The sequence below is a fragment of the Globicephala melas genome, chromosome 12, assembly GCF_963455315.2.
Source record: "Globicephala melas chromosome 12, mGloMel1.2, whole genome shotgun sequence".
Classification (NCBI taxonomy): domain Eukaryota; kingdom Metazoa; phylum Chordata; class Mammalia; order Artiodactyla; family Delphinidae; genus Globicephala; species Globicephala melas.
In genome coordinates, this window is record NC_083325.1 from 46,940,842 (window position 1) to 47,085,020 (window position 144,179).

The window sequence follows — 144,179 nt, forward strand, 5'->3', positions numbered from 1 at the left end:
TTTTCAGTTTTTCTTCTGTGGTTACTGCTTTCTGAATCCTGCTTAAAATCTTTCCCAACTAGGGCTTCCCTGGTGGCGCAGTGGTTGAGAGTCTGCCTGCTATGCAGGGGACACAGGTTCGAGCCCTGGTCTGGGAGGATCCCACATGCCGCGGAGCAACTAGGCCCGTGAGCCACAACTACTGAGCCTGCGCGTCTGGAGCCTGTGCTCCACAACAAGAGAGGCCGCGATAGTGAGAGGCCCACGCACCGCGATGAAGAGTGGCCCCCGCTTGCCACAACTAGAGAAAGCCCTCGCACAGAAACGAAGACCCAACACAGCAAAATAAATTAATTAATTAATAAAAAAATTAAAACTCCTACCCCCAACATCTTAAAAAAAAAAAAATCTTTCCCAACTAAAGGGAAATTTGACTAGATGAAAAAAACCTAAGACCTCACTATATATTTCTGAGGTAGATTCACTTTACATGAAATCACTCAAAGGTTGAAAATAAACGGATGAAAAGTTTACCTCATGCAAAGATTAGTCATAAGAAAGTCAAGGTGACTATATTTACATCAAGTGAATAATCTTCAAGATATGGAGTATTACCAGAAATAAAGAGGGATATTTTATAATATTAAAAGGAACAATAAATATGTCAGGAAAGCATAAAAAGAATAAATGTTTTCATGTACCTAGTAACAGAGCCTCAAAATACATGAAACAAAAACAGTAAAAAAGAGAAATAAATAAATCCATAAGTACAGATGAGTATTTTCACATCTTCATCTTTATCACATAATCGATAGGATAACTAGACAAAAGCTCAAGTATAGAAGATACGAACACTTGGTAGTGTGTTAGATCACCCTGGCCTAATTGACATCTATATACTACAATATCCTGAAAAGCAGAATATAGATTCTTTTCAAAACCACATGGAGCACTGACCAAGATATATCACATTCTGACCATAAAACAAGTCTCAATAAGTTCCACAATGTTGGAGTAATACACAGTGTGTCCCCTAACCATGAAATAAATGTAAGATATCTAGAAAAGCCCCACATATTTAAAAAATAAACAATACCTTTCAAAAAGGAAATCAAGAATGAGATTAGAGAATATTTCAAACTGGATAATAAGTACCTAATATATCAAAATTTGTGAGAGCATGTATAGCAGCACTTATAGAAATGTTTATATTTTCTCTAGTACCTTCAAAGTAGTTGTTTCTAAATATTTTCCCCAGAGTTTATAACTTTTATGTAGGGGGAGATAAATTCAATATGAGCTAGTCTGCTATTATTACAAGTAGAATTATTACTTTTTAATAAACTGAGTATTTGTGGTTAAAAATGGAACTTTCCATACTTTTACATTTTTGAAGAAGTTGATAATTAGTTATATTTCTTATCTCCTAACTTTACATGTATAATGTATGATAGTGAGTAGTACAATAAACACCACCAGCATAACCAGTGAACCCAACTACTGTATTCTTCTCTATCAGTGAGGCTAGAATGTCCTAGAGGACTCATACTCGCTATTGCTATTGATTCAGCAAATTGTTCTATTCCAAAGGGCAGTGAATCTTCAGAGCTACACTGTCATCAGGTTTTATTTTCATGAAGCTTTCTTTTTACTATCAGATGATTTAGCCACAATAGATATGTGACTGAGTCTTTGGAATGTAAATACATTGCAAGTTTCCTTTAAAAGATCCCAATTGTCCTTTAAAAGATCCCAATTGTCCAGCTGTTTATCCCTTTTCATTAAACATCTTCTTGGTTTCCTTTATTTAATAAGATATACTACTGAATTTTTTATTTATATCATGACTCTGAAAACTGATTAACAAGATGGATCAAATTTTCCAGAGGCTCTGGAGGAAAAACTGCTGTGTTAATAACTTGTGGTAAAGTTGTGGCTTCATATGCTGGACATGGTTGTTTCTGACACTTCCCTGCATTGGTTTCTTTTACTTTATTATTTAGCTCTGGAAACTTACATTCTTGTTGCCTCATTTTATGAATTGTTGATATCTGGCCATGTGGACTAGAAAACTATCTTCTATCACAAGAGTTTATTAGCTGCTTCCCTATATATCCTTCTGCCCCCGTACATCAAATTATTCTCTACCACATTGTAATGTAGAGCCACACCAGTACTTACTTGGATACTGTCTTATTTTGCCAGGGCTCCATAACAAAATACCACAGACTTGGTGGCTTAAACAACAGAAATTTATTTTCGCACAGTTCCAAAAGCCAGAAATCCAAGATCAAGGTGTTGGCAGGTTTGGTTTCTTCTGAGGCCTCACTCCTTGGCTCAGAGATGGTCACTTTCTTGCTGTGTCTTTACATGACATTTGTCTTGCACATGAATCTCTAGTGTCTTTTGGTGTCCAAATTTCCTCTTCTTATAAAGACATCAGTCAGACTGTATTAGGGCCCACCCTAAGGGTCTCATTTTACCTTGATCTCCTTTAAACTTGATAACTTGATCTCCAAATACAGTCTCATTCTGAGATACTGGGTCTTAAGTCTTCAACATATGAATTCGGGGGTGGGACACAATTCAGCCCATAACAGATACCATCTAACCCAACCAAAATATCAAGTCCCTCTTTTTTAGCCTTATTTCTCAGAGTAACCTTGTGTCAAGTCAAGAATGAGGAAACTTGTGTGGGGAGGGGGCACAGCCAGAAAGCAGAAAATAGCAGCAGACCTTAATTATGATTGCACGTAAGAATCACATTTATCTTGTATTTACTTTTTTGTTTAGTAGAAGAAGAGGATAGATGTCCAGGTCTCCATTGTTCAGAAGGCTAAGAGCTACTGTGTTCTTTTTGATCCTATGTCTTTATCATCTTTTTTTTGTGGCCCAGAATTTGAGTCCCATTCTTACATTTGTGGAATTCCTCACCATGTGAATCTTAGAAAAAGGCAGAGCCTGGCTTTAATAACAGATGTTGAAGATGCCAGATGCTCATTTATTTATTTTCTTTGCCTCAAAGGCACGAGCACTTGACCTAGAATGTATTACCTCTAAACTTGGAACTGAGAGACAGTAACACAATGGGAGAAGGCATCATGGGGAGCACATTTTGATGCAGGTGATGGTAGCATCAGTGGCAGCAACAAGGAGTTTCCTGGGTCAGCAGTGGCAGCTTCCAGTGTCAAGAATCAACATACGGCAGGTTTGCAAGATGAGTCCAGGGTTTCACAGCAGTAAGTACGCACACTGAATTGGTTTAGTGGCATAATTTTGTCATTGTTCTTCAATGCTGCATACCTCCCCAGTCCCACCTATTCTCCAAGCCAGGCTCAGTCACCTTTCTGGCAGTTCTTTCAATACATATCCTTGTCTTCTTAAGTCAGCCAGAGTAAGTTTCTATAGCTTAAAAATACTTCTCCATAGGAGAGAGAGAGAGAGAGAGAGAGAGAGAGAGAGAGAGAGAGAGAGAGAGAGAGAGTGTGTGTGTGTGTGTGTGTGTGTGTGTGTGTGTGTGTGTGGTGTGTGTGTAGGTAGGTAGAGAGAAGAAAGAGGGCATTCTAAGTTTCCTGAATTGAGTCTTTAAAACATTTCAGTATACAATGAATTATCTCCAAGCCCAAGCTTTTCCATTTCCTTTTGTAGCTCAAACCTGACCCAGCTTGTGTCCAACAGGACCCTTAAAATCAGCTATTCAGGGCTTCCCTGGTGGTGCAGTGGTTGAGAGTCCGCCTGCCAATGCAGGGGACACGGGTTCGTGCCCCGGTCCGGGAAGATCCCACATGCCGCGGAGCGGCTGGGCCCATGAGCCATGGCCGCTGAGCCTGCGCATCCGGAGCCTGGGCTCCACAACGGGAGAGGTCACAATAGTGAAAGGCCCGTGTACCGCCAAAAAAAAAAAAAAAAAATCATCTATTCATACTAGGGTACATGTACTTCTCAAAATATACAAAAATGTTCCCAAGGGATATGTGAGAATAGATAGCTTGAAGATAATTCATTATCTACACCCTGTGTGTATATACACACACACATACATTTTTATGTGTGTATTTGTATATTACACACATATATAAAATACCCAATATATAACTATATCATACAGAAAAATTTCACAAAAGTGAGGTATTTTAACCACAAATGGTTACCACTGGTACCTCTTTCCACTCGCTCTCTCCTCCATTACAATTCTTTTTGTGTCAAGTGACTTTGGAGTGGCCCCAGGTGTTTTTGTGATTCAGTTATGAGATAGAATAAATGATAGACATACACTTGGTTTAGGTTTAACAGGATGTATTTATGTGGTTTGCAGTCACTACCTTATGTCACAAAGTTATTATTAGTCATCATGTTTTAGTTTCCATAGACCGTTTCTAGGAATACCATACACTGGGTTAACTCATCTGGCATTGTGACAGAGAGGCACAAAGCCAGAGGTCATTCTATGATATCAAGGCATCCTACAGTGTCTGGCAACAAAAGCATGTGGTTATTGGAGCAGAAAAAAGGTCTAAAATTTATGAACCCAGGAGCTTACCTTCTCTGGAGAACTTTTCCAATCATTAGATATGTGAAACTCTAAGGGGAATATCCACCCAGTATTCTTCATCCATGCCCTGTCAAAACAGAAATTCTCTTCTGTCAAGAATACACTTGTAATGCAACATAGGCAATTATAATGCACCACAGTTTTATTTTTTTCTTTTTGATAGCAAAATAGAATATGTCAGAACTCCTGAGTCTGTAGGTCACAAACCTGTAACAGCACTAAAAATAGTAAATAGTTCTGTATGAGGTAATATATGAAAGCAACTTGAAACTTCTTCCCCAAAATTGCTAATTAATCTAAAAATTTTAGATTGTTAATGAGTTGTGAGGTTTAAAGAAATTCTTCAATACTATCAAAATTTTTTTGATTAACCATTCTAGAGAGAAACCTGAGTTACTTTTCAATTCTAAAAAGTAATACTACACAATTGTTATTATATGAAAAGGAGATCAAAGAGTTACGAGGCAAAATTGTAGGGAGAAAGTAAAATGTGTCACGCAGTTCAGAAATAAAAATATTCTGATGATTTTGAGGGATTTTATAATATCTGGTATTTCTCAGCTTTCATTCTAAAATTGTATTGAAGAATAATTGAAGAATAAAGTACTCATATAAATGTAGTCATAGAAAGTGTTATCAGTTTTGAAATAGTATTCATCTATAAAATAATAACCAAAATCAAGATAATCAATATTTTCATTTTGCCCCAAATTTTCTTCATGGTCCTTTGTAATCCATTGTTTCCTCTACTCCCATTGTTAGGCAACCAGTAATGTACTCTCTAACACTAAAGATTAGTTTGAATTTTCTAGAATTTTATGTAAATGTAATCATAGAATATATACTTTTTTTGGCCTACCTTCTTCTCACCTATCATAATGCTTTTGAGTATGAATGTTGTTGCATGAATCAATTATTGTTTTTTTATTGTTGCTGAGTAGTATTCCGTTTTATGAGTACAGCATGTGTTTTCTGTTTATTGATTCTATTGCTGATGAACATTTGGGTTGTCTCAGTTTTTGGCCATTACACATAAATCTTCTATGAACTTTGTATCAATACATAATAAGTCTTTGGGTGGACATATGTTTTTACTTCTATTTAAATACTTAGGAGTAGAATGGCTGGAGCATATGGGGGATATATGTTTGACTTTTAAGAAACTCAAATTTTTCCAGTTCCATTTTACATTACTACCAGCAGTGTATGAATATTAGTCACTCTGCATCTCCAACAACACTTGATATGACCAATCTTCTTAACATTTTAGCCAGTTTAATCACTGTGTAGTAGTATCTCATCATGGTTTCATTTGAATTTAAGAATATGACTAATGAAATTGAGCATAATTTCCTTTCCTTTTTGGCTATTTATATATCTTCTCATGTGAAGTGCCTGGTAGGATCTTTTGCTCATTTTTTAACATTGAGTTATTCTTATTCTAATTATTAAGTTATTGTATTTCTTTACATATTCTGGATGCAAGTTCATTTGATAAATGAATCACAATTATTTTCTCCCAGTCTGTGGGACTCTTGCTATGTGCTATAATGGGAGTGTTCCTCCTCTAGGAACTAGGACCTCTAACTCTAGAGAGCCCACAGTTTCTCCTAATTTGAGAAAGAGGTGCTACTGGAACAGGAGTAGATATACACAGGAATCTGAGCTACTTGCTTATATAGCTTGTTTTTTACCTTTGTCTTGCTCATGTTTGGTCCCAAACGTGCCACTTTCATCTTATAATGGATTTTTCCTGAACGTGACTAGCCTTATGGATTCGTGGTTCTCACAGAACCCAACTTATGATGGAGAGCTGTGGCTGCATGATCTCCTGACATTTCATCTCTACCAGTAGGATAATTTTCCTCTGCAGATGGCACAGAGTCTATGTTGTGATTCTCCCATTGGGGTTTGCCATAAACTCACCGTGGCCTCATTTTCCACCATTAATACTATAAATTTTTTTTTGATATCTTACTATAGTTTAATGTTCATTTCTCTTATTAGGTACAAGGTTGAGAATATCTGCATATGGATACTATAAATAGTACAATATCTTCTGTATCTTCTGGCCCAAGCACTCAGGCTATTGTATCACAGCTTGGTCCTTCTGCAGAGTGCTTTCCTTTTCTGAGTTCCAATCAAAGATGACAGCTTGGACAATATTCCTCCATGAAGAATATGCTGCCTGCATAACAGAAGAGGCTTATCAGACATTACATGTCCTTTTTTGTTTGTGCTGGCCATGCCACCTGGCTTATGGGATTTTAGTTCCCCATCCAGGGATTGAACCTGGGCCCCAGCAGTGAAAGCTCTGAGTCCTAACCACTGGACCTCCAGGGAATTCCAACATGTCCTTCTTTGTGGTGGGATATAAATGATGCAATAATTCATTCTTCACTTTGGATAGAATATCCCAGGGTGCTCATAACCATTGCTCCCTAAAAATGTCACTGACATGACAGGCCAATGAAACTTCATAAGCTTTATCTCCCACCCTCTGAAGGGTATTTGTCTTACCAACACCTCCAAAATGGTAACCAGCTCATGCTTATTCCATTTGATTAATCAATATAGTGAATCACTGTGTTGTTCTGTGGGACGTCCAGAGAGTCCAAGCTTCTTTAGCATAATATACTATGAAGGAGAATGAGACAATGGTAGCCCTGCGGGGGGGAAATGTGAATGTATATTGTTGTCCATTCCATGTGAATACAAACTATTTATGATTCTCTTTTCTAACAGGGAAGGAAATATTATTCCTTAAGTTAGAGACAGCATACCACACACCTGAGACTGTGTTACTATGCTCAATCAAAGATAGCATACCTGGCACGGGGGCTACAGTTGGGGCCACTACTTCATTGAGTTTGTGACCCCAGTTGAGTCTACTGTGTTGTCCAGGCTCCACCTAGTTTCTAACAAAAGGTAGATTGGTAAATTAAACAGCACTAGGATGAGTGTCACCACACGTGCATACTTTAGAGCTATGTGAGTGGCATTAGTTTCTGCCATCCCCAAGGATAACAATGTCCTTATTTTATATTATTGGCTTAGGAGAGAAAGACAGGAGGAAAGATCCTTTCACTTGGACTTTGCTACTATGTTAACTTTTACTCTACAGACCAAGGACCTTATGTGGGCCTGTGCTAACTACTAATTAGGTCTATTCCCACTATATATTCAGAGAATGGAGAAATAACATTGGCTAGTGTTAACACACTTACCAAATTAATACTTAAGTGGAACACAGGGTGCCGGATTGTGAACTGCAGTTCAGAAACAGACCACAAGAGGAACTGAAATAGAGAAGTTTATTACTGGAGGAAGGTCCTGGAAGAAGTACATGGCATGCTTTGAGGGGCCACATAGGGAGGTCAAGACAGAGTGCAGACAGAGAGAAAGATAGGACTTGGGGCACATGTCTGTATCAGAGTCTGTGGGTGGAGTGCTTTGGGGTTCCTGGGCTAAGGCCAGACTGGTAAATTCAAACCAAAAGAAAAAGGTTTTGATAAGCCCCACGGGGATATTATCTAAGGGGAACATAAAGGGAATGCACTTGTGAGGCAGGGGAGATGGTTGATCTCCTTTCTGGCTTCCTTTCTATTTTGTTCCTAGGGTTCCAGGTCCTATTAATCATCTCTATAATGCTTTGTGGGTCAGGACTCCCTAATGCCATTCATTACAATAATTGTGCCCACTTGGCTCCTGCAGGTTAAGCACTGCATTCATGCCCCTGTTGTTTCAGGGTACTATTCGTGAACTGATTACAGCTAAGACTATCTCTGAAGGAACCTATAGCCAAAGGCTGTCCATGGATCTTCACTTCCAGAAGCTGGACCAACAAACCCTTCAGAACTGAGAGGGTTCTGGGTGAAGAGTCCCTGTGTCCACTGTACAGAAAACATTCTAGTAAAATCATCTTTATCCTTTCTCTGGGACCATGCCCCTCTGTCTGAATGTTTTCCCTTATAATCATTGTATGGACGTAGGTACTTTAATTTTTTTTACTAATTTTTATTGGAGTATAGTTGCTTTACAACGCTGTGTTCATTTCTGATATACAGAAAAGTGAATCAGCTACACGTATACATATATCCCCTCTTTTTTGGATTTCCTTCCCATTTAGATCACCAAAGAGCATTGAGTAGAGTTCCCTGTTCTATACAGTAGGTTCTCATTAGTTATCTATTTTATACATAGTAGTGTATATATGTCAATCCCAATCTCCCAATTCATCTGACCAACCCTTCACCCCTTGGTATCCATACGTTTATTCTCTACATCTGTGTCTCTATTTCTGCTTTGCAAATAAGTTAATCTGTACCATTTTTCTAGATTCCACATATAAGCAATATTATATGATAATTGTTTTTCTCTTTCTGACTTACTTCACTCTGTATGACAGACTGTAGGTCCATCCACGTCTCTGCAAATGGCACAATTTCATTCCTTTTTATGGCTGAGTAATATTCCATTGTATATATGCACCACATCTTTATCCATTCATCTGTCATTGGACATTTAGATTGTTTCCATATCCTGGCTATTGTAAATAGTGCTGCAATGAACATTGGGGTGCATGTATCTTTTGGATTATGGTTTTCTCCAGGTATATGCCCAGTAGTGGGATTGCTGGGTCATATGGTAATTCTATTTGTAGTTTTTTAAGGAAGCTCCATACTGTTCTCCATAGTGGCTGAACCAATTCACATTCCCACCAAGAGTGTAGGAGGTTTCCATTTTCTCCACACTATCTCCAGCATTTATTGTTTTCAGACTTTTTGACGATGGCTGAGTAGGTACTTTAATAACAGAAGTTTTGTAAAATAGGAAAACTAACACGTCAGAAGAATGGTGTGTTGCTCTGTCAGTCTGTATCTCTTGGAGCACTGAGCAGCCATGTAAACAGGCTCCCCTCTGGAGGGGGCCTATGGAGAGACCCTGAAAATACACATAGAAGGAAAATCACCTGGTTGAGCTCAGCCTTTCTGCTCTCTCTGACGAAGTACCAAATAAAAAGTGAAGTCATGTTGACCCTTCCAAACCAACCCAGCTGCCAGCTGAATGCCATCATGTGACCCTGCTCAGTGACACGTGGAGCAGAAGAATCAGCCATCTGAGAACTGCTCAAACTCCAGATCCACAAATTCATAAGATGAAATAACACGACTGTTGTTACAAAGCCATTGTATTTTAAGGGTAGTTTTTTATATAGCAATAGATACTTAGCTTGTGTACCATTTGTGTGTCAGCCACAGAACTCACTGAGATTCTTTGCATTATAAATAGCTGCTAAGTATTTGATTATTATTTATTTCAGCTAGAAATTATTAAGGATAGACTATGTGCCAGGTACAATATTTTGCATATATTGTCTCATTCAACCCTGACAACATGAGTTACAAACAGTGCCAATCAATTATCAATTGTCTCTCAGCAATAAATACACTTTCTATACTCTGCTCTGTAATGCTTGGAATCAGACACATTTTCAGACTCATCTTCCAAGGAAATTCTGGTTAGGTTTTGCCATTAGAAGGTACCAGAGGAAGACTGAAAGGTGGGAGAAGGAAGGGATGTCTTTGCTTTGCTGCTCCTATCAGCATCGGCTTAGCATCAGCACTTGTTCCCAGTCTCCAGCATTTGAATTGCAGCACTCCCACAATCAGCCTTAGCATCCTCTCTCAGAAGTCCTAGAGGGAGCAGTCATCCTGTGCCATCTCCTCAGTGTTCTGAGCACCAGCCCTGTCTGGATCCTCCTTCAAGTTTCTGAGGAATGTTTTCCAAATTTGCTTCAGGCCACTCAATAACAAAATAAACGATGCCTTACAGATCAAGTTGAAGCACCTTTTCCTTCTCTTCCCAATAGGATCTCCTGCTCTTCAGAGAAAGTTTTTCTATATGGTGAGTAGTTATCCTTTATTTGATAGCTGCCCTTTACATTTATTTTTTAATATTTTATCAAAAATTATCTACTTATATAAGATTTCATGAAAAATACATAGCATAGTATTTCGTGTTTTTACTTTACTTAAATAGCCCCTGTATCCATAATTTTCCTCAACATCATTTTTTAAACTATCATTGTTTATCTATACATATTTAACTCATTTCTTTTATCTGTCATATGGAATTCTGTTATATGACTACAATGCTATTTATCCATTATTTTATTGTTACTTTTAGGTGGTTTTTACTCTCCAAATTCCTTCAGTAACTTGACTGAAGAAAAATAATTCACTTTTTTAAGACCAAAGTGGGCTTTAATTGGAAAATGTATTTTGTTCTTTTCTTTTGCTATGCAATCACTTTCTAGAAATGTTAAGAAACTGTCATAACCAAAAACTTACAAAATATTAAGCTTCCACTAAAGAAAAACATATGTTCCCCCAAAGAAGATCCATCTAAATAATGCCCTGAGATCTTTGTGGCATCTTAAAGTTATTAGCTTGGTTATAGCAGGGAAAGTGTTAAAATAAAAAAAGGAAAACTTCATCCCTGAAACAGACATGATCAACTGATTGCTTACAGTGTCTTTCCTAGGTTTAACAACATTTTACTTACCCACTAAAAGACAACTATTTAACAAAATCTTACCTCTACTAACTGCAAGGTACCTTCTGATACCCAATACTGCTCCTCTTTCCGGAGGGACTAATTACAAAATGGTTGTGTTTATGGAAGCTCACAAATAGCTTTCAACTTTGGTTCATTCCTATAAATTGGAGGTGGTAAATTTAAAAATCTAGTCAGAGCAAGTACACTTCCTTTCAGGTGGCTACTGATCTCAGTTTTCCTAGGACAATCCTGATTTCCCTGGACTTGGATTTTATAACAGTGACAAGACAAAAATAACCTAAACTGAAATAAAGGATGAAAATCTTGATTTACCACATATTTAGTCCCAGTATGGCAACATGCTGGCATATGTGCCTTTTGTTCTCTCTGCCATGGTGAAGGCCTACTTAACAGTTGACTACAGCACTGTTCTCATAGATCTCAAATAAGGCTTTGCCTTATATTGTCTCATTCAATCCTGACAACATGAGTTACAAACAGTGCCAATCTAAATAAAGAACTATAAGTTTTTTATTTTAGCAAATTGATCATAAAATTAATCATTCAAACTAGGACATTTTGAGATTGAAAGAGTACCATTAATAACTGCACCAAGAAAATGCAAATGAAACATACATCTCAAATACATGGATATAGCTTAAAAATATTGAACAAACCTCTCTGTGATAGAACACGTTTACATTGTGTGCTAATTTAATTCAGCTACTCCTCACAACGCTATAATACATTATTAACATTATTTCCATTTTACAGATAAGCACACTGAAGATTAGAGTTGTTAGATCATTTGCTTAAAATCACACAGCTAGGAAATAGTGGGTTTGTGATGTAAATTCAATATTTCTCATTCTGGAGCCTACGTTTTAACTGCCACATTCTACTGTTTCTCAAGCTCTGAACCATATCTCATGACTGGTTAAATTGCTAGTCACCTCCAGAATTATTTCAGTGATTTTTACATGGCAACCACTCAGAAGCCTTTTTCCCTCCAGTTTAAAATGATGCCACCCTCCATGCAGCTTTGTAAGAATTACCGCAATTTCTTGAGTGAGGCAAATACAACAGCAACAAATGGAAAAAAGAGAGAATGTCAGCCTCTCCTCCAAAATGGCTCAATTTAAAAGTGTATATATTCACTCATTTACAATCCTCATTATTCATGGATTCCATATTTGCAAATTTGCCTATTTGCTAAAATTTACTTACAGTTCTAAAATCTATAGTTGGGGCATTTTTTGTGGTTATTTGTGGACATGCACAGATTGGTGAAAAATTTGTTGCCTGATGTAAAATTTCCCAGCTGAGGTCCAGTAAGGCAATGGCCTGCCTTCTTGTCTCAGCTCTCATGCTGTAAACAAGTGCAGAATGGTATGTGGTAAGGCAAGGCTCTGAGTCAAAGATAGTACCATGGGGATTAGAGGTGTATTTAACCAATGTGATAGCAAAACACTATATATAAGGCATTAAAACAATGGCTTACATTTTACTCTGGTCTTTGTTTACCGTGTTTACTGCTCTATATCTTTTCAGCCTTTGATTTCTATCTTTTTCCTGTCATGAAGGTAGGTGGAATTCATAGCCATTTTGCAAGTTGCCCAGAACAACAAGAATTTATCAAAATGAAAACTTGGCAAATAGTCCGAGAGCTTCCCTCAAACCATGAAACATCCAAACCTGCGGGGGTTAAAAACTAAACTCTTGATCTAAACACATGTAGGTCTTTCTGTGCTCTTCAAGCAATACATTGCTAGGTAGCCCTAGGCATGGATGTTACCAGGCCTGAAAACACTCACACGCACACATGGAGCTATCAGCCATCCTAAATACTTTCCAGTTTGTAGGTCAATCCCTTCTGTCTCTCTAGATCATTAAGCAAGTCTAACACTTGGAACTCACTCCAAATTACAAAATCCACCTACCATAAGAGCAGAGCAGGTGCCAGGATCCAAAATAAGTATAAATTCCCAAATATCACCCAAAAGAATTTCTCAACAGTTTCTATTTTCATCCAAAAAGCTGGTATATACCACTGCTGCCATTGGAGAGGACAATTAAGAGTTTGCTAAATGAGGAAAAAATACCTCTACACATGCATAATTTAAAACCCTGGAATTAAGAGCATCTTTATCCAATTTTTTGGAAAGAAGGATTGCTCGAGCTAGACGATATTATTCACAGAGGTAGCAGGAGATGCTTCTGCTGTCTTCTTCCACAGCATGGCTTGCTTCCTGCCTAACAGCAGTATATTAGTTTGACCATTTACTTTGTATATTGTTGGGAGCCAAGAAGTTTTCGCCATTAGAAGATGGCCGACACCCTGCTTCTCTTCCTGATTTATGAGATAGAAGTTCGCGCCTAAAATGAAAGCCCGCGCACGCAGCACCAATGATGATTAGCCAAGTACTTCCCTCATTCTGAATCCCGCCCCCCTTTCTCTGCAGTGTATAAATACAGCTACCGCAGCAATAAAAGTTTGAGGCTTGATCAGGATTTTGTCTTGCCTCCATTATTTCGCGTCTCCTGCCCTTCCCCTTTTTTTCAACCCCCACAGGTTCCTCCTCAGACTCACAAGGATTTGTCCTGCTGGTCGGGACTCCCGGGGACGCCCGGGGCCGTACACAGTATATATTACTGAGTTATTTTCTGAACCACGATTCAGATATAAATCAAAACACTTGCACACTGGGTTTGAACTCAGACAGGAAGCCTTATATGTGTTTCTCCTTTTTCCTATCCATCACATTTAGCTGAATAATTTAAAGGTATGTTCCTCCCTGGGAAGTGCAGCAAAATATGGAGACTGGTTTTCCTTTAAAGGCACTTTGAATAAAATAGTTAATAGGTCTGAGAGTGGACAAGAGGTGTGTGATGTAGGAATTTTTTTTCCTTTTCCCATAGATTATAAGGAGTGACAATTATGGAAAAATCCAAATATTTTCACAACTATAGTCTCACCTATAGTAGCTACAATACTCTTATTTTTTGTAGTTTAAGTATTATAGATCAAAAAGATTGTGGCATTCTTCAAAAATCATAATAATATCGTTCCTTTTGCTCGTGATCATTACACAAGGAATGTAACTTAGTTATGAGACATTGGGCGAAGTCTTCTGGGTGGTCTGAGAAATTTTATTTACTCTTAAAAGGGATCCAAAGAAAAGATGGCCTCTCTTCCAGCTTTTCATGTAACTGTGTGAGGATGAAAGCCGTGGAATTGTGCACACATTTTATGACTAGGAGGGGACACTCTTAAGACAGAAAGCAACTATGAGAGGATGGCAAAGTAGAAAAATCAGGAGAATCTGAACCCTTGAGTGTGCTGCTAGACTCTCTTTTTGAATGTATTATATGGATTAATAAATTTTCATTTTGTCTCAATATATTTTTAGTAAGAGCTTCTAATAATTTTAGGATAGAACACCCTAAATAATATGTAGGTTAAGTAACATAGACCCATATCACATGTAATTTAGTGAACTCAAGATTCAAAGCCAGATTTTTCTGACTGTAAACCTTTATCTACTTTCATAATATAATTACTTCTGATCCCACCTTGGTGAGAAATAGCTGATTATTGAGAAAAGGCAAAACACACTGATATTAATTTTCTTACCAACATGAAAGAATACTGTTTAATTTTTTTAAAAAGTTAGATGTATCTATTTATGTGGTTACTATATAGGATATATTTATTTTGCTCAATATTCATTATAGGTAATGATGTCACTAAAATCATAATAATTAATTATAAGAGGTCTTAAAGATTTTCATTTAGCATTCACTTTCAATTTCAAACTCTAGGTCCTCAGTGCTTTTTTATAACTGTTTCTAGTTCTCAATTACAAGTTGTCTTAAGTTCTCTCTGCCTTAAGTACAAAGTTATCAGCGTCAATATCACCATTATCATTTTCCTATATCCTCTCATACTATCCTTTCCTAGATGAGTCCAGTAAAAAATGAAAATTCTCTTGGGAAAATTCCTTTGGCATTTAACTTCCTTTCATATATGATTCAATTCATATCCAACAATATCTTCTCCTTCAAATTCTATCTCCAGTCTCCTTTCTTCTTCAAGACATTGTTGGAATGATATCCCACCCCTAAGCAGCTCTCCATGCTTGGTTGCTACATAGTGCTCTGTCACAAATCACCTTCTCTACACACACTTTCCTGACCCTTCCAGTCTAGCAGGCACCATTCCTTATCATTCTGAGTGTAACTCTACACGTCTGAGGATTTGGTGTGCCCCATAGTCTAAGACAGGCAAATACTATTTAACATGCTTCTCATTATCTCTTTCCCTTTGTTAATGTTTATTATATACTTGATGGTGTGTGCATATGTGTGTGTGTATATATATGTTTTTATATGTATGTGTGTGTATATATATATTCCAGAAATCAAACAAAATCCATTATAAATACTGTACAGTACTTATACAGTATATGGTATGCCAGTAACTATTGTTCTAAGAGCTTTAATTAAATATATTAGTATTTAATCCTCAAAATAACCTGTATAGGATTAGGTAATTTTACTAACCCCATTTTTATAAAGAAATTTCCAAATTACCGAAAATCACACAACAAGGAATTGGTGGAGTTGGAAGGCAGGCAATCTGACTTCAGAATCCATGAAGCTACTATACTGTGCTTCCTTCCTGTGAACATTCATCAGCCACCCATATGGCTCACACTGCACTCATCCCAGATAGTTCATATTGCTTCCCTCACTTAGAATCTACATCTTTTAGAAAGGAATATACATCTAATAATTACTGGGCATTGTAGAAGGCATGACTAGTTGCCATCAAAATGTATATTCCCTCTTCCTGAATGTGTGTCTATTCCTGGGAGGGAGTTATCTAGCAGGGATTGTATTTCTGGGGTGCTCCCTACATCCAGGTGAAGCCATGTTACTAGTTCTCATCAGTGGGCTGTGAGCAAAATTGATTTGTATCACTTTGGGGGCAAAAATTTTTAAGGAATTAATAGTCTTCTTTGTCCCGTGTTTTCTCTTCTACCAGCTAGATGTGGAAGAGTATAAGGCTCATTACATGGTCAAGCTAAATGATAAATGGATGATGGTTTTTTAATGGGTCCTTCATAGAGGGAAGTCATGAGCCACTGGGAATATTCACATCTGATTATTAAGTAAGTACCAAATAGTCATCTACGAAGTTTGAGTCTTCATTCAATTTTAAAGTCTGTTACAACAGCTGGCTTTTCTGTAACTAATGCAGGCATGTAATAGAGGCCAGAAATGACACATGCATTTTCTCAGATGATTCATACCGCATTCTTTGAGGCAAGTACTTTTATCTCTGTAAAAACTATGGTTCATTGAGACTGATCAACTTGTTGAAGGTTATACAATTCCAGAGTGTCTGACTCTGACAGTTATACAATGTTACTACAATATGGTGTCTATCGTACGCGTCTTGTTTTTGAGCTTAAGCCCTACAGATCACAGTATTTTCTTTGCTGAAATATATTCACACTACTTTGAACAAGAGAACCTCTTAACAGACATCTATCCCCTCACTTCTTCCTGGCTAACAGAAGCATGATTGTATTGGTGCAGCCCCAGGTGATAGATTACACTTGACCTAAGCAAGTTAGGACAAAAGATTCCTCAGTTCCCACACTCTCCTGCTGTGCAAGTAGCAAAGATCATCTGGAGAGGTTCTGAGAAAGATTTCTTCCCTTGTGAAGGGAACAGAAGCAGATGATCCCCCTTTTTCTGTTTAAATATGGATAGGATGATGGGGGCTTCCCCACTCATTTTGCAACCATGAAAGAATAGCCAAAACCATTGCAGAGAGGAGTAAATCAACTTTATGTAATAACTCACCTCTCAAAAACATCTTGTATGACAAAAACTTCTGTATATGTGGAAGCATTAGTGTGTTAGCTTTTCTGTTATTTAGAGCTGAAAATGATTCTAATCAAGGAAACTATCATTCCGAAATTATTTTTTTCAGTATAATCTTTATCAAAATATACCAACATCCCATAAGGATATATTATAGTTTTTATGACACTCTAAATGACTCTCAATACTGAAAAATTTTTAACTTACCCTATTTATATTTACCATAAAGCCATTATTTTTCTTTAGCATTATCTTCGTGGCAGGAGTCTGGTTTCTTAAATATAAGGAGTTTAACTTGTTAAATATGCATTTATTTTATTTGTGGCTTTTTGTGTAATGAGAGATTAGGGAAAAGTAGAAGAATAGAGAATTTTGCAAGGTAGGAAACACTAAATACTTTAATATTTGATATTTGAAATAGTGAATCAGACAAGTTACAGAATTCAAAAGGAGCAATGGAGAAACGTTTCCTATTTATTAGCTTTTTTCTAAGTTTGGCTGCTTTATTTGTAGATGGTACTAATGACAGTACACAGCTCATTGATTGAGTTTCCAATCCCATGCGCAATGTCATGAATATTGACAGCCCTCAATAAATGAGGACTGCTGTTTTCATTATTATTATAATCATCTAATAATAATAATGGTTCTGAAATGTCAAAATATCTTTGGTAAAGACACTGCTGTGAATCACTGAAGTGACTTAGGAGGATAACTATGTTCTTTAATTTACTTTTTGTGAAAGATATACAGTAACTTTAAAATTAGCCATGGGATGCATTCATTTACTTGGCTGTCTTTCAACTTCAAAACTACCTTAAATTTCAAACTACACCTTAACTTCAATAAATGAGACAAAAACAATGTGCAACTTATGGCACTGAGACAGTCATGTGAATGTTAAGCAACTTTCCTTCTACTCTCTCCCCAAAGTTATTTTGAAGTATGTAGCAACAATGCTGTTAGAAATTCCAGTGTAAGTTGGCAACTTTCAAAAGAAATTAGCGTCTATAGAGAATATTTATCCTTTGTAAAAACTACTTTTAATTCCATGCTTTATCCTGCTAGGTTAAGGGTTATACTAACCTCTACAGAGTACGAGAAAATTTAGATGCCCTAGTCTTTTTTTCAAATTACTCTTCCCTGCTTTTAAAATATAGAATAAAATTGATCCTTTAAATGGATAAGACATTAGGTTAGAACTTGATAATATACTTTGAACTATTGGAAATAGACTCTGTCAAGTCATTTGATTTTGCCTCTATTGTAGTTTATTTTAATTTCAAGTATTTTAAATGCCCTGTCTACCAAATCAGGTAATTTTTGAACTTCAACATTTTTGTGGGACAACATTCCACTGTTTAGATATTAGGTTACTAAATGTAATATAGGAATAAGTTTATATCTAACACTGATTCAAAATTGTCTGTATAATGTAGTGTGCTGGGCATTAAGAAATCCAGCTTGAATACCAGATGCTGTCACTAAACTCACTGTGTGACATGTGGGAACCCCTCTTTCTTCTCGTCATCTTAATTTCCTCAAATATAAAGGCAAAAGAATTGGACTAGAACTCTATGGCTTCAGCATCTTTCACCTATGAAATTATTTGTTGCAATGCTCATTATGGTCAGGGCTCTCATGTAATAATATAGGTCATATGAAAAAGTTTTACAATCCTTAAGAAAAAATAAAATGTCCCCATAAAAATATTAACAAAGGCTATGAATATGCAATTACCAAACAAGAAGCACGTGAAAAATACTCAGCCTCATTAGTAATCAGAGAAAGCAAATAAATAACAATAAAATAGGTTCTTACCCATCAGACTGTAAACAATTTAAATTTTGATAATATTAAGTTTTAGTGATACTAAAGGGACAGACATCTCTCACACATTGCTGATATTAGCTTAGCTACTTTGGAGGAGAATTTCGAAATAGCTTTCTAAAATTAAACTGCACATAGTACACCCCCTAGAAATTCCATTTAACTGTATTTTTACCAGAAAAAAACACTTTCCAACTCATAAGGAAACTTATTCAAGAGCACTCCTGAAGCATTATATGTAATCAAGATACATTTGTGGGAGAAAAACTGATGTTCATGAATAGAAGAATCATGTAATAAACGGTGCTACACCTGTACTATGGAATACTATGTAGAAAAGAATGAAGTAAATTCACTGTGCTAATTTGTACAAATATGCAAGATCTGTTGTTCATTTAACATACAGAACAATATAAGTAGCATGATAGTATGTGTACTTGTGTGTGTGTGTGTATGTGTGTGTGTGTGTGTGTGTATAAATAAATTTCAAAGGATCTAGAATATTCAGGACCAAATTAATGTTTCCCTCTAGGGAAACAGGGAGAGGACTGATGTTCATGGTAAAAGAGCCTTCTCTCTAGTGTGTATACTTTTTGTAAGTATAATATAATCATATATTAATCATGAAATTAAACATTACTGGAAAAGGAGGATTTAATTCTTTTACATTACCATGAATTTCATCAAAAATTTTGTCAATATCAATTTTTTCAAAAATAAATTGACCACAGATTTATGGCTATACTTCTGGACTCAATTTATTCTACTGATCTATACATCTCTCTTTACACCAGTACAACACTGTCTTGATTACCACATCTTCGTAATTCTGGTATACCTGCTATACAGCCTTTCAACTTTGTTTTATTATTATGTTACACATACATATTTTTCTAAAGTATTATGGTTAAATAGCTTTCCCCTTAATGTAAAGAAACAGCAAAGTCAACAAGGATAAACTAGTACTTTGTAGAACTACTTTCTCAGAAGACATAGGGAATATGCTGGTCTGTGGGACTTTTAGTGGGTGTCATGTTTATGTCTCCCTGATTTCATGAACTGGTTAAACAGAAATTTCAAAAGACTGTCCAGCAATGTCAACCAATCTTGGTATCTCTTGTTAATTATTTGAATTTTTTCTCTCTCTCCCTCCCTCCCTCCCTCCCTCTTATTCTCCCTCTTCTCAGTAGCTGGTCTCTTGTGAGTTTTTCCTAAATTACTTATATAAAAATACTTCAATATGCCATTTAGTTAATATTCATTCATAAAATAATGACAATCATAAGTCATTATGATAAAACATAAAACACTTTACAATTTACAAAGCATTTAAAAATTTAAATGCTTTATATAAAAATACTTTATTTATATAAATTTATATAAAATTTATATAAAAATACTTCAATATGCCATTTAGTTAATATTCATTCATAAAATAATGACAATCATAAGTCATTATGATAAAACATAAAACACTTTAAAATTTACAAAGCATTTAAAAATTTTATCCTATTTATCCTTATCATAGGCAGGTATCTGTTATTATAGTTATTTTATACATGACAAAACAGAATGATTGCATAAACAATTTGAATGACTTCAAACAAGAAGTATGTGACAGAAAGAACTCAAAAATAAGTTCTTGATTCCAATTCTAATTATTTTTTTATTGTGGACTTACTAATGGTGTAACATACATGAAAGTAGTTGGCAAACTGTAAACACCATAGAGATTTTTAGGTGGTTTTTATTGTTATTAACTTGATTATTGTTACACGGAAGAAAGTTAATCTGTTAATACCAAACACATTCTTCTGTAGAAAACTGCATATGTAGAAAATTCTCCCTGAAGCAGGCTTTAGGAGATACCTACAATGAGACTGCTTTATTAGACAGGTAAAAGTGAGATAAAGGGAACAGGAGATAAAACCTTTAATTCATGGGTTATATATGAATTCGTATATAACAACCACATTAGAAACAATGGCCAGCTGGGCAAATTATGACCTCAAGCTATTTGGATGGAGCCAATGTTTCAAACTATCACCCTACAGGATGCAAAATATATTTAACCTACAGACTCCTGAGAGAACAGGGCACTTTATGCAATGGTACAAAAAACTACCAGCAAAACTAACATGTTTCCCTAAAGGCTTAAAAATACTTTTCGGGCTTCCTTGGTGGCGCAGTGGTTGAGAGTCCGCCTGCCGATGCATGGGACGCGGGTTCGTGCCCCGGTCCGGGAGGATCCCACATGCCGCGGAGCGGCTGGGCCCATGAGCCATGGCCGCTGAGCCTGCGCGTCCGGAGCCTGTGCTCCACAACGAGAGAGGCCACAACAGTGAGAGGCCCGCGTACCGCCAAAAAACAACAACAAAAAAAACCTTTTCATTTCTACCATATAAAGGCTATACAAAATCAGTCCCAATACTGCCTATCTCTCCAAACACCTCTTTAAATATTCTCTGGCCAAGGATCCCCACGACCCAAAGAAAGTCAGTCTATCATTTATTTAGTTACCTGTTGTGCTTTTATCAATTTATTGCCTCTCAGCTTCTAATCCATTTTTCATTGCCTGCTCTGTGATAACAGAGATGGGCCCTGTAAATATTTCTCCTTGGGTTCGGTAAATATTTCTCTATACACTTTTGATACGAACTATTTTTTCACGTGTAAGAAGGAAAGAATAAACCTATTTTGTAGGATTATTATGATAAAATGATATCATCTATGGAAAGTGATCATTATTGTACTGAACACATTTTAAGTTCCCCACAATTGTTAGTTCACATTCATCCATCTCATCCAACTCTTAGCTACGTAGATCCAGGTAAAGTTCATCTTCCACGTGAAAGTTTAAATTAAAATTGAATGCTCGGGCTTCCCTGGTGGCGCAGTGGTTAAGAATCCGCCTGCCAGTGCAGGGGACACGGGTTCGAGCCCTGGTCTGGGAAGATCCCACATGCCGAGGAGCAACTAAGCCCCGGTGCCACAGCTACTGAAGCCCACGCACCTAGAGCCCTTGCTCTGCAACAAGAGAAGCCACCGCAATGAGAAGCACGTGCACTGCAACGAAGAGTAGCCCCTGCTTGCTTGCAACTAGAGGAAGCCCTCATGCAGCAACGAAGACCCAACGCAGCCAAAAATAGATTAAATAAATAAATAAATAAATTTAAATAAATAAAATAAAAAATAAAATAAAAAACAAAAATTAAAAAAAAAACAAATAAAAAAAAAAAGAAAAAGAAAAAAAAAATTGAATGCTCATGAAGGCCAGAATAAGATTCTATTGTTCAGGATTAAAGCACATTGACTACCACACCAATATGCTCAATAATATGTACTGAATTAATTGATCAATGACATCTTCCATACTATTCAGGATGTCAGTGATTTATTCTTTTCTGTTATGGTTTAATATTAAGTGTATTAGTCATTTTTCTTTCCCTTGAGGTCAGGTAATAAGAATTCTTTTGTATCCTTATAATACCAGGCATAATGTGAGGGAAAAGCAATTACTCAAAAATTGCATATTGATTAAGTGTTAAATGATATTTCACAAATTCTAACATGTTTATTAGAAAAAATGTTGGATTTATTACAAAACTAAGCCTCTCTCTTTTCTGGACATGAGGTGTTACTTTTTGCTCTGTAAAGGTTGAACTGCAGTACAATTTTCTTTTCTAAGTTATCTTACTGTACCTCCTCCTGAACTTCTGACTTTAACTGTCACTCACTGTCAGAAGAGCTGTCTCTAGGCATGAACCAATCTTGAAGCTAAGGAGAAATGTGAGCTGAGTTGCACAGAGTAATGTGTCTCATTACTTCCAAAAGTAGTAAAAAAACAACAAAAAAAAGCTTTTAATGGGCTCACCCTTCATGAGAAGGAGGATTCCCCCAAAAGAACAGTGTGTCTGAATGGCCAAGCCCATCCACCACTTCAATTTTCAGATGGCTGACCATATGAATGTACATAGTCACAAAGAAGAAAATGAGTTCTCTTCACGTTTGGAATAGAGCAGTGAAGAGCAAAGCATAGCTCCATAGCAAAACATAAATCTGAATTTCCCATAAGAGGGAAAAAATAACAGAAAAAGTTTTCAAGGATGACATTAAGAGAAAGAAAAATGAGCAAAGAATTTGGGAAAATGCCATTTTTAGAGTATACAGAGTACAATTACACATAGCCTCAATGACAGGGATTTTTAAGAATTGCCATTGAAAGCCTGAAATTGATAAACTATGTGTTAAATAGGCCTTTTTTTTTTTTTTTTTTTTTTTTTAGCCAAGCAAGGCAACACAGGTAGAAATAAGTTTAGTCTTGAAGTGTAGATTAACGATAGCAAAGGAAATAAGGCACTGTGGCTAGAAGTCCTAGCTGAAATACACATGCCATAGTCCTTCTTTGTTCTCTTTCTTTTGGACATTACACAATTGATTCCCATTCCTTATTGAGATGCTGGTGCTAATCAACGCCATTGTCATTCCACTTGAATTCTGTCTATAAAACCAGCCATAGTTGCCTACTGTATTATAAAAACAAATCATGAGGCCACTTAACTTTTGGTTTGAAAATTTCATAATTCCTCTTATTGTGTTGAAAATCCCACAAAAACTTGGCTACATCTAGCCTGGTTGAGCTAAACTAAACCATGGTGTTCAGCTTCTCAGAATAAGAGAAATTAGGAGTTTCCCATCTTATTCCATTTTGAGTAAAATGAAGATACTGTGAACAGTTAGCCAGAAGCAGGGAGATTGATTACAGCCTTTTGTTGGTGAGAATGAAATTAGATTAGTCTCCATCTGAGAACTTGGACCCCCAACTCGGTAAGAGGTTGAAGGAAAGTCATAGAAGGCAAGCTGATTAGTATGTTTGTAATCTTGAGAAGCTGTCTTACACTTTACTTCACACCTCTTTTTATTGAGGAGTTGCCCCTTGCTGTGGATTTCCCTGTGTAAAGTGGAGATACTTTTGCTAATTTGCAATGTATCAAAAGAGAGCATTCAATTATCTAATGACAGATGAACTAGTGCAGAAAATTAAGACTCCATCACACTTTTTCTGCACATGGATGATCAATACTTTAATTCTCTCCTAATACTTGTTAGGGTAATCTGAAGCATGGAATGCCCTCATAGGACAACGTGGAGGGATGAAATGAGACTCTCATGGAGGAAAAAATAAGGATTTCCTAACTTCTGGAAAGCGCCAGTACCTGGATTAATATGCTGTTCTAAACATCAAACTAAGTTAGTATTGAGTTCTTTAAAAAGTTTGCATTCAACTCCCAACAATCTATCTGCCTTCCTAATGCCTAGCCAGGTCTTCTTGAAGACACTGACTTTAAGTTCAACTGAGGACTTGATTTCCCTTGGCCTGCCATTCCTGTGACCCACTGCCATGGACATGCTGTACCCCCATAGGATAATGTGTTGAATTTATAGGCTACAAGTGCAGACTGTGACAAAGTTAGGAGTGAAAATAAGAAGTGGGGTGAAGAATACAGAAGTGTGGCAAAGGAAAATGTGAATACAGAAAAGGAAAAGAAAGAAGAAAATTAAGAAGTTTGTTATAAAACTTACGGCTACCAAAGGGCAAACTGGGGGGGGAGGGATAAATTAGGAGTTTGTGATTAATATACACTTTACTATATATAAAATAGATAACCAACAAAGACCTACTATATAGCACAGGGAACTATATCCAGTATTTTGTAGCAAAAGGGAAAAGAATCTGAAAAAGAATATATATAGTCACCTGAAACGAATGCATTGTAAATCAACTATACTTCAGTTAAAATAAAGAAGGTTGGTATACAACAGCAAGAAAAAAATACTGTAATTTGGATGAGAATAATTTAGATTGAAACGCAGACTTTCTGCTCCTTACTTTTTAGGCAATTTTAGAAAATCATTTAATCTCAATTTCCTCATGTATTATATAGAGATAATAATATCTGTCTGACCTACTTTCTAGGATTCTGTAAGAATCGAATGTGACAAAGTGGTAAAAGTGGCCTATGTCTTTTATAAAGCACCATAAACATACATAGTCTAACTTTTAATCTTTATCCCATTCAAACGATCCTGAGGCTGGATTCCAATTCCACAATCTATGTGGGTCCAAAATCATGCTAATGAATACATACATAAATATACAAATGAATATGTGAATGTAAAAATAAGGAGGAGGCAATTTTATCAAGATATCCTGGGAGTATGCAGGACTACAGAGGGAGCTTGAGAAGAAGAGATAGCCCTAGAAGCTAAGCCATCATGAAGCCCTCCCTGGAAGGGACTCAATAAGTGAGTTTGAAGAATTCTGATTCACTTGGAGATATAAGCTGAAAGACAGTGGTAGAACTTTTGAGTTTATTATTGTTTTTAAAGTATAGCTGATTTACAATGTTGTCTTAGGCTCTGTTGTACAGCAAAGTGATTCAGTTATATATATATGCACACACACGCATGGCAGATTTTTTTTTTTTTTACTAAATAATGTCTTTCATAAATTTTTATTTTCTACTGGAGTATAGTTAATTAACAATGTTGTGTTAGTTTCTATTGTACAGCAAAGTGATTCAGTTATATATATATATATATATATATACACACACACACGTGTAAGATTTTTATTTTTTTTTACTAAGTAATGTCTTGTAAAATTTTATTTTCTATTGGAGTATAGTTGATTAACAATGTTGTGTTAGTTTCAGGTGTAAAGCAAAGTGATTCAGTTATACATACACCAGTATTTATTCTTTTCAAATTTTTTTCCCACTTAGGTTGTTACAGAATACTGAGCAGACTTCCCTGTGCTAAACAGTAGGTCCTAGTTGGTTATCTGTTTTAAATATAGCAGTGTATACATGTCAATCCCAAACTCCCAGTCTATCCCTCCCACCCACCCTTTTCACCTGGTAACCATAAGTTCATTCTCTAAGTCTGTGTGTTCCTGTTTTGTAAATAAGTTCATTTGTATCTATTTTTTAGATTCTGCAAATGAGTGATATATTTGTCTTTCTCTGTCTGACTTACTCACTTAGTATGATAATCTCCAGGTCTGTTCATGTTGCTGCAAATGGCATTCTTTTTAATGGCTGTATATATGTATATACTGTATATATGTACCACATCTTTTTTATCTATTCATCTGTTGATGGATAGTTATGTTGCTTTGGTGTCTTGGCTATTGTAAACAGCCCTGCAATGAACACTGGGCTGCATGTAGCCATTCAAACCATGGTTTTCTCCAGGTACATGCCTGGGAGTGGGACTGCTGGATCATATGGTAGCTCTATTTTCACTTTTTTAAGGAACCTCCATACAGTTCTCCATAGTGGCTGTACAAATTAACACTCCCACCAAGAGTGCAGGAGGGTTTCCTTTTCTCCACATCCTCTCCAGCATTTGTTATTTATAGACTTTTGTTGATGGCCATTCTGACCGGTGTGAGGTGATATCTCATTGTAGTTTTCATTTGCACTTCTCTAATAATTAGAGAAGTTGAGCACCTTTTCATGTGCCTCTTGGCCATCTGTATGCCTTCTTTAGAGAAATGTCTATTTAGGTCTTCTGCCCATTTTTGGATTGGGTTGTTTTATTGATATTGAGCTGCATGAGCTGATTGTCTATTTTGGAGATTAATCATTTTTCAGTTGCTTTGTTTGCAAATATTTTCTCCCATTCTGACAGTTGTCTTTTTGTCTTGTTTATGGTTCCTTTCTGGGGGAAAGCTTTTAAGTTTCATTAGGTCTCATTGGTTTATTTTTGTTTTTATTTCCATTTCTCTAGGAGGTGGATCAAAAAGGATCTTGCTGTGATTTATGTCATAGAGTGTTCTGCCTATGTTTTCCTCTAAGACTTTGATAGTGTCTGGCCTTACATTTAGGTCTTCGATCCATTTTGTGTTTATTTTTGTGTATGGTGTTAGGGAGTGTTCTAATTTCATTCTTTTACATGTAGCTGTCCAGTTTTCCTAGCACCACTTATTGAAGAGGCTGTCTTTTCTCCATTGTATATTCTTGCCTCCTTTATCAAAGATAAGGTGATGATATGTGTGTGGGTTTATCTCTGGGCTTTCTGTCCTGTTCCACTGATCTATATTTCTGTTTTTGTGCCCGTTCCATACTCTCTTGATTACTGTAGCTTTGTAGTATAGTCTGAAGTCAGGGAGCCTGATTCCTCCAGCCCCGTTTTTCAAGATTGCTTTGGCTATTCGGGGTCTTTTGTGTTTCCACACAAATTGTGCAATTTTTTGTTCTAGTTCTGTGAAAAATGCCAGTGGTAGTTTGATAGGGATTGCATTGAATCTGTAGACTGCTTTGGGTAGTATAGTCATTACCACAATGTTGACTCTTCCAATCTAAGAACATGGTAATTCTCTCCATCTGTTTATATCATCTTTAATTTCTTTCATCAGTGTCTTATAGTTTTCTGCATACAGGTGTTTGCCTCCTTAGGTAGGTTTACTCCTAGGTATATTATACTTTTTGTTGCAGTGGTAAATGGGAGTGTTTCCATAATTTCACTGTCATATTTTTCATCATTAGTGTATAGGAATGCAAGAGACTTCTGTGCATTAATTTTATATCCTGCTACTTTACGAAATTAATTGATTAGCTCTAGTAGTTTTCTGGTAGCATCCTTAGGATTCTCTATGTATAGTATCATGTCATCTGCAAACACAGTGACAGCTTTATTTCTTATTTTCCAATTTGGATTCCTTTTATTTCTTTTTCTTCTCTGATTGCTGTGGCTAAAACTTCCACAACTATGTTGAATAATAGTAGTGAGAGTGCACAACCTTGTGTTGTTCCTGATCTTAGTGGAAATGGTTTCAGTTTTTCAACATTGAGAACAATGGTGGCTGTGGGTTTGTCATATACAGCCTTTATTACGTTGATGTAAGTTCCCTCTATGCCTACTTTCTGGGTTTTTTTTTTAAATCATAAATAGGTGTTGAATTTTGTCAAAAGCTTTTTCTGCATCTATTGAGATGATCATTTGGTTTTTCTCCCGTGAACTCAGAAAATAAGCTTTTTTGGCCTCTGGTTAGAGGAATATAACAAATCACTGTATTCTACAAATAAGCCTGGTCTGAAGTACAGTTGGCCCTTTGTATCCACAGGTTCTATGGATAGATTTTGGTTGAATCCGTGGATGCAGAACCCACAGATATGGAGGCTAACTGTACTAAGCCATTTTATATAAGAGACATGAACATCTACATATTTTGGTACCCCCAGTGTCCCCAGACCAATCCCCCTGTGGAGACCCTAGGATGGCTGTAATGTGATAGTTGTTTACATGTTTGATTGAAAAAAGATGAGGTCTCACAGCACATTTTGCCCAACTGTCTGCTGCCACCTTGAACTTCACAGTCAGTATCCCCTCTCTCTTCAGGTTAAGGGTGGCCATTGAGAAAATGTAGATGCCTCCATTTGGTGTAGGAAACAGAGAGGAGACAAGGAGCTTAAAGTAGGGTGGCATCACAGACAGAAAGAACAACCTGCCAAGAACAAATTCTGGCTCCTTTACAGTCTCTCTCCTCCCTATTTCAAATCTTCTTGTTCAGAGGGGAAGAAGCTGAGAGAGAACCTGATGGGCTATATCCCAGGATTATAGGAGAGAGAGAAGAATGTCTATGCATCCCCCCTCCTCATAATCTTCTATTTCAAGTTCTGCCTTGTGCTTAATATCATAAAATTATGAGGCTTTTCAGAGCATACTTATCTTTATGCTCTCTAAATTGGACTTAAGAGTAAAATACAGTAATTAGGATTTCACTAATTTTGATTTGAAATAACCCTAGCATAGAGAAAGACATGTCTCTAAGTATATGAAGTTCTGAATTTTTTAGACTCTAATATTTTTTTCTCATCAGTTTGACAGTGGGTGAACTTTAGACTCCAATTCTTTAGGAAACAGAATCACTTTAAATTAAAGAGCCTTTTCAAAATCATTAAAATGATTTTCAAAATCACTAAAGACATTAAAAGTCCTTTTACATTTTCTTTATCCAGCAATTAGTTCTCCAGCCTTAACATGATTTTATATTTTGAATCTATTATTATGTAAAGGAGGTCTATTTCAAATTGCTATTTTCTCCTTAACTTATCTCACTTTACTTATTAGTATACAATATATATGTTCTATGTGCTTGAAAATTATAAATGTGCATTTGTAAACAAATATTTTAATTCCCAGCTTTTTACTAGGTCATTTTGAATTTCCAGGTAATAAACAGCAAATCCTCTAGCATACAATTTACTGCATTTTTTAGCAATGCCTTTACCATTTTAGGGCGCTGAAAAATCCTCTGGGCAATTTTTTTTTTCCATTGTAGTATTGGGGACAATAGCTAATCAATGAACTTCTCGCTGGTTCCTAAACACTAAGAATGTGACAACTCCATGCTTTTGCACAGCCTGTTTCATGGGCCTGAAATGCTGTGCCCCAACTCCTGTCTCTTCCTGTGAAGCTCATTTTCTTCCCTCTAATGTCAGCTCAATATCACCTTTCCTCTGAATCCTTTTCCAACTCTCTGAGAATAAGTTAGCTGCCAGCACTAACTGGTCACACACATCTCCTCTTTATTACAGTACTCCCTATGGTATGGTACCTTATAATTATTTTCTTTATGTCTGTCTCCCATGTAAACTATGAGCTCATTAAGGAAAGACACAGAATTTCATTCATCTTTTCTTTTTCAATTGAGGTATAGTTGATGTACAATATTATATAAGTTTCAGGTGTACAACATAGTTATTCACAATTTTTAAAGGCTATATTTCATTTATAGTTATTATAAAATATTGGCTATATTTCCTGTGTTGTACTATATTATCCTCATAGCTTATTTTATACAGAGTAGTATAAACCTCCATCTTGCACCTCCCTCATCCCTCTCTCCACTGATAACCACTAGATTGTTCTCTATATCTGTGAGTCTGTTTCTGTTTTGTTATATTCACTAGTTCGTTTTATTTTTTAGATTCCACATAGAAGTGATAACATATTGTATTTGTCTTTCTCTGTCTGACTTACTTCACTTAGCCTAACATCCTCCAAATGCATCCATGTTGCTGCAAAGGGAAAAATTTCATTCTTTTTTATGGCAGAGTAATGTTCCATTGTACATGTATATACCACAGCGTCTTTATCCATTAATATGCTGATGGACCCTTACATTGCTTCCATATGTTTGCAATTATAAATAATGCTGCTATGAATATTGGGGTGCCTGTATCTTCTTGCATTAGTGTTTAACCCATGAGAAACATCAGAACTAACTTTCAGAGACTATGATTTCGAGACTGTACTTTTATGAAACTCTCAATTCTCTATATAACTAATGACTTTAAAGTACAGGTCACTAGGGAAAATGGAGTATTTCTATTTTGCACAAAGAAAATTGGACTCTGGAAAAAAGCTGCAAAGTAATGAGAGGTTTTCATTGGTGCTGCAGTGGGTAGTTTTCAGATCCTTCCAGTGTCACCTCAACTACGGATAGCATTTTACAAAAGGATTTTAATAGCTGAAAATAAAAGCAGGTAGAAATTGATGGTCAAAAGAGAAGTATCTTGGGAAAAATTACTGCAAATGATTATTCTCAAAATTTTTATGCTTAGGAGGAAAAACTTTTAAAGAGATATACAAGAGATGCAGGAAATAAAGTACTTGTGCTTTAAAGACAAATATGTTAGGAAGCAAAGAGAATATGTGAAATCCTTGAGAGGTTAACCACAGATGCTGAAACCCCATTTGTGAGCAATCTGAGAAAAAAGTAAACCACAGGTTTCTAATAATTGACGGAAATCAACAGAGATTCTAGCCCTTGAATCATCAAAATTTCATAAAATGATCTAATACTTTCCTTTGGAGAATTACTTTTGGTCAAGAATGACTCAAAACTGTTTGGCCAGGCTGAACACCCTTGTATTCTAGGCAGATTGCAGACTTTTCTATTACACTAACTTGCGTGCACTCTCTCTATTTCACACACATACACACATACATGCCACTTTGGTTTCCTGTCTCTTGCTGTTGATTTGTTTTCTTTGACTATTGCCTCATTTTTAAATCAAAGTTAATGTGGCACTGAAGTTCCAAAAACCATTATAGAGATAAAAACACAGACATGGATATGCTGTCAGATTTCGAGAGAGAGGAATCTTTCATGCTGTTAAATGAAATGATGCTTATCTCTCTCCTTTTACCTCCTACAACTCACTGCTGAAAAGTTTTGACTAATTCTAGGGAATCATATAACTGAATACTTACCATTCATCTATTCAGTTGATAACTTAATCAGTACTTAGGAAATCTTGACTTACTGATCATTCTGTTATTCTGGCTACATACTCACAATCCAATTATCAAGCTACATCTCATATTTGAATTAAGAAACTCACTAGTTCGTTTCTTCATCACAAATTTATGGCTTTTAATTTGGGACTCCCAATATTCCTGAGATTTGCATAATTTAGCATTCAAAACTATTTGGAAAGCATAAGTCACTGACATAAAAAAACTGAAAAAAAAAGATTAAAATTTGTCCCCCAAAAGAAACATAAGCACAAATTAAAGGCAATTAAAGCACCTACAGTGGAAATAAAGAATGATTCCCGTGGCAAATTTAAGATTATTGGTTAAGACAGGTTTGTATAATAAACAATGAATTTGGAACTTATAGTGAAATATCAGTGGAGCTTTTTAGAAATAATCCATCATTCATAATATAGGATAAGTTCGTATTAAGTATAAAAAATAAAGGAATGGCTATGCAAAAGCAAAACAGTATTTTCTTTAGATATTTCTCCACAGTGAAAGCCAACCCACACGTGTTGAAAAACATGTGCTCTCTAAAAACACTTGACATAAAAATCCTTTTTAAAGAATGAATTTTAAACATAAAACAACAGGAAATAAAGTGTTTAAAGTAATATAACAATAAGATGAAAGGAAATCCCATATTCAAGAGGCTAATTTCTTCACTCAAGAACTTAATGTGCTTTAATTTGAAAAATGCTTCAGTGAAAATATACCTCCCTGATTAGACACCTTAAATGGAAGAAGAGGAAAAATAGGAACAATGACTGAATAGCAATTGTGAACCAGTAATGGGGCCAAGACCCCTGCCTGTATCTCCAGACACATCTTCCACTGTTTATCCTTCTCATATTATACTCAGGACATATTACGCTGACAGTGGTTCACTGAACACACTGTGCTACTTCATATCTTTATGACTTTTACATACTAGTTTATCAGTCTACCTTTCCTATGTATGATTGGTTAGCATCTCTTTAACACAGATCATTCATCACATTTTACATCAGTCTTTCCCAGGACTCTTGGGCATTTAATCACTCCTTCTGCTGAGGTATTTTTCACATTATACTATGCGTTGTTTCTTTGCCTATCTCTTCCTCTAGACTATGATCTCCTTGGTAGCAGATTCCAAGCCTTTTCAACTGCCTATCACTAGACATATTCAGTGATATCTATCAAAATATTGGCACACAAGAGCATGTCTGGGTTGGTTTTCATTTACGTGTGTCATCTCAGAATACTCAGGACCTAGCCTCAAGAGGCTAGGAGAGCCTCAAATAGCAGGTTATGAGCAGTGGTCAGTGATGATAACAATAAGAAGGCCGGGCTTCCCTGGTGGCGCAGTGGTTGAGAATCTGCCTGCCAATGCAGGGGACACGGGTCGAGCCCTGGTCTGGGAAGATCCCACATGCCGCCGAGCAACTGTGCCCGTGAGCCACAACTACTGAGCCTGCGCGTCTGGAGCTTGTGCTCCACGACAAGAGAGGCCGCGACAGTGAGAGGCCCGCGCACTGCGATGAAGAGTGGGCCCCCGCTTGACACAACTAGAGAAAGCCCACGCACAGAAACGAAGACCCAACACAGTCTAAATAAATAAATAAATAAATATTTAAAAAAAAAAAAACAAAAAAAAACAATAAGAAGGCCTAGTGGAAAACAGAGTTCAACGTCACAAAACTACTTTGCTGACCTAATTTATTTTGGCTCAAAATAGGAAAAAAATAAAACAAAAAACCCTATGAAACCATTTGAATTAAATCTATGAAAAGAGATCTTGATACTTAAGTAGGTGGATCTTTTTAAAATGCTCTACCAACATAGTGTGTAAGTCAAAATACATCTTAGAGAACCTTTAATGTGTTGGCCTCCCTAAAGCTATTTCAAAGGGTCAGTGTTTTTTTGGTTGTTGTTTGTTTTGTTTTGTTTGTTTGTTTTAAAAGTAACTTCAGATAGCAGGTAAAGGGGGACCTTGAAACGAGATTAAGTTAAGCAAGTGAAAAAAGATCGGCCTAGATGAGTTCTGTCTGAGGTTCCATTTAATTCTCAACTCCACATGATTCTAGAAATATTTTTTGGGTTAATAAAAGGCATTAGCTATGTGAAAGATGGATGCTATTGTCACAGATTTTATGAAAATAATGCCAGTTCTCCTAGACAAAATATGCTTTGAAGCTCGGAACTACGTAATATCAATAATGCCGATCCAATCTTTATCACACTGTGTATATATAATAGCAGTGGGTATTAAAATTAAAACAAGGTGTGTTTAGGACAGGCCTCGTTTATGCCTGTTTGGTTTAATTTGTATTAACAACGCCCTCTTTTGCTTTAAAAATTGTTCTTCTTTGGAAGATAAAGTATATGGTCATGCCAATTAAAAATAATATGTGGATCACCTTGCCAATTAAGGCAAAGAAGCAAATACTGAACAAAAATGCAAAGTCAAATGCAACACCACAGAGAATTTATTATGTTTCTTCTAAACATATGCCTACTACCAAAATAGGAGAAAGAAACTGGAGTAAGTTTGTTCCTTTCTCAGGGATGAAGTGAAATTCCATCTGCCCCATCTATCTATATGCTTGATTTGTGACAGGCAGTGCATATTAGTCATTAAGTCATGGGCATCAACAGAGAGATCTGGATTTAAATACAAACTTTGGCACTTTATGGCTGTGTGACTCTGGGTAAGTTACTTAACCTGCCTAAGCCTCACTTTCTCATCTGCAAGTTGGGAATGATAGGATCTTCCTTATAAAGTTGCCTAGTGTTAGAATTCCATAAATGAGAGATGATACCATTACAATAATCATTATCACCATTATCATTATTCTCATAATTATGATTATCATTTCATCTTCTCCAAGCCCCCTAGACAATGTTTCCTCAATTATCCCCTCTTCTTTCTAAACCAACTATTTCCCCTTCATACTTGCTCTATCATTACTTCCAATCTAAATACAAAACAGAATAAACAGAGTAAAACTATAAAACCCAACCCAATGGACCTTAGTTATCCTCTACCCCCGAGCAAAACAACTTTAGATGTTGTTGTCTCCTCTTTTTCCTCAATTTTGCACCCAATGCAGTTTGGTTTCTACCCATTCCCCTACTTTGAAACAGTTCTCCAAAGAGTAACCAAGGACTTAAAAATAGTGAAAGTGAATTGCTTCTCAATTTAATCTTACTTGACAACCTTCAATATTTGACATGACTGACCATAACCTTTTGTTCAAAACTCCCTTGGATTCCATGACATCAGCAGATTATCTCCCTGCATTCCTGGTCATTAACTCTTGATCTAAATTGTGAGATATACACATTCACTTGGATGTTTCATAAATACCTGAACTCCACTGGATTTAAAACCAAGCTCACCTTCACAGGCCTGTTTTTTCTCTATTACCTCCTATCTAATTAATAAAGTTTGAGAAGCCCCAAAATCAACCTAAATTCCTCTCTTCACATCACTATCTACAGCCAAATAAGTCCCACCAAAGTTTCCTCTTAAATATTCCTCAAGTCTATCTCTTCCTCTTCATTTTTACTGTGATTTCCACATGTCAAAATCTCTTTATTTCACACCCGGACTATTATATACAGTTTCCTAATCTGAAACTCCACCTCCAGCTCTGCTCCATTTTATACATTCTCCTTCTTACTGACACAGATATATAAAATGAAAACTTAAACATGCATATTAGAAACTTAAAATCCTCCAAAATTTTTCACAACACATATAAGCTGTATTTCAAATTCCCTGGCATGACCTACAAGAGCTGCCACTGCTCATAGAGCACTTTTGTGTAAATCAGACAAGGTTGACCTTCCTCAAATTAAGCACAAAAATAAGGATGTTTCTATTGCACAGCCTGGTCAATCATATACTATGACTCTTAGAAATCAATGGGAACCACTGCTATGCGAATCACTTACTCAGCTAGGCCAGAAACTGTCTGGGGAACTTTCTATGAATGTACATATGTGTTCCCACAACACTGGCCTGTTCCCCCACACCCTGGATGCCAAGATGCGTATGCCTCAGTGAACCTACCACTCCATGCATGCCCACCTCTATACCCTATCCTGTAGACAATGTGGCCAAATCAGGGGTGACACCAGACCTCCAAGAGTGACAGTGGGTGAAAGAAACCTTAGTGGATGTCCATAGTGAGATTAAGAAATGTCACAGCAGCATGCACCTATGTGTCCCAGTGTGCACTCCTTGCATAATTTTCTGAGCTTCTGTATGCCTAGCCTCCACTGTTTCCAGTTAGTATATGTCCATTGTGTGAATGTGTCCCCTTAAATTTTACACCTTCATACAATCAACCACTGCAGCCATACAGAGTGATTCTAAGGTTTCCATGCCAGGGCTCTATCTTTCCATCCATTGTTCATATCACCTGCTGCCTTGACATGTATGCTCTAGTATCAGTGAGCTGCTTATAAATTCAGCTCTAATGCCACAATTTAACAGTCCCACATCTTCACTCATGCCTCTCCCTCTCTTTGAAATTCCCTCACTCCTCCCCTTTGTGTGCTTAAATTCTTCTTTATTTTGAAGATTAAGCCCAGGAATCATCTGTTTTAGAAATTGCTTTCTGAAATTCACACACATACACACACACTTGCATGTACTTGACAGAGCAGACCAATCTTGCAGTTTCCTACATTCCACGGCACCTTGTTCCTATTTCCACATGATATGTATTAATGCAAAATTATCTCTTCCTGTATGCCTCCAAAAACTAGTTTTTATGCTATTTGGATAGTTCAAGTATCTTAGTTCTTTTTATACTCTAGACTTAGCACCATTTTTGCCAACAAAGTAGGTGTTGAATAAAAATTTGATGATACCAACTAAAGAGGCGGTAGGGAATGGTACTTCAAGTCCAGTTATTTTGTAAAGCAAGCTCAATTGATGAGTGCTGAAAAACTATTAATTCCAGCATTAGCAAGGCCCCATTGAGGACTGGATACATGCTTTTCTCTTTCTTGTAAACATTTTAAAAACAGAAATCAAGCATGCATATAGAAAAAGTGCACAAATCTTAATTTGTGCATCTTGATGCATTACCGAAGGTGAACATACCCACATTCTCAGCTCCTAGGGAAGGATATAGAATATTACCAGCACCACAGTAGTCTACGTCATGCTTACTACCTGTCTTTTCTGCTAAAGGTAAATATTCTTTTGCTATCATAAGGTTAGTTTACATGATTTTGAATTTTATGTACTGGAATAATATTGCATGTGTAATTTTATGTATGGCTTCCTTCACTCAATATTTTATTTGTGAGATTTAGTCAGGTTGTGTTAAATCATTCTCCTTGCCCTAGAGAATCCCACTATATGATTATGCCACAGTGTATTTATCCATTCTATTCTTGATGGAAATTTTGTTTTTTACCAATATTTGATGACGGTAAGTAGGACTGCTATGCCTATTCTTGTACATGTCATTTGGTGAACATATGCACCTCCTTTTGGTGGGTATATTCCCAGGATTGCTGGATTAGAGTATGTATATGTTGAGCTTTAGGAGATGTTGCCAACCATTTCCCAAAGCTGTAGTACCAACTTACACTCCTACAAGCAATATATGTGAGATACAGTCTCTTCATGTACTCACTAGCACTTTATATTGTGAGCTAATTTTTTAAAATTTATTTATTTTATTTATTTATCTTTGGCTGCATTGGGTCTTCATTGCTGCACGTGGGCTTTCTCTAGTTGTGGCAAGTGGGGGCTAATCTTTGTTGTGGTGCGCAGGCTTCTCATCGTGGTGGCTTCTCTTGTTGCAGAGCACCAGCTCCAGGCACACGGGCTTCAGCAGTTGTAGCACATGGGCTCAGTAGTTGTGGCTCGTGGGCCCTAGAGTACAGGCTCAGTAGTTGTGGCGCACAGGCTTAGTTGCTCCACGGCATGTGGGATCTTCCCGGACCAGGGCTTGAACCTGTGTCCCCTGCATTGGCAGGCGGATTCTTAACCTTCCCAAGCACCACAAGGGAAGCCCCTGTCAGCTAATTTTTTGAAACAGACTCTTTTAGAGCAGTTTATGTTCACAGCAAAATTGATAAGAAAGTACAGAGTTCCTTTATACCCCTTGCTCCCACATGTGAACATTACCACCTAAAGTCCATAGTTTATGTTAGAGTTCATTCTTGGTGTTGTACATTCTAAAGTCTAAAGTTAACAGACTATTTTTTAGAGCACTTTTAGGTTCATGGCAAAATTGAACAGGGGGTACAGAGATTTCCCATTTTACCCCCACCTCATACAAATAATCTCTCTCATTATCAAAATCCCACACTAGACACAGCAAAGGACACAATTTAAAGAGTGAAAACACAAACTATGGAATGGGAAAAAATATTTGAAACCATATATCTGATAAGGGGTTAATATCCAAAGTGGATAAGGAAATCCTATAACTCAATAGCAAAAAAACTCAAATAACCCAATTAAAAATGGGCAAAGAACTTGAATAGACATTTCTCCAAAGAAGACATACAAATACACAATAGGTTTATGAAAAGATGCTCAACAGCACTAATAATCAGAGAAATGCAAGTCAATTCTGCAATGAGATACCATTGTTAGGATGTGTATTATTAAAAATCAACAAAAGATAATGATTATTGGCCAGAACATGGACAAACTGGAACGCTTAAACTATGTTGATGTTGGTGGGAATATAAAATGGGGCAGCCACTATGGAAAACAGTATGGAGGTTTCTCAAAAAATTAAAAATAGAACTATCTTGGAATCCAGCAATCCTACTTCTTCATATTTATCCATAAGAATTAAAATCAGGATCTTAAAGATATGTTCATTGCAGCAGTGCAGCATTATTCATGGCAGCCAAGATGCAGAAACAACCTAAAGGTCTATCAACAGATGAGTAGATTTTTTTTTAATGTGCTACATTCATACAATGGAATATTGTTTAGCCTTAAAAAAGACGAAAACTCTGTCACTTGCAACAACCTGGGCAAACTCTGAGGACATCATGCTCAGTGAAACAAGCCAGTCACAGAAAGAAAAATACTGCATGATTCTACTTGTATGAAACATCTAACATAGTCAAAGTCATAGAAGCAGAGAATAAAATGTTGTTTGCCAGGGGTTGGAGGAATGAAGAGATGCTGTTGAATGGATAGAGAGTTTCAGTTTTGCAAGATGAATAATTTCCAGAAATCTGAACAACATCATGCCTATAGTTAACAACACTATTGCACACAAACGTTTTTTAAGAGGGTAGATCTCATGTTAAATGTTCTTACCACAGTCATAGTATTACTAGCAAGAATATCATTCCAAACCAGAGTAGTACATTTTTGTTGTCAGTCACTTTTATTCCTTTTGGTATGCGTGTTTCTCACTGTTGTTTAATTTGAATTTTTCTGATGACAATGTTGAGTATCATTTTATGTATTTATTGGTCATTTGGGTATCCTCTTTTGTAACATCTCCCTTTAAATCTTTTGTTCAAATTGTTCAATAGATGATTTTTTTTCCTGAATAGATTTTTAGAAATTATTTGTATAATCTGGATATGAGTCCTTTATGGAGTGATGCTTTGGAAATGTTTTCTCTAACTTCCACATATTTATCCTACACCCCAAAACATTTGGATTATCTGGGGGATGTTTCTATTATCTGTTCTTGTTTGTTTTCTACATCACCTGGTGCTGCTTTCTGTCACGGCTAATAATTCTTTATTGAATGCTGTACACTAAGATAAAAAATCATAGTGACCCTGGATGGTGTTATCTGCCTCTGGGGAAGGTTTAATATTCCTTTATTTTTAGGTGAGAAATTCTTTTATCATATTTAGAATCAAAATATCCCTTAAAAATATTTACATTTTACAGTAAAAAGGATAGCAAAACACAAGATCATGTACAAGCTTAAGTATTCAAGTTTCTGAAGAGCCAAAAAGGAAAAGGAAAATAGTGGACTACCACAAAGCTGCAGCACGGAAATAAATGCGTTTAATATGTGCAGATTAAAGCAATAAATGTACTTCTTGGGTTTCTGATTCTTGGTCTAAAACTGCTTGACTAAATGATTAATATAATCCAATTACGAAGGTGCTTGGCATTCTGTTGCTCCTCTACAGTTTCTTTAAAAATAGTGCAATTGAGAAGCAAGAAGAACTACAATCCTGCAGCCTGTGGAAAAATAACTACATTCACAGAAAGATAGACAAGATGAAAAGGCAGAGGGCTATGTACCAGATGAAGGAACAAGATAAAAACCCAGAAAAACAACTAAATGAGATGAAGATAGGCAATCTTCCAGAAAAAGAATTCAGAATAATGATAGTGAAGATGATCCAGGACTTCAGAAAAAGAATGGAGGCAAAGATCAAGAAGATGCAAGAAATGTTTAACAAAGATCTAGAAGAATTAAAGACGAAACAAACAGAGATAAACAATAACTGAAATGAAAACTACACTAGAAGGAATCAATGGCAGAATAACTGAGGCAGAAGAATGGATAGGTGACCTGGAAGACAGAATGGTGGAATTCACTGCTGCAGAAAAGACTTAAGAAAAAAGAATGAAAAGAAATAAAGACAGCCTAAGAGATCTCTGGGACAACATTAAATGCAACAACATTTGCATTATACGGGTCCCAGAAGGAGAAGAGAGAGTGAAAGGACCAGAGAAAATACTTGAAGAGATTATAGTCAAAAACTTCCCTAACATGGGAAAGGAAACAGCCACCCAAGTCTAGGAAGCACAGAGAGTCCCATACAGGATAAACCCAAGGAGAAACACGCCAAGACACACAGTAATCAAACTGGCAAAAATTAAAGACAAAGAAAAACTATTGAAAGCAGCAAGAGAAAAATGACAAATAACATACATGGGAACTCCCATAAGGTTAAGAGCTGATTTCTCACCAGAAACTCTACAAGCCAGAAGAGAGTGGCATGATATACTTAAAGTGATGAAAGGGAAGAATCTACAACCAAGATTACTCTACCCAGCAAGGATCTCATTCAGATTAAATGGAGAAATCAAAAGCTTTACAGACAAGCAAAAGCTAAGAGAATTCAGCATCACCAAACCAGCTCTACAACAAATGCTAAAGGAACTTCTCTAAGTGGGAAACACAAGAGAAGAAAAGGACCTACAAAAACAAACCCAAAACAATTAAGAAAATGGTCATAGGAACATACGTATCGATAATTACCTTAAACTTGAATGGATTAAATGCTCCAACCAAAAGACACAGGCTTGCTGAATGGATACAAAAACAGAACCCATATATATGCTGTCTACAAGAGACCCAGTTCAGACCTAGGGACACATACAGACTGAAAGTGAGGGGATGGAAAAAGATATTCCATGCAAATGGAAATGAAAAGAAAGCTGGAGTAGCAATACTCATATAAGATAAAATAGACTTTAAAATAAAGAATGTTAGAAGAGACAAGGAAGGACACTATGTAATGATCAAGGGACCAATACAAGAAGAAGATATAACAATTATAACTATATATGCATCCAACATAGGAGCACCTCAATACATAAGGCAACTGCTAACAGCTCTAAAAGAGGAAATCGACAGTAACACAATAATAGTGGGGGAATTTAACACCTCACTTACACCAATGGACAGATCATCCAAACAGAATATTAATAAGGGAACACAAGCTTTAAATGACACAATATACCAGATAGATTTAATTGATATTAATAGGACATTCCATCCAAAAACAGCAGATTACACTTTCTTCTCAAGTGTGCATGGAACAATCTCCAGGATAAATCACATCTTGGGTCACAAATCAAGCCTCAGTAAATTTAAGAAAATTGAAATCATATCAAGCATCTTTTCTGACCACAATGCTATGAGATTAGAAATGAATTACAGGGGAAAAAATGTAAAAAACACAAACATATGGAGGTAAACAATACGTACTAAATAATAAAGAGATCACTGAAGAAATCAAAGAGGAAGTCAAAAAATACCTCGAGACAAATGACAATGAAAACACGTCAATCCAAAATTATGGGATACAGCAAAACCAGTTCTAAGAGGGAAGTTTATAGCTATACAAGCTTACATCAAAACAAGAAAAATCTCAAATAAGCAATCTAACCTTACCCCTAAAGGAACTAGAGAAAGAAAAACAAACAAAACCCAAAGTTAGCAGAAGGAAAGAAATCATAAAGATCAGAGCAGAAACAAATGAAATAGAAACACTTAGGTTGCTTCCATGTCCTGGTTATTGGAAATAGAGCTGCAATGAACATTGTGGTACATGACTCTTTTTGAATTATGGTTTTCTCAGGGTATATGTCCAGTAGTGGGATTGCTGGGTCGTACAGAAGTTCTATTTTTAGTTTTTTAAGGAAGCTCCATACTGTTCTCCATAGTGGCTGTATCAATTTACATTCCCACCAACAGTGCAAGAGGGTTCCCTTTTCTCCACACCCTCTCCAGCATTTATCGTTTGTAGATTTTTTGATGATGGCCATTCTGACCTGTGTGAGATGATATCTCACTGTAGTTTTGATTTGCATTTCTCTAATGATTAATGATGTTGAGCATTCTTTCATGTGTTTGTTGGCACTCTGTATATCTTCTTTGGAGAAATGTCTATTTAGGTCTTCTGCCCATTTTTGCATTGGGTTGTGTGTTTTTTTGATATTAAGCTGCATGAGCTGCTTGTAAATTTTGGAGACTAATCCTCTGTCAGTTGCTTCATTTGCAAATATTTTCTCCCATTCTGATGGTTATCTTTGCATCTTGTTTAAGGTTTCCTTTGCTGTGAAAAAGCTTTTAAGTTTCATTAGGTGGCATTTGTTTATTTTTGTTTTTATTTCCATTTCTCTAGGAGGTGGGTCAGAAAGGATCTTGCTGCGATTTATGTCATGGAGTGTTCTGCCTATGTTTTCCACTAAGAGTTTAATAGTGTCTGGCCTTACAAAAACAATAGCAAAGATCAACAAAACTAAAAGCTGGTTCTTTGAGAAGGTAAACAAAATTGATAAACCATTAGCCAGATGCATCAAGAAAAAGAGGGAGACGACTAAAATCAGTAAAATTAGAAATGAAAAAGGGGAAGTTACAACAGACACCACAGAAATACCAAGCACCGTAAGAGACTATGACAAGCAACTCTATGCCAATAAAATGGACAACCTGGAAGAAATGGACAAATTCTTACCAAGGTATAACATTCCAAGACTGAACCAGGAAGAAATAGAAAATATGAACAGACCAATCACAAGTAATGAAATTGAAACTGTGATTAAAAATTTTCCAACAAACAAAAGTCCAGGACCAGAGGGCTTCACAGGCGAATTCTATCAAGCATTTAGAGACGAGCTAACAACCATCCTTCTCAAACTCTTCCAAAAAATTGCAGAGGAAGGAACACTCCCAAACTCATTCTATGAGGCCACCATCACCCTGATACCAAAAACAGACAAAGATATTACAAAAAAAGAAAATTACAGACCAATATCACTGATGAATACAGACGCAAAAATCCTCAGCCAAATACTAGCAAACAGAATCTAACAACACATTAAAAGGATCACACACCATGAGCAAGTGGGGTTTATCCCAGGGATGAAAGGATTCTTCAATATAAGCAAATCAATCAATGTTATACACCATATTAACAAATTGAAGAAGAAAAACCATATGATCATCTCAATAGATGCAGAAAAATCTTGTGACAAAATTCAACACCCTTTTATGATAAAAACTCTCCAGAAAGTGGGCATAGAGGGAAACTCCTTCAACATAATAAAGGCCATATATGACAAACCCACAGCAAACATCATTCTCAATAGTGAAAAACTGAAAGCATTTCCTCTAGGATCAGGAACAAGACAAGGATGTCCATTCTCACCATTATTATTCAACATAGTTTTGGAAGTCCTAGCCACGGTTATCAGAAGAAAAAGAAATAAAAGGAATACAAATTGGAAAAGAAGAAGTAAAACTGTCACTGTTTGCGGATGACATGATACTATACATAGAGAATCCTAAAGATGCCACTAGAAAACTACTAGATCTAATCAATGAATTTGGTAAAGTTCCAGGATACAAAATTAATGCACAGAAATCTCTTGCATTCCTATACACTAATGATGAAAAATCTGAAAGAGAGGGCTTCCCTGGTGGTGCAGTTGTTGAGGGTCCGCCTGCCGATGCAGGGGACACGGGTTCACGCCCTGGTCCGGGAAGATTTCACATGCCGCGGAGTGGCTGGGCCCATGAGCTATGGCCGCGGAGCCTGCGTGTCCGGAGCCTGTGCTCTGCAATGGGAGAGGCCACAACAGTGAGAAGCCCGCATACCGCAAAAAAAAAAAAAAAAAAAAAATCTGAAAGAGAAACTATGGAAACACTCCCATTTACCATTGCAACAAAAAGAATAAAATACCTAGGAATAAACCTACCTAGGGAGACAAAAGACCTGTATGCAGAAAACTGTAAGACACTGATGAAAGAAATTAAAGATGATACCAACTGGGCTTCCCTGGTGGCGCAGTGGTTGAGAGTCTGCCTGCCAATGCAGGGGACACGGGTTTGTGCCCTGGTCCGGGAAGATCCCACATGCCACGGAACGGCTGTGCCTGTGAGCCATGGCTGCTGAGCCTGCGCATCCGGAGCCTGTTGCTCTGCAACAGGAGAGGCCACAACAGTGAGAGGCCCGCATACCACAAAAAAAAAAAAAAAAAAAAAAAGATGATACCAACTGATGGAGAGATATGCCATGCTCTTGGATTGCAAGAATCAATATTGTGAAAATGACTATACTACCCAGAGCAATCTACAGATTCAATGCAATCCCTATCAAATTACCAATGGCAGTTTTTAGAGAACTAGAATAAAAATTCTTAAAATTTGTATGGAGACACATGGAGACACCCCGAATAGCCAAAACAGTCTTGAGGAAAAAAAACGAGTGGAGGAATCTGTCTCCCTGACGTCATACTATACTACAAAGCTACAGTCATCAAGACAATATGGTAGTGGCACAAAAACAGAAGTATAGATCAATGGAACAGGATAGAAAACCCAGAGGTAAACCCATGCACCTATGGTCAACTAATCTATAACAAAGGAGGCAAGGATATACAATGGAGAAGAGACAATCTCTTCAATAAGTGGTGCTGGGAAAACTGGACAGCTACATGTAAAAGAATGAAATTAGAACACTCCCTAACACCATACACAAAAATAAACTCAAAAGGGATTCAAGACCTAAATGTAAGACTGGACACTATAAAACTCTTAGAGGAAAACATAGGAAGAACACTCTTTGACATAAATCACAGCAAGATCTTTTTTGATCCACCTTCTAGAGTAATGGAAATAAAAACAAAAGTAAACAAATGGGACCTAATGAAACTTAAAAGCTTTTGCACAGCAAAGGAAACCATAAACAAGATGAAAAGACAGACCTCAGAATGGGCAAAAATATTTGCAAATGGATCATCAGACAAGGGATTAATCTCCAAAATATATAAACAGCTCATGCAGCTCAATATTTAAAAAAAAAATCCAAAAATGGGCAGAAGACCTAAAGAGACATTTCTCCAAAGAAGACATACAAATGGCCAAGAGACACATGAAAAGCTGCTCAATATCACTAATTATTAGAGAAATGCAAATCAAAACTACAATGAGGTATCACCTCACACCAATTAGAATGGGCATCATCAGAAAATCTACAAACAACAAATGCTGGAGAGGGTGTGGGGAAAAGGGAACCCTCTTGCACTTTTGGTGGGAATGTTAATTGATAGAGCCACTATGGAGAACAGTATGGAGGTTCCTTATAGAACTAAAGATAGAATTACCATATGATCCAGCAATCCCACTACTGGGCATATACCCAGAGAAAACCATAATTCAAAAAGACACATACACCCCAATGTTCATTGCAGCTCTATTTACAATAGCCAGGTCATGGAAGCAACCTAAATGCCCATCGATAGACGAATGGATAAAGAAGTTGTGGTACATATATACAATGGAATATTACTCAGCCATAAAAAGGAACGAAATTGGGTCATTTGTAGAGACGTGGATGCATCTACAGCCTGTCATACAGAGTGAAGTAAGTCAGAAAGAGTAAAACAAATATCATATATTAATGCATATATGTTGAACCTAGAAAAATGGTACAGATGAACCAGTTTGTGGAGCAGAAATTGAGACACAGAAGTAGAGAACAAACGTATGGACACCAAGGGGGGAAAGCGGCGGGGGTGGTGGTGGTGGTGGTATGATGAACTGGGGGATTGGGATTGACGTGTATGAAATGGATGACTAATAAGAAAAAAAAACAAAAAACAACAGTGCAATTTAAAACAGACTTACAGAGTACACGCTACCCTCAAATTAGTCATTATATAAATGACATTCACTAGAGGCAGTAAATGTATTCCATAGTTAACCATATTTACAAATTAAGGAATAAAACTATAATTTCTAAGCCTTTATTGCATATTAATAAAACAAATCTTTGAATATACAGCAATGCAAAACTTTTAAAAATATTAACATCAGATAGAATATAAGCAGATCACTTTGACTCTGTGAATGTTAGTCTGTTTCTGCTTTGCCTTTTTCTCCTAGAGGATAACCCTTCTGAGATTTTAATTGAATGCCCGGCTGTGTATCAGGTCTCTCTCCCTTGGCAGGTCCTCTACGCCAAATTTTGTCTCCCCAACCCCGTGAGACTGCTAACTTCCTGCTTCCATGTTTAGCCTCTTAGAAGTCACTCCCTGCTTGGTTTCTTGCTGTCTCATCCCAAGCAGGTGTAACCTGGGAGTATGCCATTGCCTTAAGAAGATATTGAATGTGGAACTTCAAGTTCACTTCTCCGTTGTTCCCTTTTCTCCAGCGTCTTGTCTTCTTAAATCCTGGCCATCTGGTAGCCCTGAACTCAATTTTCATCTCCCCCACTTAATGAAACAGCTGCAATTTCTAGCCCCCTACATTTTGTTCTGTCTCTATGGCCCATGCTGCAAATCAACAAATACTCAAAGGGAAAATGAGTGAAAATGTAGAACTCTCCTCAGTATGTACAAGTTTCCTTCATGTGCAAGTCATCTCCATGATCTTTAAGAAGGTGAGTTATGCCTAATATTTGTACACATTAAAGACATAAGAATTAAAAACATACAGAGGGCTTGCTATGTTTAAAAAGTAAAGAATAATCAAACATAAGTGAAATACTTCCACATTGTATGCCCTTTCCTCAACTTGCCTAATTTCTCCCTATTCTTTAAGACTCAAATGCCCCTCCTTCCATGATTTCTTTTCAGATCCACCAGTCAGTGTAGCTCCCACCAGTCTGTCTGTACATCTTTTATTCTATTTGTAGAAATAAGTGCACCTTTTCTGGGCTTTGCACTTTAGAGGGTCTATTTCTAGTCCCTTCCGGTCTGTGTCCCTCCCCAAGGGGCACATGCCCCTCATCTTAATCACACTCTGGGTACCCTGGACTACAGAATTACCTGCCCAAACAGCCCCAGGACCATTCCAGGACATGAATGCCTTTGACCTGGATCCATGCCAATGAAGGGGTAGAAATGGAAAACAGAGTGTGCATCAGTGGGCCCAAAATTTGGCCAGTGGGTGAATGCTTGTAGGTAAGGACAAATACAGATTAAATGCAGGAACACTTGGTTAAATTTGAATTTCAGATAAACAACAAAATAGTGTGCAGGACATAGTTGTACTAAAAATAGATTTTGTTTTTGCATATTTGAAATTCATCTTTAACTGGGCATAGTATATTTTTATTTGCTAAACCTGGCAACTCTACTAGGAATGAGTGTCAACAAAGATGGTTTTGTAGGATAAGGTGTCTATCATGGGCATCTGAGGCCCCTCATATTAGAGGGTAGAGACAGGAGCTGAAAGAGCAGTAGACTAGGTTATGAGATAGTGGCCAAGGCTGGAGTCAGGGGTCCAGTACAGGCTCTCCTTGGGTGTCCACATTCTGGTGTAAAGCTCTAAGTCAGAGAATTCTAGCTTTGGATCTGGTCCTCCAGGTCGTTATGGAAATACACGTGTCCAGATAAGAGGCTAGAATGTATTCTCATTAGCTTGATTTATACGTTTTAAGCATGTAGAGTCTTGACAGATGGTTTGTGGGCCTGCATTTGCACTTTTGCGTAGACATTGGAAATGTGGGAGGCAGGGCTGCTTTCTCTGCTACAGGACTTAATCCGTACTTACGTTTGTGTTAGTTAATCTGCATATTCTGTTCAGTTTCCACTATTAAATCATACAAAAACACTAAGAAGCTTCAGGGTGGAAACTGACATTCTTCTTTCTGCTTACTGAGATACCTCTTGGAAATTGAGATGCATTTTATAGATGAGGAAATTGAGGTCAGGAAAGTAAAGTAGCTGAGCACACCTATCAGGTGTTAACAGCCCGGATTCAAAACGGAGAGTATAAAGCAGATCCTAGAGAATTGTTATACGTCATATTTATGCCTCACTTAGCTCATCTGCAAAATCAGAACAATAAATAGGGCCTCCTTATCCATTATCAAAAAGATTAAATGAGTTAATATATGTTAATAATGAGAAAGTTACTCAGAATATAACTAGCAGAAGACAAATTTTAGTTATTTTTTAGTTTGTGGTCTTGGGGAATAATGAAAACTTCCTACTAGGATATCCTAACTGACCCTACAGCAGCTAGCATCAAAAATGTTGCTAATTCAAATCTGTTCTTTTTCTTTTCCATGTCTCTTTCTGGGAAAACCCTGGAATTCCTTATCTGTGACTCTTAAAATGACTGCTCTGTGTTTACCAAGACCTCAAAAACATTTTTTGGTTTCCACTTTAAGAGAAAGAACTGCCTGAAAGCAAGTGAGAGGCACAAAATCTTCCAACAAGAGAAGGCAAGGAAATTTGAAAAGTTTGCATCTCAGTAATATAGCTGAGGAATGCAAGAAGGGAGTTTGAAAATAGAAAATATGCCTCTTTACAGAAAAACTACTTGCTACCCCAGGCTGTGTTCTTGCTTATAAGAGCTATACATGGGCTTATGTACTAATGACTCCTAATGGGCTTCTTTGTACTTTGACTACAGCATCTTTCTAAATAGATAAAGCATTTATTTAAAGAGAAAAATGGAAATTACTCTTTAATAGTTCCCCCAAAATGGAAATTACTCTTTAATAGTTCCCCAAAAATGCTGATAAAAATCACTGGATGACTGAACTCTGCCAGGGTCTGAGACTCCTCACTTGACTGTTGTCTAGAGAAACTCAAGTCTTGTTCTTATCTAGTTTTCTGTCAGTCAGGAGGGATTGTTGACCCTGATAACTGTCTGCCAAATTCCACAAGGCTATAACTTTTTTGTGGATTTCAGTTATTCTGAGAACATCATCCATGGGAAGTTTTCCTTTTCTAAAGGCTGCTGCCCTTCACACACCTGGTACCATGTTATATGTCAAGCAATGAAAACGGGGGATAAAAGAATGTAAACAACTGTCTCTGCCTTCAAGGACCTGATGGTCTAATTGAAGACGCAAAATATTTATACCTAGGGCTTCCCTGGTGGCGCAGTGGTTGAGAGTCCACCTGCCGATGCAGGGGACACGGGTTCGTGCCCCGGTCCGGGAAGATCCCACATGCCGCGGAGCAGCTGGGCCTGTGAGCCGTGGCCACTGAGCCTGTGCGTCTGGAGCCTGTGCTCCGCAATGGGAGAGACCACAACAGTGAGAGGCCCGCGTACCACAAAAAAAAAAAAAAAAATTTATACCTGAAAACAATTTCAACTAATAGTATGAGATTCAGTGACCGAAATAGCATAGAAAGTAATGATGATGACAGTAATACAAAGTCTAACATTTGTGCATTTATGACACAGCAACTATTCTAAGCATTTTGAATATATTATTGCAAAGAAGGGTGTATTAGTTTCCTAGGACTGCTGTAACAAATTAGCAAACTAGGTGGCTTAAAATGACAGATATTTATTCCCCCACATTTCTAGAGAGTAGATGTCCAAAATCAAGGAGTCAGCAGGGCCATGATGCTTCTGAAGGCCTGAGGGGAGGATCCTTTCCTGCCTCTTGCTACCTTCTGATGGCTCCCACATTCCTTGGCGTTTCTTGAGGCAAAGCTGCATCATTCCAAACTCTGCTTTTGTCATCACATGGACTTCTTTCCTGTGTCTATTTGTGTCCTCTCCTCTTCTTACAAGGACACCTTCATTGTACTTAAGGCCCACGCTAATCCAGTATGACTTCATCTTAATTACACCTGCAAAGATCCTATTTGCAAATAGGGTCATATTCTGAGGTTCTGGGTAGACATGAATTTCACAGGGACACTACTCAGTCCACCCAGACTGAGGCTAATTGGGACAAAAACCATCCCAATATTTTCATAGAGATATAGGCCCTGGAAGATGAGTGATTTTAGGCAAAGAAGAGCTAAGATATCCATTCATCAAGGATTTATTGAGCAAATGTTCTGTGCCAGGCACTGTGCTGGGATTCCATGGAGAGTCAACACTGTTTGTATTAGTATTTATTAGACTTGGCTTCATAGAAATGAAAAAGGGCAAATTTACAGAAGCTTAAATAAGATTGACGTTTTGTTTCAGTTTTATCTCTCCTAAGTAAGGTCCAAGGGTCGGCTATCCAGGACAGGTTTTGTGGCACCACAGCTCCATCAGGGACCCACACACCTGTCTCTCGGTACTGCCATCCTCAGAGCTGGCTTCCCTATTTCATATTCTAAGTCACCTCACAGTCCAGTATGGCTGATGGAGCTCCAGTAATCTTCTCTATATTTCAGACGAGCAGCAGAAAGGAGAGGGAGATAGTAAATTTTCCTAGCTGAGTCAATTTTATTGGAAGGTTTTCTCATAGCACTTCCCTTTTATAACTTAGACACTCGGTCACACAACTGCAAAGGAAGCTGGGCCTACTGCATTTCTGAAAAAAACATCAGGGTTCTGTTAAAAGAAAGGGGATAATGAATGTGGGAACTCTGTTTCTCAGTCCCCAATTCAAGGAGCTCCAAGTCCACTGGGGGAAGAGACTAAGTCAATAGATGTATTAATTTCCTTTTGCTACTGTAACAAATTGCCACAAACTTAAAACAACACAAATTTATTATGTTATAGTTCTAGAACTGAAGTTTAAAATGGGGCACAGCCTTACCAACATCTTTATTTTAGCCCAGTGAGATCCTTCTGGAGGCTCTAGAGGAGAAACCATTTCATTGCCTTTTCAGCTTCTGGAAGCTGTCTGCATTCCTTTGCTCGTGGCCCCCTTCTTCCATCTTTGCAGCCAGCAAGGTTGCATCTCTCTCTGACTTTGAACTCAGCTGGGAAAGGTTCTCCTCTTTTAAGGACTCATGTGATTAGCCTGGATAATCCAGGCTAATCTAACCATCTCAAGGTTCATGACATAATCACATTTGCAAAAGTGCCTTTTGCCATGTCAGGTAACATACACACAGGTTTCAGGAATTAGGACATGGACATCTTTGAAGAGGGCCATTATTCAGCCTACCACAATAGACAAAATGTCATAAAATAATTGTAACAATAAAGTTAGGAGAGGTTGATATAACAAAACCAAAAAATGAGTCCAGTCTCATCAATGATCATGATTTGTTAGGGGGGAAATGTTCCATGTGTAAAACAGAGGCTACGTATAAGGATTAAGAAGAAATTTATACTAGAGGGAAAAAGAAGTGAAAATCAAGTAGTTCTTAAATATCAGGCCTGTCATAAAACATTAACTTGTACACAATGGAAAAGTATGCATGATTCTTGATTGAAGGAGTGATTTGATAAAACTGGTAATTTAGAAAGATAAATTCAGTAGTGAGCAGGAAAGAGAGCAGTTAACAGATTAAGGAGCTACTAAACAAATTTATGCTTAGCTGAGAGGTTTTTAATTAGGTTAGAGATGGAGAAAAAAGGAGGAAATTTTGAAAGACATAACAGGTAAGAAAAGGGAAGGCAAGTAAAAATTGACTGAGGTTTTAAATGTGAATGAGTGACAAGTGAGAATGGCAAAGAGAAAAAGTTCACAAGGTAGGGAAAACAACATGGTATATATAGTAAATATTTTCTTTAAGTAAAATTAATCCTTGTCTACTAAGCTTTATTAAAAAAAAAACAAGACCTCCATTTTTTTGCATCTAAATAATGGCAAATAGTTAAAATGTCTTGCATTTTTGGTGAGTTAGTTGGGCTTAGTTGGCTCATACATTGGGCTCCCCTCCACTTTTTCCTAAAGGTGAGCATTTCCATTGACAAAAAATATATATATCAAGGTCCTGTTAGCAGACCCAGTCCATGAACATACCGAAACCCCAATTAGGTACACAGAGATCCAAGTAAAGCAGAAATAATGACAAATCTGGCCTATAAAACAATCCTTGGATGGAATAATGACTAAGCTACCATTGTTAAGATAGTTTATCTTAATTGGCTATAGTATATTCTTAAAGATTCAACTTCAGGGAGCATTCATATCAGGAACAAACCACAAATTCTTTATCTGATAAACCCTTGAGAAAAATTATGTGCATTAAATTGCACTTTGTGAAATCTATAAATTACCTGTTATGCTTTCAGAAAGAATGTTGGTACAATCAAATTTCAGTCATTTGCAAGTCATTCAGTCATGAGTATTTCCAGGATCATCTTTAAAACATGCTCTGCTGGGATCTGTCAGGCTTTTACAGTCCATGCAGCCTTCCAGAGACAACAGAAACATTTAAAGTAACTGCACAATGAAACTGCCAGAAGGACCAGAAAGGAACTGAGGTGTTTGTCCTCGTGAAGGAGGGAATGTAGCACCTAGAACAGTGAAAATGGAGTCACCAAATCACCCAGACTTTGAAAACAGTTGAGCAGGAATCCGACTGGAACTAAGATCCATTTACACAGATGGAAGCCGTAGCCAAAGGAATTTGAGCTACAATGTGAAGTTGTTTCCGTCCTTACGCTAATTTATTGATATTATGAGAAAATTAAATATTTTTATACATGTACACATAAGTAGACAATAGTTTGAATTATGTCTTAAAAACATGGTACCTGGGATCTTCTGAATGTACAAGCCAAGCTCTTAACCACCCACCAAATAAACCGAGCTTCTTTCATATTTTAAAGAAGCTCTAGGGTCAGACATTTCTGCTTCAAATAGTTTATCTATTAGAAGTATAAACTTGGGCAAATTATTAAACTTCTCTAAGCCTCAGTGTCCTTATTTTTATAATGAATATAATAAGAATATGTTCCTCATGGGTGTTTTGTGAGGGTTTAAAGAGATAATCCATGTAAAACACTTAGTAGAGGCTTGAAACGTAGTACTCAACAAATGGTAAAAATTCTGACATAAAAACTTCTGACAAAGCTTTCCAAAGAAAGAGTAGCAGCTTCCCCCCTCCCCCAATACAGAGAGAGACACAGAGACAGAGATATAAAGAGAAATATCAAAAAAGGAAAAAATCATTTCTATTTTCATACTGATGTATGATTTTATTCAGCTCAAATCCACCCGTCCCCAGCCAGCAGCTCTCAGCAGTTTACCAGTTTACCACCAAGCTGACAGCTGGGAGACTGCAGAGTTGGGGCTCCGCGTAAAATATTTTTGCTGTCAGTATAAATGAATATTTACCAGCCAATGGCTGTTGCAGCCCTTTGGCAGGGGGCATACAGGGGTAAATATTGGTTTTACCTTTGAAAACTAGAGGCTGTAATTATAAACCAGGAGTCCACATACCTTCAGTGAGTAGATTAATTAATTATAAAGCCTCATTAAAAGTCAAGCTACCCATTAGCATAAATAGCGATCCTATGAACTCTTGATTTATTAGAGCTGAGAAATTCTACCAGGATTTTTTTTAAGTTACAGTAAAGTGACTAATTACCAGCTGAGGACATTATCCCTTTGACTCTTCCGTGTTAGAAAATGTGCCACTGGTCAAGAAGAGGAGAGTGAGCATTTTATTCTTGGTGTCACGCTTTGGATTCATTATCCTCTCAGTGTTGGGAACCACATAATCCTGTCACAATAAATCACTTTCACTTTTAATGACTCATTAGAAAAACAGGTACTTATGATCAATGAGCTAAAGTGAGGCCAAAGTACTTCAAACAAGTGTTTGAAACACTTTTGTTTCAAAGACCCCAAAGCCAGGCTATAAAGAGATCCAAGAATCCAGTGAGCTGACAAGTAATAGGATTCACTACTAGAGGAATGGATTGAGAGCTGGCAGGAAATTCAAAGCATTGTACAATCCAGTTCCCTGCCTTCAAGTAGGAAACTATCAAAAACTTGCCCAAGTTGGGGAAAACTCTAGTGTTATAGGGCTTCTCATTATGTCTGTTCCAGGTGAGTAAACTGCGATGGATTATGGAGACAGGTATCTTCAAGAACCAGGATGAGAATGGAAAGGTAAGAGCGGGAAATAGACTGAAGGGCTCCCATATTTTCCCATGGAAAGAATCTTGGAGGTAAACCACTGAGATACTTTTCCTGATTCAGAGGAAGTAGAATTATTGAAAACAAACAAATGAAAAAACAAACAAAAAAAACCAAACCTATGATCTTTTTTTGTCCCACCAACATCCAACCATATCTTTAAAAAATTTCTGTCCTAATACCCTTTTTGGTTAGTTAACCACACCTCCCTGTAATCTAGAGATCATCTTGTTTACACCAGTTGTTCTAGAATAAATATTAATAGTGCCCTTTTTACTCTCAAATGTGTACTTATTTGAATAATAAATTATAGGATAATGCTACTTTTAGGAGACATTACCGTTATAGTCTTGATGAAAGGGAACCTTCCAGTCCCAGTGCCCTCCTGATGCCTCCTTCTAAGACTATATTAAAACAGAGGTAGGCATGAAATACAAGCATAGTTGACCAGACACTGCAAGAACTTTGAACCTTGAGCGAGTGACACAAATTGATCACATGATACAATTAATCAGATTTGTCACAGTCAGTGTGGAGGGCATAAGATCATATTGGTGCTGAGCTATGGGCTTGACAGTAATTTTGACAGCCTACCCTCTAGAGTTCACTGTGCTACTGCCTGCTGTTCACATCTGGTCAGTCAGTTGTCACTACTGGGAGACTCCAAGTTATTCTCAAATAGCCCCCTGCTTATTTGGCTCAAAATGGTTTCTGTTGCTTCCAGAATAGAATCTATAGTTGCAGTCTGCTAGAGGAAACCAAGAAAGAAGTAACCTAAAAACTGGTAGCCAAGCAAGCAGAGAATATATACAATGTTCTATTCTCAGAGCACTGACATTCAATTGGAGGGCAACAGTTAATTATAGGCAATTTATATATTATATTAAAGGAGAAAAGAGCTCTGAAAGAAAGGAAGGAATGAAGGAAGGAGGAAGAAAGCAAAGGAGGAAGAGAAAAAAAGAAAGATTGAAAGGCAGAGTGGGGGTAGGATAAAATTATACTTGGGTGGTTTGTGTGGTCCTCATTGGGTCATACTTCATCTTTGTAAATATGAATGTGAAATGGCAGTTCCCTCAAAATTATGAAATGTTAACAATGGTTTAAATACCATCATATATACTTCAGTCTGAGAAATTTTTTTCAGTAGCACCGTTAATTTATGGGCATTTAAAAATATTTTACAGTCTCTTAATACCAGTTGCCTTAGTAACTTAAAAAATGGCATTGATTTAATCAATGCATGAATATTCATGAAGGCATGAGATACCTGTTATGGACTGAATGTTTGTGTCCACCCCACCCAAATTCATATATTTCAATTCTAAACCCCCCAGTGTGATAGTATTAGGAGGTGGGGTCTTTGGAAATTACTTAAGTAATGATAGTGGAGCCCTCATGGATGAGATTAATGCCCTTATAAAAGGGACTCTGGAGAGCTCTCTGGCCCTCTATCCACCAAGTAAGGATATAACTGAGAAAGTGGCCATCTGCACCCCAGAAGAAGGCTTTCACCAGAATTCCACTGTGGTAGCACCTTTATCTTGGACTTCCAGACTCCAGAATTGTGAGAAATAAGTGTCTAACGTTTAGAAGCCATCCAGTCTGTGGTATTCTGTTATATCAGCCCAAATTGACTACAGCAATACTTAAACTGGAGCAACCCCTCATATTTTCATTCTTCATTACAAATCACTTATTTCAATTAGATACTGATGATGACTGGGCAGAGGATCATGAAAAAGAGTTATGTAGGGGAACCTCTCTGAAGAAAATTACTTCTACTTTGATTTTAACATTCAGAATAGTTTATTTTTACAGATTTATAGAATTATAATTGACATGTAATAACCTAGACGTATTTAAGACGTACAATTGTTTAAGTTTTTGACATGCGTGTATACGTGTGCTACCATTAACAAAATCAAGATAATTAACTTGTCTGTAATTCCCCAAAGTTTTCAAGTATCACTTTGACATCCATCTATCCCTCTATTCCTCTTTTTCCCATCCTTAGGAAATCACTGAGCTGCTTCCTGTCACTATAGTTTGCATTTTCTAGAATTTTCTTTAAATGGAATCATGCAGTATGTACTCTCATTTTTAAAACAGCCTTATTGAAGTAAAATGGACATACAGTAAACTAATCATATCTAAAGTGCTATCTACATTATTTTGCCTAGTTTCTCTCACTCAGTATAATTATTTTGAGAGCCACCCATATCGATGCATAGATCAATAGCTTGTTCTTCTTTATTGTTGATTATTATTTCGCTATATGGATATATAAAATTTTGTTTATCTTTTCTCTTATTTATCGACGTTTCAGTTATTTCCAGTTTGTGGCTACTGAAGATACCGTGAATATTTGTGTGCAATTATTTGTATGGATAGATGCTTTCATAAATACCTAGGGGTGGGTTAGCTGTGTTATATTTTAGGTGTATTATTGAGTTTTGAAGAAATTGCCAAAATATATTCCAAAGTAGTTGCATTAGTCTATATTCCAACCAGCAGTGTATAGGAGATCCAGGTCCTCCATATCTTTGCCAACACTTGGTAGGTTCAGTCTATTTAATTTTTTCCCCAGATTTATTGTGTATAACAACATTGTATAAGTTTAAGGTATATAGCTTGTTGATTTGATACACTTACATATTCCAAAATGATTACCATCAGGGCATTAGCTAACACCTCCATCTTGTCACGTAATTACCACTTTTTCCCCTGTGGTGCAAACATTTAAGATCTTACTGTCTTAGCAACTTTCGAGTATGTATTAGAGTATAATTAACTATAATCACCATGATGTACATTAGATCCTCAGAATTTATTTATCTAATAGCTAGAAGTTTGTACCCTTTGACCAACTTCTGCCCATCTTCACCACCTTCCCATCATTCTACTGTTTTTGTGAGTTCACCTTTTTTAGATTCCACGTATAAGTGGTATCACACAGTATCTGTCATGCTTTGTCTGACTTGTTTCACTTAGCATAATGCCCTCAAGGTTCGTCCATGTTGTCACAAATGACAGGATTTCCTTATTCTAGACTCCTTAATTTCAGCCTTTCTAGTGGATTTGTCGTTGTCATTCTAAATTTCCATTTCCCTAATGCCTAAAAATATTGAGCATTTTTTCATGTGCCTATTTGTCTTTCATACATCTTCTTTGGTGAAGGGTTTGTTAAAATCTGTTTTGTTTTAATCAGTTTATTTTCTTCCTATCATTGAGTTTTAAGGGTGTTTTCTGTATTCTAGGCACAAGTTCTTTTACTGATATGTTTTGCAAACTTTTTTTCCCATCCTGTGATTTGCATTTTTTTATTAATGAGAATTTCTTGAAGAGCAAAATTAATTTTGATGAACTCCAATTTATCATCTTTTTTCTTTATAACTTATGCTTTTGTGTTTTCTTCAAGAAATCTTTGCCTAATATAGTATATCACTAATATTTTCACCTATATTTTCTTCTAGAAGTTTTACGGTCAAGCCTCTAACATTTTGTTCTATGAGCCATTTAAAATTATTTGAATATGGTATGAAGTAAAGGTTAGGGTGAATTTTTTTTCTTATGGCTATGTAACAGTTTCAGCAACACTTGAAGAAACTATACCTTCCTCATTGACTGTCTTGGCAGTGTTACTGAAAATAAATTGACCGTATATACATGAAGGTTTCTTTCTATGCCCTCTTTCCTAGACTACTGATCTATACTTTATCTTTAAACCAATACCACACTGCCTTGATCTTTGTGACTTTATATTAAGTTTTGAAATCAGGTAAGTTCGGTGACTATTCTATTTTAAAACTGTTTTGGTTATTCTAGGTCCTTCGTATTTCCATATAATTTTAAAGTCAGCTTGTCAATTACTACAATATCTGCTAAGGTCCTGCATGGGATTGTCTTCTGTCTACAGATCACTTTGTGAAGAATTCACATTTTAACAACATTGAGTCTCCCAATCCATGAACATAGTTACCTCTGCATTCCTTTAGGTCTTTGTTAATTTCTCTCAGCAATGTTTACTAGTTTTCAGTGTACTCATCTTGAACATCATTTGTCCAATTTATTCCTATATATTTAATAATTTTAATGCTATTGTTAGTGGTGGTTTTTTGCTTTAATTTCAATTTCCAATTATTTATTGTTTTAGTAAAGAAATAAATTGATGTTTGTGGTTGATAGCCTCTAAAATGGCTGCAAATGATGCCAAGTCCAGGTACTTGTGGCATTTTGTGTTAGCTGGTTATAGAGACTCACTTCCAATAAACAGAAGGGGGAAAAATTTATTTATTTATTTATTTATTGGCTGCGTTGGGTCTTCATTGCTGCGTATGGGCTTTCTCTAGTTGCTGCAAGGAGGGACTACTTTTCGTTGCGGTGCACGGGCTCTAGAGTGCAGGGTCAGCAGTTGTGGCACACAGGCTTAGTTGCTCTGCAGCATGTGGGATCTTCCTGGGACAGGGCTCAAACCCATGTCCCCTGCACTGGCAGGCAGATTCTTAGCCACTGCGCCACCAGGGAAATCCCAAAAGGTGAAAAAATTGATGGATATCACTTACAAGATTACATTTCAAAAATACTGTGCCTTCCCTCTTACTCATCCTCTCTCACTCTCTTGAAGCTCTCACTCTGAGGGAAACTAGTTACTGTCTTATGAGCTGCACTATGGAGAAATTACCAAGATTAAAAAAAAAAAATGTAGGCCTCCAGACAACACTCAGCAAGGAACTAGAGCCCGCAGTACACCAGCTCACAAGTATCTGAATGAAGTCAACAACAATGTGAAAAATTTTGGAAGCAGATGCTCTTCTAGTAAAGCCTTCAGAAGGGACCACAATTTAGGCCAACAGCTCAATTGCCTCCTTTTGAGAGCTCTTGAGGAAGAGGCACCCAGCTAAGCCTGACCCAGATTCCTGACCCACTGAACAGTCGGGTAATAAATGTTTATTGTTAGTGTCATTAAATTTTGAAGTAATTTATTATACAGTAACAGGTAAGTAATAAGATGTTTATACACTGGTCTTTTAACATGCAACTTTGCTAAGTTCACTTATTAGTTTTAGCTATTTTGTAGATTTCTTATGCTTTTCTGCCTATGTGATCATGTCATTTACAAATATAGACAGTATTCCTTCCCATCAACAGTGTACAAGGATTCTGATTTTTCTACATCTTCTATAAGACTTGCTATGTGACTTTTTGATTCTAGCCAACTTAATGGGTGTGAAGTGATATCTTATTGAGGTTTCAATTTGCATTTCCCTGATGACTAACGAAGCCAAGTGTATTTTCGTGTGGTCATTTGTGTATCTTGTTTGGAACAAAGTCTATTCACATTCTTTGCCATTTAAAATTTTTTTTTTATTGTGGTAAAAGTCACATAATATAAAGCATACTATTTTAACCATATTTAACTGTGCAGTTCAGTGGCACTAAGTACATTCACATTGCTGTTCAACTCTCATTGGATTTTTAATTATTGCAAGTGCTCTTTATATATTCTAAATACAAGTCCCTTGTCAAATATATGATTTCCAAATATTTTTCCCATTCTGTGGATTGTCTTTTCACTTTCTTGATGGTGGATTTTGAATCACAAAAGTTTTTAATTTGATAAAGCATAATTTATCTATTTTTTTGTTTTGTTACTCATGCTTTTGGTGTCATATCTAACAATCTTTTGGAAAATTCAAGGTCACTAAGATTTACCCTTATATTTTCTTCTAAGAATTTTATACTTTTTCTCTTATATTTAGGTTTTTGATTCATTTTGACTTAATTTTTGTATATAGCATACAATAACGATCCAACTTTATACTTTTATGTGTGTCTGATTATAATTTAATTTTTCTCTGATCAGAGATTATACTTTGCATGACTTGAATCCTCCTCTCATTAAGACTGTTTTAGTTTAGAATATGGTCTTAGAGAAAGTTTCATATACGCTTGGAATTTGTATTCTGCTTCATGTATTTTATTTACGCTTTTTTTTTTCCAGTCTTTTTTCTCTTTGTCTTTCAGTTTTGGAAATTTCTATTGAGTTATCCTCAAGCTCAGATATTTTCTCAGCCATGTCAGTCTACTAAAGAGCCCCTCAAAAGAATTTTTAATTTCTGTTAAATAGTGTCTTTGATCTCTAACATTTCTTTTTCTTTTTTATTCTTTCTTAGTATTTCCAGCTCTCTGCTTACATGGCCCATCTACTTTATCCATTAGAGCCCTTAGCATATTAATAATAGGTGTTTTAGCATAGCAAAGGAAACAAAGAAAACAAAAAGATAATCTATGGACTGGGAGAAAATATTTGCAAATGATTTGATGGACAAGGGCTTAATTTCCAAAATATACAAACAGTTAATACAACTCAAAAACAAAAAAAACAAACAACCCAATCAACAAAATGGGCCAAAGACCTAAATAGACATTTCTCCAGAGAAGACATACAGATGGCCAATAGGCACATGAAATATGCTCTTCATCGCTAATTATTAGAGAGATGCAAATCAAAACTACAATGAGGTATCACCTCACACCAGTCAGAATGGTCATCATTTAAAAAATCTACAAATAACAAATGCTGGAGAGGGTGTGAAGAAAAGGGGACTCTCTTACACTGTTAGTGGGAATGTAAATTGGTGCAGCCACTATGGAAAACAGTATGGAATTTCCTCAAAAAACTAAATATAGAGTTGCCATATGATCCAGCAAATTCCACGCCTGGGCATATATTATAATCTGAAAAGATACACGCACCCCAGTGTTCATAGCAGCAGAATTTACAGTAGCCAAGATATGGAAGCAACCTAAATGTCCATTGACAGATGAATGGATAAAGAAGATGTGGTATATATACACAATGGCACACTACTCAGCCATAGGATAGAATGAAATAATGCCATTTGCAGCAACATGGATGAACCTAGAGATTACCATACTAAGTAAGTCAGAAAGAGAAAGACAAATAACATACGCTATCACTTATATGTGAATCTAAAATATAACACAACTGAATTTATTTATGAAACAAGCAGACTCACAGACATAGAAAACAAACTTATGGTTACCAAAATGGAAAGAGGGTGGGGGAGCGACAATTTAGAAGTTTGAGATTAGCAGAAACAAACTATTATATAAAAAAAGAGATAAACAACAAGGTCCTACTGTATAGCACAGGAAACTGTATTCAGTACCTTGTAATAAACCATAATGGAAAAGAATATGAAAAAAAATATGTACAACTGAATCAGTTTGCTGTACACTAGAAACTAACACAACATTGTAAATCAACTCTACTTCAATAAAATAAATAAATAAAAGGAGTAAAGTCTGTGACCCCCAAAGAGACATAAAAACTACATGCAATGTGCTATCTTGGATGGGATTCTGAACTCGAGACATTAGGTAAAAACTAAGGAAATTTGAATAAAATATGGACTCTAGTTAAAATAAAATAATAGCTGCTTTAAGTTTTCAGTCTGATAATTCCAACATCCTTGCCATATTTGAGTTTGGTTCTGATGCTTGCTGTCTCTTCAAAGTGTGTTTTTACTGTTTAGTATGCCTTGTGATTTTTTTCTTGGTAGCTGAACATGAGGTATTGGATAAAAGGAACCCAGCACTGGTTCCCACACGTGTTTCTGCTCAGGGGTTTCTGCTCTGGCAAGTTGTGATTCTCTGTATTTATCTGTCTGCTTCCCCAATCCGGGATGCAGCAGTTTGCACTATGACCTCACATCTCTGACGGAGCTAAGAAGAAAGGTTGATTTTTTTCAGTTTGTTCAGCTTTTTACTAGTTGTTGGGACAGTGACAGCTTCCAAACATTTTACATGTCAGATTGGAAACCAAAAGTATGCTTCATGTATTTAAAGTTCTGTTTGAGGTGAAAAACATTGAATATTGTTATATACATTTGATTACTAGAATTCTTTATTATTAAAAAATAATTACATTATCTCTGATAATATTTCTTGCTCTAGTATTAATTAGTATATACTAATATTTTAATATTAGTATAGTCATTGCAATTTCTTTTGATTGGTATTAGCATAATATATCTTTTCCTGGGTATTTTAAAATTTTTACTCTATACTTTTCTACATATTTAAAGTAGGTGTCATGTTAAAAGCACATAGTTAGGTCCCACTTTTTAATCCAGTTTTTACTATCTCTACATTTAGTGGGGTGTTTAGAAAATTTACATTTGAGGTGATTATTGATATGACTGGGTTGTAATCTACCATCTTGGTTATTTATGTTCCCTTTTTCAGCTATTTCTTTGTTCCCATTTTTCCTGTTTTTCTGAATTTCTTTGGATTGAGTATCTTCTATGATTCTATCATATCTCCTTTACTGCCTTATTAACTCTGTGTTTATTAACTTTTTACTGGTTACTTTTTGGCTTACATTATCCATCTTTAATTAATTAAGTCTATTTTAAGTAGTATTATATACCTTCATAAGCCTGAGAGTATACTTCCATTTTCCTTATGCTAGTCTTTGTGCCACTGTACTCATAATTTAACTTATACATATATTATAAACCCCACTGTTTATATTTGTTACTGTTATTTTTATTTTAAACAATTATAAGGAGATTTTTAAAATATGATAAAGTTTTTGTATATTTATCCACATATTTATCATTTCTGTTACTCTATTTCTTTGAATTGATACATATTTTCATCTGGTATAATTTTCCCTGTGTGTTATGTACTTCTTATGATGCTTATAGTTATTGTCTGCTGGTAATACATTCTTACAGTGTTGTATATTTGCAAAAAATCGTTATGATCCGGGAATTGTGCTCCAGGTATTTACTCAACTGACATGTATATTTATGCCTGTTTAAGAACATGCACATGAATGGTTATAGCAGCTTTATCTATAATCATCAATACCTGGAAACAACCAAGATGTCCAGCAATAGGTGAATGGATAAAAAAAAAACTGTAATAAATTCATAAAATGGAATACTATTCAGTAATGAAAATGAATGAGCTATCAGCCACAAAAGACATGAATAAATCTTAAGTGCATTACTAGTTGAAAGCAGCCAGTAAAAGGCTACATATTTTAAGATACCAATTAAATAACATTTGGGAAAAGACAAAACTGAGAGATTGTAAACAGATCAGTGGTTGTTAGGAGTTCATAACAGAGGATGGAATAGGTGAAGCAAAGGGAATTTTTGGGGTTTTTTTTAGGACAGCAAAACTATTCTCTATGATATTATAATGTTGGATTCATGACACTATATATTTGTTGAAACCCATAGAAATTTACAGTAGAAAAGGGGCTTGATAAAGGCAAATTAAAAAAAAAATCATTTAAGAAGTCAGGGAATCCCAAGGTGGAATGCAAAATATGGCAAATGAGCGTAATTGTATTACAAATGTATGAAACAATGTCGCTGAAGCAGGCGGGGGGAAAAAGGTGCTGGCCTAAGTAACTTTAAAAATGATGGAGTCTGTAAGACTAAAGGCAAAAAGAACTGTAATAAGCACTGCACTACAGTAGATAGAGTTGCTTCCCATGGGTATATGGATTAACAATTATGAAACCCCTATACACATACACTGAAATGGAATAATTAAGTAAATAGATGATTGATGGTGGGAGCCAGGTTTCTTGCTATTAGAGTGGGAGGTTACAAATAAGCAAGGGAAGGAGGCTACAGTAATCCATGTGGTAGTACCTTGGAGTTCAAGACATTAGTATGAAGTGAGGTTTACCTTACTATAGATACAGTTAATTACATATAGAAATATTTATAGAGATGTGTATATACATATTTTAGTATACACATATATAGATCCTCTCAGCTGACACAGAAAAGAAATATAAGTAACGTCGTCCCAGTAGCAACGGGCACAGCTAGTTCTCAGACCTTGATTTCTAATATCATTATATCATAAGAGAAATCAGGACTTTTGTTGAAATGGGTAATTCTAGGACTGGAGCAGGAAATATACTCTATGAGCCTAGAGCATCTTGTGATATCAGAAAATAAGGAAATGCTCAAAAAACAAACAGAACCTGCAATGACAAGGCTATATCAAAGTGACACCGGAGTCAGTTAATAGGCTTCCAATATTCCCAATTGTTCCAAAGCTGGAACAATTTAATAAGCAAAAAAAGTACTGAATTATAATTCACAGTATAAAATTAATATCCATGATTCTATGTTGATATAAATGATTGAATATATCATTGAATACTTATATTGAATATAAGTATTCTTTTATACATGAGTTTGTATTAGTACACAATAATTCCAAATAATTCTTCCATACAGAAAAATCCCAAATAATTTATGTAAATACTCTGCCCTGAAAGAAGTAACATGTAACACCCCATTTTTTAAATATGGGTTGAGCATAGTGAATTCCTTCCAAGGAATACAGTAAGGAAAGGGGGAAAACGTAACCTTACAGTTAAAAAAAAAACTGAAAACACTAGCTCAGCCAGGTGATCAAGGTAAACATCAGCAGTGATGAATTATGTTAATAGTATATACTCTTGATATGCTGTGATGAATATGGCACTTTCTGCCTGTGATCTTCCTCCCAAGAACACAGAACATGTGTCATAGTCTGATTGGGCTGTTATAAAAAATACCATAGACTGGGTGGTTTATAAAAAACAGATATTTATTTCTTATAGTTCTGGAGGCTTGGAAGTCCAAGATCATAGCACTAGCGAATTCAGTGTCTGATGAGAGCCCAATTCCTGGTTCATAAATGCCCATCACAGTGTGCTCACATGGTAGAATGGGTGAGGGATCCCTCTTGGGTCTCTTTCAGAAGTGCACTAATCCTATTCATGAAGACTTAACCTTCATGACCTAATCACCTCACAAAGGTCCCACCCTCCAAAACCATCACAATGGGGGTAAGATTTCAACATATGAATTTGGGGGAGGGAGGCAATTCTTCAGTCTATTGTATTCAGTCTAATCATGAAAAAATATCAAACAAACCTTACTTGAGAGAAATTCTATACCCGACCAGTACTCCTCAACACTGTCAGGGCCATCAAAAACAAGGAAGGTCTGAGAAATTGTCACAGCCAGAACAGAAAGGGGGTATTAGGTAAAAACTAAGGCAATATAGATAAAATATGGATTTTTCATAATATATCAGTATCAGCTTATTAGTTCTGACAAGTGCACCACAATAATGTAAAATATTAATAATAAGGGAAACTGGGTGTGCGGTATGGGAATTCTTTATACTATAGTTGTAACATTTATTTAAATCTACTATCATTATATAACATAAATATTCTTTTTTAAAAAGAAGACCTTATTTCACCTTTCTTTTTGAAAAATATTTAGTTGGGCATAGAATTCTAGGTTGACAATTTTTTTCTTTCAGTACTTTAGAGATTTCATGCTAAAGTCTTTTCTGGCTTGTGTTACTTCTGAGAGGTTGACTGCCATTCGTGTCTTTGTTTTATGTATGCATTGTTCATTTTTATCAGGTTGTTCATCACTGTTTTTAAGCAATTTGATTATGATGTGCCTTGGTATCGTCATATATGAGACCCTCTCTTAATGAAACGGCAGGTATTCATAGCTGAATGTTAACACACAGAAGATTTCTTAAAACCACCAATTTAAGCCTAAAAAATAGAGATGAAACAAATGAATATGAAGGCAAAAAGAACCAAATGTATTTTCATGTTCACTAGGGACAACCCTTACAATATTACCATTATTGGATTATAAGAGAAGTTAAATTACATTTTATCTCCTTATTTTACAAATAAGGAAACTTATGACCAAGGATGACTAAGCAATTTGTTTTAAATCTCACAACACTTGAGATAGAAGAATGGAAACTGAGCTTATTTTCCTATTGGTTACTTGTTAGTACTCCAGGCCAGTAGGCCAGAATCTGCCTCTGCAGCCTGGTTGCTGAATGTGAATGCAGGAGCACATGTGAGTAGCATGCTACAACCTGGATTTGCCTTGTCTTCCTTCTGTGTGATGAGTTTCACACCCAAAAGGATATAGGAAGTCAAGGACTTTGACGGTTCAAGCCTACTTGATGAAGATATATTGGCTCTCAGCCTTCTGCTGTTTCCTCTCTGGACTCACCCTGATGTGGTATGAACCTCAGTTGGATTAATACCACAAGGTTTCAGCGTGACTTTCACTTAACAACCAGGGTCTTGGTTCTTATTTTCAAACTTGACTCTTGTTTCAGACACAAATGACCTTCATCACTTATACCTCAAGTTCATTTATGATAAGGAAGGCTGATGTGTAGTTACAGCCATGAAATCTGACCTGTGGGAAAGACTGCTGGGAAGTTTCCCACAAAAGTTTACAACTTGCTGTGGGAAACAGCTGAAAATTACTGCTACTGAGGTATCATGAGATAAGCTGCAATATTCCTTTTTGCTCATAGTCAAATTTTCATAAAACTACCTCTTACGGGCTTCCCTGGTGGCGCAGTGGTAGAGAGTCCGCCTGGTGATGCAGGGGATGCGGGTTCGTGCCCCGGTCCGGGAAGATCCCACATGCCGTGGAGCGGCTGGGCCCGTGAGCCATGGCCGCTGAGCCTGCGCGTCTGGAGCCTGTGCTCCACAACGGGAGAGGCCACAACAGTGAGAGGCCCGCGTACCGCAAAAAAAAAAAAAAAAAAACTACCTCTTAGAATAGCTATTTCTTGTAGAAAATGGGCCTTTGAGGAGTTACCTGATATGCAGCCAAAGGAATTTATTTAATAAAATAAATGTATCTCTGTACTCTTCTCTCTATATTGCCTTTGAAAAACATCTTTCATGTACCAGCCACACAATAACAGCTAGTGAAATGGATAAAAATAAGCAGACCAAGGAATGAGGAACTCAAAAATAAACCAAAAGTACGCAGGTGTTCTTGAATAGTAAACTGGCGCATACTAACAAAGACAAAACTATTCTTCATGGAAGAATACCCAAAGCAGAAACATCTGTGCCTTTCTCAGATTCAAAGAGATTCTAGTCTAGCAGTGTGATACAGATCAATTGATGTAGTTTGCATGGATAACAAAACATCTGCAGCTCTTACTAGACCTAATGCTAAGAACTATATTTAGAGGTTAAATGTCACAGAGCCTCTGGCTGCAGACACAATTAAGCCATAGGTCTTTACAGAGGAAGAAAGTAGAAATGAGGTCTAAATTAAAAAATCATCTAGGTAACAGTTTATTCACAATCACACAAACATACATTTATAAATACTTCCTATGCTGTGTTAGGAAATTGTTGTAATTAATCTTAAAGTAATCCTCTTTGAGCTATGAATACTTATGCTCCATAAAGCAGAATATTGTTTATTTAGGACAAAAGAATGGTTAAAATGGAGAGGGAAAATAAAAGTAAAGTTGAGGTCTCTTTTCAGCTAAGCAATTCAAGAGCTAGATATTAATGTCTGCCCCCTGGAAGCTGCCCATTACTAAATTCCTAAGTACCAGACTCTGAACGATCGAAATACCAGACTCTGAACGATCGAAATACCTATTTATTTATACTCTACAAACAAACAAAAAAAGCTTCAAAAACCCAACCAAATTACTCTGCCCTGGAAAACCTGCAAAAACAAGATGAATGAATGTATCATCATGGGACTTGTGTCATAGAACTCTAAAAACTGGTGAGTAATAGGAAGACTATGTAGCCATACACATACAGAGATATGTGGAGATTCATCCATGTCTATATATAAGCGGCCTCACATACAGCAGATAAAAACAGGCTAAAAGGGTAATGCTTGAAACAGCCTTTGAATTTTTAACACAATATCTTCCCCCGTGCAAGAAATGGTGCAAATGGGAAGATGTGCCGCCCAATGACTGTTGTTGAGGCGCAGTGCTAAGTTTGTCTGTGTATTTTGAGCATCAGGATCATATATATATATGGGCAAGCTCCTCCCAAATTTGGTACCTTTTCGTACCAACAAAATCGCTAATAAGAAAATGAAATGAAATGACCATTTACTGAACATCTCTGGCCTGCAAGGCATCATGTTGCATCCTCTTGCTGTCCACACAATGTTTTCAAGATTAAACAAATAGAAACTAACATTAATCCATTCACTTAAGGGGGTTGGCTAATGGTGTGACACAGAAAGCCATGTTTCTGTCCTAAGGGAAATATGCACTTTCAGTTTGATACCAATTAGTAAGTGATTCTCCCAATTTACTGACTATCTATAAGAACACGCACAACATCAGTGAACTGATGACAGTACTTTCCGACTGTGGTACAGATTCAAATTTTTTTTTCTTTTTTTTTTTTTTTTGCGGTACACGGGCTTCTCACTGTTGTGGTCTCTCCCATTGCGGAGCACAGGCTCCGGACGCACTGGCCCAGCGGCCACGGCTCACGGGCCCAGCCGCTCCGCAGCATGCGGTATCTTCCCGGACCAGGGCACAAACCCATGTCCCCTGCATCGGCAGGCGGACTCTCAACCACTGCACCACCAGGGAAGCCCAGATTCTCAATTATTTACCTGCAGTTATAAAATCCAAAAGTTCTGAAAGCCAGGAGTTTTACAACTCTTTTGGCAGCAGAAGCTAATTTGAGCCAATGTTTATAGCCCCCTTTAAAAATCCTACTTCCAGTAACTATTCATCCATTTAGTTGTAAAAATATTCATATTTGATTGTGGGATGCTGCCCCAGACCCGAGAGGAGTTGTTACATAATATGCGGTTTATGTCCTAATCATGTTCCAAAATCTGAAAAAATCTTAATTTTAAAACACATTTGGGATTGATGCTAATAATAAGGGAGACAAGTCATGTGTGGGAGTAGGAGGTTCATGGGAAATCTCTGTACCTTCCTCTCAATTTTCTTATGAACCTTAGACTGCTCTAAAAATGTAAAAGTTTTTAAAGTAATACAACTCATTTGATCTCAACAGTTTCAGGCAAGGGATTTTGGATCTTCACTTATTTAATAACAATAATTTTAAAGAATGAGAGTATTCAGAAAAAAAATAAACTCCATATCAGATTTTTAAAAATTCACATCCTAAAGTTATAATCCAAAGATAATTTATCCTCTCTGCCAAATCCTTTATAATTAGTTGTCAAGCCACCAAAAACATTCTTCACAAATTCATATGAGTCCTAATCTCATTCTTAATATCATCTTGCAGTCTCTGATATCAGATTGGCTTGTCTTGAATTGGTTTATTGGCAATAGCTGATTGTGTTTACATGGTAGATAGTCATTTGGTAAATTGCTATTTATTTTCTTTAGGATGTAGGCTCACGGGGGCTGGAGGTGGAATGATTCTTAGACCAGGAATTATACTTCCCACTTAACCACTTTGACAATGAGACTGTCTCTGATGCTGCATTACAGGCCGGACTATGGACCTTGAAGAAAGCATATGAATATTGACTTATGGTGATGGAGATGACATGTTTCTGGAGGATCGCCAGTGTTCGCAGAAGACAGAAACTGAGAGTAATGACATCAGCATTACTCTGTGAATAAAAAGGAGCTGCGGGCTTTCAGGGGACAGATTGCTAACTGGGCTGTGCACTCTTCATGCTGAGAGAGAAAAGAAGAGAAGGCGAGCTCTCCTCTCAGACATCTGAGAGGCAAGCATGCTGTCCTCCAGACCCTGAGACTGCATGGCTGTGAAACGTTATCTGGAAAACACGGTTCTGAAGCTCATCAGTGAAAACAATAAATGAACAATTCTCAACTTCCTTCTCAAAACATAAGTCTGTAATGATTTTTAGATCCTCAAATTGTCCTATTTACTGGCTTTTAAGACATAGAATGGCTCCTTTTGGAATAGCAACTTAGTAAAAAAAAAAAGACATGCAGGTCCCTTATTTTCTTGGATATCCTCTCCTTGAAATTTCAAAAGCAACTGCCAGTTTCCAAATAAAACTGATTAAATGTGAGTTATTCTAATATGGACCATTAGAGCTGATACTTTTATCCTCTGGCAGCAGCCCTATGAATAATGGGTAAAATGAATGAGAAAAACTCTAATAGTCTCGGAGCTCAGTTTACCTTAAGCAAACACAAAAAGGGCTGGCAGACTATCAGAACAGAGCGACTTATCTCCACTAATATTTTCAAATAGCCTGACATTCATCCTCCCTTTTTATTTCTTCTATTTAGTATTCTGAGTAAACCTTTCTTTTTTTTTTTTTTTCCAGTCAAAATCCACAAGACAGCTAGAAACCCCCAGTGATGGCTTCACTGTGAGCTCAGTATAAATATGAATTGCTCTTTGTGGTTCCCTGTGTGGTTCTTGGCCCACTAGTATCAGCAGCACCTGGGAACTTGACATCAGACTCCATCTGAGACCTACTGACTCCAGATTTCTGGAATTAGAACCTAGAAATCTATCATTTAACAAGCCCTACATTTTAGTAGTCTCATCCTGTCTTCAACACACCAAAGAGAACCAAGGACCACAATAAAAACAACAACAAAAATAGAACCTCACCACCTGGGGCCAGCATGGTAGTTAGGAAAACAGTGTCACAAAACCTCAAGAAGTCAAAATTCAAGGAGGCAGGTGTCATGGAGTGAGTGACTCTGATTTAGTAGATTTTTCATCTTGTGCCAAACCTTGTCTATTTTAAGTTTCCTCCTATTTAGCAGAGCAACATTGACTTATATGTGACAAGATCCAGTAAGCCTGCATACGGCAGTGATGAAGGTCAAATCAGCTTTTCAGTTCCAATCAGCAACTAAAATAAAAGGCAAAATAACTCAGGAAGAAGTTGAACTGTGTAGTCTAATTCACAAGCAGAGAGCAGATCAGTTTCCAGTGGTTCACCATAAACTCATTCCTCTCCAGGTTTATGACCACTTGATCAGTGTCAGACCTTCCATGGATGCTGCCCAGTTAGAACTGACTCAGGGAAGAAGTAAGACTGATCCTGCAGTTAAAGTGAGCATATATACATACATTCATACACACATACATACATTCATACATAAATGAAGGGAGATATCAGCTCACAAAGCAAAGCAGCCTTAGACCACTTCATCTGAGAAGAGAAAGATCTCCTATACTAAAACAATCTTTAGATATTAACAGTATCACAGCAGCAAAATAACACTTTGACAATAATATGACTTCTAAATAAGGGTTATGAGATGTAAAGTTGTAAAATTGGAGAAGAGGTATTGAAGGTCAAATGTACGTTCCAAATCAACTTGTGCTCTAGAAAATTAAGGTTTTAAAAACTTTAATAATGTAAACATGGTCTTGGTATACATTGCATGTTATACCAAGAACTTAATATATTTAGAAATAAATATCAATGTACATGATGACCTAAAAGACTTTTTTTTAACAACGCCATCATTGAATTTTCCCAGAAGCACAGTATTTTGTCTAGCACCAGCATTCATACATATGTTCATACACAGATTTTGTCTTTAACTCTATTTTCTACTTAAAAAATATCAGGGATCCTTAGAGAATAGTTCTTTCCATATATATCCCGGTAAGTAGAAAAGTCAAGATGGTCCTGGAGTATCTTAATATTGTCATAATGTAAGGATAGTATAATCTGAAAGATGTTTGGAGAGGTGCCAAAGGGGGAAAGAAGGGAAAATGAATGTGCACCTACTGGCCAATTTTTGACAATTTGAACATACACTTAATTAGAACAGTTATCTAGGTAAAAAGAAAAGAAAAAAACAACAAACCGTTAGTCAAAGTGATTAATAATATATACAAAAGAAAGGGCAGGTTAAAGTTTTCAAAAATACATATAGAAAAAAGTTGCATACAGAATGATATGCAACTCAAATTATAAATATGTACTGTTCACTTTCTGGTTGATACTTAGGTCTGTAATCATAGTTAAACCAACGTAAAAGCTTTAAACTAAGCCTTAGACATTAGGTCAGCATTATTTATAACTGATAGGATCCTGGGCTACGTAACCCTGATGAAGTAAAATTTAAAAATTTATCATTTCAAGAAATAGAAACTTATGTGATTGACTGTTACTGGGAAGCCCAGTTGAGTCATCAGCTCAAAAGTTTCACTTTAAAAGCTTATCTTGCTGTAACTAAGGAGGTCAGATATACAAATAATCATCTTGAAATCATCCCTGATCTAACATTAGCTATTTTATAAAGAAAATTAGTTTATTTGGGGACTGATAAGACTACTGTAACACTAAGTTTACACACACACACACACACACACACACAGACATAAAATCTGATGGCAGTATTTTTGTTCTAGATGATGCTTTTGAAATTATTCAGATTTATATACATTTTCTTTTCAGGTATTTGAAATACTTAAATGAATGTAGTTTACTAGTTTTATAAGACCAGCCTATTAACTTTATGGAATATATTTTTCATAATTAACTTTAATTGATAGTTTTATAAGTTGATTTAAGAGTTAAAGAGAATCTGTGTGATTTTCATTCAGTAGGGTTTAATTAGTGAATTTAATAACCAGAATTTAAAGACTGAAGAGAAACTGATTCATTAGCTACATAATTATCATGCTTTAATGATTAAACAATTGTTTACTGAATCTACCAGCTCAATTCACTGACCATAAATGAAGATACAAAGTGTTTATGAAGGTTCTCCTGGAAGCACAAAAAGCCTTTGGGCGGTAAAGAGCTCTCAACAGACCTGAATCATGAAGAAAAGTTTACATATCCTTATAACTTGTGCTTTAAAGGAGATGGGAATACAGAACATATTTTTGAGAAATATTTCCATAAAAAGTAATAAAAACAGGTTTTTGGTACTTAAAGGGGTATGTGTCAATTATTTGGAAAATGCATGTATGTGAAACGCTTCATTTCCTACCAACATGGGATAAATGAAGTGTTGCTGTACTCGCTGGCTGGTTTACTGAAGCCATCCATCATATAATGATGCTTTCTTAATAGATTTGCTCATCTGAAATGATAATTTGCTACATCTACAGCGATTTCCAGATACAGCCCAAATTTCCAGACAATACAAATCAATTCTGAAAAGCAAGAACTAAGCTTGCTATTGAGAAAGCAGATACATCCTCCTATACTTACAGAATCATAAAGTGGGAAAAAACTTTAGAAAACATCCTGGCCCAATAACGTTATTTTACAAATAAGACAACTAGCTAAAGGAAGTTGAGTAATTTATCCATGTTATCATAGCTAGTTAGTAACAAAAGACCAAGTCAATCTCATGACTCCCATTCTTCTAGTCTTTCTTCGTCAAAGGTCCTTATTTTAGTTTATATATAGTTGTCATTTTAGTTCACAAGTTTCTACTTAGTTCTATTGATAAGAAAACAAATCTACTGTAAGAAAAAATTGGAAATTTTCAGCTGTATTATACATAATTTCTTTATACTTCTGCCCTCTTGAATTGCATGCCCCAATTTTAAAGTGATGTGATTATGATAGTAATGATAGAATGGCTGTTATCATTCATTTCTATTGACAGTATGACATCATGCTTCCTTTATGAATTCATGTCTCTGGAATCCTTCATTTGCTTTTAGCCCCCCAAATATCTCATGAGACCACTAGGAGATCATTATCCCAAAATTATTTAGGAAATTGAGGCAGAGGGTATCTCAAATGTCCATGGGGCCATAGAGTTAAAAATTGTGGATGGTTAAAAATAAATGGGTGGTAATGCCAATAGAAAGGAAGAAGGAAGTGATAGGACCTTGGGAAACTGGAGAATACATATATACACACTTTTCACAGATGATCTTCACTTTATGCCATAGACTGCTGTCCTCAAATAGCAGTTCTCAAACTTTTTGGTCTCTAGACCCCATTACACTCAAAAATTACTGAGGATTCCATAAAGCTTTTGTTTATGTGGGCTCTATCAATATAGTTGTCCCTGGGTATTCCCAGGGTGTTTCCAGGACCCCTATAGATACCAAAATCCAGGTATGCTCAAATCCCTTATATAAAAAGACATAGTATGGTCGCCCTTTCATGTCCCCAGATTCCACATCGAGGGATTCAACCAACTGCAGAACAAAATCCAGGGATGTGGAACTTGCGGATACAGAACCCACGGATAGAGAGGGTCCACTGTATTTACTATAAATTAAAACTAAGAAACCACAAAATATAAATTATTGGTATATTTAAAATTAATAAAAAATAAAATTCACACTAATGCAAATAACACAGCTTAGAAAAAGTAACTACGTTTTCCAAAACAAAAGTAATGAGAAGAGTTGCATGTTTAAATTTTTGCAAATCTCTTTAAAATCTGGCTTTAGACAGCTAGGTTCTCATATCTGCTCTGTGTTCAATCTGTTACTTGACTGACACTTAGTTAAAAATTTTGGACTCACAATAGTAGCTGGAAAAAGAAAAAAAGGACTTCATAGACCCTCTGAAAGTGCTTTAAGGCTCCCCAGGGGATCTCAGATCACACATTAGAAATATTGCCCTACACTAAGAGAGGGAATCAGAGCAGAGCTTCATTTTAACTCAGACCAGCTTCAGATACTCATCTAAACTTTTGGAATGGTCCAAATAAACATAACTACTAATTGAACACCATAAGTGACTGTCTTTGGCTTCCTATTTTGGAGACAGGTCTGCCACAGGATTTCATGTTTTTTTAAGAGATTCATACCCTATTGACTTTTTTTCTGTGTCTCGTGCTGGGAACACCAACAACCATTGTACGTCCATTGACACTGTCATGGTCTATATCAGAGTCTCCCATCTGTCTATATCTATATCTGTCTATACCTATATCTATATAATCACTGGCTGCAAACAGCTTATTTTAAACTAGGAGGTTTGTGCATATACTTAAAAATAAAAATCCTCTCAATGTACATTCTGAGTTGTTCATTTGTTGGTAGTAACCCTGCTAAAGTGAAGATGTAACCAAAATGAAGAGTTGAAGAATGACAGCTTAAATACATGTCAGCCGTGAAGGGAAATAGACTTTGCTTGTCAAAATCCAACGCTCTCCTTAGAAGGATGGAGCAAGTCTATGAATACGTGATAGAAAGAGTTGGCTACCATGTCAAAAGCCAGGCAGGCTCATAGACTTGCTGTTTCCTTCAGGCTCTATTATGACAACCACAATTACATGCTTTCTAAGCCTCAGTCAAGGCTGTAAGCCTTCCTGTAAAGATGAGCTCTGAAAAGAGCCAAGACTGCTCATAGGTTGTTACAGATTGTTCCAACTCCCTCCCACCCCCAATAGATCCTATAGACAGGAGAGGAGAATACTGCTCTCTTTCCAAACCATAAACACACTCACACATAACACACACGCTCACAACCCTCACCCTTAAACAATCTTTTGTCCTTTTGGTTTGTTTGTTTGTTTGTTTTTCAAGATGATGTTGGGGGTAGGAGTTTATTAATTAATTTATTTATTTTTGCTGTGTTGGGTCTTCGTTTCTGTGCGAGGGCTTTCTGTAGTTGTGGCAAGCAGGGGCCACTCTTCATCGCGGTGCGCGGGCCTCTCACTATCGCGGCCTCTTGTTGCGGAGCACAGGCTCCAGACGCGCAGGCTCAGTAGTTGTGGCTCACGGGCCTAGTTGCTCCGCGGCATGTGGGATCCTCCCAGACCAGGGCTCAAACCCATGTCCCCTGCATTAGCAGGCAGATTCTCAACCACTGTGCCACCAGGGAAGCCCTGTCCTTTTGTTTTGTGTAAGACTATCATTTCCTTTAAAAATGCTTTTAAGTGCTACCCTTTAAATTTGGGACAGCACTGGCTGTTAAGAATTTCAAAAGAAATTTATCATCGTCAAACTTGTTTACATGGATCAAGCAACACTGTCATTACATAAGAAGCACCATCATCTGTCATCTTTTTTTGCTTCCCTCTTTCTTCCCTTCCAGGTTTCAAAGCAGGGTCTATAATATTGCAAATGTATTTATGTTGACTTAAAGAGAACTGCTTTTCCCTAAAAATAGGTGGAATTTAAAGAAAACCCCCTATTCACAAACCCTCAATTCTGTAACGGGGATCAGGCGTCTCTGTAAACAGAGGTGAAATGGGAGGGAGAGTATTGGGTGTTTAGAGAGAACTATCTACATTTTTCATTTTTCAACTGAGCTGACACTTCATATTTTTATTTACCTTTGTTTCTTTCTGTTATATCTTCAGAAATGCCAACAACTCATGCATGCAGATTTTGTAAGCCACTGCTATTATTTTATGTCTTAAGAAAAATATTTCTCAGCAGGTTTGGATGATATGTAAAACCTCTTCTGCCCATGACCTGGTCTTTCTGTGGCTTTTTATATTTCTGTGGTAATGACCAAGAAAAGATTCAAACCAAATTTGTCTGTCCTAAAGTTTGACCATTTGGCCTATAGTCTATAGAACTATCATTTTTTAAACCTGAGGATACATACCATAATTTACTGTCTAAAATTGGTGTCAGTGACAGATAAAGATATTCAGGGTGGCATCGATTAAAAGAAGAATGAATTTTCAATTCAGCCTGTCTTATAAGCATTAAGTTACTTAAAATAAACTGGAAGTTCAGAATAATGATTAATTCATTTACCAGATAGTTTATATTGCTGAGCTAAGTATCTGTGACCTCACGTAAGTTATTTAGGTTCTTTCAACCTCAATATAAAGGTAAGTTAAAATTGCTGTTACTAACTAGATGTTTGACCTCTGACAATAATAATAAACTTAACAACTGCAACATGTTTTATGGTATAAAAGTAATTTTTCATTCATTATCTTTGTCTTTGCACATTTTATCTGCCTTTGCCAGATGAAATACAGGATGTACAGTTAAACTGGAATTTCATTAAAAAAATAATTATTTATGTCTGTGAGTCTGTTTCTGTTTTGTAAATAAGTCCATTTGTGTCATATTTTAGATTCCACATATAAGTGATGTCATATGGTATCTGTCTTTCTCTTTTTGGCACTTCACTTAGTATGATAATCTCTAGGTCCATCCGTGTTGCTGCAAATGGCATTATTTCATTATATATATATATAGCACAGGGAACCATATTCAGTATCCTGTAGTAAACCATAATGGAAAAGAATATGAAAAAGAATATATATATAATATAAATACTATATATGTATATAACTGAAGCACTTTGCTGTACACCAGAAACTAACACTACATTGTAAATCAACCATACTTTAATAAAAAAATAAAATAAAAAATAATAATTATTTAGTGTAAGTATGTCCCAAGTATGGGACACGCTACATTTTCCTTTGCCTAATCTAACAATTCTGTATTTGGAGAAGTCAAGGCTGAGAGAGATAGGCATTTTACCCAAAGTCATCAGGTTCTTTTGACTCCAAATCCAGTCTGTTTTTTCCTATACTACCACTGTGCTTAGATTCTCTGAACCTCAATTTTCACAAAAAAACTTAAAAAGTATGGGAGGAGTGGATCTAAGCCAGGTAACTGTTAAACTGCCTTCCATTTGCAAGAGGCTATGTTCACAGAGATCTCATGAAGGCGTGTGAAACAATGCTACACACATTATTAGATAGGATTAGGGTCTTGGTTGTAATCAACAGAGTACCTCTTACCTCATTTAAGCCAAAAAGGAATGCAGAAATACTAGGTATCTTACAGGAAATCCAGGGAGCAAGAAAATCAGGTTTGGAGGTTGCAGAGCAATGAGTAATCCCAAAATTCACCATTATGACTAGACAGTGAAGACCACAGTGCCACTGGCACTAGAAGCTCTGCAGATGGCCCAGGCAGGGAGTGGAGCCCTCTAATAGACACTGACCACTGCCACCTCTGCAAGATCCTGTCTCTCAACCACCTTCCACCATCCTCGCCAGGAAGGATTCTGTGCGTAGCGTCCTACCTCCTCTGATTCTTCTCTAAATTGAAATCTTGAATTACGCCTAATTGGTGTTGCCTAGGTCACATCCCTATGTGTTAACTGCAAGAGCGAGTTTCTGTCTTTTACCCTAGACAAGAATGACTCTTACAGTGGGAAACTCCCCATACATAGAGATGGTGTTTAATAAGTACTGGACAGCAGAGAAATTATGCCACATGACTTCAGAAACATGTTGAAATGTTACATGCTTTGCCAGAATAATTGTGTTTGCCGTTAGCAAATATACATCATACTCACTCCCATCACACATATACATGTATCAGCTGCCTTAACCCAACCTGTTTTAAATTTTCCTTTCCTCTCAAATCCTAACAAAGAGCATACATATTTTATTATATACTGAATCTTCGTCCATATAGCAAACCTGACATAAAGCACCAACCAATAAATGCAAATTACCATACTATCTATCCAAATAGCTTTGAAAGTCCCAGAGAATCTGCCCTGTGTAGTTTTCCAGATCCCCAGATTTCATTTCATTGTAGGGTAGGAACATGCCTCTCTCAGAGAAGTTCTAGTCACTTTAAATTCCAAGATCGCATGAGTGTTTCCTTCTCAATTAGCATCCTGAAACCTGAAAGTACTGACAACTGTTAATCTTTATTGTGGATGAAGTTTGTATTTTAAATCCAAGGTCTGTAAGCTTCTCTATGTAAGGTTTTAAATAATCTACATTTGTGGCTCTTGTAGGTTTATTCTGCTTGTAGAACTGACATTGTAAGTGCTATGCATGGGCCATGAGAAGAAAGACATTGCAAAACACACACTGGTTTTCTGAAGACCAGAGAAATCCTAAAAGGACTAGCAAAGACTGGATGCCCATATATAAACTACTCAACTACCTCATTACTTCAGTTGAACCTATTGCCTTGCAGTGGTCCCAGACAACATTCCTCAGAAACTCCTTTCTTTCTGGCGCTAAGATAAAGAATGTCATTTCAATGACAGCCTTACTGCTTTAAGTAGATTCACAGATTCCATTAGGGTAAATAAACTTCAAAGAGAAACACATGTATTTTTTTGAGTTTACCTCAAAAATAATTTTTGGGGCTTCCCTGGTGGTGCAGTGGTTGAGAATCTGCCTGCCAATGCAGGGAACGTGGGTTTGAGCCCTGGTCTGGGAAGATCCCACATGCCGTGGAGCAACTGGGCCCGTGAGCCACAACTACTGAGCCTGCGCATCTGGAGCCTGCGCTCCGCAACAGGAGAGGCCGCGACAGTGAGAGGCCCGCGCACCGCGATGAAGAGTGGCCCCCGCTCGCCACAACTAGAGAAAGCCCTCACACAGAAACGAAGACCCAACGCAGTCAAATAAATAAATAAATAAAATAGATTTTAAAAAAAAAAAATAATAATTTTTGATTCTTAGAAATTTTATCTGAAGAAACATGGAGGAAACAACAAATTGGAGCTGAAAAGAGCTTATAACTTTTCCAAAAGGTCTTTATTTCCAGCTTAAAATGTGTGTAGTCCTGCACTCTGAAAAGAAACAAACTTGAATTCAACAGCATTTAAGGAAAATCCCAAGTTTTCTTTAAAGCTTTAGTTCATCTGTTTCGAGTTGGGTGTAAATTGTACAGGAATAGATTCTTTGAATTTTTTTTTATAATTAAACAAAACGATGTAGACTGCCAGTTAATACATTATTTCTTTTGGTAGCTCTGATTCAGTGGAGAACCTCCATCTCTTCCCATACAAATAGGATAACTGAATTTCTTTTAATAGCCCAAGCTCTCAAGTTATGCACAGTTGAGTCAATACTACATTACTAACCTCTCGCCCGATAAAACTTTGACATTTTTCCTATTTTCTTTTTTAGGTAGAAAATAGGACATGTAAAAGCTATTTATACTAAATTTCCTCATTAATTTATATTAAGTGATCCCCCAAGATAAGGAAATTCACATTAAGCATTTTTATCCCCCCAATATAATCCTTAATATGAAACTTTGTTAAAGTAAAAAGCCAAGTAAGTCTTGAAGACAAAAGAAGTTACTAGAGAGTAATCACTATTCCTCAACATATGAAGGGAAGTAGGTGGGTATTTCTGCTAGTTAGCTAGCAAACAATTCTTCACAGGAATATATGGTGGGAAGACTGTGGTTATGGACTGATGGTATGTGTATCAGCACCCAATTTCTGCTTCCTGGTGTCTTCCTGAGCCACTCCCCATCCTTGGTGAATCTGTCTGTATAAAGTTTATAATAATCTGAAAATTTATAAGGATGTCTTCATCCCTATACTTCACTTGGACAACTTGACAAATACCGATACAATGAAAAGCATGTATGTGAATTTGTTTTCCTTGCTGACATATGAACTGGGTGTTCATTTGTGAAGTCATTCGCTCTGAAGGAGAAACTCCATCAGTGGGTCTGTATGTGAAACTAAGTAGAACTTCAGGTGTTCTCAGGTGGCTCTATTTCTATGTAACACAGGTAACTCTACCTACTCAGATGTATTTGTAGTTAATGTTTTCCTTAGCTTTCCTGTATTTTCAACAAAATGTCACAAGTTTGTCAAAAAGCAATTAAAAACACAATTTAATCACTGATACCTGTCAGTGCTCATTTCATTATCCCATGTGCCAGACATACTTATGAAGATGACAATTATTTATCTCAGTAAACCTGTTCCTGTTCAAGGAGCATTCCAGAATAGGAGTAAGGTCACTGTATACTCTAATATGCTGTGACAGCTAACACATCTTCGTACACAGTGCTTAGGCACCAGGGATGGAATTTAAATGTTGGTGTAAGCATCCCATTTCTCAAGTTTGATATATTGTTTGAACTTTTAAAGGCTTTACTATGAATGAATTTTCTACATAGGTAATTATAACAGTTGGGCTATGTTTGTTCTGGTTGTTAACTATTGAATTCAAAATATATGGGCACCCAAATGCTTTCTTTTCTTTAACTATGCTAAAGGAGATACTGATAACCAGTAGATCAAGAGTGATAACTATATGCTATGAGACTGAGGGGTATAGAGAGGCAAACAGAGGTATGCAGAAGTATGTAGCCTGACTTCTGTTCCTGGCATGCTCAAAAAGGATAGGCAAGGGCTGATTGATTTTTAACTGCAAAGTAATGTTTTCCTGAGCCTCTCAGTCATTTGTCTGACTATCCCGGCTTGGTGTTTATCATCTCCCTAGAAGACCTGATTGAATGTGCATTTCTGAAAGCTTCAGAGATTATTAAAGTCCAATTGTCAGCCCATAAATCACTCTAAGTTTTTATACTATATGACTCTGAGGCATCCATGCTACTAATTGCAGATTTCCTTCTAAGGCTTTTATGATAGCCAAAGTGCAATTCTTAATCCCCCTGTGACTTAGTCAGCTATTCATAGACTGAATAATATCACCATCCAGGCTGCAGGAGAAATTGAAATTTTGTTTGAAGGCTAGCCAAATTATGGATTACTGAAGGATCTGCCATCTGATTACCTAATAATTTACAATATTAGCTATATACCTGTAACCTTATGATATCCCCCCTTATGCTTTCTTTATTTCAATTATTTCCAAGGTTTTTAATTTTATATTTTCCTAAAATATTCACCAATATCATATCATCATATTCAAGATAACAGAGGTTCAATTCAAGAAGTGTTTATTGCAGCACTACTATAACCCAAGAACTACCCTAGGGGATCAGGGTTTCAAAAAAATCAATCAACTGTAATACACATAGATGTACCAATCATAGAATATTCCGCAAAGTGATGAGTGCTATAATAGCTGTTGAGGGAAACAGAAGCATGGAAGCCTCCCTAGAGGTAGTTAACCTTAAGCTAGAAGATGTGAATTCCTCTTAGGGTACAAGAGATATAGAGGAGAGCAGGATCTGGGGAAATAGTGGCCAAAGTAGAGGGCTTTAAAGGAAAGGGAAAGCCAGAATAGAAGCTGGAAAGGGAATCAGGGACTCGTTAAAACCAATTATAGGGGCTTCCCTGGTGGCACAGTCGTTGACAGTCCGCCTTCCGATGCAGGGGACACGGGTTCGTGCCCCGGTCCGGGAAGATCCCACATGCCGTGAAGCAGCTGGGCCTGTGAGCCATGGCCGCTGATCCTGCGTGTCCAGAGCCTGTGCTCCACAACGGGAGAGGCCAAGCGGTGAGAGGTCCGCGTACCACAAAAAATAAAACCAATTATAGATTCTTCTTGGTCTTGTTCTTTTGGAATCATCCCAGACCTATGTATTCCCTTCCCAAAACCATAGGGAGCATTATTAGTTCTCAGGATGCCTATTTAGACTGGTTTTCCTATCTCCATACTAGTCACTTGCTTTTTTCCTTCTTTCCCTTAACCAAATTCAATTTTTTACCCCATGGGCAGAGTGACGTAAGATGTAAACCTGATCATGGCACTCAGTGTCTCTGTAGCTCCCAACTGCTCTAGCCCATGTGTTCTAGCAGGTCATACATCCCCCTCTATGACCTGGCACTTGCTCTCTTTCCAGTTCCATCTTCAGGGGATCTCTAGTTTGCAATCCTTGAATTCAGCATGTTTTCATACTTCTGTGCTACAGCATGTGCTGCATCTCTAAACTTGAGAAACCCTCCTCTCACCCCTGCGTCTCACTGAAAGCTGGTGCTTTCAGGGAGAGGGCCTTCTTTGGGGGCGGGGTTGCTTTCTAGAATAGTAGAAACACACAGCCTCTTCTTCTTCTCTGTACTTACAGCACTCTGTATGTACTTCAATGAAAGCATCTATCCCAGTGATTATATATACATATTTTTATCCCTCTCCTTACCTTTTAGTTTTTTAAGGCTAAATAGTTCATTCTGTTCATTATTACCTCACCAAGAGCTAGCAACTGTTCCTGGTCCATAGCAAAGGATTATTTTATGAACAAATGAGTGAACATTAATATTTCAGTCAAAGAAGAGAGAATTTCAAAAATGGAGGGACTGAGTCAACAGTCATTTTACACAGAAAGGTCAAGGAGAATTAGGGTAAAAGTTATTAATGATATTTTCAATAATAATTTCTCAAATGATCAAGGTGGGTTGAGAAGTGAATTGGTAATGAGGAAGTGGCCACAGGAGATCTCCTATACAGTATTTATAAATTGACCATATCTGTAAGACACACAGGAAGAAATTAATAAAAAGAGAAAGATAGAAAATACAATACAGATGGGATAACTGATGGGAAATGAATCCGATGGAGATAAGGAATAGCATCAAACTACATTTGGAGAGATTTTTCTTGTAGAGTAGAGAGACTTCTTAGACAAGTGGTAATGCAGTACACCACTAAGGGAAGAAACAGGTAACGTCACAAGTAGAAGAAATGGGTTTTGAGCATTTTTGCACTTCTGCCTTATGTCTTTATTGTTTGTTTCATTGCCTGGAACATAATAATAGTTCAATAAATATTTGCCAAATGATTATTAACTATATTTTAAGAAACAGAGGCTCACTATTGGAGTATGAGGACCTCAGAGAATCATAAAGATTTGGAGAATCTACAGTTGTGCATCCAGGTGATAGCTTGGCTGGAATAAAGTTTAGCTCTCCCTAATATCTATCCCGTACCCATATAAAGTTCAAGTAATAATAGTAATAACAACAGGTATTGACTATGAACTGTCTTTCAATCTTAAGGTACTGAAAGTATCTTCAGAAACTTTTGCCGTTTTCCTAAATCTGTAATATGCAAACTAAATGAACAAAGAATGCTATTATGCAAATTTAAGGCAAGTCTCCTAACTTCTCTTCCCAAATAGATTATCAGCCTTATGTTCTTCCTCTATAGAAATGCCAGAACTTCCTCTGAATAACCACCATGGAACCAAGTGAGAGAACACACTAAGGTGGAGCAAAAAATTTATAAGCAGCATAAGGACCCAGTTAAAGGTTGACATCTTAAATCTGTAATGATATCAACTGGCAATGCTTTAAAATTGTCTTGTCTGGTTCTTGGTAGGGCAAATGGTAAGGGTGTAAAGCAGGGGTCTCCAACCCCCGGGCTGCAGACCACTACTGGTCCGCGGCCTGTTAGGAATCTGGCCGCACAGCAGGAGGTGAGTGGTGGGCCAGAGAGCGAAGCTTCATCTGCTGCTCTCCATCTCTCCCCATCACTCGCATTACTGCCTGAACCATCCCCCCACCCCATCCATGGAAAAATTGTCTTCCGCAAAACCGGTCCCTGGTGCCAAAAATGTTGGGGACTGCTGGTCTAAAGGATTTGAGCATGCTGGTAAGACCGGCTGTGGGAATCCATGAGGAAATTATGCTTAATAAATTAAGCATAATTTATTCTGCTTAAACTGGAAATTTAAGGTTTTGAGTTTCTTTGGCCAGAATGTCAACCGGCAAGTTAGATAATACTTAGGCATAGAGTAGAATGGGTCTAGCATGTTGTCTGTGACGAGCACTTGTTTAGGTTTATCCCTACCCTCTTTCTACCAGGTGGCTGGTTGCTCTTGTCTCCTATTGTTTCTCATGGCATCCAGGCTCAGAAAGACCTCTTATCAAGATTATAAGTCAAGACAGGCATCTGAAGTTATTGAAAAATAGTTTAGAAAAACCTGTGGATACGTTCTCAGCATCCTTTCCTTTGGGGTAGATTTGTCCTAACTCATGCATTATATTACTCATTCATTCAACAAATATTTATAAAGAGCTGACTCTATGCCAGACACTGTTGCATGTGCTGGGTGCAACAGTAAACCAAGAGGCAAGATCCATACTCTTATGGAACTCAGTATTTTGACCATGAAAAAAAGATTCTAAATGACTACACATACACATAAAATTTTTAGAAGGTACTTTTATAAGTTAGTAAGCTAAAATTAAAAAGAAGACTGTGGGGATGGTAAGGGACTGTGTAGATTAGGTCAAGAAAGAGCACCGTGAGAAGCTCAGATGTGAGCTGAGAACTGATGGATACCAAAGAGCCATTCACATGACAACATGAATGTAGAACATTCAAGGCAGAGGTAACAGGCAAGGAATGAGCTTGCAGTGTGGCTGGAGCACAGGAAAGAACGTGCAAGAAAGGAAACGTGCTTGGATCACAGTGAGTGAGGGAGAAAGGAGTACTAGAGAAGGGCAAATGAGAAGACACAAAACAATTTTCTTTTTTGAAACACTGTGCAGGCTAGGATAAATAGTCTGAATATATTCCTCCCTAAAATGGGAAGCCACTAAACGATTTCAGCAGAGGTTTGACATGATTTGATTTCTATTTCCAACACTTTAACTTTCACTTTAAGAAAGGATGTAGAGAAGAAGTAGGGAAGCTATTGTTAAGAAGCTATTGCAGTAGTCTGAGAGATAGATGATGGCAGCATTGTCTAAAACAGTAGAAAGAAATAGATGAATTCAAGATGTTTTCAGAGAGAGAATTGACAGGACCTTGTCATCTGTTGGATGTGGGTATGAAAGAAAATGAGAAAACAAAAATAAGTTCTAGGCTTTTAGTTTGATGTTGAGCTTCGAAGAACAGATAGTGTCCAACCATTCTAAAGACACAAAGATCTACCCGAGACTCTGAGTATACCAATTATGACAGTAAGCTGAAGTCCTTTTTGAAGCTCTTCCTCCTGTGTTTCTTATATCTTTAGCATGACCTAACTTCTAGTGACCTCAGCTGGAAATGCTGTAGTCATCTGGGACTTCTCCACTTCGTTCACCTACCAAATCCAGCCTGACATACCCAGTTGTGTAGATTACACTTCTAAAATGTCTCTTAAATATGTACCCTCTGCTATATTGCAATTGACATTGTCCAGATGTGCTCAGAATCTTCAATGGACCATTGCTTAGTACCCCCAATGTTCTACTCTGCCTCCAGGTTTCCTCTTCTCTGCCCATTCCCATCAAGCTGCAAGCTGCTGCCACAGTTGTCTTCATAAATCAAGGATTGGATGTATTTATATACTTACGTGAAACAGAAATCAGATATAAAAATGTCATGACTCCCAACTTGTGAGTTACGGCTAAATCCCTGAGCATGTGACATAATAGCCTTTTTCAAGGACATATGATTAGAACAATACCAATCTCTGATAAAATTTTAACTGGCCAGAGAAAGAATGAAACATTAGGACTTCTATATCTGTGTGTATATCCTTTTCAATTGAGTGATACGTTTGTCAGTTGTCCTTGCTTGAAAAGGACGGTACACTATTTTGATACTGTGTTCTTTGGATCTATTCAAAGATTTCCAGTTACTAGTCAGAAGACACCTCTTATTAATATGTGTCAGGTCCAAGGGAGTTGTAAGCACCCGGGACATCAGTGGGGATGAGTCATCTGAGACAATGCCAATAGTTGCTACTCCAGCCACAAGTGATGCAAGGGAAAATGACCCCAATCAGTAGAGAATTCTTCATCCAGAGAATGTACACGATGCCAGAGAAGAGACTTTGTGAGAAACTGAAAGACACCATAGGACTCTAGACCACTGTGTCTTCAGAGATTTAATATCATCTGAGGTTCTGTTTTAATAAAACTTTCTTTCGCCAAAGCCTGCTAAATAGGTTTACCCATTCAAGAGACGTTTGGGTGTTCTGATGAGTATTTAAGAAGAGAGTATAAATTACTGTAAAATAACTAGTATATTCTATGTCACAGGTAACTAAGTGGCATCATTTTATTATATTCAATTATATTATTGCATTTTCTTATGAGTTTTGTAATATGTGCAAGTCCTAATTCTCTAAATAGTTTGTAAATCTGTTTTTAGGGCATGGATATTGTCAAATATTTATCGATTTTCCACAAACATTTTGAGAAAATTAGGGTTATTCTTGAACTTTTGTTGAGTTTAAACCAATTGCTTCCAGGATCGAATAACCTAAACTAGAATCAGCTAAAGTCTTACTTGGAATTAGCAGAGAGAAAACACCAGAAGGAAATGGAAGGAGGATCTCTGAGTTATAGGAAGGGTTACAGTAAGAAGAAGGTGAAAGAAAACACACCAGAGATAAATTTGTCTTACTGGACAAAGTAGTAAGGGGTGAGCCTTCGGAAGAAATATACTACCTGGTCTTTCTGAGATGACAAGTCGCCAAGCAAGGTTTATAAATAATAGACCCATAAGAAATTATAGAAACAGCCTGCTGAATTTAAAGCAAAATGAACTGTGAGTCTTCATGAATCTGCTTCCAAGTTAACCTGATAAAATTACCCTTAATTTAAAATTTCACAGTCACTACCACATTGGGTGCACATTAGAGGTGCATCGGGTAATTACTATTTTTTAGCATTACATACAATTTAGACCAGACTCAGCCAATGTAATGTAAATCCTTTCCCTTGAATCTGACCTTAACCACAAAGTCTAATTATCTAACCAGGACAGTTAGCAGGGCAGAGAGAACCCATTATCTAGAGCAGGTTTTTGCAAAATGCCAGTTCACTCATCATTTATTGGCTAAAAAGCAATCTGACCTTGGGTGTGAAGTCATTTTCTGAAAATCATCTTGGAATCCAGTAAATCCACTAGAAACTTAGCAGAAATTGAGATTATGAGCACCAGACACGTTTCCTAGACACAGCCTGGCATGATAGTGCAGGAAACATTTCTTATGTTAATATTCTGATGCCAGCAATCACTACAGACATGTATTTGCATTCAGAATGTGCAATCACAGAAGCAACGTGATCTAAAAGCTTGTGTGTTAAATGACTCACAGTGTTTCACAGACAACAGGAAGTTTCACTTACACAAGGTACTAGAATTAATGCGTCAAGATTGGTGACAAGCTCTTAAGCTGATACATACATCAAGGAACTGAGCTCCTCATAACCAACCTGTCATACTTGATTATGTTCTGGGAAAATGTCCCAAATACAAATGTGACTTTATTAAATCTAACATATTAAATGCAGTCTGCTGCTAAAAATTACTCCCATTTTTATACAGGACAATGTATTTCCATAAACTATATAATGGAGAATAATTTAAATAACATTAACCATAAAGAATTTGGAGAAAATATTGTTATAATTTGCATTAAAATGTCATGAGATCAGAGAGGCTTAGAGCAGATGATTTGATGGGGTCTTATTTTCCTTCAAGTCCATTTTATTTGAAGTAGGGGAAACACTGCCTTAAAATATTCTCTCTCATAAACAGAACACCTCAATCTTAAGAGTTCCTAATGTAGATATTCTGAAATTGTTCATTTGGGATAATGACAAAGAATACAGAGGGAAGAGACAATCGTGTTCCTAAGGTAGAAGAAATTACCAGATGCTTGCTCTCTGTGGAGTTGGTTACTAAAACCAATGTGACAGTGTGATCTTGCCAAACTTCAGTGAATGAAGCATATTTGCACAAGGGCAATGTCAAAGACCCTGTGAGAGTGTGAGCCAACATCAGCAGTAGGTCCAGTGCCCAGTGACTCTTCCAAAGGAATGGAGACTGACTCATGAAAGCTAGGTGGGCTATTAATAATCCGGTGTCAGGATTAAGGACTGAGCAGCATCTGGATGTGGAAGGTGTAGAGCAATAGGACTGGGTGTGGTCAAACCTTGAACTAGGCAAGTCCAAAGGGGTGGGAAATGTGCAGGGGAAAGGCATATGGGACCAGGGAGCTATGATGACTAACTAGTTGCTGTCTTGGGCCACTTGAGCAGAGTGACTTGATTCTAAGTGTCATAAATGTAGGAAGTCAATACAGATCATGGCTGTAAGAGCAGAGGTTTTAACATCAGAAGAACATTAAGCTCTCTCATGTATTAACTTTATGATCTTGGGCATGTTACTTTACTTCTCTAAGCTTCAACTTCTTCATCTGTAAATGGAATCATACGTGTTGGGGTCGCAATGAAGAAGCTACATAAGCACTTAATATAAGTGGCATATTTTGAGTGCACAATAATATTAACTTCTATTAGTATTGTCTTTGTGCTCCTTACATCAGCCCAAATCACAGTGAATTAAGACAAGATTGATCCCAAGCCTGGGATAACCCCTGGCTCTGTGGACTTAATAGACTCCAACTATGTTTAGGGGCAGGTTGAGTGGCCCAGGCAACTGCTAGCTGTAAGGTCTTTCCAGGTACTGTGGGTCTCCTTACAGGCTGCACTTTGCAGACACCTTGGGAGCTTTATAAAAACTGATCCAGTGGTCACAGTTTCAGAGATTCTGATATGAATGATGTCAGGGGTGACCTAGGTATCAGAATTTTTAAAAGCTTCCCAGCCAGGTGGTTCTAATATGCTAGGAAGACTGTTGTCACCATCTTGGAGAATAGCCAAGTGAGTGGAAGGACCTCTGACAGACTATAGATTTCTCTAAAAGAGGCTGGAGTTATGCAGACAGCAGCTATTTAAACCAGCCCTAATAAGGAGGTGAACTTAGAATTGACTGTAAATTTCATAGAAAAAGAATAAATCAAGAGAGATGAGGATATTATTAATTGGAAAGTTTACATTTCTTCAACATCCAGTAGGATGATTTCTTATGAGGAAAGTGCAATAAGTTCTAAAAAGTTTAAAACCTGCATTTTATATGAACACCTGGCAAGCTGTATACTGAAAGCGAGATAAATGGAGATGGAGACAGGGATGGGGACATTGACAGACTAAGATACAGATAGGGACAGAGAAGGTCATCAGAGTCTTGTAGACGACCTTAAGAATAAGTAATTCCTGGGTGCACCAAACATTGCAAGTTCTGTGTTTGATGAATTATACTTCAATCCTAAATACTCCTGTGATTTTAGAAGTAGATTTAACAGTGAAGTAGTAAGAGGCCTGGAAGTACTTGATGTGGAAGGAAAAATAAAAGAAAAAAAGAGAGAAGTTCAGAAACAACAGCAGCAGTAGCAAGAAGTGATGGGCTATCAGTAGACTGAGCAATGAGAAAGCACCAAAGGATTGAAGGTAGAGTGCCCAAAAAAACCCAAACTTAACATTTTAGAAGGAAGCAGGAGAAAAAACAGAAAGGGAAGAGGCTAAGTGGCAGTACAGGTAGGAAATCACTCTTCTTGTTTTTGGAGGGGATTCTGATTAGGATGGGAAATGTGCCCTCTCCCCCTGCCGAGAGGCCGTCATTCCTAACACAAGTGTCTTCTCCTCTATTAGCAGGTGCCAGGGGACTTAGCAGCCCTTCCACATGTTCTTGTCTTTGAGTCTCTAACCAGAAGCACTGATATTGGAAAGACAATAAGCAAGCAAGGGCTGATGGGTGAAGGTTCCCTCAAGAATAAGTAAGAAGGCTGAATTTGGGTCTCAGTTTTCAAAGAAGAAAGAAATCTAATCACTTCTTAATCTCGGATTTTGGCAACTGGGACTTGTTCTCCCAATAGATTCTTCTACAGATCTCAGAGCTATAAACCTTAAATTGCTAAAAACAGCCTTGCCTCTGCAGTCCATCTTACAGCCCCAAGGTCATCTGTGATTTGCATAATTAGCAGTTCTAATTTATTTTTTCCTTCAAAAATGAGAGTTGTGATAAAAATAGAAATATTATAATATTCTTGTTCTTCAAATGGGTTTCATTCTAGTTTGCAATTGTTTTTAGGTACTAGAAGAGTATAATAATTAGGATCCATTATCAAGATGATTGGAACACTGAATCACTATAATGACCTCTGTCTGTTTAAATTGTAGTGGCATGTTCTTATAAATAATAGTTTTATAGCCATTTCTGGAATCTAAATTCAAGGAAGCAAAATAATCCTATCTTGCTGAGACAGACTATACCTGCAAGAATGGAATTCTTTTTTAGCGAGAAAGTTGCAAGTATTTTCCTTCAGAGTAGCAAGTGGAGGGTGATCACACTCCAGTAGGGTCACTAGATGTCAGGACCCACCCCTGCCAGATGCTCCAGTACCCTTGGCTCCTACTGAGAAAGGAGAAGAGCTTTGTACACGGTTTACCAACTTCTCCACTAAATCACCAACTTCTCGAAAACCACAGCTCATTCTCTCTCTCTGGGGAGCAAGTAATAAAAGAAATCTTGTGTAAGGAATGATTTTCCTTCATTCTATTTTTAGAATCTGTGCAGTGAAATGAGGGTTTCTCTATGAATATTTTTTCTGACTTCCTGGCCTACCTGGTTACTTATTTCAAGATTTTCACCATAGCTCTTCCCTTTGGAATCTTCCCTTTGGAATCCATAGCTCTTCCCTTTGGAATTTATAATTTCAAGATTTTCACCATAGCTCTTCCCTTTGGAATCCATGTAAAGATGACCTCCCTTTAAGTGTATTTTTCTCAAGTTTTATTGAGGTATGATTGATACATAACATTTTATAAGTTTAAGGTGTACAAACTAATGACTGAATACTTGTATGTATTGTAAAATAATTATAGTAAGTTTAGTTAACATCCATCAACTCACATAGACACAAATTATTCTTTCTTGTGACGAGAACTCTTAGCAACTTCCAAATATACAATATAGTATTGTTAACTATAATCAACATGCTATATATTACATCTTCAGAACGTATTTATTTTATAAGTTTCTATCCTTTGACCACCTTCACCCAATTTTCCTACCTTCATCCCCAGCCTCCAGCAACAACAAATTGGATCTCTATGAGTTTTTTTTTCAGATTCCACCTATAAGTGATATCATACAGTATTTGTTTTTCACTGTCTGATTTCACTTAGCATAATGCAAATCAAATCAAACATAAGTGCAAATCAAAACCACAAAGAGATATCACCTCATACATGTAAGAATGCCTATCATCAAAAAAAAAAAAAAAAAAAAAGGGAGAGATAACGAAAGCATTCAAGGATGTGGAGAAAAGGAAAACTCATGAACAGTTGATGGAAATGTAAAATGGTGCAGCCACTATGGAAAACAGTATGAAAGTTCCTCAAAAAATTAAAAATATAACTACCATATGATCCAACTATTACACTTCTCAATATATAACCAAAGGAAATAAAACCACTAATCCCAAAAGATATCTGTATCTCATGTTCACTGCAGTATTATTTACAATAGCCAAGACATGGAAAACTACCCAAGTTTCCACTGACGGATGAATAAAGAAAACATATAAATACATATATGAAAAGAATATATATATATATATATATAGTAGAATACTATTCAGCCATAGGAAAGGAAGAAAATCCTGCCTTTTGCTACAATATGGATGGACCTTGAGGGCATTATGCTAAATGAAACAAGTCAGACAGAGACAAATCCTGTATGATCCTTTAGTATATTAATAGATGAGGGAAAGTGAATGAGAAGAGGGGTTAGGATTGACCATCATGATCCCAGATCACTGCAATTGCTCTCTGCTCAGCCACAGATAATTTCTTCACTGCTACTCACAGCCTAGGACTCACAGACTCAGAACGCTTCCATGCAATGCTGTAATAAGACAGAGTCCTCTGCAGGGCTGACATCCCCAGATAGGCAGGCCTCATTTTTAGGATGACCATACATGCTGGCCTGGTTTTTGCTGGTTGCCTTGACATAGCTATTAATAGTAATTCTTCTCTTTCTGTAAAATTATCTCTGCTTGAAAAACAAAGTATCAATATATGGTCACCCTACTGATTTCCCTTTATACTGCCATTCCTCACTTCTACCTACACCACCACCACATAGAGCTGTTAACATATTCCAGATTTTATTGAGTAACTGGAGGAACTTATAAAGAGTAAGTTAAAGAATTTCAAACAAAATCTGATACATATGATTTTTCTTATAGTCCAACAGAAAAAGACTAAATATATTCTACTTTTTATAGGGTCTACCCATGGATGTACCCCAGTTCCTAATATTTCTCCCATCCTGAGTTGCACACAGTGCTCTGTGTATGTGCACATGTGAAAGTAGAAATGGGATTGGTCTCCATGAGCCACTCCTATCAAGTTATTCTAAATATATACACAGTCTTAATGCTATCATATATGAAATGTTATCATATATGGAATGCAGACACAACTTTAAGACAGGTCTCAGGGGCTCCTATTCCAACCAGGTTGCCACAATGAGATGCTTCTGCACAGAACCTTGTCCCCTCCACCTTCCACACTTGCTCTGAGAGCACCATGACCTCTCCACAATGTCAGGCCCCACCCAGCTTCTCATGGGAGATGGTCTCACTCCAGGGACCATCTCTCTTCTCCTAGAAATACTCACTAAACAGAGTAGTACCTATTTGTGCATTTCCCAAGTCTGATTTATTTAATATATTATTAAAATATCATTGGAGGATGGAGAAGAAAGAGAGTGCTGAGCAGTCCAGCATGGATTTTAGTGTATTAAATCCAGGCTCCTTTGAGGACATATCAATGGGAGTTGACTTTGTTGTTTCTCAAAGCATCCAGCAAATAATTGTTGGAATACATCCTCACATGCACATGAACACAAAACCATCTCAAGACAATCATCACTCTCACAAATAGCACAGTCTAAATTCAAAAGGAGAGAGAAAAACAGTGGACGTAGCACACTATATATTTTATAGTGAAGGATGTCAGTTGCATTTCCCTCTTCTGTTTTCACAGTATGTCCCCTTCAAACTACAAAGATTAAGAAATAAACATAAAACATTACAGAATCCCTGAATATCTCCTCCATTAGATTCACAAAAATTCAGCTAATGGCTGGTATTACAACCTGGGAGGACCAGAAAAAGTACATCCAGGGTGCCCTCTTACTCTGCAGCTACTGCCTAGAGGAGAGATGATTTCATTTATATTGTTATAATATCACAAAAATGTTTTTTAAAATCACATTTATTTCCCTCTCCATTTTCTTCTTTATTTCTGCATTTTATCTTCCATTTAAACTACTCCTACCTTAAGCACGTTTACATTACATAGGATGCTATGTGTGGTCAATAGGCAATGCCATTAAAAAGAGAAAAGGCTTACCACTACCTAATGCTTTCTGTTGCAAAAATACAACGATATTAAACCTATGTCCGATCAGTCAGGTGAGCCTGATTTAATATCATTGTAAAAAAATTTATTAACACAAATTTTTCATTCCTACCAAAAAGGTGAGTCAGCATAGGTGAGTAAATAAGACACAATGAAGTCAAAGAGATATAGATTAAAATCCTGGGACTGCCAATTACTCCTATAACACTGGGCAAATTACTTAAATTTCCCTGAACCTCAACTATCTTAATTAAAAAATGGACATAATACCCCTGCCTTGTAAAGTTCTTAGGAAAATTAAACAAGAAGGCAAATAAAAAATATCTAACACTATGTTTGGTGTCTGCCACTTCTACTGCCAAATAGGTCACTGCCCAGTGCCTAAGGGACAGTCTTACCTGGTTGTTTGACCATATCTCAAACGCAACATGACCAAAAATGAGTCTGTTATCTCTTTTCCAAACCACTTCCCCTTAAGAAAAATACCTCGTAACCAATATTTGTGAATCATCAGTGGCTGCTCCTTTTCTCTTACATTATATCCAATCAATTAGTCAGTCTGGGGTCCACTTCAAAACAGTTTTAATATTTTCTCTCCTTCTCCTCTCTGTATCCATGGCCACTGCTTTAGTTCAGATCTCCACAATCTCTCTCTGGATTACCACAATTCTCACTTGGTTTTCCGCCTCCAGTCTTTACCCTTCTTAATTCACCCTCCCAATTCTCCTAGAGTGATCTTTTTGAGCTGCAAATGTGACCACATACTTGCCCTCCTTGAAATAATTCAACGACTCCCCCACCCCCACTCCCGCCTTAGCCTATACAATGATTTTCTGCTTCTTAGCCTGGTATATACAATATCTTTATTGGCCCTGTTTTACCCTCATTTTTCCGCTACTTCTTAACAGAATGTGTCACACTTCCTGAATGTGTCACACATCCTGAATGTGTCACACTTGCTCCAGCCTCTGGACCTTTGTACATGCCATTTCCTTTAAAATGCTTTTCCTTTCTGCTACTGAGTTGTTGAACTTAAATCATTCTTTGAAAGATTCCACCAGGGTCAACTGTTGAGTCTTATGATCCTAAGCTACTCGTAAATAAGTTTGTTCTAGCTGTATGTAATGATCTAAGTGTCTTCTGCCTAACTAAACAAAGAGCATGTGCTTTTTGTCTTTGAAACTTCAGTACCTAGCACAGCACCTGGCACCTTGCCAGATTTACTGCCTGTTCTGAATAAACACGTGAGGGAATGAGCCAGTGGAAATGCAAACACTCATTTATTTAAACTGGCATGTGTCATAGGCGTAATCATAAAAGAAGGGCTAGTAGTTGTGAAGTGGAAACGCTGCAGACACATAAACCTGAAGCCTGGGAAGAATAATAACTACTATACCAAAAAAGACATGTCAAAATGAGTTTTCAGTGATTTTAAATGCACCCAGCCTGTTCTGGTTCTGGGAGATTTTGCTGCTGTGCTTATCAAAATGCATATGTCTAACAAAGAATGCACAGGGCTGCTATGGGTTACCCTGTGTTGACGTTCTAGGAAGCAATATGTTAGTGAGGAAAAACATACCAATGACTCAAAGGCTAGGGCGATCATCATTCATTCATTCAACAAATATTTCTTTGAGAACCTAACATATACCATGCACTGATTTTCTATAAAAAATATTGTTTTTAATGGAACCAGTGACAGTTGATATACTTCAACAGCCAAAAAGACTCCAAAAGTAATGTATCTGGAGAGTACTGAAGTGCTGTTTACTTCCTGTATAATTTTTCCACTGCCCTGAGCATAAATCCTCTTCCTAAGGAAGATTACAGTATGGCAAGACCTTCCTCTAGTTCAGTCTCATACATAAAGAAAACATGGTATACCAAGGTGGGATGGTGTGGTGGGCGTTCCCTAGACCACCCCCAGGTTCAGTGACATCCTAGAAGGACTCATGTGACTCAGCATATAATTATACTCATGGCTAAGGTTTAATACAGTGAAAACATACAAAGCAAAAACAACAAAGGGAAAGACACATAGGGGAAAAGTTTGGAGGAAACCAGGCACGAGCTTCCAAGAGTCTACTTCCAGTACAGTCACACAGGACGCACTTAATCCCTCCAGGAACAGGAGACTGGCTAACCTCAGTGTTAGTAACCATTTAAAAATCTTTGGGGGAGTGGACATGTTGTTGAAACATACTACCAAAGGAAAGCACAAGTGAAGTAATGTGAAAAAATACAAAAATCTTGCACTGCAATACAATTCAGATCCCAAAGCATTATAGTTTGTGATTCTAATTCACTTTAAGTCCTAACATTTCTAATTCTAAGAATTATCTTCTATTTCTCCATAATTTATTTTTAAGAATAGACATGTATAATATCCCTCATGGATGCATTTGTCAATTCTGCCCTCCTTTTAGAAATAACTATATTTAATGCAGTTATTTTTTACATGACTAACTGGCTCCTAGACAACAGATACTATTGGAGTCCTCTTAAAATAATAAATGCTTAACAACTATAGTAGGGGTGAGCAAACTACAGCCCACAAGCCATATGCGGCCCCATGATTGCTTTTGTAAATAAAGTTTTATTAGAACACGATCCATGTCCATTCATATACATATTGTTTATGGCCACTTTTTCCCTGATGGCAGAGTTGAGTAGTTGTGACAAAGACTGTATGGCTTTGTGTATGGTGTTAGGGAGTGTTCTAATTTCATTCTTTTACATGTAGCTGTCCAGTTTTCCCAGCACCTCTTATTGAAGAGGCTGTCTTTTCTTCATTGTATATTCTTGCCTCCTTTATCAAAAATAAGGTGACCACAGGTGCATGGGTTTATCTCTGGGCTTTCTATCCTGTCCCATTGATCTATAGTTCTGGTTTTGTGCCAGTACCATACTGTCTTGATTACTGTAGCTTTGTAGTACAGTCTGAAGTCAGGGAGCCTGATTCCTCCAGCTCCGTTTTTCTTTCTCAAGATTGCTTTGGCTGTTCGGGGTCTTTTGTGTTTCCATACAAATCGTGAAACTGAGTTATTTGTAGTGAGGTAGATGGACCTAGAATCTGTCATACAGAGTGAAGTAAGCCAGAAAGAGAAAAACAAATACTGTATGCTAACACATATATATAGAATCTAAAAAAAAAAAAAAAAAAAAAAATTGGTTATGAAGAACCTAGGGGCAGGACAGGAATAAAGACACAGACTTAGAGAATGGACTTGAGGACACGGGGAGTTGGAAGGATAAGCTGGGACGAAGTGAGAGAGTGGCATGGACTTATATATACTACCAAATGTAAAACAGATAGCTAGTGGGAAACAGCCACATAGCACAGGGAGATTAGCTCCCTGCTTTGTGACCACCTAGAGGGGTGGGATAGGGAGGGTGGGAGGGAGACGCAAGAGGGAGGAGATTTGGGGATATATGTATATGTATAGCTGATTCACTTTGTTATAAAGCAGAAACTAACACACCACTGTAAAGCAACTTTACACCAATAAAGATGTTAAACAAATTAAAAAAAAAAAAAAAGACTGTATGGCTTTCAGTACCTAAAAGATTCACTACCTGGCCCTTTACAAAATTTGACAACCCTTCTTCTATAGGACCCAGGCTACAAATTGAGCTTTATTTCCAGAAACCCATTTCACAACATAGAAACACTAAAACAGATCACAGAAACAGACTAAAAGAAAAAAATGTTAATGTATTTTTATAAACTGTATTCAATATGTCAAAATTGAATACAATATAAACACTACAACATAAATGCTCCCTTTTGGGTATCACATTCCTGAATGAGCAGAAAGAACCTATGCTTTATAAAAGAAGAGCCATTAAATGTAAATAATGCTTTTTTTTCCCTAAAACTGTCGAGTAAGCAGGGCCTTTCCTCATGGCTCCAAGAATTTTCAAGTGGCATTAAAAATTAATGTTTTCATCCCCAAAAAGAACTATTATGTTAGGACTCGATGTCCATAAATTACCTCACCAAGTTTTGAGGTGCTAAATTCCATGAGGATGGTCTCCTCACTGCCTTCTCTAAGCACCCCTTGGTTGGAGGGTGGCAGCAGACCGAGGGTCACAAATTTACTCAGTGCTGTTGTCAATACTGCAGCCATTTTATGGACATGATTAGGGAGCTGGCTATTATTCTGGGGGTCTTATCAGTAATTATTACTGTCCTAAGAACACAGAGGAATAAGTCAAACATAGAACCCAGAAGGGGTTACCCGTTCAGAGCCCCCACTGAGAACAGGTTTGCTTCTTGCTGTAACTTTAGCTTATCAAGGATCCCCATGACATAAATTCTTCTGGCTAGGGCCAGACTTTCATCTCTTCCTGATATATCTTATGAATTTTTTATTGTAATAGTTGTACCATCAGAAATGCTGTAACATGAAATAGGTGGAGTAGAAAATTCTATCTGTCCTAAAGGATAATTCAGACACTGCCCTAACGTTCTTTTCTGCCATACCCCCACTTGTTTAGTCTGCCCTATATTTGGGTCTCAGGGGAGAGAGATCTCTACATCAATCCTGCCCACACACTTCTACTCTGCTGTTCTGGCTCCTCACTGACAGATCTGGGTTGGCATTTCTCTGTACTGGCTGCACAACCTTATGGTATTGTTTGGATGAGGGGAGCAAACAACAGTTTAATTTTACACACTCAGCCCCTCTGATCTTGAGAAGGAGCTGAAGTGTTGAAACCTGTTCTTAGGGTTTGCAGAGCCTCCAGATCTGTTACAGGGTCTCTCACTCCCAGGAGGAGGCCTATCTGCCTTTCCCAGAATGCCTCACAGTGTCCAGGAGAGGGACAGCCCAGACATGGGGGAAATTACCTTGCAAAGGGTGGTAAAGAAATCTCAGGATAGAGCCCTAGGGAAACCAGTGAAAGTTTAGCTTTTTAAAAGCTAAATATATGAATGATTTCTTTTATTCCATAGACATCATCATCGTCATAACAATAATAATTCCAGGTAAGGTTTTAAAATCCTTACTCTGTATCAAGCATTATGCAAATTACATTGATCAAGAGGTGGAAAACTACAGCCCATTTTGTAAATGAAGTTTTCTTGGAGCAGAGCCACACTCATCTGCTTATATACTGTCTGTGGATGCTTTTCTTCTACAGTGGCAGCGCTGAATAGTTGCAACAGAGACCATATGGTCTCTATTGCTATCTGGCCCTTTACTGAAAATGGTTGCTGTCCACTGATACAGATGATCTCAATTAACTCTTGTGAGAACTCTGTGATATAGTTAGGTACCATTATTACTCTCCCATAAATGAGGAAACTGAAATTCAAGAGGTTAGAAAATAATCCCATGGTCACAAAGTAGGTGACCTCCAGGCTGCACAAGGTTTTATAGTGACTTTAGATGAATCATTTCATCTTCCTGGTCCTCAGCTCCGTCCTGGACAAAGGAAGGCTTTGGGTTAGATGGCAGGCATGGTGTTTCCCATCTATAGCTTTGTGCATGTCCAACCTGTTTTGTCATTTCACACAGAAAAGATAAAACCAGAGTTTGCTACAAAAGCATGATATCCATTTATGTCAAAGGAGATTTTCCAAATGCCTCTCAGGAAAGGAATTTCACAGAAATATCTCGAGTAATAAAATGAAATGATCACTGTTATACCATAGAATGATGCCAGAGGCCTGTTCTCTATCATTAAATCACACAATGCCTTGTTCTCTACAGTACCATGAACAAAATTACTAGTTCTAGGACAACAATTCCCATCAATACCTCTAAAACACAAAAATTAGCCTTGAGTATCATGAGATATGTTACAAGACAATCTTCTGGGGGCCTCCTCAGCAGTCTGATAGTCCTTTGAGGTGGGCAGGTTTAGTCTCCTAAGTACTCCCATCACTTCAATCCATAGGTATTCAGGTAGTACCACACGTGCCACACTGTGACCCATTTGCTCTGAGAGTCATTGTCGCACTCCCCCTGCTCTGTTCCACATCAGAGGTGCTGCGCCCTGCAGGCTCTCTTTCCTAGGTGCAGCGTAACGGCTGTTCAGTGCCCACCACAGGACGTGCTGAGGAGAAGACAAAAGAGAAACACCTCCTGTACTCCCCAGTTCCTTGCCCTCTCACTGTCCCTCCCTCTACCTTGGGCAGCATCTCTGGCAGTGAGCATTTCTCCTCCATGGTTCCAGCTCATTTCCCACTGGAAAAACTGACTGTGATTCCAGCTTCTTTTACCTGGTATCAACCCCTCGGCTGTGGTAACACTTTCCTGCTGCCGCTCATCTCTGGTTGCTTCATGGCTCCCTTTTGGTTTCTTCATGTTTATGTCACCTGTATAACTACACCCCTGTATTAAGTTATGTTTGTCTTAAACAGTTAAAAGGTATTATGTTCTCCTAGATTTCTCCTAACAAACGCACAACTTGTGGTCAGGTTCAAACCTCCAGCATTCTGTCACCAACAGCAGCCTCAACAGACAAGCCTCTAAGTGTGCATGTCGCTTCTGTCCAAACTCAACCCAATCTTGTGATAAGGGTCATTTCTCTTAGTAGCTGATACATCTCTGACCATTCAGATATTTTCTAAACCTTTGAATTTAATGAAAAGTTTTCCAATTGTTCTAACTGAGAACATACACAACAGCATGGTCCACAATACTCCTGGTCCAAGAACTTATAAGTCTTTCTATGCAGATATGATATATTCATATTAAAATGATCAAATGATACAGTAAACACCTAAATGTATGGAGGAGACAGTAAAGGCCATTACTGCAGACTGAAAGGAAGGAAATCATTGTAGTTGGGAATACAATCATCCCTCAGTATCTGTGGGGGATTGGTTCTAGGACTCCCAGTGAATACCAAATCCACAGATACTGAAGTCCCTGATATACAGTGACATAGTATTTGCATAAAACCCGCACACATACTCTGGTATACTGAAAATAATCTCTAGATGACTTGTAATACCTAATACAATTTGAACACTATGTAAATAGTTGCCAGTGTGCAGCAAATTCATGTTTTGCTTTTTGGAATTTTCTTGAATTTTTTTCCTAATATTTTTGATCCCCTGTTGGTTGAATCCACAGATGTGGATCAAAAATATTAGGGAAAAAATCCACAGATGTGGCTTCCACCCACCAATATGAAGGGCCGTCTGTAGTCAAGAAAGGTTTCGGGTCATGAGCCAAGTAAAAGGTGAATGCTTTGGATGGAGAACGGACAGAAGAAAGGACATTCCAGTTAGGGGACATCATATACAAAAGCACAGCTTAGTCCAAGCCTAAGCTAATAACTGCTCATTTATACGTGAATAGGGAGTATGCTGAAGTTGGATATAGTGATGAGACATTTAATGATTCAATGATGGGCAAAAGAGAAAGTGCCCTCTGACCTTACATAAACAGTATCTTGTAGGGAAAGCAGCACTGGCTTTGGGTTTGGATTCTCGCTCTGCCTTTACTATCGGCATGACTGTGCATCTTTCTCTTCAGCTGTATCTCAGTTTCCTCAAATGCCAAGTAGACATGGGAATTCTTTACAAGATGGATGTGAACACGAAATGAAGTAGTGTATATCAAATACTTAACGGGGTCTCTGACAGACCGTGACCCCCTCAATGAATTATGGTGGGGGTGGCATTGTTAAAATCATTCTTGAGTTTCAGTCAGTAATCCATCAGCCTATCTTAAAGGAGTACTAACAGGTGACCTAAGACTTGTCATGAGAATTAAAGGAGAGAATGTATGAAAAGCACTCAAAAACCTGCCCGACACAGAGAAGGTGTTCCACTTGCTATTTATCTTTGATATTATCGCATATATGTGATCTCGGGGATGTTACAATAAACATACATGGTCTCTGCTCTCAAGGAATATGTCATTTAGTACAAGAACCTGAGGTGTAAAACAGAAAAAATAACAGTGTAACTTGTGTATGCTTGTGCGAGAGTGAGAGCGAGGCTCACAGTTAAGGTCCTGTGCTGAGGCAGTGTCCTCAAAGGAGGCTGGATTGGGCACAGTATCCACTGGAAACAGAGGAGATGGTCCAAATGAGGGTTGGGAGAAACATTCTTAAGGACCAGCACTGATGTCAGGTCTACAGTGTAAACAAGAACTTACAAGGTCAGGCACGACTGGCTGTGTGGAAGGCATGCTGGTTGAGATGGCATTTGCTATATCATGGGTTTGAGTTTGTATGTAAAAATGGATGGTGCAAGGGATTAAGGTGAGAGCAATGGACAGAAAGTTTTGGGGCTCTGAAGACCATTAAAGAATGCAAACCCCCCCTTTATTTGGGGGTGCTACTCACAAGCTGACATTCACACAGAAACTTCCAAGGAGAAATGGCCTTTCATTAAGTCTGTGGCTCTGAATATTTTGTGGTCCAAAGCTCCTTCTCGGAGGGAAAAGACAAGGGGCAAAGAAATTAGGTATAAACAAACTTGTGGACAAACCCCTAAATTGGAAGACCTACCCCAGCATCTTTAAGGCTAACCATTTGATGGAGGCATAATGCCTGTCTTTTTGTTAACCCCCTCTCAGGATTAAAAGGAAGGCAGCTCCACCATTGTTAATCCTGCCGAGAGAGGAACTCATTTGCAATTTCATCTTGCCCCTTTGTTATTTAACCATACCTAAATGCTCCTTGAGGCTATAATTATTTTTATTTTTTCTTCTTATTAGGCCAATTACTATGACTCTATTGCTGCAGCTAAGGACAAGATGACACTGTTTCAACCAAAGCCTATATTTTTAGGGATTAATAATAACCAAGGCAATCTCTGCCCTTAAACAGAACTAGTGGTACACGGAACATCAAGACAAGAACATTTTAAAATTCTGTTATATGGAAGTCTTATTCAGATCATGTTTTCACAATGCTATAAGTAGAGCACAAATGCACAAAGACCTCATGAAACTATGTGGGTTTTTGCCAGTCATTTTATCTTATTTATAACTGTATCAAATTCTGAGTTTTTCCTGTATGTTATGAAGAACAGTAGTCAAGAAGTCACATAAACAGGCTCTAGTTCTATCTCTTATGAAGTATAAGAAGTAGACTATTGTCATGGTACCTTATTTTTTTGACTTAATTTTCATCTATAAAAAGATAGGATTTGAATAAATGCTTGATATCAGCTTTTCAAGTCCCGAGTGTCCTGAGTCTAAGAATCTCCCAATTGGATAAATCATATGAGAATGTAATTTTAATATCTGAAATTTATTTCAAATTATATATTATAAATTAATTTTTGAAGTTTATGTATATATAAACACTTTAAAATTATTTTACTATTCTACTCTTTAATCATGTATTCATTCATTCATTTATTTATTCAATATATGGGTCATTTAAAATGCTTTGTAAATGCTAATTATGCTTACAACATTTTGCTTAATATTGAAGGAGGGGTGTTTTTGTTAGGAAAAATCTTAAAGACTTGCATTGTATTTGTAAATTCTATTATTGTCACCACAATAAAGATGTAGATGTGAACTGTATCAACCATTATTATAAATGGGAAAGCCACATAACAATAATGGTCCTCGTAATGTAGGACCAAGAGATGAGATTCATAACTTTGTTTTTGCAGCCAAATATCTCTTACCCTGTCCCCAGAAAATGCTCCGTTAAACATTTATCTCCCCTTTAAACCAGGAGCTGCTTTGAGACTGTGGTTTTTGTCCTTGAATATTCAGTATACGTGGGGCTCTTTAATATTGAGTTACCAAATAAGTGACTGACAGAGTGAGTGAATGAAAGAAAGATGGTTAGAAAGATGTTTACCCAGTAACGTGCAGAAGAACATTCTGCTTCACAAATTCAGGAGAAAGAAAATGTCAAACTGTAAGCTCTCAGTAAGCAATTTGCTCATTAATTGGACAGAAGAGAAGAAAAGTAGATGTGGCTATAATATCAACTAGTAGTACATATTTAAAATGAAAAGTGTTAAAAGATAGGAGACCAAAATTAGAAATTCAAAATAAATAGAAACAGGGTTGGTTTTCTATTGATAATGGGTGAAGCTGATTGACAGATATGTCAATCATCATACCCTTCTTTCTACTTTTGCATATATTGAAAGAAATACCCATAAGGAAGAATTAGAAATAAATAGATATGCTGAACAGGTATTATTGTCACGTTTTGCTCTGGTGATCATGGTCCATGCAGCAGAGGAATCATAAAATTATAAATTCAGTGCTAGTGACATTCAAATAAAGGATAATCTTGGGTCTAGGCACTATTGTCACATAGTGGTACCATTTTAATTGAAATGATATGGACAGCTAGAAAGGCAAAATGACGTCTCATGATGGCCTGTGTGAGACCACCAGCCAAAGCAGGAGTTCTAACTGAAATTGTGACACGTTGATCCAGAGGTATCTAGGAAGGATGAAGGGATGTATTTAGAGACATATCATACCATACTTCTCATCTTTGATGTTCCAAAAGAAGAGTGACTGGCCTTGATATCTATTGATAACCAGCATTAGAGGGGTCAACGTGAAGTGAACTCGTGGAGAACCTATGATACATTGAATTTATAAAAAGCTAGCTTTTTCTACCTGTCCTCTATACTCCCCATGCTCACACTTTTCTTAATCTATTAAAGTGGGAACTACCTTCCCTAAGACATACACACCATGCAGAAGGCCCAGATATCTGGAATGTTTATTTTGGAATGCTTAAAACTCCAAACCTCTCAGCCTTCATTTGAAACACCACAGTTTCAAACAACATGAAAATTTACTAACTCCTCACTGACTATTTGGCATTCCACTGTATTTTGATCCATTCTATGAATAAGGCAAATGGCACCAACTAATTCTTAGTGATTCAACGTGACAGTATCTCAGAGAATGCTGAGTGTAAAACAACTCTCCCTGTCATTGCTCCTGGGGGCTCTTAGATGCACTGAGCCCAAATCCTTCTCACAGCCACCACTGCATGGGTTTCTCAGCTTTCCATCTTCGTTTGAATGGTTTTCCTTTGGCGACCTATTTTTTTCCTTTTAAGGTTGCCCACGAGCTCCATTTGAAACCATTATTCACCTTGGTACAGATGATAGAAATCCAGAAAGACACACCTGCTCTACACTAAGCATTCCATCAACTATAACAAGGATTAAAAATAAATGTTAGGGTCACAGTATTTTAAAAAATATTTTCTAATGTCAAATACATGATTTTGAAAATGGTCTGGGCAATCTATGTTCTAAGAAACAAATGTGCTAAAAACAAAAGATAATTAAAGGTGTGAGAGTTCGTGTTTATGTGTGGAAGAGAGTGACATCATACCTTATATAACAGATTATAACAATAGTTCTCACGTTAGAAAGATTAATTTTCTGGAGTCATAATAAGGGGTGTTCTTATGACACACATTTCAAATGAGGCAGGGCTCTGAACTCCAGGGAAAGTCCTAAGGGACCCATGTTGTACCAGATGAGGGTGGTCTTTTCCATTTCTCACCCCTTTTGAAGTGATTGTTCAGAGAGGTTTAAAAGAAAAAAAATTTAAGGCATTTGAAAAGGAAAACATAATAGCATGTTTTACTTTGTGCAATTTCATTTTATGATTTCTTAAAAAACAACTTGTGTCATAGTTCCCATTCTGAAATATCTCTGCTTCTAATCTCTCCTTATTCCCATCTGTCTAGCTCACAGCTGCCAGAACAATTACCCTAACACACCACTTGAATCCTGACATTTCTCTGCTCTTTGCCTAACCTCACAATATGTTTGGCTTTCCATCCTATGGACATTCACAGCAGAGGCACCTCTTAACTTTCACCTCAAGGTCCAGCTCTATCCTGGACTCTAGGACTAAAAGAAGTCCAAGTAAACCAGATGTTTATAAATACTCAAGACAACAAAACATCATTCAACAGGACTAGGTTTGTACGTGGAGAGTGAGAACAAAGATGAGCTGAGGAATAGTCTCAGGTTTCTCAATGGGTGGCTGTGTCTTATCAGATATGTGGAGTTCTGCGGACACATAAAATGCACACAAGAAAAAGTCAAGTAGGAAGTTGAATATATAGACATTATACATATATATATTCAGGAGAGAAGACTGAATTGAAGATGAAGAAGCAAATGTCATTATCAAACAGCTGAAGGATGAAACCCAGGAGTGAATGTTATAAGCCAAGTAGAATCTGTCACATGAGAAGTGAAGGTGGCCAAAGAAAGAATATGGGAAAACATAAAATTAAAGCCTGTGTAAGTGAGAAGATTCCCAAAAAATCAGAGAAGAAAACAGCCCAAAATTCTCCTCTGAGATCCACCTTCACATACCTAACTACAGTTTCACAGGTGTCTCACATTTCATAGATCACAAAATGAACTCTTGTTCTGTCCCTTAGGCTAACAAACACCATTTTATTGCTCAAACAAGAAAGTTTATTCTGCTTCCAGTCACTCCCTGCATCTGATCCATCATGAAATGCTGCTGCTTCTAATTCCAAAAATGCATCTCAATATCCTTAGCTCCTCTCCATCTCCATTGTCACTTCTCAATCCAATTCATCAGTATCTCTTGTTGCAATAACCTCTTAACAGTTCTTACCACTAGTCTTGGCCTATTATAATCCAGTTCATGTTACTGCCCAACACGAAAAATTCCAAATTTCTGTTGCATTTTTAATTTAACCTGGCCTCCTTCCAAGGATTAAAAAAGGTGCTTAATGATCTGCTCCCTTGCTTTTGCTGCTCAACTTCATTTTATACGGCAGTTTCCCCTCTCTCATTGTGCCACTATATTAGTCAGGGTTCCCCGGAGAAACAGAACCGATAGGATAGCTTAGATATAGATAATAGATACAGATATAGATACAAGAGAGGTCTTATTATAGTAATTAGCTCACATCACTATGGAGACTTGAAAGTCTCAATCTGCCATCTATAAGCTGAAGAACGAGGAAAGCCTCTGGTGTAATTCAGTCTGCATCTGAAGACCTGAGAACCAAGGAAGCCAATGGTTTAAGTCACAGTTCAAGTCCAAAGGCCCCCAGAACCAGGAATACCAATGTTCCTGGACATATGATGGATGTCTCAGTTCAAGCAAGAGAGCAAATCTGCCTTTCCTCCACCTTTTTTGTTCTATTCAGACCCTCAACAGAGCGGATGATGCCCACCAGCAATGGTGAGAGTGGATCTTTTTACTCAGTCCACTGGATTCAAATGCTAATCTCTTCTGGAAACACCCTCACAGACACACCCAGAAATAATATTTTACCAGCTATGCCTCAGCCCTGTCAGGTTGACACATAAAGTTAACCATCACAGCCACTACTACAACTGCACACAAACAGTTCACCAAAAAAATCTGCCAAGATCTTTTTAGTCTTTGTGCCTTCATAGGTACTGTTACCTCTGCCTATGATCTTGTTGGGTTGTTTGTTTTTTTGATAATGAGCTGTATGAGCTTCTTGCATATTTTGGAGATTAATCCTTTGTCAGTTGCTTCATTTGCAAATACTTTCTTGAGAAAGAAAAATGGAGCTGGGGGACTCAGGCTCCCTGACTTAAGACTATACTACAAAGCTACAGTAATCAAGACAGTATGGTACTGGCACAAAACCAGAAATACAGATCAATGAAATAGGACAGAAAGCCGAGAGATAAACTCACACATGTATGGTCACTTTACCTTTGACAAAGGAGGTAAGAATATACAATGGAGAAAAGACAGCCTCTTCAATAAATGGTTCAGGGAAAACTGGACAACTACGTGTACAAGAATGAAATTAGAACACTCCCTAATACCATACACAAAAATAAACTCAAAATGAATTAAAGACCTAAATGTAAGGCCAGACACTATAAAACTCTTAGAGGAAAACATAGACAGAACACTCTATGGCATAAATCACAGCAAGATCATTTTTGACCCACCCCCTAGAGTAATGGAAATAAAACCCAAAATAAACATATGAGACCGAATGAAATTTAAAAGCTTTTGCACAGCAAAGGAAACCATAAACAAGACAAAAAGACAACCCTCAGAATGGGAGAAAATATTTGCAAACGAAGCAACTGACAAAGGATTAATCTCCAAAATACACAAGCAGCTCATGCAGCTCAATATCAAAAAAACAAACAACCCAATCCAAAAATGGGCAGAAGACCTAAATAGACATTTCTCCAAAGAAGACATACAGATTGCCAACAAACACATGAAAGGATGCTCAACATCACTAATCATTAGAGAAATGCAAATCAAAACTACAGTGAGGTATCTCCTCACATCAGTCAGAATGGCCATCATCAAAAAGTCTACAAACAATAAATACCGGAGAGGGTGTGGAGAAAAGGGAACCCTCTTGCACTGTTGGTGGGAATGTAAATTGATACAGCCACTATGGAGAACAGTACAGAGGTTCCTCAAAAAACTAAAAATAGAACTACCATACGACCCAGCAATCCCACTACTGAGCATATACCCTGAGAAAACCATAATTCAAAGAGTCATGTACCACAACGTTCATTGCAGCTCTATTTATAATAGCCAGGACATGGAAGGAACCTAAGTGTCCATCAACAGATGAATGGATAAAGAAGATGTGGTACATATATACAATGGAATATTACTCAGCAGTAAAAAGAGACAAATTTGAGTTATTTGTAGTGAGGTGGATGGACCTAGAGACTGTCATACAGAGTGAAGTAAGTCAGAAAGAGAAAAACAAATACTGTATGCTAACACATATACATGGAATCTAAAAAAAAAAAATTGTTCTGAAGAACCTACGGGCAGGACAGGAATAAAGATGCAAATGTAGAGAATGGACTTGAGGACACGGGGAGGGGGAAGGGTAAGCTGGGATGAAGTGAGAGAGTGTCACGGATATATATACACTACCAAATATAGAATAGATAGCTAGGGGGCTTCCCCAGTGGAACAGTGGTTAAGAATCTGCCTGCCAGTGCAGGGGACATGGGTTCAAGCCCTGGTCCGGGAAGATCCCACACGCCACAAAGCTACTAAGCCCGTGTGCCACAACTACTGAGCCTGCACTCTAGAGCTTGTGAGCCACAACTACTGAGCCCGCGTGCCACAACTACTGAAGCCCATGCACCTAGAGCCCATGCTCCGCAACAAGAGAAGCCACCTCAATGAGAAGCCAACGCAACACAATGAAGAGTAGCCCCCGCTCGCTGCAACTAGACAAAAGCCCACGCGCAGCAACAAAGATCCAATGCTGCCAAAAATAAATAAATAAAATAAATAAATTTATTTTTTAAAATGGCTAGTGGGAAGCAGCCACATAGCACAGGGAGGTCAGCTCGGTGCTTTGTGACCACCTAGAGGGGTGGGATAGGGACGGTGGGAGGGAGACGCAAGAGGGAGGAGATATGGGATTATATGTATATGTATAGCTAATTCACTTTGTTATAAAGCAGAAACTAACACACCATTGTGAAGCAATTATACTCCAATAAAGTTGTTTAAAAAAAAAAGAACCCCCTAAAAGACACAAAGCAGATGGGGTGAGCATGAAGAAGGAGACCATAACCTAAAATATAGGATGAAATGACACCAATGGTGTGTTCCATGTCCAAAAGTGGTGAATGCTAGAAATAGACAAGAACCCAAGGTCGTATAGTAACGTAATTTGATTAAACAAAAAACACAGAAATTCCAGCAAAGAAGTTCAGGCAACCTCTTTCAATCTCCCTTCCTCCTTTTGGGTAGAGGAAGAATCATGGGACTAAATGTTCTTAAGTGGGAAACATGGAAGGTGTGAGCTTGGCAGTATCTGGAGCAGTCATATCAAAAAAGAAGAAGAAGAAGAAAAAGAAAGAATAAAAGAAATAGCTGTCCAAGTAGCTCACTCATCTCTAATTCTCATTCTCTTTCAAAAACAGTTCACAATACAGCAACAGAAAAACTTCCTGCCTCTTCCCCCAGATAATTGCATACCTACAACAGATAATTTAATAGGAAATACCCATTAAAGATGAGCACAAGTTCAAAAATAAGCACACGTGAAGGCCAACATCATAACAGAGAACACAAACTCAAACTCAAATCACTTAATTTATAATAAAATAGGTATAATTAATATATTCAGAGGATAGAAAGAACATCACATGCAGGTAACAAACAGAGGCCATTATTTTAAGACTGAGAGATTTTGAATAGAGAAGTGGAAATTTTAAACTAAAGACACCAGTAAATGTGCTGGATAGCATACTGGGCAAAGCAAAAGAACAAATTCATGAACTATAAGAGAACATCAAAAAATTCCCTTATCATGAAGCACAAAGGGAAAAAGAGATGGGAGATCTAGAAGAAACATTAAAAGAAATTGAGAATAAACCTGGATTTTCTGCCATGTGTTAAGCAGGAGTTTTGGAAGGAGAAAATAGTGAGAATGGAAAAGAGCTAATATTTGAATAAATAATAGCATAAAATTTCCCAGAACTGAGGGAAATCAGGAGTCCTCTGAAATTAAAGCATTATAAGTACTAAATGAATAAAAACATCACATCTAGAAACAATGTAATGATATTTCAGAACACCCAGATCAAAGAAATAATAATTTTAGAACTTTTAATAATTATTAATAAACAGATTACCTAGAAGGAAGAGAGTCAGATTAATGTCTGACTTCTCAGCCGCAACGTAAGATTCAAGAAGCCAATAAAGCAGTATTGTCCAAGGACTCAGAGAGGCATAGAAAATATTTGAAGAAACAATGGCTAAGTCTTCCAAATTTATGAAAATTATAAGCCACAAATCCAAGAATTTCACTGAACCTTAACACTGACAGCTTATTTCCTAATGGAAACAATGCAAGTGAGACTACAGTGAAGAAACATCTTTAAAGCACTGAAAGGAAAAACCTCAACCTCAAACTGGATGCGCAACAAAACTTTTTTTTTCAAAATCAAGGTGAAATAAGATTTTTTTTTCAGAAATACAGAAGCTGAAAAAATTCATCACCAGCAGATCGAAGAAATATTATAAAGAGCCATTAAGGTGGAAGGAAAATGAATTCAGATGAAATTATGGATCTACTCAAGGAATAAAGAGTACTGAAAATGTACTGCACAGGTAAATATACAGGATTTTTTTTAATTTAAATGTCTTTAAAGGACAATATACTATTTAAACAAAAGAATAACAGTATAGCATGGGCTTGATAGCATATGCAGAAATTAAATGTATAAAAACAACATGAAGGCTCGGAGGAGAGAAAGACACTGTTGTAAGGCTCTTATACTACACATGAATTGTTATGAAGTCACTTGAAAGTAGATTGCCTTATGTTAAATATATACAGTAAAAACCCAAAGACAATAGTAAAAATAAATAAATAAAAGCTAATAAGCCATCAGAAGAGATACAAAGGAATAACAAAAAGTATTTAAATACTTAATTTAAAGGAGGCAGAAAAGGAGGGAAAAGGGAGCAAAGAACAGATAGGACAAATGGAATACTAATTCCAAGATGCAGATTTAATCTTGACCATATAAATAATCACATTAAATATAAGAGATTTAAAACCATAAGTAACCACAATAAAGATGTTAAAAAAAAAAAACCCATAAGTAAAATGCAGAGGTTGTTAGATTTCATATTTTATGAAAGACAGAACTTAGTATACCTGCCTCAAATGTTTGTGTATCTAGCAACAAAGCTTCAAGATTTATAAAGCAAAACCTGACAACTGTAAGGAAAGTGGAAAAATAGACAATTATAGTTTGAGATTTAAAAAAATTATTAAGATAAAATCTTTGTGACTTCAGGTTAGGAAAAAATCTTAAGTATAACATAATCCACAAAAGAAAAAATGATAAATTGGACTTTAGAAAAAGCAAAATTCTCTTTGAAAGAAACTATTTAAAAAATGAAAAGATATTCCATACAAAGGGAGAAAAATATCTTTACATAGCATATATCTGATAAAGGACTCATAAGAATATCTAAAGAATTCTCAAAATTCAATAACAAGAAAACAAACCAGTTTTTTTTGAATGGACAAAAGATCTGAACAGACGTTCCAAAGAATGTGCATGAAAGGCAACAATGCATATGAAAATATTAATATTATTACAGAATAATACTAAATATTAATTATCATAGAAATAAAAATTAAAACCACAATATTACTACATACCTATTCAAATAACTAAAATTAAATAAATTACAGCATGTTTGCTGAGAACGTGAAGAATCTGTCACCCCCATACAGTGTTTATGAGAATGTAAAATAGTACAGCCACTTTGGAAAACAGCTTGCCCGTTTCTCAGTAAGTTAAACATACACATAGCAAATGATCCAGTTGTACAACTTATAGGTATTTAATCAAGAGAATCAAAGCATGCAGCTACAAAGACTTGTACATGTATGTTTTTGTAGCTTTGTTTTTAATTGCCCCAAACTGGAAACAATGCAATGCTCAGCAAGAGGTTAAAAGGACAAATGTGGCATACTCATACAATGGAATCGATTTAAGAATATAAAGTAATAAACTACTGAGACATGCAAAAACATGGAGTGAAAGAAACCAGACAAAAAAAGAAAATATACTGTTATTTGATACATGGAATATTTAAAGACTCATTGACCCAGCCCAAATTCCAAAAGTCAAAACTAGTGCTTCAGAGAAGGGCTAAGCTCTCTAGTGGTAAAATCTGAGTACACATGTCCCCTTATTCTTAACTGAGTGTTTAGATTAATTCACCAGATGCTCTGTATTGCTCAACATTTTATATCAGAGAAAGGGAAAATATCCTACTGTGCCATAACTTTATTCAGATTCCAATATCTGAAAAAAAACCCCACCAAAAACTACATCTTCATGGATATTTGTATCAGTTTAGAAATCATGACACTTGCAGTCAACAAAATATCACAAGACTTTCAGTACAAAAAAATAATAGTGTTGAATCTACCATAATTATGCCATTTCTAATTAAGTATTATATGGAATTATACATATACACATATATGTAAACCCATTGAAATTATATTCTAATACCAAAAGATCAGGAAGTTATACAAATTATTATAATACAACAAACGTAATCATAAGTAATCGACAGAAGTGGAAAACATTATCAGAGTTCAAAAGCGGAGCAGGGAACTTTGTGTTAGAGAGAATAGGAATGATTGAATGAAGGAGATATTTCAGATTGTCCTAAAAAGTGTACCTTTTATTTATTTAAAAATATTACATACTAGTATTAGAAAATCTGGAAAAGCAACAGGAAGAACCATTCCATAATCTCATTCCATAGTAATTTCTCTCTAGTTTCTTGACACAAAATCATTTTTACATTATTACAGTACTAATTAGCATGCATATACTGCTAATCATAAATAATAATTATGTAATCTCTGAAAGTAAAGTTAATGTGTAGTGTGCTTACTGTAAAACATTCCGAAAATAATGAAGAAGAGAAATCACCCAGAATCCCACACACAAAAACACTCTCAGTATTTTGGTATACATTGTCATCCTTTTCACATTCTAGATCTTTTTAATGCATTTGATCTTGTAGTGTATACATTAATTTATATAATTAACAAAGAAGCATTTACTAGTAAAAGAGAATATTTTGAAAGTCTTGCTAATATCTTCCAATGAGAAATCTGCAAATCACTTGGATTATTCTAATATTATAATTTATATTACTTCCTGAACACCCACTTTGTGTTAGGTACTGTTCTAAGTGCTTTACATGCATTAACTCACATAAATCATATAATAAATGTTTTTACAGACCAAGAAACGATATAAAAATGCACAAAACTAATATCAATTATGGTAAGAAAAATGTCCATTAAATGCATTATGTAGTTCAATTTTACGGAAGGAGACAATGAGTTTGTCCATTTTGTGATACAATGGATGCAATTTTTCCATTTTATGTTTCTATTGTGCAAATGGTTTATTTTTTTGTGGGGTGATAGAGAACAGTCCTGGTTATTTTTTAAATGATCATCAAATATAGGAATAAATTCCACCTGAACTGTGTCAGTAAATAGTGAAGAATGGTAGTTTATTATTATTACTTCCAATGGACTTTCAAAATGTGTATCCTACTTTCTTTTCTATTTACATTATCACTTTTTATTTCATTCTATTGTCAACATTTTCTTTTCAATGTCTTCTTTCCTTGTGGTCATTTATACTTTTTTTTTAGCCTCATGCCTCTGCTTTCTGGTCAGGGTTCCATACAAGTTTCTAAACAAATCTTCTAGTTCCTGTGATAGATTCTTTTCAAAGTTTAGTTTTCTGGATTCAAAAGTCTTTATAATTCTTCAGGCTGGTGCTCTTCCTTTGTTGTGTAATATTTTTATGGGCCTTACTGGTTCAATTCTCTTTGCTTGTCTTTGATAGAGATAGGTCTATTCAGACATTGTAACTGGAGCCCTGTGTTACTACATGGATATGAGAATAATAAACTCTTATATCATCTTTATTCCACTTACAGAGGATAATATGGGAATTCTGGACCTAAGGCTACATTGTGACCAAAGGCAGGGGAAAAAAGCAGTATTTCAAAGCATCAACTATTTATCTGTATAACCAGAGGATACCTAGCCAAATGCAGAAAATGCTGTTGTTTAAAATAAGCTTGTTAAAGGCCCCCATTTCAGCATCCAGAGACCCCTGGAGATAGTATAAAGGCAGAGGATGACCAAAAAGGATAACAACATTAAACTTTATCACTTTTGTGAGGAGTGTAGGCACATGTTGCTAAATTCCTTTTCTTAATATTGGTCCAGATAGTGCCATTTTAAAGATTTGTCCTTTGCAAAGTACGTGTGCTCATGTGTGTGTTGTTGTACGTGTGTTTGGCTTTTTGTGTGAAAGCCTGCACTCATGCAGTTACAGTAAGGTCTGAGTTTCAGACATTCGTTATCTGATGAGCATCCATGACATACTAAACAGCGTACGGCACTTCACACTACTTGCGAATCTCAAAGGACTTTGGACTACAAAACCTCCTTGAAACATTCACAGATGCTCCTCCTCCACTTACTATGAGCTTTTATTAGTCCAAACACTCATTTTGGAAAAGGACCTGCCAGGTGTTAATTGTGTCTTAGGCTTTGCATTTGTGGTAATAGATAGAGCTAAGCCCTATGGACAAGTATTAGAAGGTAGTGAAGATTAGCCCTGAGGAAGTTTAAAGAAAGAAGTGCTCTGGGACCTGAGCACAGACACTAAAACCTGGGTGTGTCTATGTAGGGCTGTGCTGTCATACTGTATTTAACATATTTTGTGCTTTCCATTATCAAAGAACTTTAGAATTTTTCCCTCCACCTTGTATCGTAATTCATTTCATTTACTTTCAGTCCTGCAATAGAATTGAATATACCTACTCCCTTACATGCAGAAATTATTAAAATTTAAGAAGCAGAATAGGAAAGGTAAGTATGGCTAGCCTGACTTCTACGCATCTGCTGAGGTTCATGTACAGACACCAGCGCTATACCAAGTCCAAGTATTCTAGGTGCTGACCTGCAATAAAATAAGGAGTACTCTACAGCAGACTTTTGAGCAGTGAGGCACAGGTAATTATGGAGAGCCACTGTCTAAGCAACAAGGCTGCACTTTGATGAATATACTAAAATCAGGTAACCATTTGCCATAAGGTAAATGAGTTGGAAGAGCTGGAGCTTGTGGTTTGGCAAGAGCCTATTCTGCATGTCTAGATGCCCTGTCCTGTGAGACGCTAATGCGAATCCATTGTCTATAGGAAGATGGCAAGTTTGTGGGTACTGAATGTGCCTGAATAATTTGCTAATACCAAAGTGTGGCTTTGCTGGACCAATACGGGATCATCTACTATTCCTAATGAATGTCTATCTCAATATGCCAAGTTTATTAAAACTAAAATCCCCAGAATGTCCTCCTTCCAAGGTTCTTCCTATCTTAGCTATGAAATATCTTGAGAGAATGACACATACTAGCAGGCAATGAGTCAGATTAATTCTTCCCTCCAGCTATCTGTCCATTTCTTTTCTGGACTTTTGATATTCAGATGGTCTGAAGGATAGAGAAAGGCTATTCTGGATGTGCTAAAAAGTACCTTCAGAGAACAGGGGACTAACGACTGAATTTCCTGTTTGTAACAGACCTCATTTTGCTGGAAAGCAGACTGGCTCAGTAAAAACATAGCAGAGCCTACCAATGGATTGCTTCTATCCCTCCTATTGGTTTTGAATTTAGTGAAAGCCACTCCCTAATTCAGAGATGGTTGGATATCCCTAATTTGGAATTGATTATGTTTTCATCTTTTTTTAATTAGAAAGCTGTGAGAATATCACAGTTAAGAAGTGATAAAAGTCAGGACTAGAACTATGGGAATGTAAGAAGCAGGGAATGGAGATAGGGATATAATTTAACAAGTTGAAGGGCAGAATCTATGAAAATTAATACATAGCAGATAATAACCATGAAGAAGAAAACAATGAAAAAATGTCACTGAGATTTCAAGTCTGAGGCACTAAGAGAATTCTTGTTGCCATTAATGGGATAAAGTCAAGAAGAGAATTTATTTCAGAAGTGAAGGGGGATAATAAAACTATAAAAAATGATTTTGCATAAGTTAAGTCTGAATGATCTGTAAATTTTTCTGAAGCAGGGTTGAGGTAGATGTTTTACTAACCCCATTGGGCTATAGTGACTTTAAAACTATGGATATAAGGAATAATTCATAACAATATATCAGAAGTTCAATCTCTCATCCTTATTTCCAAAGTATTTTTTCCACATGATGATGTAAACATAACTGAAACAGTCAATCAAGAGGTAAAACTGCACAAATCTTCACCTGCCTTCTTTCCTCCCCATATTGCTTTAGATAGGTATTTGACAAAGTCCCCTGCAGTAGAGGCTATGCCACCCAATGAAGAAAAATCCCACCCCCTTTCTGTATTTCCCTATTGCTACCACGTGGTAGATTGCATGTATGTTCTAAATGACATTTTGTTACAATTTTCATCAAGTAAAGAAACTATTTGCTAGGAGAATCATCTTTGAAAATATTGCAAACCCAGTTTCAGAGAAAATCGTCCACATGATTTTCTAAGGTATAGTCCTGGAATGGGAGGCATACTCCTTGCTGCTCTACAAATTACCTAATATTTTAATATTATGAATCATCAACAGAAAAATATCCATACAGAGATAGAAAGTGGATGTTCAATGTTTATTATTGAAGACCTTTGAGCATCAAATACAAACAGACTGATACTTAAAGGAGGCATTCCAGGATTCAGCAAGAGTGACACCATGTCTAATACTGCAGTCTTCCAAGGAGGAAGTAATTTATAGAGCTAAGATGTTATTTCTTTGATATGGTAGCACAATATGATCAATTTTCTTTAAGCTATTTACATTCTCTTTCAAAAATAAATAGGCAAAACAGAAAAAAACTAAAAAAAGAAAAAAAGAGAAGACGGATTGGAGATATAACTAAGCCAATAGAAATGTTTATTTAATGGAAGCATCAATGATAATGCAATATTTAAAGAATTCTTTAAGGTTATAAAAATCATCCATTTAAAATAGTGGTTCAACAGACTTCAAATCAGAATACCTACGTTTAAACTCTTGCTTTACATTTTTTTTAAAATAGATTTTTAGCTCCTCTGAACATTAGTTTTCTTATGTATAAAAAGAGGATTATAGAAACCTGTTTCATATATACCCCAAATTCATTGATTCTTCCCTTTCTCCCTCCACTCTTATCTAGTCTACACCACCATTATATTTTGTGTAGATTCCCACAAAAGCATCTTAACTAATTTCCCTGCTTCTATATTTGCTATGCCCACTCCCTCTCCCAGTTTCCACTTTCCACTTAGAAGTTAACGTGAACTTTCCAAAAATATACAAATTGGATCAATTCCCTTCCCTGTGTAAACCATTCAATGTTTTCCATTGCATTTAGAATAAAATCCAAACTCCCTACTCTGACTTAGCTCTTTGACTTTATCAATTACTATGGTTCAACCACAGGTCTTTTCAGTTCTTGGAATTTAATTCCTATCTTAAGGCCTCTGCACTTTATGATCTCTCTGTTTGGAGTACTCCTGGAGTGTTTACATGTCTGGATTTTCTTAGCTAAAATATCACCTCCTCCATAGGCATTTCCAGACTACCTAGTCTACAATCAACTTTAGCCCCCCTCAATCCCAGGAGTTACCTAATATGTTACATTGTATTTTTTCCTCCATAGAATTTACTGTAATCTGAAATGATCTTATTCACTTATTTATTTGCCTATGTATTGATTGCCTTAAGCCATCAGAATCTAATTCCTTATGAGCAGTGATCTTATATAACTAGCACTGTTCAGAATCTAGAACAGTAGCATAAACATAACGCACGCTGAACAAATATTCATTCAATGAATACTCAAAGTGCCACTGTAAAGATAATGTTTGTAAAATTTACCTAGAGTGGGGCTTCCCTGGTAGCGCAGTGGTTGACAGTCCGCCTGCCGATGCAGGGGACACGGGTTCGTGCCCCGGTCCGGGAAGATCCCACATGCCGTGGAGTGGCTGGGCCCGTGAGCCATGGCTGCTGAGTCTGCGCATCCGGAGCCTGTGCTCCGCAACAGGAATTTACCTAGAGTGAACAAAATAAAGATGTGAAACTCACTGTTATGTCTGTTGTAAGGATGTTGTTGAGAACACTATTTGAATTTGTTTTGAGAACTCTGCTCTAAATTCTGAGAACAGTTTTACTCTATACTGGTAATTGTTTTGTTTAAATCACATGGCCTTGAGTGTAGTCTGACTGGCAAATTCTTCCTAGAATGTTTAGAAGCATTTTATGGCTCTACGTTTTCCACTCTCATTTTCATTTCAATCCTGTCTCCACTTTGCACCAATTCATATTTTTCTTCTGTAGTCTTACTTTGAATCTACACTATCTTGTTATATTTTATGAAAAATTTTAGCTATCCTAAATCATTCCTAGAATAGAGAGGAAGAATAATGGGGGAAAAAAAAGGAACTCAAAGTTGTAATAGTTAACATTCAGTTAACATAAGTTGAATCTGAATTTGAATGTAAAACTATAATAAGAATTCATAAAATCAAATTAGAATATCTATCACAGCACCTGACACAAAGTAGGCACACAAAATAGTGTTTATTTCAAATGGGACCTATTTAAACTTTAAAGCTTTTGCACAGCAAAGGAAACCTTAAACAGAATGAGAAGACAACCTATGGAATGGGAGGAAATATTTGCAAACGATGCAACAGACAAGGGATTAATTTCCAAACTATACACACAGCTCATACAGTTCAATATCAAAAAAAAAAAAACTAATCAAAAACTGGGCAGAAGACCTAAATACACATTTCTTCAAAGAAGACTGAGAGATGGCCAACAGGCACATAAAAAGATGTTCAACATTGCTAATTATTAGAGAAATATAAATCAAAACTACAATGAGGTATTGTAACTGAAAGTGGGGTCCGGCTGCTTGATGCTTCAAAGCCAATAAAAAGGCAAGGTTGGTGGAAAGGAAAGTTTGCTTTATTTTGGATGCCGGCAACTGGTGTGGGTGTGGGAGGAAGGGCCTGGATGGAGGGTGGACTCCTGTCCAAAGGCCGACTCCCCCTGTCCTACAACCAGTGGGCAAGAGCTTTTATAGAAGGAGGGAGGGGGCTACATGCAGAAACAGCACAGTCAACTCTGACAGTCATCTTGCAATTGATCATGTGGTGGTCTGACCGGTGTCATCTTGATTGTTTTAGGTACAATTAGTCTTCAATTTCAGGGTGGGTTAGTTCCATTTCCTTGAGGCCAATTCTTGGAATTGTGGCAGCTTATGGCATGGCTACAGCGTGGTCATCATGTAGTTAACTTCTTCCACCTGGTGGGGGTTTCAGTACCTACAAGACAGCTCATAGGATATGGCTCAGAATATTATCTGCAGCCCTTGAGAAGGAACTAAAGGTCCTTGACTTTGCTTAATGACTATATTATTATTTAGTCTTGTTGGACTGTTTTCCTTTGTTTCTGTGTTTTCTCACTTCTGATTAAACTTATTATTTGGCTAAACTTTTTCCACAGAAAATAGGCAGGTTGAGGATGTGGCGGGGAAGGACCATTGGGCCCTGCTCTGTTTCAGTATCACCTCACACTGTTCAGAATGGCCATTATCAAAAAGTCTAGAAATACAAATGCTAGAGGGTATGGAGAAAAGGGAACCCTCCTACACTGTTGGCGGGAATATAAATTGGTGCAGCCACTATGGAAACCAGTTTGGAGGTTCCTTAAAAAACTAAAAATAGGGCTTCCCTCGTGGCGCAGTGGTTGAGAGTCTGCCTGCCGATGCAGGGGACACAGGTTCATGCCCAGGGGTTCGTGCCCTAGTCCGGGAGGATCCCACATGCCGCAGAGCGGCTGGGCCCGTGAGCCATGGCCGCTGAGCCTGTGCATCTGGAGCCTGTGCTCCGCAACGGGAGCAGCCACAACAGTGAGAGGCCCGCGTACCACACACACACACAAAAAAACCCTAAGCTAAAAATAAAGTTACCATATGATCCAGCAATCCCACCCCTGAGCACATAACCAGAAAAGACGAAAACTCTAATTTGAAAAGATACGTGCACCCTAATGTTCATAGAAGAACTATTTACAGTAGCCAAGACATCAATGCAACCTAAGTGTCCATCGACATGTGAATGTATAAAGATGTGCTATGTATATAGAATGGAGTATTACTCAGCCATAAAAAAGAATGAAATAATGTCATTTGCAGTAACATGGATGGACCTAGAGATTATCATACTAAGTGAAGTAAATCAGAAAGGAAAAGCCAAATATCAAATATCACTTGTATGCGGAATCTAAAAAAATGATACAAATAAACTTTTTTACAAAACAGAAACATACTCACAGACATAGAAAACAAACTTATAGTTACCAAAGGGGAAAGTTGGGAGGGGATAAATTAGAATTTGGGGCTTAACAGATACGCTCTACTATAATATAAAATATATAAACTCAAGGACCTACTATATAGTACAGGGAACTATATTCAATATCTTATAATAACCTATAATGGAAAAGAATCTGAAAAAGTATATATATGTATATATATATATATATATATATATATATATATATATAAAAACTGGATCACTTTGCTGTACACCTGAAACTAAAAACATTGTAAATCGACTTTATTTCAATTAAAAAAAATTTTAAAATAAAAAATAGTGTCTAATTTTTTCACACCCTATAGGATTTATAATTTAAATAGCCATTTATTCAGTCTAAACCTATATAATGTCATGATAACTGCAAAATAACTTGTTACATGTGAAGAGGAGATAAAATAAATTAGCCCTCCTTCTCTTCCTGTTTGAGCATAATATCCAGTAGGAAGATGAGACATAAAAGCAAATACTTTAATACAGGATACAGATTACTCTTGGCAGCCCCAACTTCAGTATGCTTGCCATTTTCAGAGCTTCTAAGAGATGTGTCTCAATCAGTAGCTGTATTGGAATTAGAGGATACACATGGCCAAAGCCGATTGGTTTGCATTGGCTTTTGGTCCAGAGGCAGTCTATCTAAACCATAGTTTGGCCAGTTCTATATAAAGTGGTCTTGAGGAAAAGCTCTGGCAAAAGGAGGAATGGTGACTAACTTGGTTAGTCAGATCCTATGTCTGGATCGTTTTGAATTTGAGACAGGTAACATAAAGGAGTGGTGGCTGTAGTCAAAGGACGCAGAGAGAACTTGAGTTGCAGGGATTAGTCAAGACCTTTCAGTGAGAGCACAGACTAAGAATCAGAAAGATTCTGGGATTGAGAAGACAACCAGATACTTGTACTACGAGAATAACTTTCTCTTCACAGTTTCAGACCATCTCATATTCCTGAGACTGTGGAGAAATTTTTAGGTTTATATAAGGGATTGCTGCATAGACAGGATTTCTGTCTTTCTCCCAAATAAATTCACATTTTAAAAACATTTTTTACACAATTTTTAAAGGTTACACTCCATTTACAGTTATTAGAAAATATCGGTTATATTCCCCATGTTGTATAATACATCCTTGTAGCCCATCTTACACCCAATAGTTTGTACCTCCCACTCCTCCACTCATATACAGCCCCTCCCTCACCACTGGTAACCACTAGTTCTCTGTATCTGTGAATCTGTTTCATTTTTGTTATATTCACTAGTTTGGTTTTTTTAGATTCCACATATAAGTGATGTCATACAGAGTTTGTCTTTCTCTGACTTATTTCACTTAGCATAATGCCCTCCGAGTCCATCCGTGTTGCTGCAAATGGCAAAATTTTCTTCTTTTTTATGGCTGAACAGTATTCCATTGTGTGTGTGCGGAGGTATATATATATATATATACACCACATCTTCTTTATCCATTCATTTGTTGATGGACACTTAGGTTGCTTCCGTATCTTGTCAATTGTAAATAATGCTTCTAGGAACATTGGGGGTGCATGTATCTTTTCCCCACTCCTTCCAGAGGAGGGTTAGAAGGGAAGGAAGAAAAGATAGAGGAACCAAGTGCTTCCTGTGGAAGCAAGGGAGGCTCTGTAGGAAGTCAGGAAGAGCAGGGACATACAGAAGGAAAGTCAATGTTTACATGGGACCTATGGAAACAGAGGCTGGCTGGCCAGCCTGCTTACTCCAGGGTAATGGAGGGCAGCACCCTCCCCCTTTAGGATCTGAGGTGCTATCCATTCACTCTCTTCCTCAGTTAATCTTAGAGCTTCCTATTCCGTGTTGGGTTTTGACTGCCCCCTCCAGTGGAAGGGTTTGTTCTGCACCCAAATGCATTCTCAGGGGCTTTTTCTAAAAGAGCAAAAAGGGACCTGGGGATAGGGTGTCTGAAGGTTAAGGTCGCAATAGGTATCCTCTTCTTCTTTGTAAATAATATTTTTATACTCCACCCTTGCCAGCTCAGTCTTTATACATGGAATTCCCCAAATGGAATTTTGGGGGTTGTCAGAACAGAACAGAATGGTTTTCTTTCTTCCCCCAAGTGGGTGAGCATGGGAGAAAAGTATATATTTAAATTCACATTTTTTGAGGTAACCCAAATGAGCCTCTGTTCTTTGAACCTAAATACGTTAACGAAAATAAGGATATTCCACCCCGTTGACATACACGGAAGTGAAGAGGTGACTTGGCTAAAATTCGGCAAAAGAGTGTACATTAGAACTGCTCTAATTGAAAAATAAAATACTCTTGGAAAGACATTTGCTTCCTCCATGAAAACCCTGTAAAGATGTATATGTCTGAAAAAACATTCTAAGACTAGAAAAGACTTTAGAAGTTACCAAATCTAATCTCCCCCACAGTTCACAAATCCCGCCTGAACCCAGGCAGATGATCAAGCTCTCTGTTTAAATACTAAACTTTCAGGGACTATTTTACCCTATTCATATGGTAGCCCTTGCCCTGTTGTGAAAAGCACAGCTATGTGCTAATCGTGAGAAAGCTTTTTCCTATGCTGTGTTAAATCCCGTCTTCCTTTAACTTATATCAATTAGTCCTTGCCTACCAGAACAACAAACACTACTCCTCACCTACACTGACAAATTTCTAATTTTTGAAGGTAATTGGAAAGTTCTCATAATTCCTTACTTTTATAAGGTAAACAGCCCCTCCATTAGGCATTCTCAAATAACCTCAAATAATATAGTTCCCTAATCCCTCCTTATCCTGTCCCATTCCACTCTGGTTGCTTGCTGATTTATCACTGAGCAAAGCCAAACAAAACTGATACAACTGCATATTTTTCTACATTCATATTAATAAGCTTTCAAACATACTAATTTATTCCATGAAAGGTAAAAATTCCATTTTTTACATCTGTATACTTTATCTTCATATTCCATGGTAGGCATAATGCAAGACACAGGGATGTTCAAATCCTACTGCTTGTTTGCAAGGAGGTTATATCAAGTTTAGAGAATACCATTACCTCTCCAGGATCTGTCTCTTTTACATCTCTATCATCTCTATGGATCATGTCACTTTACTCAAGAGAAAAATCAGTAGTAGAGAGTGATTAATAAGAAAGCAACAAATTTGGGTGCAAGTAGACCAAGAAACACTGAGGTTTTTATGAAAGTATGATTGCAGGAGACCTCCAAACTTCCCCCTGGAGGATTACTGAACATATTGAGCATTTCTCCTTGATTTTACTTTAGGCTGCATTCCCATTAGAAATTCTACTTAACTAGGGCATTTGTTAAAAGTCCATAATGTTAAGTCAATGGAAAAATTCCAGCAGTAGTCTATTAGATTTTTTGTGTTAACATTGCACATTTTTTAGAAATACATTAGATATTCTTATTAAAAGTTATAACTATCACAATCCAAATCTCTATTTCAAACAGCAAAATTACTTTTATTCTTAATTATTCAATGAAGAGCTATAAATGTACAATTCATTTAGAAGTTATTTAGCATGTGGTGTACTTGGCTGCTATGACAGAAGAAACAGTGCACATTTTCTCAAAAGGAAGTGAAGATATAGCTTGATTTTTAGTTCAGAAACTAAGAGGATGGTTCTTTATCTTCATTATAATGATGTAAGATGCACAAGCCTATGGTATGTCTTTTTTAAAAATATAATAAAGCATTTTAAAAATGTATTTATTTGTTTATTTTTGGCTGCGCTGGGTCTTCCCTGTTGTGCATGGGCTTTCTCTAGTTGGGGTGAGCGGGAGATACTTGGCTACTCTTCGTTGCGGTGCGTGGGCTTTTCATTGCGGTGGCTTCTCTTGTTGCAGGGCACAGGCTCTAGGCATGAGCTTCAGTAGTTGTGGCATGCAAGTTCAGTAGTTGTGGCACATGGGCTTCATGGCTTTGTGGCATGTGGGATCTTCCCGGATCACGGATCGAACCCATGTCCCCTGCATTGGCAGGTGGATTCCCAACCACTGTGCCACCAGGGAAGTCCCTGGCATGTCTTATAGCACCAAAATATTACAATATTTATTAATATGCTTATCTTGGGCATTATAGAGAGAAATTATTTGAATACATGACACTATATTCGAATTTTCATATAAATATTTTGATAGCATGATTGGTAGTGACATGCCTGGTTTCCTACTCTTAGGCCTTTCTTGTACCTTAGCTCTAATCAATTCTAATTACAAATTCATATGTTTATATTTATTTATAAATTGTATACATTTATTACTCTTAACATACCATTATAAAAAGAACAAGAATAAAAACTTAAAGAATTTGATAAACATGAAATAAACAATATTTTAAATATATATTTGATTTTTATATATCATTGGTACAAGTTGTTTTGTCCTTACAGTTGGTAAGAACATCTTGAGTGAACAATGTGATTGACTGTGTCCTTTTTTTTTTTTTTGCAGTATGCGGGCCTCTCACTGTTGTGGTCTCTCCCGTTGCGGAGCACAGGCCCCGGACGCGCAGGCCCAGCAGCCATGGCTCACGGGCCCAGCTGCTCCGCGACATGCGGGATCCTCCCGGACCGGGGCACGAACCCGCGTCCCTTGCACCGGCAGGTGGACTCTCAACCACTGTGCCAGCAGGGAAGCACGACTGTGTCCTTCTTGATCAGAGTAGCATCTTATTTACTCATCATTTGGCTTCAAGGAACTCCTATACTAACAGTAGAAATGCAATCTCTGTGATTTTCCTTTTGTTTACTTATACTTGCATTGTTCTTTCATTTTTTTTAAGAGTTTCTTTGCCAAAACTTATTTTAGGAGAGTTAGTTTAATTAAAGTCCGAGAGTATAATCCATAAATCTATTTTGCCAGGCTGATGTGAGATCACAGTGTATTCTAAGGCACAGAATGTAAACAAGGGCAAGAAGGAAGGTGTGGATTGAGGCCCATGAATCAGTATTTTTAAATGAATCCTCCAGAGGATTCATAGTTTTCAAAGCACATTCTGTGATACTACTTCAGACTCTGGAATCAATCAAAACTTCAGACTAACTCAAAAGTTCTCGAGTTAAGTGCTTGGGTATCTCAGCAACAAAGCATGTTTGCTTATAGTTTTGGACTGATTTCACTCTTCAATGAAAATAAATGCACTTCTGTCCTTTCCCTATGAAGCCAAACAACAATCCGATATCTCAGTCTAAGAAGCAGCTCTTCTTAAGGTTTTCAACCTTCATTCTGTCCTCCCTGATGCTGACCATACTCTGGCTGGATAGCTGCATGTTATCTATCGCCTTCTTGCTGTGTTCTGCAACAACTCCCACTTGCTGAACTTCCATGATCCCCCACCCCGCACTGAGGTAGAAAAGAGACCTAAAGTGACTTAGGTGTCTAATGTCTGTGAGATATAATTTTAGGCATTTACATTGATTATCTCAAGTAACTTTTATAATAATGCTAATAGGTAGGTGTTCTTATCCCTATCTTACATAGGAATAAATATAGGTTCTGAGAGCTTAAATAAATTCAGGTCATTCAGGCAGTTAAGTGGCAGAGCCAGTGTGCCTGATTCAAAACTCTTTGTTCTTCCAGTTTATTGGAAGATTGGGACTGACATATACACACTACCATATATAAAATAGATAACTAATAAGGAACTACTGTGTAGCACAGGAAACTCTACTCAATACTCTGTAATGGCCTATATGGGAAAAGAATCTAAAACAGAGTGGATATATGTATATGTCTAACTGATTCACTTTTCTGTACACCTGAAACTAACACAACATTGTAAATCAACTATACTCCAATAAAAATTAAAAAAACAAAACAAACTCTTTGCTCTTTCAAAGACACTATCCTGCCTACCCATCAGTCTTTCCCTACCTGGACAGTCCTAAAACCCACTAAGCTATGTGCTCCTTTCAGTCCTTTCAACAATAAGAATAAGCTCCTTTCTAACATAATTCTAAAACTAAAAGAAAAATGCTGGTAAAAGAGAAATCTTGTATTTACGAACGCAGATATTTTCTTATGGCTACGTATTAGACATATCCCATTTACTTCCACTTTAGCCATTCTTCAAATTTAGAATGGGAATGTGATAAATACCTATCTCTTGATAAGGAAATGAAATCTAATCTCTTTACCACCCATATGTGTGTGGTTATCTCATAATGGCAACCAAAGCAATAAGTAAAGCAGGGAAAAAATCACAGGTTTTGAGTTAGCAAAGTTGAACTTTAATCCACCCATGACTTAACATAAGTAAACCTAAACAAGTTATTTTACTCCACAAGTTGAAAAATCATTATCTATAAAATGCAGATTAGAACATATATCAGAGTTATTATGGGGATTAAATGATAGCATATCTAAAGTAGCTAGAAAAACTAACAATAGGAAGCATGTTTAGAAAAAGAATCAAGGGCATGGGAGAAAATTCATGATAATATATAAAGTGCTGACTTGATATTTTTGCCATTACTGTAAAAACATGGAATTTATTGATCATTTTAATCAGTGCTTAATTAGCTCCTGTTCAAATATTGAGATACTTATACCTATTTAGGTATAGCCTCTTTACTGATTCCTAAGTATAAATCAGAAAAAAATAAATTGTAACTCTCTTTCCTTAAAAAAAAACTACTCCCTGTGGCTTCATGCTATGTGTTTAAGATTTATTACAACAAATATATGAGCTCCTGGACAGCTCAAGAAATAGAATCCTTTCTCTTTGTCCTCTAATTCACTGCATGGGGAAGACCCATTTTCATTAACCAAATAAACAAGGAATGGTCAGCAGAAACACTAATCTTAAGCATGCTTAGAAAATGAGTCAAGGGCATGGGTGAAGATTAATAATTAGCATTAGGTCCCAGTGGAGAGAGTGAGACCATGAGCTGGAGATAATTGTCAGGAACAAGTAATGAGGAATGGGCCCAGAAGCAGAATGTAGCACATGGTAAGAGGTAAAAGCACACTGCAAAATGTAATTTGTATATAGTGCAAAGAAAGCAAGATTAGTACGTACGAGCTCTGTGACATGGGGATAAGCACATGATTTGAATAGAATGAAAAACTAGGCCCTGCAAACACACACACACACAGAGTTTACTATTGAAATAAAAGGACTATGTAACACCATTTAAAAGATAATCCAAATATTTGCTAGAACTCATAAAAATACCATTTTTCTGTGTTTGTGTTCATTTATATGTTGCTGTGATTCCCATGCTTTGTCATTGTCTATGATTTACAGGATTAAAGTAATTTGACTGAGCTCCTACTACAGGCCAGCCTTCCTTTCAGTAACAGGCTATACTTCTGTTTTGTAATCAGTGCTTACTACAACTATGATCTATGTATTCCTTTTCTATTTTCCCACTTCTATTGATGAAATAGACTGAAAGATTTCTTGACTTGCCCAAAGTCACACAAGCTACCAAGTTCTGATGGAGCCTCAAACCCATCCTCTTTTAAATGGTTTATACTGCCTAATTATATTTGTGTATTATAAAGAAAATACATGTTTATAGTAATATACCTCAGAATAAAGGTGACCATCCAAATAGGTGTATTCTGGAGAGTAAAGATGCTCTGTAATAATTATACCAGAACAACAGGAATAACGCAGGACTCTAAAAGCAGGATAAAAGGTCATGACAGCAGATTATTTCCAGAAGTTATTACAGCAATCCCTTTTTTTTTTTTTTTACAGTGTGACTTGGCTACTGCTCCCATCCATTCTTCCCTCCCCTTGAATCTGAGCTGGCTCTTTGACTTTCTTTGACCCAAAAATGTGACAAAAATGACATTCTAGGATTTCTGATTCTTGGACACTAAAGACCTTGAAGCTCCAATTTTATCTTCTAGGATGACAGCTGCCATATAAAGAAGTTTGGGCTATCTAGCTAAAGGTCCTGGAAAATAAGGGGAAAAAGGCCACATGGAAGTGAACTAAAGCCCCACATGATTGAGCCCACTGGTAACCCAAGAAGAAAGATGCCCAGTCACCCCAGACAGCTCCCAGCCTTTTGGGCTTTCCCAAATGAGACACCAAACATGAGAATGAGGCCATCTTGGATCCTCTAGTCTCAATGAAAGCCATCCGAGGTGACACCATGTGGAGCAGAGATGAGCGATTCCTACTAAGCCCCATCTAAATGTCTGATACTTAGAATCATAAAGAATACTGTAGTTGTTTTAAGCCACAGTGTCTTGGGGTTCTTTTATTTCTTTCAAGGCCAACTCAAACCCTACCTCCTCTTTCATGTCTTCTCCAAATACTCCAAACTGTTTTGAACTTGTTTGTTTTCACTGGTCACATGTGACTTCCTACTTTGTATGATTTAATGTTTATGTCTATGTCTATGTATCATTTAGGATAAAAACTAGCTGCAAGTAACAGAATATACAATTTAAATGGCTTAATCATATAGGAATTTAATTTTCTCATCTTATCAGATATGTGAAGATAGGAGATTACTGGCATTTGGCATTTGTTTATCTTCTTAACCATGTCAGGGACATTTTTCAGTTCTCTTAGCCTTTTCCTCATGCTCACAAGCATAGACACAACCATTACAACTTCATTCAATGAAGGAAGAAAAACAGTATTAATTATCTCTCTCCATTTTTAATCAAAATATCTAAATCTTTCCCTTCATTCTTTTGTATATAGATATCCAGTTTTCCCAACACCAGTTTTTGAAGAGACTGTCTGGTCTAGGCACCCCTGTTTCTGCATTGTCTAGTCTAGGCATCACTAAGATCATTTGCCCATATACATGAGTCAGAAATGTGTCAATGTATCACTTTCCAAACGTGTATAGTAGAGGCAGACAAATAAGGAGGAGACTGGAAATCTCCTAAATGTTGTATAAAATATCTTCAAGAGTCTGCTATGATCTCTACCACAATAATGACTGCATTACAAGACAAATAATAAGCACCAAACACATGCTGTTTTCAATCAATGAAAATATAGTGATCTACTACTTTGTGTCCAAAGCAATACTGTGAAGTAGTCTGAGTAAAGTCAATGACATTGACGGTTCTGGAAAATTATATATTTAATAATAATAATAAAATTAAGACTAAGACAAAAATTTATCACATATATTTCCCCAATGAATTCATATGGAGAAAGGGAGTAGAGAGAATATTTCATTAAACCACAGAACTACATAAACCAAATTATATAATTAACAAAATAACAGAGCTAAAGGCAGTACATTGATTCATGAGGGGAAGCCAGGAAAAAACAGAAGCAACAGGAATAAACTTAAACTTAATATAAAAAAAAAATGTCCCCAAAACCCTAAAATAATGCGGTAAATCAGAAAGTAGTGCTGGAAAACAAACAAACAACAACAAAAATTACTAAGGGACACAGTCAAAACAATGAAACAAAGATCACAGAACATTCTACTAGAGAATATGACAGACAAGGAACATGACCGCCGAGCTGTTGTCTGAATTAAACACATTTCCTTCTCAAGAATAGTCATCTATAATTTCTCTTATATGAGGAATGAGGCAAGAATGTCCACTCTCACTATTTCTCTTCAACACAGTATTAGAAGTCCTAGTCAGAACCATTAGGCAAGAAAAAGAAATAAAAGGTATACAAGTTGGAAATTTAGAAGTAAAATTATTTATTTTACATATGATCTTCTTTGAGAAAACCCTAAAGATTTCACACACATGAAAACTGTTAGAACAAATGCATTCAGCAGATATACAGGATACAAAATCAACATACAAAAATTAATTGCATTCCTGTACAGTAAAAATGAACAATCCAAAAAGGAAATTAAGAAAACAATTCCATGTATAATAGCATCAAAAAGAATAAAACACTTAGAAATAAACTTAACCAAATATAGAAAAGACTGGTATGTTGAAAACTACAAAAACTGCTGAAAGAAATTAAAGAAGATACAAATAAATGGAAAGACATTTTGTGTTCATGGATTGGAAGACAGCATTGTTAAGATATCAATACCACACAAAGCAATCTAAAGATTCAATGAAATCCTTATCAAAATTCCAACACCATTTAGGGGCAAAAATAGAAAAGAAACCCCAAATAGCCAAAACAATCTTTAAAAACAACAACAAACCTGAAGTCTTAACATTTCCTGATTTCAAAACACATAACAAAGCTATAGTAATCAAAACAGTGTAGTACTGGCATAAAAACAGATATGTACACCAAGGGAACAAATTAGAGATTCAGAAATAAATCCTCACATATATGATCAGTTGATCTTCAGTAAGGTTGCCAAGACCATGCTATGGTGAAAGAATAGGCTCTAACAAATGGTAATGGGAAAACTGGATATCCACATGCCCAAAAATTAAGTTGGATCCTCAACATACACAAACATACATACAGAAAAATTAACTCAAAATGAATTAAAGACCTAAACATAAGGGCTAAAACTATAAAATTCCTTTGGTAAAATATAGGGAAAAAACTTCACAACATTGGACTTGGCAAGGATTTCTTAGATATGACACCAAAATTACAGGCAGCAAAAGCAAAAATAGACAAATGAGATGACATCCAACTTTAAAACTTCTATGCAGCAAAACAAACAATCAACACAGTGAAAAGGCAACCTAGGGAATGGGAGGAAACATTTGCAAATCTTGTGTCTGATAAGGGGTTAATACCCAGAATATATCAAAAACCCATACAACTCAACAACAACAAAATAACCTGACTTAAAAATGGGTAAAGAATTTGAATAGACATTTCTTGGGAAAAAAAATACAAATATCCAACAAGCATTTAAAAAATATTTAACTAATCATTGATTAGTGATAATAGTACTGATCACTAGAGAAATGCAAATCAAAACCACAGTGAGATATCGCCTCAGACCTATAAGGATGGCCACTATTAAAACTCTCCCTCTCTCTCTCTCTCTCTCTCTCTCTCTCTCACACACACACACACACACACACACAGAAAATGACAAGTGTTGGCAAAGATAGGAAGAAAATTCAAACCCCTGTGCACTGTTGGAGGCAATGTAAAATGGTGCAGCCACTACGGAAAACAATATGGAGTTTCCTCAAAAAAGTAAAAATAGAACTACCATATGATCTAGCAATCCCTCTTCTTTTTTTTGGTTATATATCCAAAAGAAATGAAAGCAGGATATGAAAGAGGTATATGCATATCCATACTTATTGCAGCTATTCTCAGTAGCCATGATATGGAACCACCCAAACATTCATTGACAAATGTATGGATAAAGAAAGTGTGGTGTATACACACAATGAAATATTATTCAGCCATGAAAAAGAAGGAAATTCTGTTACATGCTATAAGATGGATGAACCTTGAGAACATTATAAGTGATATAAGGTGGTCATAAGGACAAATACTTTATGATTCCACTTAATTTGAGAATTCTAAAGTAGTCAGATGAGTAGAAACAAAGTGGATTAGTGGTTGTCAGGGGCTCTAATGAGTTAGAAATAAGTTGTTCAATGGGTACAGAGTTTCAGTTTTACAAAATGAAAAAGCTCTAGAAATCTGTTTTGCAATGTGAATATGGTTAACACTATTAAATTGTACACTAAAAAATGATAAAAATGGTAAATTTTGTTATGTGTTTTTTACCACGATTAAAAATAAAAAGTCATCTATATTTTATCCTGTTTTATCATCATGAAGCATGTATCCTGATTTAAAGAAGAAATTTATTTCTCTCTTCCTATATTACACCTATAGCAACTATCTGAAGGTAAGTTATTACCTTTAGAATTAACTGCTCATGAAGTTCACCTTCATTAACAATTACATTTGAACTCTTTTCTCAGTATTACCCAGTTGTATCATAGTGGCAGATTTCCCTGTGAAAACTGGGCTGTTCTCTTCCTCAAGCCAGGTATTTTCATTAAAAGATGAGAGAGAGAGAAAGAGAGAGAAAGAAAGAGGAAGAGAGAAAGAAGTTTTTGAACTGATTAGTTAGTCTTGGCTATTTCTACAATAAAATATTTTAATAAGAAACAGCAATAGGAGTACTATTAGATTACTCATTGCTTTGAGGTTAGAAAGCCTATGATTTCCCTATTGAGAACTAGTTCTACTTACTGGATGATGGGAATTTACACCAAAGTCAAAGAGCTTCACTAAATTTTTCATTAATTAAAGAACTTAATTATCAGCCACTGCAGTAATTTCTCCTCTTAAATGATAACAAATCCCTAATATACTTGGTTGGTTTATCTGTACCCTTGTTTCCTTAGAGTTGTGATCATTATTTTAGAAATTAAATTCTCAGTCTCAATCTTTGCCTTTATAATTTTTTTTTTTTAATTGTGACCATGCCACACAGCTTGCAAGATTTTAGTTCACCTACCAGGGATTGAACCCAGGCCACAGCAGTGAAAGCACACAGCCATAACCACTAGACCGCCAGGGAATTCCCTAAAACATCTTCTACTATTGTGGTTGGAAAAGTATGTTCTAAACGTATTCTAATCTGGAAGCAAAGTGGAAATCACAGCAGTATTTTATCAAGAACTATGAGATTGGAAATTAGCTAAAAAGTGCCAAGTATTCAGATGCTATCATATAAGTGGATTTTGGCTCATTTCTGCCACACTGAGTGAATTAGTAATCTAAATGCTTTTAGGGAGAGGAGTTGAATGTGAGGATACTTGAAAAGATGAGTTCAGCATAACCAAATATAAAGTGATAAGACACAAGAGGAGACTTCAACAAAACAGCAGATGAGACCAAACAGAAATACATTTCCCAGAATTCCCCTCCCTGTTTAATCCCAGATGGGTGTTGGCCACAAGAGACATTTTTATGAGATTCAGATGATGAATGTGAAGCAGTAGCCACCCATTTTTATGCTGTGAAGGTTGATGTAGAGCATCAGGCACATGCAGTAGCTCAGGAATGAATTAGGGCAATAACTAGACCAGCATCCTCCATCTCCCGTCTACATCCTCCCCTTCAGTTCTTTTGATTTTGGAGCCAACACGTGTGTCCTTGTGGTGAAGAGCCCTACCTTCTCCCCCAGGTGATCCACCACCCAAGGTTACAGGTGATGAGAGACACACCTGGGTCCCAGATATACTCATGAGTTCTAGTTACTGACTTTTTCCGCATCCTGTTTTTCTTCCTGAGTGCCAGTCTGGCTGACCAAAACGGCTTCAGAATTCACACTAGACAGAGAAGCCTAGAGCTGGATCCAATAGGTCTCACAATTATGTAAAGTTTAACTCCTAAAATAAATCCCTTATTCTACAACGGCTGATGACTTGTAAGGGTTCTGCTTCTCTGATCAAACCATGCCTGATTAAAAGGGTCTGCAAGAAAAGCTTTGTAGGGGGTGGTAGGTGAATTGTACTGATGGCCCTGAGCATTCATACCCTCTGTCCTGTAACTTTACAGTCCCTCCACACTCTGATTCTGGGCTCATCTGTGTGATTTTCATTGACCAATGAGATATTAGCAAATGTGATCCAAACTTGAAAAGCACATGTTCATTTTTCCTTGCCTCCTTCCAGAACTGGGTTTTCTTGCTCTTGAATCCCTGCCTCTGGGCTAAATTGCTGAAGGGATAGGAGAGAGACCTCCAGCAAAGCTCAGTCATCATACCCAAGGTCAACCTAAACTTAAACTGTCCCAACTCCCTACCCCTGCCCAAGACACATCATTGATCTCATGATTAAGCCCAAGTGAGATTAGCTAAACCTAGCCAAGATTAGCAGAACGAACCAGCTTTTTTTTTTTTTTTTTTTTTTGCGTAGCTCTATCTTCGTGAGAAATAAAAAATTTAATTATTTAAAGACGTTGAAGTGCTTTGTAATGCAACAATAGCTAATTAATGCAGTAAGCATAGATCAAGTTACCAAAAAGTTATCTTTCCCAGATATGGGGGCTAGGGGAGAACCTAGCACTTATTGACTGCTTACTACGTCATGCCCTATTCCAGGTATTTAATAGTATGCTACTATGTTTAATGCCACAATCATAAAATTGTCTTCATTTGTGAAACGGGGAAAAGACTATGTGTTATTTATCCACAGTTGCAACCTCAACTGGTACATTCTAAAGCCGATGCTCTTATCATTTCATTTCTCTCTAGTAAAAGAAAGACAGGGGCTTCCCTGGAGGCGCAGTGGTTGGGAGTCCGCCTGCTGATGCGGGGGACGCGGGTTTGTGCCGCGGTCCAGGGGGATCCCACATGCCGCGGAGCGGCTGGGCCTGTGAGCCATGGCCGCTGGGCCTGCGCATCCGGAGCCTGTGCTCCGCAACGGGAGAGGCCACAACAGTGAGAGGCCCGCGTACCGCAAAAAAAAAAAAAAAGGAAAGACAAACACTCGTGTTGCATATACACACATGTAAGCCTATATCCACTTGCCATGACAGGTGAGTAAGGAATAGCTAACTAGTTAATAAGGGCCTACACAGTGTTCTTCTTAGTTCAGTGGCAAGGAATAGAAGGGTAGAACATGAGAGTCACACAGGATACTTGTAAAATTGAGTTTTACACCTCTTCGTTCTGACATGGTCTCAGTGAACTAAAGGATTGGTGGGGTTTGAAAGACTGTTTGGAATTGACTCAGATACAGGAAGTACTTCCCTTCCTCCAACGCTGTGAGCCACTGAGCAAAGTGCTCTCCCTCCACGAACCTAGGGAACAGATATCCTCTTTGTGAAGCAAGTCCCATGTGGCTTCAATTACCTTAGAAGAATTTCAGGAGACTGCAGTGGAGCCCCAGGCAAAGATGAATTCCCTGCTAACTGCCACTGGCCCATCCCTCATTAGTTAAAAGAAATTAATATTGAAAGCAATTACTGACATCAAGGAGGTAGGGAGAAGATTATGATTTTTTTTTAAAAAAAGGATCCTTTCTATATTGGAAGATAGGGGAACTAGAGGGGGAAAGGGGCAGAGCAAGTCCGATATTGGGGCTGAGGCCCAGAATTGTTTAACCTTGTGCTCTACTAGATACGGGCAACAAGTTCTGCTAATGGTCTAGAGGCAATAAAAGGTGAGGCCAAATAAAATAGAAAGGACACAAGTTTGGGAACATTTCATCTTTAGAAGGTGATATGACAGATGCTACAATCATGTCTCTGAATTTCACCATTAGTAGAACATCCAAAGATGCAGAACAGTGGAGGAAATACTGAGGATACTCTGCAATGAAGTTAAAGAAAATATTTAATTTCAGATTTGTTTGGCACTGTTAACAGCCTAACTTGCTTCGAAACCAGTTTGATAAATTCAGGGCCAGTCTTTAAGTCAAGATCAACAGTGTGACTTTCAACATTCCAAATTTTTAGAGGAGTAACAAAGATCCATAGGGACTGAGTCTTTTTTTTTTTTTTTAAAGTTGAATAGCATTAGACTTACTGGAGAACGGACTTGAGGATATGGGGAGGGGGAAGGGTGAGATGTGACAGGGCGAGAGAGAGGCATGGACATATATACACTAACAAACGTAAGGTAGATAGCTAGTGGAAAGCAGCCGCATGGCACAGGGATATCGGCTCGGTGCTTTGTGACCACCTGGAGGGGTGGGATAGGGAGGGTGGGAGGGAGGGAGACGCAAGAGGGAAGAGATATGGTAACATATGTATATGTATAACTGATTCACTTTGTTATAAAGCAGAAACTAACACACCATTGTAAAGCAATTATACCCCAAAAAAGATGTTAAAAAAAAAAGTTGAATAGCATTGCTTTGTATTAATGTAGGGTCATTTTTCCAAGAAGGTCCAAGCATTTGACGTTACACTAATCTGATTCAGTATTCTTGAAACACAGAACTCACAGATGACAGAACTGAGACAGTTGACAGTGAAGTGGCTAAATCTTTAAGATCATCTCTAAAGGATAAACCAAATCACCTGAGTGAGGTGAATGACTGGAGGAAGACTGAAAATATGATCAAGATGATGGTGTAGAGGGCGGGGGTTAACCACATTTCAGATTTTTAGGTGTTTAATTTCTCTCCCTAGCTATTTTTCACTAAATAAAATAAAAATAATATGATATAGCAGGAAGATCTCCGAAGTGGTTGCCAGGACCACTTTTTGAAATTGTTTGGCCAAATCTGCATTCAGAGGTAAAGGTGCCTTCGTGTATGTGATAGGACAGCCACAGGCAGAGGATGAGGTACTGCAATACATACGCCACATAGATGTCACCCATACATTAAATCCAATTCCTGTTTCTATTTATCATTGCACTCCTTATTGGGCTCCTCTTGATATTCAAAAGCATCACATTTTCTAGATAAAGTAATAAATATAGTTATAATAGAGAAATGAAAAATTAAACAAAAAAGAGTCTTTTTCCATGTTTTCCCATATACGCACCACCATCAGGCCCTGCTAATATTCCCTGAAGAGACAAAAAGCTGTATATACAGCAGTGCAGTACACTAAGTGGAAATCACCTGAAAAACCAGACATCTAAACCCATTTCATTTGGGAATTAGAAACTGAATAACTGAAATTAGAACAATTTAAGTCAATTCTTTAAAGCTTTGTTTGTTGTTATTGTTGTTTTTCAAGCTGACCAAGGTCATAAAAAATGAAGTCTTATTTGTGATTTTATTCAGCTTAATTTGTATCTTTTCAACACAGTTCGCATGCAAAACTGTGCAAGTCTATGACTAGCAAATTTTTACTATTTCATTACTATGCTATTTTGAAAGGCATTAATACTGGATACTCAACACTCAGTTTGAAATAGGTATTCTGGCAAACAAGTTTTATAAATTTATTTCACAGAGAAAAGAACTATTTCAATACAATACAGGACTGTGAAATTTTGCAAAACAAAAGTACGGAAAAATAGAATTGAATTTTCTGTGTTCTTACAACAGTTCTGTTTAAAAACTTCATATTCTCTATGTCTTTGTTCATTTCTAAGTTATACATTAAGATGTTTAGACAAATAACTACTTAACGGGTATCCTGCTTCATATTTTCTTCAAAAAACCCTGAGATATTAAAATGCTTCTTTTCTTCTCCTATAGAAATTACCACCCAAACTGCAAAATGACAGTTTTCCTGTATCTAGAACATAATTATTGCTTTTGTTGCAATCACAAAAGAAAACCCAGTAGGTTTAAATATTACCTTTTGTTACTGCACAATCTAAAGACATCACCTCTAACAGCAGATTACAGAAAACAGGACATTTCTTTTCTCTTTGGTTGCTGAGTAGCTGAGTCAGGCCATATGAAGTCAATTGTTGCTATGACAACATGTGAAACAGGGAGAAGATAACATGTCTAAATACAGAGAATTCACTTGCCTATGATGATCCATGTTTTTCTTTGATAGGACACACATGCTTGCATAGGAGGGATAGACGTACCTACTTTAATTGCCAAATATCTAAATTATATTAATAAAATCGGGTGCCTATCATTGTTACTTAAAAACTAAAATCATTAATAATCTACTTGAACTACATGAATTTTTTTCACCTCTTTATTTTGCTTTTAGATTAAAAGTGACGTGGGTAAATAACACATCTTTATGTACTCTCCTTCTCCTGTCACAATGTGAAATAGACCCATATGTTAAGAATGTAAATAAGTTTTCATTATGGCATACTGTAATAAATATTTTACTATTCGATAGTTATACAGCTGAGATATAGTGATATAAGCCAGGGAATGTAAAAGCCACACTAACTCATAATTCTAAAGTGTTATAATTCAACCATACAGATTTGTCCTGGATTGAAATCAGTCACACACAGTATCTATGCACACAGAAATTTATTTTCAATCAATTTGTCAAAAACTATCTGTTATTATTTCTTACTTTTATGACTGCAAGTCATCAACTTACCTGGTGGATAATTACTTTCTTCTACATTCACATACTAGTTTATTTTATTGCAGGAGTTACCAACCTGTGAGCTGTGTCTACTGGTCAATTCACCCTGACCAGAGACTGAACTAGTGCCCCCTGCAGTGGAAGCGTGAAGTCTTAACCCCTGGACTGCCAGGGAAGTCTCCCAAAATTTAAAAAGTGAATGCCTGGGAAGATATTCTCATAGTCCTTACATGATAAGGCACACACCTCTGAAAATGGAGGATTTAATTATCCCCTTATCCAAGGAACTCATAAACCAGAAAAACATTCTCAGTAGTGATACTAGCAACTGCCTAAATTAATGCGAAAAAAATTATACACACGTGTGTGGAATTCTTAGCATGACATAGGGAAAGAAACATGAAATATGTGGTTTTGAATTCTGCATCTGCTAATTATTCACCATGTGAATTGAGGTAAATATTTAAGTTCTGTAACCAACAGTTTTCTCATCAATTAAGTAGGAATAATTGCAATAACATATGAACACTAACACAATTTCTGAGAGAAACTGATTAAGACAAAAGAAGGAAAGTGCTAGAAGCCTGAAATTTTATATTTATGTTTTTCATCTCCCATATCACATGCAAATTCCTTTTTTGGCCAACTGGGGAAGGGAATTCTTGGAAGCACAGTTCTCAGATTAACCAAGTTGAAAATAGAATGATACAGCACAAAGAGAAGCTTCCCTTTCTCAACTTTATAGTTGCTCTGAGGTTGCTTTCATTTTTTTATGTTTAGAACTCTGGTATATGGAAAGAAGTATGGATTCAATTTTATCTTTTCATTTTATCATTAAAATCTTTATTTTTCCCCACTGATTTAATATGCATTTTTATTCTATCTCAATTTGCACTTTGGTCTGAGTTTCCTATTCAGTTCCATGATTCTTTTTACGTTCCAACAACAACATGTTTTAATATTTGGCAGGGCTAGTGTGCCCTAACCGCTAATTTTAAGGGATTTTTTTAAATTTAACTTTGTTTTCCCCAACTTTATTGAAAAATAATTGACATATAACATTGTGTAAGTTTAAGATTTGCAATATGAATTGTTTCACTTATATATTGTGAAATGATTACCACAACAGGGTTAATTAATATCTCCATCACCTCACATACCATTTCTTTTTTGTGATGAGAACATTTAAGATCTACTCTTAGCATCTTTCAAATGTATAACACTATATTGTTAACTATGTAATGTTACCATACTGTACATTACATCTCTAGAACTTATTCATCCTATAACTAGGAGTTTGTACTCTTTGAGCGACTTCTTCCCAAACTCTTCCACTCCTCAGCCTCTGGCAACCACCATTCCACTCTGTTTCTATGAGTTTGACTTTTTTGGATTCCACGTAGAAGTGATACCATACAGTATTTGTCTTTGTCTGACTTATTTCACTTAGCATAACGCATTCAAGTACTATCCATGTGGTCACGAATGGCAGGACTTCCTCCTTTCTTTCTCATTGCTGAATAATACGTTTGTGTGTATCTCATATCTTCTTTATTCATCCATAGATGGACACTTAGGTTGTTTCCATACCTTGGCTCTTGTTAAAAGGCTGTAACGAACCTGGAGGTGCAAATATCTCTTCAAAATCCTTCAAGTTATTTTTCATTTCTTTTGGCTATATACCCAGAAGTGAAAATGCTGGAACATATGGTAATTTTATTGTCTTTTTTTTTTTTTTTGAGGAGCCTCCATACTATTCTCCATAGTGGCTGTACCAATACATTCCCACCAACAATGCACAAGGGTTCTCTTTTCTCCACATCCTTGCCAACACTTGCTCTTGTCTCTTTGATAATATCTATTCTAACAGGTGTGAGGTGGTATCTCATTATGGTTTTGATTTACATTTCCCTGATATTGAGCATCTTTTCATGTACCTGTTGGCAATTGGTATGTCTTTCTTGGAAAAATCTCTCTTCAGGTCCTTTGCCCGTTTTTAATTGGATGATAATTATTATAATTATTGCTATTGAGTTATGAGTTCTTATACATTTTAGATACTAACCTCTTCAGATAGATGGTTTGCAAATGTTTTGCTCCATTCTGTAGGCTGTCTTTTCATTTCGTTGATTGTTTCTTTTGCTGTGCAGTAGCTTTTAAGTTTGATGCAGTGTCACTTGTTGGTTTTTGCGTCTGCTGCTTGTGCTTTTGGTGTCATATCCAAAAAATCATTGTCAAGACCCATTATCTAGGAACTTTTTTCCTATGTTTTCTTCTACCTACCTCAAGAATTAGAAGAGGAAGACAAAGTAAATGGAGAAAGAAAATGAGAAAGAGAAAGGTGAAGAGGAAGAGAAGAAGGTGAAGGAGAACAAGGAGGAGACAACTAGAGAATTTTAGAGCTGATGATAGTAGTTTTTCCCAGAGAATCTAACGAGAAAAGCGTTCCTAAAGTAAATGATATAGGTTTCATTTGGGTTAAATGTCTTCAAAATTGGAGCTATATCTGTCAATAAGCTAGCTGCATGTCAATTCAGTAGTAGGCATATAAGCGTAGTCAGTCAGTATTCACTAGTTAAATCAATATGACTCTATTCAAAGAAAAAAATTACCGGCATAAGTGTCATTTACCCCTTACAATATATTGCAAGAAAAAGTAATTTAAGCATTTTGAAGTTGAAAACTAACTTTTAATGCAAGAAATACCTGAATTCTATGGTGAAAATAAAGGCAAATGAGCATTTTTGATTACATTCCATCCCTCTCAATCATTTTAAAATGATAGAATACATACAAAATAAAAGTAAGTTCACAGGGAAACCAAGAACAACGCCACAATTAGAATAGAATGTTGAGGACTTTATAGATAATATAAAGCAGAGGAAATTATGTCAAAAGTGAATCCCAACTGGGGTGAAAAACTTCAACACAAAATAATTAAACACAGAATCACTTAAAAAACGTTGTCCTAACAGAAACCTGAAATTATCCCAATCAGATGCACCAGAGGCTGGCAGCCAGAGCTGGACGGTCAGTGAGATAGTTCATTAAAGTCTGTGGAATAACTGCAACAGTCTCCTACTCTCAGTGATCCTGGTTCTGATTTTTCCATCAAGCTAAATGCACAAGAATAGATTTCTGAATAAAGTAGTGAGTCTGCTGTTGGGTATTGCCTAAGCAAATGTTGGAGCCAAATCGAAGCTAAAGGATGTCTCAAACTGAGGAGGCAAGTTTACCTCATACCCAGGAAGAAAGGCACCCTGATTACTGTTCGCACCCTGTTCTTTCACAGAAGCCCAAAGTTCTATCAGGATCGGAATTTGTTGCCAAGAAAACAGAGGATATTTGCTGGCGATGTGAAAACACATGCCAGAAAAATACACCACTCTATCAAGAACCTTACACAATGAACAGATAACCAAGATTTTCCATAAAACATTTAAAGAAAACGATAGCATGAAAGAAAGGCATAATGAAAAAAAAACACCAAGGCTGACTCTCCAGGCGAGAGGATATATGTAGGAAACAAACATAAACGTTAAGATAATTAAAATTGGTATCCTCAGAAAGATCTATAAAACAATAACTTCTTGCTGTAAGAGAAGAGCAGAGTTCTTGGAAATTAAAAATATGACTTCAGAAAAATGATAATAAATCAAAATAATAATTGGTAAAATTGATTCAACTGAAGATAAAAGGAGAGCACTAGAAACCAAAAGATATTCCCAAAGTTCCATGTAAAAACATACATGAAATGCAGATTCAAGAAATACAATCCAATATCAATCAAAAGGATAGAAACAAGAAGAAAAAAGGGAAAAAAGCCCTGGCTTCCATTAGGTCTAGTCCTACATTACTTTGTGCCACAAGATTATTGATAGAAGTATACACTTCCTTCAGAGAAAACCTGCCACCCTCCCTCACACATAAATATATCTTCAAGATGTGGTCTCGTCTCCCTGACCCAGGAAAGTCAATCATATTAAGCAACAAAACATTTTCCTAAATCTGGCTTATTTGGGAAATGGAAACCATTCATATTTATTTTAATCATGACTATATTTGATTTTATTTCAGCCACAATATTAGTGAGGTAAATATTAGCTGTATATGAAATAGACATAAGAGCATTGTATAATGACTTAAGTGTAATAGAAGTTGATTTCTCCTGTAATAGCCTTGACTGGTCCAAGGTGGAAAGGAACAGTAGGCTGCTCCATACAATCATTGAAGGACTCACATGAATAGATGTTTTGCCATCTTCAGTGAATCAAGTCCAAGTTTGATTACCCTAGTCATCTCCATCCAGTCGGAGGAAACATACCAAGGAGCCCTCATGAGGGGACTTCGGAGACCAGCCCTGGAAGTGACAACTTTTTCTTATGCTATACTGTTTAGACATCACATGAGTATATCAAACTGCACAGGAATATGGAAAATGTGGTCCAGTGATATGCCCAGGAAGAAGAGTAAGACATGGATTCTGGTGAGACTCTAGTATAGCCATCTTATTTTTCAATGTCTACAATTTGCTTTTTTTCAATTTATTATTGCCCATGTTAATCATGTATTATTTGTCATCTGCTATATTGGATGTTTTAGTTTTTATTTATGTTCTACTAGTGTTTATATTTAAATTTATAGCTAACATTTGCGAACAGTTTCATTTAATGTCAAAAAGTAATCATTATCTAGAGCCCCTTCTTCTTTCGACACAGATTGACCATTACCTCACTTTTACTTATTTTCTTCTTATACAAACCCTCCAATCCTGCTAGTTATAATTTACTGATTTTTAAAAAAGAAATTTGTACTATTGTCTATGAATTATGGGTCTATTTTTAAACCCTTATGTAACAATGGAACTTTAATTTCATGGCCTTTTAATTTGCTAATCATTTTTTGTATATTGTGTTTTTCTCAAAGTATCACTCAGTCTTGGCTGGAGAACATTATGAGTAACAATTTTCAGAGAAACTAGTGGATAGTAAATTTCTAGATACTAGAAATGTATTTTTTTCTCTCATGTGTGGAAAATAGTTGGATTGTTTTTGTGGTCCTAAAGACATATCCTTTCTCTGAAATGGAGGTATCAGAATAGTCACAGAGGCAAAACACTAGCAGAGAACTGTTCCAGGAGAGCAGGAAACCCAGGGGACCCCTTAGTCATTGAGAAGCCCCATGGCAGTGATATGTAAAGCATATCAGGACTTTGTATGGAATATACATGAGTCTATCCTGTGACAAACACTCAGGAATAACTGGAGAAAATTTGACAGGGGCTAATTCCTGGTATATAACCTAGTAATGGGGTTCATGCCTTACTTGTTTCCATTTAAAAAGGAAGTGTAATCTCATTTTTTAATCACAAACCACTGAGAAGCACAAAATATATATTCAATATTTACAATGAACACAATAATGACAACTATTCAGAATCTTCTTTGAGCACCTAATATGTGTCAGACCCTATAGAAGACCTTTTATAAATGTTGTCTCTAAGATAATCAACAATTCATCAAGGTCTGGATATTATTTACATTTTACACATAAAGAATCAGACTCATTGGATTGTCTTGTTCAAAGTCTCACAGCTAGTTAATGGGATTCAAAACTAGCTCTGCCTAACTGAATTCCATGCTCTTCTCCGTAAACTGCTCATCTTATTTTAAATCTAAGACTCGGTTTAATTTTATCTCATTCAAATCAGCTTTTGACTGCTCTATAAGTGCACTGTCCAATATGCTAGTGACACACTGAATGCTTAAGATGAAGCTCATCTGAACGTGCCATGTTGTAAGTGTAAAACAAAAGGATTTAAAAGATACTACAAAATGTAAGATACCTAATAAATAATTATATTGATTACCTGTTAAAATGTTACTTTGGATATATTGGAATAAATAAGATATATTATTACTATTAATTTAACCAGTTTAATTTTATTTTTTAATGTGGCTATAGAAAATATTAAATTGTGTAAATAGCTCACATTGTATTTCTGTTAGACAGTGCTGCTCTACAAAGAGCTAACTTTTGAAAAATATGGATTACCTACAGGATAACCCAATTGGTCAATATCCATGGTAAT

General features: G+C 36.8%; 1 long non-coding RNA gene across 1 annotated transcript; it reads left to right on the top strand.

The window, feature by feature from the left end:
- The first annotated feature begins 10,273 nt into the window (after positions 1-10,273).
- Positions 10,274-69,461, top strand: LOC138842932 (uncharacterized). Its single transcript, XR_011377925.1, has 3 exons — positions 10,274-10,438; positions 53,540-53,602; positions 68,993-69,461. It is a non-coding gene; the product is annotated as an uncharacterized lncRNA (long non-coding RNA).
- Positions 69,462-144,179: the final 74,718 nt, after the last annotated feature.